General features: G+C 39.5%; 5 protein-coding genes and 1 long non-coding RNA gene across 13 annotated transcripts; 3 read left to right on the forward strand and 3 right to left on the reverse strand.

The window, feature by feature from the left end:
• The first annotated feature begins 1,036 nt into the window (after positions 1-1,036).
• LOC101157004 (protein tyrosine phosphatase type IVA 3) lies at positions 1,037-9,071 on the forward strand. Of its 6 annotated transcripts, none has more exons than XM_011484971.3 (7): positions 1,037-1,185; positions 3,165-3,614; positions 5,570-5,700; positions 6,522-6,614; positions 6,694-6,824; positions 7,005-7,079; positions 7,983-9,071. In XM_011484971.3, exons 3-7 carry the CDS (start codon positions 5,593-5,595, stop codon positions 8,098-8,100), a joined length of 525 nt encoding a protein of 174 aa, XP_011483273.1. In that variant the 5' UTR covers positions 1,037-1,185; positions 3,165-3,614; positions 5,570-5,592; the 3' UTR covers positions 8,101-9,071. The 6 variants fall into 6 exon arrangements, with proteins under 6 accessions (XP_011483273.1, XP_004077722.1, XP_011483271.1 ...); XM_004077674.4 differs by having other exon boundaries at positions 1,038-1,185; positions 5,564-5,700; XM_011484969.3 differs by lacking the exon at positions 1,037-1,185 and adding an exon at positions 1,268-1,359 and having other exon boundaries at positions 5,564-5,700.
• Positions 9,072-9,419: 348 nt separating this feature from the next.
• zfat (zinc finger and AT-hook domain containing) lies at positions 9,420-23,753 on the forward strand. Of its 2 annotated transcripts, none has more exons than XM_011484977.3 (23): positions 9,420-9,630; positions 13,420-13,557; positions 14,111-14,278; positions 14,680-14,808; positions 15,263-15,385; positions 15,453-15,526; positions 16,173-16,231; positions 17,595-17,666; positions 17,842-17,990; positions 18,098-18,189; positions 18,346-18,494; positions 19,135-19,924; positions 20,327-20,453; positions 20,531-20,763; positions 20,869-20,950; positions 21,119-21,232; positions 21,921-22,094; positions 22,189-22,277; positions 22,508-22,646; positions 22,776-22,882; positions 22,973-23,048; positions 23,178-23,275; positions 23,354-23,753. In XM_011484977.3, the coding sequence occupies exons 1-23, from the start codon at positions 9,612-9,614 to the stop codon at positions 23,546-23,548; spliced, it is 3,396 nt and encodes a 1,131-aa protein (XP_011483279.1). In that variant the 5' UTR covers positions 9,420-9,611; the 3' UTR covers positions 23,549-23,753. The 2 variants fall into 2 exon arrangements, with proteins under 2 accessions (XP_011483279.1, XP_011483278.1); XM_011484976.3 differs by having other exon boundaries at positions 9,421-9,630; positions 23,348-23,753.
• Positions 23,754-24,593: 840 nt separating this feature from the next.
• On the forward strand, positions 24,594-52,264 carry mtbp (MDM2 binding protein). Its single transcript, XM_004077750.4, has 23 exons — positions 24,594-24,771; positions 25,207-25,290; positions 25,394-25,467; positions 25,962-26,110; positions 26,356-26,414; positions 28,457-28,601; positions 28,946-29,060; positions 30,969-31,085; positions 34,916-35,010; positions 36,045-36,111; positions 36,259-36,376; positions 39,749-39,925; positions 41,252-41,365; positions 43,149-43,310; positions 45,942-46,035; positions 46,167-46,325; positions 46,617-46,712; positions 46,826-47,089; positions 47,177-47,337; positions 47,476-47,582; positions 50,649-50,762; positions 51,572-51,637; positions 51,722-52,264. The coding sequence occupies exons 1-23, from the start codon at positions 24,705-24,707 to the stop codon at positions 51,764-51,766; spliced, it is 2,649 nt and encodes an 882-aa protein (XP_004077798.1). The 5' UTR covers positions 24,594-24,704; the 3' UTR covers positions 51,767-52,264.
• A 9,024-nt stretch (positions 52,265-61,288) lies between these two features.
• On the reverse strand, positions 61,289-112,670 carry sntb1 (syntrophin beta 1). 2 transcript variants are annotated; one of them, XM_023964055.1, is made up of 8 exons: positions 111,273-112,670; positions 88,415-88,652; positions 81,357-81,474; positions 81,131-81,220; positions 79,084-79,220; positions 78,773-78,969; positions 68,193-68,422; positions 61,289-64,096 (listed from the first exon to the last, which is right to left on the reverse strand). In XM_023964055.1, exons 1-8 carry the CDS (start codon positions 111,802-111,804, stop codon positions 64,007-64,009), a joined length of 1,632 nt encoding a protein of 543 aa, XP_023819823.1. In that variant the 5' UTR covers positions 111,805-112,670; the 3' UTR covers positions 61,289-64,006. The 2 variants fall into 2 exon arrangements, with proteins under 2 accessions (XP_023819823.1, XP_023819822.1); XM_023964054.1 differs by having other exon boundaries at positions 61,289-64,099; positions 111,273-112,663.
• Positions 112,671-114,360: 1,690 nt separating this feature from the next.
• Positions 114,361-114,743, reverse strand: LOC105358562. Its single transcript, XR_912170.2, has 2 exons — positions 114,689-114,743; positions 114,361-114,598 (listed from the first exon to the last, which is right to left on the reverse strand). It is a non-coding gene; the product is annotated as an uncharacterized LOC105358562 (long non-coding RNA).
• An 18,367-nt stretch (positions 114,744-133,110) lies between these two features.
• Positions 133,111-137,413, reverse strand: nov (nephroblastoma overexpressed). Its single transcript, XM_004085621.3, has 5 exons — positions 136,835-137,413; positions 136,404-136,632; positions 136,055-136,309; positions 135,398-135,621; positions 133,111-135,287 (listed from the first exon to the last, which is right to left on the reverse strand). Exons 1-5 carry the CDS (start codon positions 136,922-136,924, stop codon positions 134,985-134,987), a joined length of 1,101 nt encoding a protein of 366 aa, XP_004085669.1. The 5' UTR covers positions 136,925-137,413; the 3' UTR covers positions 133,111-134,984.
• Between the last annotated feature and the right edge of the window lie 6,766 nt (positions 137,414-144,179).

Below are 144,179 nucleotides of genomic sequence, written 5' to 3' on the forward strand. Positions count from 1 at the left end.
GTAATATGACAAACTGGAAACACCTTCAGCACAGCTTCAGCTAATTTTAGCCAGTAAGAGATGGTTTTCAAGCCTTGAGAGTCATGTTAACCTCCACTCAAAGTGATTGATAGTGACCTGAGGCCCCAGCTAGATCTGCTTTTAAAATACCTGTGCTTGCAGTGAACACTGTGTGATTCTCTCCACATACCCAAGACTTCACTGAAAAACACGATGACTGAGGCACAGTCGTAACATTTCAGTAACTTTAGATGGTAAACAAACAAACAAGCTTTGGACTATTGTGTCTTGGAGAGAAGGTTAAGTCCATTAACCGAGGCTCAGTGATTTCACTCGTACAATCTGTCTGGTAACTCAAAGAAGCATCTATTTTTAGATTTAGGAAGGGGAAGGACCAAAGCAAGGTGAAACAAACAAGAGAAAGTGACAAGGCAGAACACAGGACTGGACTCAGATGCAGAGCTTAAGGATTTAATTTCTTGAATCAAGAGAAGAGCTAGCTTTGGCAGGTGAAAGCACATGACAAACAGGCACAGGACAAAGGGAAACACAGGCTATAAATACATGAGGAGGGGAGGCACAGGTGGGAATGATCAGGGATGATGAGGCAGACACAGGTGTGGGGAGCAGACACAGCAGGAAGGGGAAGGTCTGGAACGAGAGGTAGGTTAGACTTTCAAAACAAAACAGGAAACCCCACACGAGACAACAGGAAACTTGACGAGACATGACAGAAAGTCCAGTCAAAGTAACAATTTTTTGAGTGATGTTTGACACCTGTGGGATACAAAAGCATCGTTCTTTGTTAGATTTTTGTTTTATGCGGCGGATGTGCTGCATGTAGGCTTATAATGTGGTATCATTAGTTTATTTGGGAGTGAGAAGTAATTAAAAAAAGGGGGAAGTGTAAGACTTCTTTCTTTAAGGCAGAAAAGAAAAGCATTACTGGAAAAGATATGAGAAGGGAGGGAGCGTCGCGGCTACCCGCCTCTCTTTCTAAGAGCATTAACTCTGGGGTGTTCTGATGGTGACGGGGCTTGTCAGGGTCAGATGGCTGCTCAGCCTGATTAAACCAGCTCAGTCAATCCTCAGCTCGCCACTCGGCTCTGCTGCAGCAGAGAGGACCTGGATACAGGCACATGCCACATTAGTGACCACCAAACTGGACTGAAGTGACTGGGAAAGGTGAATAGTTTAATATTCTAATGGAGAAAGCTGCCTCCAAAAGGCTCCACATTCTGTTTTTTAGACTGCTATTTTCGCTGCTTTACAGAGGAGAACTCTAAAATTAGATTTAGTTTTAATGTGGCAGAGCTGAACTTAATTTTGAGTTTGGAGAGGACACCAAAGAGCTAAGTGGTAAGGAGAAGCACTTTTGTTTGTTTAGTAACTGGTTCCCGTTCCCCCATATTAGTATGCCTATCAGATTCTGCAATTTAAAAAAAATAATTTGATGGATAAATACCTGCGGTAAACATTTAAAGAACTGCAAGAGATTGCTGTTACTCTAATCACTGGACTTGTCTGGAGCAGGCAGACGACAGGAAGATAGGAGTGTGCTTGCACTGGAGACAGTTGTTCCCTCAAAAAAACAAACAAAAAAAAAAAAAACTGATGTGTCACAGAATCAGCTGCTAGTATGGATGGAGCTATAAATACCGGTAGGGATTTAGTGTCTATGGCGGTTTACTATAACAGGCAGTCAGCTGGTTGCATATCAGCACTTACACTGTTGTGGGGCTGCTGCTTCTGCAGGACTTTGGTGTAACTGCTTGTCGGTGTTTTTGATTTCCCTTTTCAACAGCCGAGGGGTAAGAGAGAAACTTGATTTAATTAGATTTTTAATATTAAACATCTTCTTTGAGCTTGATGTCAGTATAGGTTTTGGCTGGTGTGCAATTTATCCAATCAGAACTTTTGATCGGTAGAGTTTGTTGTCATTCACCCTTTAGTTTGAAAATATTATAGATTTCGTAAGACCATTTGAAAACATGCACTTAGATCAATGCTTTTATGTCATTGTGTGCTGACCAGGCCTGGATGTGGCCAACTTATTTTACTCAGATTCAAAGTTTGGAAGGACATCTGAACATCTTTTCTTTCTATGCAGACTTTGTCTGATTCAAGTGTCTTCCATAAACATAATTTGACAGAAAAACAGAATTATTTGTTCTTTTGATTTTCACAGATCGGTGAAATTTGTTGCTTCAAAGTTACTTGCTCAGTTTTTTTTTTAAAAGAAGTAGGAAATGACCAAACTTGTTACTTCTGTCTTGATTACTGGCAGCACATTTAGCTAATTATAGATTGTCAACAAGCCGGTTCAGACCACAGTCCTCTTGAAAGGAGAAGGAGTGAGTCTGTGTGTCAGGGGTGACCACAGATTATCTCCTGGCTTTTTACTGCTTGATTTTCTGAGGATTTGAACACATTAGTGAGTAGAGGGTGAAATCTTTGACTGAGATCATAAATCCTTGGTGTCCTAATCTCAAAGAGTCATAAATCTCAATCCTGTGTCCCTAAACTAGATAAATTTAGGGTTAAAAGCCCAATATTGATGTTTATGGGGATGAAATTCTTTCATCTTGATCATTTAAAAAGTTGCATGACAACATGTCCAAAACATCTACAAAAAATGTTTTAATAACATGCAAATACAATTCTGTGTTGTATTTTTTTGGGTTCTTCAATACATATTAAGTAAACACAAAAGGGTTTTTGAGATTAGATGTTTTACTTTGCCCTAGGATTAACCAAATGTGTTATTTGTATACCTATTCCTTTTTTACAGTTGATCACCTATTCGCTTGTTTTTATGTATTCAAGCATTAATTGGAAATATTGGATAAAATAAGTCATGGTCCTGGAACATACAGATTAATCATGTCAATAATGTCTGAACAGCTTCTTCATTTTGCAAGTCTTGTCATTTGAACATTTTATGTGCGAGTCACACATTTATTTACTTGTAAATATAGGCTGACAACATTCCTCTGAGGAAAACAATTGAAATATTTTTTAAATCAACATAACCTTGTTTAAAATGCTGGAGGTCACTATGTTTGTGTTTTTTCAGCTATTTCTGCCACTGAAGTAGAGGCCTTGTTTAAAATATCGCACTTCTAAATCACTATTAATTTGTTCATGTGTGTTTTGTGTTGCAGAACCGCTGGTTGATGGAGTTTGTGCGGCAGAGTGGTGACTATTGCCATGCTCAACACATTTAGACCCTGTCTGGAATGATGCAGCGCCATACAGTCCTGGGGTCATGAGCCCTGGAAGACCACTGAGCCTTACCATCTAAAACTGACTGCTCATGGGTTAACAAGTGGAGCCTTATCACAGACAACGTACTGGAAAGAAGAGGAAAGAGTGTGACTGGGAGAATTTAAGAAAGTAAATAAAAAACACTGACAATTGCAGAGCTTAAAATTCAGCTGATGCACAGTAGTGTTCTAGATCACAGGATACAGTCAACGGATGGGAGAACGAGCCGAATAAAAGGGCTACAACTCTGGGAAATTACATAATTTTATTATCAAAATCCTACGCCAGGCTCACCCGGAAGACAATTCTGAAGATACAGCAGTCAACTGCGACAGCTGGAACTAAAGGTGAGGAAAGACAGTCACAAGATCTGCTATTCCACTTGCTCGTGGTACTCTTGAAAGGTCAGAGCTTACTTTTAGAATGTACATTTGTAAGGCCCCAAACCAGAAAGAACAGTCTCTCTAAACTTCTTAATGGAAGAAAAATTTACAAAATAAAAGGCAATCTTGGAAAAAAAATCCCTGTCAGAATAGAATAAAAATATTAAAAAGATTTCAATCAAATAGAATTTATAAAGAAGGCGCAGCAGCAGTTAGTTAGTTCATTTAATTCTGTATGCAGCCCTGTGATCTGGCGATCTGCCCAGGATAAAATCAGCCAGTAGTCCAATTACTGTCCACCCCTCCAGCAACCCTCAACACGTCTGGATTTAAAAAGGTGGATGGCTGCAGATCAAGGAGTCTGTCCCTATGGACAGAAAAAAATACTCTGACATTTGTAAATACAAAACCTACAACTAAATAGATACAGTTCTGCTGCTACAAATTCAAATACAGTAAAACAAATAAGTCGTATTTCAAGCACCCACATTTAGACGTCTGCCTGCAGTTTACAAATAATCTTGCTTCTTTAATTGCTAAATTTAATCAACAAAGATTTGTATCTCGAGATTTACATCTTTATTTTAAATGTTGTATAAAGCAAAAGCAAACATCATTATGAGAGTTGTTGTTTAATAATTTCTCTCTTTTTTTTTTTTTTACTATATTTGGTCAGTTGTCACCTTCATATTAGCTTCAGGGCTAAAAGAAATTAAAAAAAATCCTTGATAACATCTTTGTGGTTTGGATAATATGTCTTTTTACAAACATGACAAACCCATAGACCAACAAAAGAATGACAAAGCAGAGCAGATGACCTGACAATGAGGGACTAAAAATCAGATATTTGAAAGCACTGAGGGTAATTAACTAAATGAAGAAAGCTGGGGTTGATTAACTTAAACCTGGAGTGACTGAATTGAGGATAACTCAAAACTTGACCAAAAACACAACTTAAAAAAACAAACTAAATCACAAAATCCCTACAATGTCTGCTTTTAATTTGAAAAGTTTGGAAAGAAATGGATTCACAAGCACAATTATATGAGTATCCTATGTTTCTTGAATAAAAGCGTAAGTTTTTCTTTCAAATTTGTCCTGTAACTACTACTTCTTTGGCTGACTGACTTTGCAAGTGGAATGTGGTAACTCCTGCATTGGTACTTTGTTATAATACGTTTATTCGTCTCTATCATTAACAAATGTAAAACTCAAAAACAGACTACATGTAGTTTTACATGCTGTGTCTATCGTTGGCATGTTCTCCAGTTTTCTCTGCAGTTTTGGCCTGAAGTTCCTCACTACCCATTACTCAGTGCACTAAATAGTCTATTTGCCAATTTGTAAGAGTGTTAGAAACTGCAATTCCTAAACCCAGTGCCCTAAAAATTTCCCAGAAGTCTTTGCAAAAACCTAGTGACCATGGATGGTCACTAAATTGGCAAATATAGACCACAATGCAATGTGTTATAATTATTTTTTTCTTTAGAAAAACAAACCATTGAAGCTTTCATTATCAGAACACAGTAGATTTCAAAAATAGTGTTTGTAAATAGGTCATAATTCATTTTGGGAAGTCGGTCATATCTGCCGTTTAAAAAAAAAAGTACTGAGCCAGGCGCCTGAATTGTTGTTAAAGTCCAGAGCAAGATAGTCCCGTACTACATAGTTTTTAAGTAGCTAGGAAAGGAATTGTGACATTGCCTTAATTTGCTAACCTTAACAAACTGCCTTGTTGATCAGTTGTATTGATTAAAACTTGCATATGCAATGAAGATTTGAAAAAGTTGGGAGGGCAACATCAGTCTATGTATTTGTTGCTGCTTATCATGGTGACATGGTGATGTATGGACAGCTCTCACAACCTATGTGACTTCATTTTGGTCTGACAACTTTATGTTGACTTGTAAAAGTCACAGGTCCTCCAGCAGTGTCAAAGGTTATGCAAGCCACCATGAACCGACCCGCTCCAGTTGAACTGTGCCACAAGAACATGAGATTCCTCATCACACACAACCCCACAGACAGCACACTGAGCTCCTTCGTGGAGGTAAGACATGGAGAGGGACCAGAGTGAGCAAATAACACACTTGGTAATGAATACTTCTATTTAAGAATGAGGAAGAATGATAACACAAAAATACAGCTCACAAATGTTGATTTTATGCATAAAATTCATTAAAATTACCAAATGTCATTTTATTGTTAAAATATATATTATTTTTAACAATAACATGACATTATTAGATGTATTTTAGTTATATTTTTAGATTTGTGGTTTGATGACGATGCATATTTGTTTTTAGAAATATGAAATACCAGCCCCTACTGATTGGAAAGTAAATCCTATAAAAGGTGTTTATGATCATCCAGACAGCACAAAATGTTTTTAAATAGGAAAGAGCCTTACCAGCAGTAAGCCAAAATTGGCGGTTCCTTTCAGAATTAAAGAAAAATTCACTAAAATTTGTATTTATGAATGACAATTTAAATAAGAATAAATCTAAAATTAAGAAACTCTACATTATGTAGATTATAAATTTCAGACTTTTTCTCAGAATTATGTTTTCTTGATAGAATATGGTAAAAGGGCTGATCACTTTTAATCCAGTTACATGTTACTATGTTTGAAAACAAACACACTATTTAGTCCTTCTGATGTAAAGAGGATTAATCACAAAGCTGTAATGTGGACTCTCTGCTCTAACTCTAAGTCCGTGTCCAGAAGGACAAAGCTAGGAATATCCTGTTGTTATAAAATGCAGAAGATTCTTGACTACTGATTTGAAAGCATTTACAGCTCATATAATGATAAAAAAAAGAAATAAAAGCATGTTCATTTGTTTCAAACTCCTAACTTCTCCTGTCCAGGACCTGAAGCGGTATGGCGTGACACTGTTAGTGCGAGTTTGTGACATCACATACGACAAAACCACCCTGGAGAAAGACGGAATAACTGTTTTTGTGAGGAAATAATCGCACAACACGCTTCAAAAATTCTGCAACCGTTCAAAAGACTGCAACAGTTTACTGTTTCCGATAGGACTGGCCCTTTGATGACGGTGCCGCTCCGCCTAATAAACTTGTTGATGACTGGTTGAGTCTCCTGAAGAAGAAGTTTCAGGAAGATCCAGGAAGCTGTGTGGCAGTTCATTGTGTGGCTGGACTAGGAAGGTGAGAGACATGAAGAAAAAACACACTGACACCGACAGGTTCATAGAATAAAACAGCAGAGTTCACACACACACACAACAGCTGATTGTAGAATGTTTGATTAGAGGGAAAAGAGACTAAAAGATAATGTTTCTAAACACATATAAAATGCATGAATGCATGCATTTTATATGCATGCAGGGCTCCTGTGCTGGTCGCTTTGGCTTTGATAGAAAGTGGGATGAAGTATGAAGATGCTATTCAACTCATCAGACAGTAAGTACATCTTAATGCAATAAAGCGGCTTACAAAGTATTTAGAATAAGCTATAGTATTTCATCCTTGAGTATAATCCATGTATGTATTTTAGAGGATTTGTTTTATTATTAAACACACCACAAAACGTTAATTCGAATCAGAACAGAAGGAATCTTACTTTTTTAGAAGGCTGGCTGCTAACCCGATCCCTATAACATCCTCTCTTGGTGCCTGAGTAGACTCTGGTAATAACTTTGGTTTATGTGACAAAATATTCTGTGAGGCAAACATCCTAAATGTGAGATTTTTCCCATATAAAATCACACATTACTTTATAAGGTGCATCATGATGACAAAGAGGTCAGAAAAGCTCATTTAAATGGCATAATCTCCCATTTATGTATCTGTAAACAAAAACCACGATTATGCATGACATCAATTTGAAGATAGAGCATAGAAATCATAAATAGCAAAGCATTAGACAAAATTTGACATCAGCAACACGATAAAAACGAGTAAGTAAATTGATTACTCAATGCAATGCAACTTTTTCTGTGACCGTGCCATAGATGGAGAAGCATGAAAGCATGAAACTGTTCTAAACTTTTGAGACCAAACCCAGCAAAGGCCTCCTGCAACAGGTTATTTACATCAACAAGCTGCAAAAGCCTTCCAGGGAATATGTGGGCTGAACTACAAACATCTAAAATATATATAGATATTTAAAAAAATTGTCACTGCACAATACTGGAAAAAAACACAACAAATGGGTGTTTTAATGTGACATTTAAAGAGAGTTGGTAAAGAGCATATCTGCCATTTACTCAAGATGTTACATTAAGACCATAATGCATTGAAAGAGTCACATTGCTTTCTTCCTAAATGTCTGTTTGCTTTTATTTCTTTCTTCTTTTGTTTCAGGAAACGGCGTGGGGCCATAAACAGTAAACAACTTACATACCTGGAGAAATATCGATCAAAACACAGACTCCGTTTCAAAGACTCTCACACTCCCAAGAACAAATGCTGCACAATGTGAAAACGCTTTCAGAGGTTCATCTGTACACCCCATGTAAACATTCAAAACATTTACACTCACAGTAAAAAAAAAAAAAGATTCACAAATGGCTTTTGTCTTTCTTTCAGTTTCATCAGTGTCCTGGATAAATTTGTTATTTAACTTTCTCAAATCTGTTTCAAAGAAGCATGGGTGGAAATCTTTGTCATGGTCTGTGGATTTTTTATAGATAATTCAAGAATGCATACATCTGGAGTTGAGAACTGCGTCAATGTGTAGGACAAGGTTTACAGCAGAACACCAGTTCGGATGTACAGATATCTTATATAGTTTAAATCTCATCTGCACATCATTTTTAAACTCCCCAGGCCTGATTAACTCAAATTTTAAACTGAAAAAAGTAGGGTTTATTTAAGGATTTAGGGATTAATATAGTAATAAAAGCACAAAATTTCTCAAATAAAAATTTTGGTTATTTTACTTGGAAGTGTTGTGTTAATTTATTTGCTTTTCTTTATTTTAACACACACTTCACGATGGAATTTACTTTATGCTTCATGAATGGCACATGTGCACAAGTAATGCCTCTGACCATATATATATATATATATATATATATATATATATATATATATATATATATATATATATATATATATATATATATATATATATATATATATATATATATATATATATATATATATATATATATATATATATATATATATATATATATACATACATATACATATACATATGGTACATCTATACTCAAGCAGTTTTACTGTCATGTCCTGAACAGTTTGAAATTATGCGATGAGAACAGAAGAACACAACGATTAGTATATGCATGGATTTGCTTGTGTGACTGCCAATTTTGGAGCAGCATTGGACAAAGAAATTCAACTGAGCTGTCACGTTTTTATGTAAGGACAACTGTAAATGTCTGCATATAATGTTTGCATTGTTCAATAAAGGTTTTATCAACATGCCTGAAACTATTCTCTTTTATGTTTTTAACTTATAATACATTTATTTATTTTTGAATGGTTGTTTCCCTGAAGTGTGGTCTATTTTAGAAGAAGAACAAGTGTATTTATGTAGCAAAGTACTTTACATGGTATAATAAAAGGGAAACACATGTTTAACAAAATAGTTAAAGAAAGAAATTACATTTAAAAATATCTTAATAGAGTAGACACCGTTATCATTAATTTTTTTTATTACACTGATTTCAATTGTGCGAGAACCCCACATATTTCTCGCACATTTTAACATGTAGCTGTAGTACTGACTTCCGCTCACTAGGAGGCAGTCTTTCGGGTTTTAACAGTTTTTTTCCAATCAACTTCCGGTATAATTATTGGTTGACTGGTTGACTTGTGTCGCAGATTCGACACGAAAGTATGCAATCATAAACCAAAATGTGTGCGTAAACTATTGAAGTTGTGACTTTATTTAGCTATACAGGGATGCATTTTTCTTTGGAATATCAAATATAATTTGCCTCTTCATATACGTGGACCAGTATGGATGGACAACAAAGTGGTAAGGTTTGAGCTAGTTTTACGCCTATCTCGCGCGAATATGTTGTTGGTGAGATCCTTTGGATTTCAGGGAAAATATGTCTAGAATGTAAACATTTGTACCGCGCGTCTGTGCTGTTTAGAGTTTAGGTATTTATTTGTATGATTTTGCTCTGGAATCTTACTTTACAGTTTTTCTCAGTTGCCTTGGTGCATTTCACACAACAGAATTAAACTGTACAACAATAGTGCAACCAGACTACACAACATTATTTAATTATTGGGCACAAACTAGTGGAAGTTATTTTATGTTTATTTAATCTATTACTAATTATTACCGTCTGCTTTTGGGCACAAATCAATTGTTTAAGTACAAATCTCTGCAGAATGATTGTATTTGACTTGTTTGTGACCATCATTAATTTGTTTTTATCATGTCTGTCATAATAATCTATACTTGTACAGGCTAAATAGTAAATGCTTACAACTAATACTTGCATCATCCCACCCAAAATTGAACACGTCAAACATTTTGTGCATCCACAAAAAAAAAAAAAAACATTTTTATGGTGTTTACATGAAAATGTCCCTAAATAATTTTTTAAAGGTGAATCTCATAGACTGAAATGTCGTGTGAGAACTATTACCGGTAGGTAGTTGCAACCAATGATCAGCTTCTCCTATGTAATCTATTATCATTCTACATGTCAAAGGTTACCAGGTCATGTCCTTAAGCAAACCTCTTGTATGACTTTGATAGTACAGAGCGAACTGCACTGACCAAAAATATAAACGCAACACTTTTGTTATTGCTCCCATTTTTTATGGTATGAACTCAAAGATGTGAAACATTTTCCACATACACAAAATAACTCTAATAATTCTTGGCTCACAGCAAGAAGGCCCCAACCGGCCTCACAATGGCAGACCACATGTAACCACACCAGCCCAAGACCTCCACTCCTTTCAGCATATCCACCTCCAAGATCGTCTGAGACCAGCCACTCGGACAGCTGCTGAAACAATCGGTTTGCATAACCACAGAATGTCTGCACAAACTGTCAGAAACCGTCTCAGGGAAGCTCATCTGCATGCTCGTCGTCCTCATCGAGGTCTCGACCTCACTCCAGTTTGTCGTCGTAACCGACTTGAGTGAGCAAATGCTCACATGCGATGGCGTCTGGCACGTTGGAGAGGTGTTCTCTTCACGGATGAATCACGGTTTACACTGTTCAGGGCAGATGGCAGACAGCGTGTGTGGCGTTGTGTGGGTGAGCGGTTTTCTGATGTCAATGTTGTGGATGGAGTAGCCCATGGTGGTGGTGGGGTTATGGTATGGACAGGCATATGTTATGGGCGAAGAACACAGGTGCATTTCATTGATGGCATTCTGAATGCACAGAGATACCGTGACGAGATCCTGGGGCCCATTGTTGTGCTGTACATCCAACAACATCACCTCATGTTGCAGCATGATAATGCACGGCCCCATGTTGCAAGGATCTGTACACAATTCTTGGAAGCTGAAAACATCCCAGTTCTTGCATGGCCAGCATTCTCACTGGACATGTCACCCATTGAGCATGTTTGGGATGCTCTGGATCGGCGTATACGACAACGTGTTCCAGTTCCTGCCAATATCCAGCAACTTCGCACAGCCATTGAAGAAGAGTGGACCAACATTCCACAGGCCACAATAGACAACCTGATCAACTCTATGCGAAGGAGATGTGTCGCACTTCATGAGGCAAATGGTGGTCACACCAGTCACTGACTGGTTGTCTGAGTCCCCTGACCCCCTCAATAAAACAAAACTGAAGATTTCAGAGTGGCCTTTTCTTGAGGCCAGTCTAAGGCACACCTGTGCAATAATCATGCTGTCTAATCAGCATCTTGATATGGCACACCTGCGAGGTGGGATGGATTGTCTTGGCAAAGGAGAGCTGCTCACTATCACAGACTTAGACAGATTTGTGAACAATATTTCAGAGAACTGGTTATTTTGTGTATGTGGAAAATGTTTCACATCTTTGAGTTCATACCATAAAAAATGGGAGCAATAACAAAAGTGTTGCGTTTATATTTTTGGTCAGTGTAGTTTGTACTGGATAACCTGCATAGATTACATAGGAAAAGATGATCTGGATCATGTGGGAAATGAAGGCTTCACAATGGCTGTGGTTGGTCATGGGGTGCTGCAAAATGTTGGGAGAACCTCTATCAATCAATTCAGTTATTCAGACATTTTGTCGAGAGAACAGGTGAGCAAACTGTAATGTAGGGTTATCCAGCACAAACTAGTTTGCTCTGTACTGTACCAGGCAACCTTTGGCATTTAGAATTACAATTGACTACAGCTATAGCTCACATATTAGTGGCATAGTATGCTGCAATGTAATAGTAAAGACAACACTAACACTTTCATTGACATAAATACTTGCTTTTGAAGATCAAATTATCTCATCAAATTATAGATCAAATTATCTTTTTCGATTAAAGGATTTGCTTCTGAAGCATAATCTATCAATTTGGAGCATCTGACTTGCTTTCGTGCAACTGAATTCATTTTGAGAAAGTGACTCGCCTTTGCGGCTCATCTAGCATACTTTGCAGTTTGCGCTTGGTGGTGGTGCAAACTTTAATACTGTTGTGGGAAATGCACCAAAGTGACTGAGAAAAACTGTAAACAGCTGTTGAAAACAAGAAGAGGCTCACAGGACACCTAAAAAGGCTTGTTGATAGTGTTAAGCTGAGTGGGATGATAGACACTAACACTTCTCTTTTTTTTTTTTGGACAGAACCCTATTAAAATAGAAAATCGACATAATGGTTTGGTAAAATATGTTTTTATATTAAAAATAAATCACTTTTACATAATGTCAGTGTACTAGTTGTGAAATACAGGATTTCCTCTCAAATAAAGGTTGTCTACCACTGGGAAGATCTTTTAAATTGAGGGAATAACTAAAGTATAAACAGCTCTTCAGTTTTAAAAAGGAACAAGTCGTTTTTTTTCTTTACATTTCTTAAACATTATTATAATTGTTGTTTATGATGTTGTTGAAATGTTTTTTTTTTTTTTACAATTACTATTGTTTTGATTTATTAAAAAAATGTAATTTACACTAAACGTTCTGATGAATAAATGTATTGAATGGATCTTTATTCCTTAAATCCATAATCCATTTACTGTCGAAGTAAATTCCTTTGAACTCTTCCAGAAAAAAGTTATTTCAGTTAGTTTAGAGTGAAAAAAAAATAAATATTGACATTTTTGATCTTTCCATTCTTGTTCAGTTTCTATCACTAGAAATGTAAAAAAAAATTTTTTTTTGACCGAATGAAATTTGTTTTGAGTGGAAACTATATACGTATTCAATATTGAATGGACATGAATCATGAGCTGAAACAAATCATTATGTGAGCTTTGGGATCAAAATTGATCTATTCCCACAGTTTGAAGCTTGTATATTGGATGAGATTGTACAGGGCTGTGGGCTTTTCTTCCACACTACAAAGACAGGCCTCTTAGGAATAAGTCAAAAACTTTCACCCCATTGAAAGATTTTTTTTAAATAAACAAAAAGAAAATCTGCCAGTGGAGTAAAAAAATGGTCCTACCTAGAATGTCGCCAAAGCCCTTTGTCTGTGTTACACACCTTGAATTGTCTCATAGGTTACAAACTTGTGCTGTTTAGGAAACACTTGGCTGAATATTCGACTCCACATGCGGAGGAGCATTTTTGAGAATTTTTGGGGTAACATACAAAGTGGTTGAATCATCATCTTTTGTTTCTCCTCGTCTTTACAGCTGGTTCTGTGTACATGTGTCGTCTGTGCAACCTCTTCTCTTCAAGTCGTTCTCAGCTGCTGGTCCATTGTTCCAAGCTTCACTCTCAGCAGGAGTCTCCAGATGACATTATCATTGCACTTCAACCTCTGGTAGCAGGTGAGAGTCCTAAAGCATCGAGCTAGTTCCCTAAAAATACCGGTAATCGCTCTACAAATGTTATTATGAAGAGTAAAAATTACACTACATTTTAGCTTGATCAAACCCATTAAAAGAAGTTGTTATCGAGACACTTTTGGGATGAAGATGTAAGAAGATAGAACTTTAATTGATCCCACGACAGGGAAATGGCTTAGAAAAACTAGAATGCAGCAGAAAAACTACAAAACTAGAACATGACAGTTTGAAAACTCGTTTTTTTGTGAGACATACTGTTTTCATGAAACTACTTGAAGCAATTTGATCGTATATGGTAAAGACATTTGTCTTTATAGTGTTAGGGTAGTTAACCCCCTATAAAATACCGGTAAATAATCCACAATCTTAGTGTCTATTTTCCTGCAGATGGGGAACTACACATACAGTATTGGCAAAAAAAATAATACTAATAGGATGGCATGTCTTATAATGTCACTCCATTCATCCACGAGACAGTTGTACACAACTGAGCACATTTCCGTAATTATTTTGTTTATTTCCCGGTGTACAAAAGGTCCGGTGAAGCGAAAGCGGGGACGACCAAAAGGCTCCACGAAAAAGAAGCACACTGATTTAACAAAAGGCACAACAGACTCCAAACATTGTGCTGAACATAATTTGAAAGAAAAAACTACCAATACTACAAATCAGGAGGAAGAACAGCCACACCACTTCAATAAAGGTAGTACTGCTGCCATCAACGAGCAAACCAACATTTTTTCCTTTGATGATTTTTTTTTTTCCAAACAGATTAACTTAGATGACGTACACAGGTTTACTGTTGGGTATACTTTATGTTTGTTTATCTGGTGAAAAATGCTTGAAGTTAAAAAGCTCATAAAGCTGATATTGGAATTTCTTGTTTGTCTTTTACTTAATTTACCTAAGCACTTAACCAAGTCACTTTAAAACCAGTGTATTGGCCAGTCTAGATGTTATGCTGGTACTTTTGCACCCGGTATGATTTAATCTTTCAAAAGATGATGTTTTTTTCTCTTTAGTAAACTTTTATCCATGTACAATTGTGTGTACATGTGAATTCTCATTACTGTGTTCTGACTGGGTTTGCTTTCATCTGTCGAGGTGAAAGTCAGGCTGGGATCCTGTCTCTGGAATGCCCAAACTGTCACCGCTCATTCAGCAACAAACGACAGATCTCGAAACATATCTGCATGAAAAATGAGGATGAAGAGGTGGAGAAACCAAGCAAGGGTGAGAAAATGGAAACATCTGAGTATCAGCAACACGAAAGACAATGGCTATGTCCATATTCACTCACTACACCCCAGTAAGCTCACTATAGCCTATAGGGTATTTGCCTTAAGCAGGGGTGTCTGAATCTTCCATTTCAAATCCAGTGTCCTTGAAACTTCTCAAAAGTCTCCGGATTTATGAATATAGAACATGATGCATTGCCTTTTAATGATTTCTCATTTAAAAAATGTATTTCAAATTATTTTTAAAAAATAAATCATGCACGTTTTTACATCAAAATGTAGCTTCTAGATTAACACATTAAACTGAGACATGGCAAAGCCTTGCAGTATGATTAGCTTGATCCAAAAATGTCAGGTTAAATAAACAGATTTTTTATGTCATAACCATTTATACTTGATGGGGTGTCTTTCAGTCTGTTCTAAATAATATTTCTTTGATGTCCATGCAGATACGAGCAGCATAAGAACCAAGAAAAACAACCAAAATTGTGTTTCTGCGGGTGAAAGCCTCAGAAATGGGCCAACAAATTCTGTCATCAGTGTTGTCCTGACTGAAGATGAGATGCTTCCAGGTCAGTTTAGGAGATTTCTAATTAATGCTCATGTTCAAAATAAGATCTATTTTTATTTGTACCACAGATGTTTCTAAAATGGTTCCATTAGAGCGTCCCTCAGCAGAAAAAGAGCCCACAACCGCCAAAACTCCTCACCAGGTGAGCAAAATCTTTAGTTATTTTTTCTTAATTTACAGGAAACACAAATGCACCAGAGATGGTTTTGTTTAGCAGCTGCTTAGCTATTAAAAGCCAAATAAATTGCCTAGATAGATAGATATAAACTTTATTAATCTCCCAAAGGAGAAATTCAGGTGTCCGGTAGCAAAACACACAACCACACACAACAAACAACATTAAAAAGACAGTTCACAAAATAATATCAGTTCATATCAGGCAGGTTCATTAAACAGCCTGATAGCTGTAGGGACAACTGAGTTCTTAAAGCGCTCTGTCCTATTTTAGATTTTAAAGAATCTTTTAAAAAATTAAGCAGACATTTTCAACCTTTTTGCTAAAATTATGTTATATTTAACAACTTTTTCCTTTCATAATTTGGGATTCACATAGAACACAGCACATATTTTCATAAAGAAAAAAATTTGGTCAACACTCCGTGTTTACAATCTAGAGATCCAAAAGCATTTTTAAGAATGCTGTTGGAGAAGTTTATTAAGTTAAACATTTTTAGCATATACAGTAAATAAAACATCTGCGATGAAATGTTGAAAGATTGCTATGATTTATGTCTATTAAACCTTATCATGATATTCTAAGTTTTTCTTTATTTGGTGTTTGGGTTTAGGACCACAACAGAGAGACTACTGTCTGTAAAACTGGAACAGACCAGGAGATACAGATAAGGTAGTATTATATGTTTACTGTAAATTAGGAGTGTAATGGTTCATTTTAAGGATGATTTGATTCGATGATCGTGGTTGCTGTTTTTATTTACTTTCGATTTTGGTTCATTTTGAATGATTACATTCTATCCGATTCACTGACCTAAAATCAATGCACTACATCTTTAGCCAAAACTCCAACCAGTGTGACTCAGATCTAAATACCTGGATACTGAACAGGGCAGGTGAAGTTTTTTCTATATTCCTTGTATTTCTTGCAAGATAATAAAGTGTAAATTAAATATGTGAACAACTAAATAGGTGAACAAGAATTATGTCAAATCCATTTAGTTTCATAAAGTTCAGCCAACTGTTTTTTTTCCCACATCAAAATAATACCAACAAAACATTATTAGAAAGTTTTACTGCTCTATATGGTTACGTCTTTAGAAATTTTTCATTAGACTGTAATGATGGTTTGATCATTTTGTTTGCTGGCCTCACATGTGTGTTGTCCGCTGTGATGCACTTCGTAGTTTTTATGTTATAGTAAAATAAATGTACCATGTCTCAATCCATATGGTATTTTCCAAGATCGATTTGATTATCAATTTATGTCATTTTCAAATGATTTTTAATGGTATACAGTGACCCAAAAATGTATTTAGTCAGCCACCAATTGTGCAAGTTCTCCCACTTAAAAAGATGACAGAGGCCTGTCATTTTCATCATAGGTAAACCTTAACTATGATAGACAAAATGAGACAAAGAATCCAAAAAATCACATGGTCTGATTTTTATAGAATTTATTTGCAATTTATGGTGAAAAATAAGAGATTTCTGTCTCTCACTGACCTGTAACTTCTTCTGTTATAAGATCTGGTTACCTGTATTAATGGCACCTGTTTGAACTGGTTATCTATATAAATGGCTCTCGAGGAGATCTACATGGAGGAATGGGCCAAAATACTAGCAACAGTTTGTATAAAGCTTTTAAAGACTTACGAAAAATGTTTCACAGCTGTCATTACCAACAAAGGGTATATAACAAAGTATTGAGTTAAAATTTTGTTATTGGCTAAATACTTATTTTCCACCATAAAATAAATTCTTTAAAAATCAGACAGTGTTTTTTTTCCTCATAGTTGATGAAAATGACAGGCCTCTCTCATCTTTGTAAGTGGGAGAACGTGCACATTTGATGGCTGACTAAATACTTTTTTGCCCCACCTTAGGTTGATTTAATTCTGCCTCAGAAAGATCATTCTAGTTGGATCATAGGAATAGAAATAGATTAATCATTACACCCCTACTGTAACTACAAAATAAAAGTGCAGTATATGAAACAAAAGAAAGTTAAACAACTTTTCTTTTTGTCGTTGTAGTGATCACCTGACTTCTACTTTGTCAACCAGCAAAGGCTTTCAGGAATATTCCTTAAAGCAAGAAGCTTCCAGGTACTTAATGAATATTTACACATTTATGTGGTATTTTAGCTCTTCTGTATTTTTGAAGGGTTAAAGCTAAGCGGAGTATTTATATGATTGGATAACTTTTCTTATCTCAAGAGTCATCAATCCTGATTTTTTGGTTTTAGTCAGAAGTTTTATTTTCTCCTATCCTGCCTCTCAGTTTACCTCAGAGCGTGTTAAAGATCTTTGCGTGTCAGTTCTGCAATAAGATCTTCAAGTTCCGACATTCGCTGGTCGCCCACCTGAGGACGCACACTCAGGAAAAACCCTTCAAGTGTCCACACTGTGACTATGCATCCGCCATCAAAGGTAAACTCTGGAGAAACATTGCACTTGTAAGCGCATATAAACCAAGGATGTTAGCTGGAAACATGTAAAGACAGCCTTTCATTTTCATCCTTTTGTTTTTTTCAAAGCGAACCTGAACGTTCACCTGAGGAAGCACACAGGAGAGAGGTTCACCTGCCCGCACTGCTCCTTCAGCTGCCTCAGCCCAGGACACCTTAAGGTTCATTCATCACCAAGATTAAGTTAAAATTCAGGAACTGAATTGATCCGTTTATGTAGTTTGGACCATCAAATGTCTCTCTAAAGTTTGATTTGATTTTATAGACTGAATGCACATTTCAAAGACCGCTAGAACTTTAAGTTTCCTTTAACACAGGTCCACATAGAGCGAGTCCACCTGAAAATGAAGCAGCATTGCAGCTTCTGTGACAAGAAATACTCCGACGTGAAGAACTTGCTGAAACACATGGAGAAGCATCACAACCTGAAAGACACAGCTGTGAATCAGAACTACCAACAGCTGAGGTTTGTTTCACAGCAGAGGCTTTTAAGCTGAAAGGGGAAGTGAAGGAAATGAATGTGGATTGGTTTAAGGAACTCGCTTGCCGGTTTTCTTAGATTGTGTCAAACCAGCACATCTGACCTCGACATTTATTATTAATATATTAATATTTTTTATTTATTTTTGTAAAAATTACATTCAAAAGACTTCGGAAATCATAAGTTAGACAACAATTCAAGCTATGAGGACATCAATAAATAAAAAAGTGAAATGATCAGAAAAAACTAAAAGCAGCAAAATATGTTTTAAACTTTTATCCCTTGTGTTATCCTATGGGGTCCAGATGACCCCACCCTTACATTGACGTGTTCTCCCTACCATGACAAAGGTGGATAAAGGTGAAGTGGATTTCATGTAATCCATGGATACCAGTGAAGTTCAGAAATCGTTGAAGAAAAAAGGTTCAGAGCACTGTCTTGTGGGTCTAGATGACCCAACTCCCAATGTTAAAGTGCCTAGGATAGCACAAGGGTTACAAGTTGTGATGTTTTTGGCTGTCCCGTCAAGCCACAGTCTCCAAATCTCACATGAGTAATAGAAAACTGTTTTCCCCCCCAATGAATCCATAAATCCTTGATATTCTCATTGGTTGTCTTCATCTAGGTCAAAAACTCGTCAGGGTCTCAGGCAGCTCCTGTACCGATGTCCCACCTGCAACCGACGCTTCAAAAACCAGCTGGAGCGAGAGCGCCACCTGCTGATCCATGGACCCCAGTGCCCCTTTGCCTGCTTACTCTGTAACCATACTCTAACCAAGTTTGCCGCTCTAGCAGCTCATGTCAGGAAGCACCTCTTCATCTATGTGTGCTGCGTGTGCAAGGAGAATCTGGTCAGCTCTCACAGACTGAAGGATCACCTGGAAAAGTCTCATTCTGAGCTGGACAAAGAGCAAGCTTTTATCAACTCCATCAACATGAGCTACTACCTGGTTCCACCTGACGGAGGTGAAGGGAGTGAGGAGGGCAAAGACTTGAGTGGGGAGACGGTAAAGGAGCACAGTGTGGTTCAACACGATGGAAAACATCCTGCAGAAGAGCAGGAGTGGGAAGCTGGGGAGAAAAATCAGCTCACTCACGAGACAAATGAGGAACAAACTAACACTTTAGAAAGAAACACAGAAGATGCACAGGTAAAGGAAAATGAGAAGAAAAAAGAAGAAGAGGGAAAAGAACTATGCGCTCAAGCATTAACAGCAGAGAAGATCCACAACTCAACACGTACCTCTGCAGCTGACAAACCTGAAGAAAACTGTCCACACGTGGAGGACAAAACTCATGAAAACAGTCATGAGTCTGCAGTGAACACGCGTGCACATGAAAACACGCACACATCTGCGTCACCTGGAGATTCAAACTCCTGCTTGAATCTGGACTCAAACCTTTCCGATCCACAGGTGACTAAAAGCCAAACCGATGGTCCTGTAGATTTGCTTAGTTAGTAATATTGTTTTTTTTAAGTAGGTGCCTTTGTAACAGAAATGTGTTCCTTTCTAATGAAACATTTCTAATGAAACATTTCTAACGATGTTTTACATACATCTGTAGTTTTACTATTGATTTATTTAGTTTATAAACAAAAATTCCTAATGTATGTGGGAATTTTTTTTCTGTTAGACTTATTTGTATTATTTCATTTATGTGGTTTTTCAGTAAATCTCCTATAATTTTACAATAATTTCAGTGCAGGGGCACTTTTATGTGTTCTTTTGTTTTATTTGATTCAATCTTTCTCTTCTCCTGTTGTATTCTTTGTCCATGTTTACTGTGTTGGTGATGCTTTCTTTTATTTTGAAAAGGTTTTGGAGGATTTCCCTCGGAGCGCATTCAAGGAGGTGTTTTCAACCCTTTCAAAGACAAAGCTCGATATGGAAACGTTCCAGAAGCTTCGAAAGGTTTACGGCAACTTGGAATGTCAATACTGCGGTGAGAGGATGTTGCTTTGTGCATCATATGCCCTTCTAAATATTACTATGAACTGTCCCACGTTGTTTGTTTCACAGGTAAACTCTTTTGGTACAAAGTTAACCTGAACGTCCATGTGCGCACACACACCAAGGAGCATCTGCATTACTGTTCAGAGTGCAGCTACTCCTCCATCACTAAAAGCTCTTTGAAGCGTCACCAGATCCAGAAGCACGGTGACCTGCAGCTGCCGTGCCCCAGTCCTGGCTGTAAATATACGACACTTGACAAATACAAACTTCAAGCTCATTTGAGGGCGCTTCACGAACAGGTAACCAAACGTTGCTTCTTATTACTGCTTTGACAGATGCGTATCTGCTTCTACTGCTGATATTAGTCTTAGTTTCGTATTTGTTGGACTTTCTTCTGTTTCCAGGTGAGCAGAGCAACATGTCCTGTCTGTAATCACAGTTATCCGGAGCACAGACTAAAACACCACATGAAATCCTCCCACCCTGGTAAATATAGCAGGAAGGCAGTTGTGCATCTAAAATTTTTGAATTTTTCTTTGAACACATCCTCTCCATGAACCAGTTCTTTTTCTTTCTATAGCTGTGTTATATTTTTGTATCATTTTAACCCTTTTTTTTTTTTTGTGTGTCTGTGTGCATCCATGTTTTTGACAGACAAAGTTCCTGTTCGCGGCTCAATGGTGCAGCGAGCCGTGAAGTGCCCTTACTGTGACTCCTACTTCTTAAGGAACAGCAGTGATTTTCAGCAGCACATCTGGGCCCACCAAGGTGCGACAACAGCCCCGCTCTCAATCCACATCCAAATATGTATGGTGGTGATAGAGTTTGAGTTTTCGCACCTCCTCAATATCGTCCACAAAACAAACAATTAAAATGTGTAACAAGCAACCTCCCAGTCACATTACAGAAAGCAGCGGCTTGTCTGTGAAGTTCTGTGCAGCAGTTTTTCAGAAAACTTTTAGTTTTTTTAACAGTTCTTCTGCATTTGCGTCCTTACCTTACCTCTGTTCATAATAAATATAATGAAGCTACTGCTTTCTATTAGTCCTGCTTCCTTTTTGCAGTATAGTTGCAAACATAAATGGCAAAATAATCCCAAAGGGGATTCACCTCTTCAACCAGAAGCTAATTATTGGAATGTGCCATGATTTAATGGATAGGTATCACATTGAAATGTGAAGTCATTTGAATTCCAGCTGCTTATAAACATTATTTTTCTTGCAGTCTAACACTCACTCATTTATCGTAAAAATATTTGTTCACAAATGTCTCTTAAAAATGACACTTTAATATTAGTAAACTGTTTCTTTTGAGTTTTCAAACACAATATGCCACAAGTAGCTTATTAAACACAGAGCATCCTTAAATGACATCATCTGGTTGGTTGGTTGACCTTTTCCTAAAACCTATTTCTTTAGTCAAAATTTTTTAATCTAAATTTTTGTTTGAGCAACAGGTTTGAAGCCGTACGCCTGCGGCATGTGTGACTACTCGAGCCGCAGCCGCAGCAACCTGAAGACCCACATGAACCGCCACAATGTGGAGAGGCATCACCTCTGCGATCTGTGTGGGAAGAAGTTCAAAACTAAAATCACTTTGAAAGGTCACAGACTGAGCCACACAGATGAAGGTATCCAGCATTGCTGTTGATGCTGTCCTACTCTTGATGAACATTTGACACATCCATCTATATTACACTGAAAGTAATGATTATGTGTTTCCAGGAAAGCAGTTTAAATGTTTGGAGTGCGACTTCACCTCCATCTTGAAAGCATCTTTACTGAGACACATGGAGCAGCATGCAAAATTTAAGGTCTGAAGTAACACTGATATGTATTCTTAATCAATAAACTTATGGGGTTATTCTAACATTTTGTATATAAATGACTAGAAAACCATCTTTCGTGTTAAAATATGTTTTTACTTCACTGACATTCTGTAAGTGCTTGGTAAGTGCTTGGTTAATGATACAGTTTCCAGTTAAAGATGGATATTTTCTTGCAGTTTTCTTGTCTGAAACTCTCTTTGTGGGTCTGTTTTCAGCCTTTTCGTTGTGCGCGTTGCCACTACTCCTGTAACAGCACCGGTGCCCTGAAGCGACACTACAACATGAAACACCCGCATCAGACTTATGAGAACGCTGGACCCGGACTGCCCAACAGTGACATCCTGAAAGAGCAAGGTCCCCACTCCTTCATTATTCCCAAAGTAACTTTTCATTACAAACATTAAAACATTAGTTAGACCAAAGAAGAAGAAAAAAAACTTTCAACACTTCATTGGTAATTCACTTTTGCGTCTCTGTCTTTAGGTGGTATGAAATGTCCTGAGTGTGAGTTTGTCTATGGGACAAAGTGGGAGCTGAACCGTCACCTGAAGAGCAAACACAATCTTAAAGTAGTTGAAGGCCCTTTGGAGGTGAAAGCATTGTGTGCTGCAGGGGGTTTAGCTTTGTTTGTCATGGACAATGTGTCTGATGAAGCTTTTATTGCATGTATGCAAATGCAGGTGGAGACTCAGTACGTATCAGTGGAAGGAGAAGAGCACCTGACAGAAGCACCTGTAGCAGTACTGGAACAAAATGGTAACATCTTTATAACTCAACAAACAGATCCTTGTTAAGCTGTCAGACATGTTACATGGGCCTTTAGTATAATGTATTTTATGGATGTTTTTACTCAGAACTACATTAATGTGTGTGTTTTTATTTCAGTTAACATCCATCAAGTTGCTGAATTCAGCTCAGAGACTCAGGACGCAGTCACATCCATGGTTGCCATGGGTCCAGGCACTGTCACTGTCGTACAACAGGTAAATAACGGGACATTACTTTGGTAAAAACAAATGCTGGGAGAAAGTGTTAATGTTGAGCTGGGTCGGAAGTTGCAGGTGGCTGGAGAGCAGGAGGTCACCGAATGCAGCGACCAGCTGATGGTGGTCAACGCAGACGGGGTTCCGGAGGGTAACCAGGTTATGGTGGTGGAGGACGCTCACGGCCTTGAGGCTCTGACGGTCTTAACTCAGGGAGAAAATACACATCACTATATTGTTTATGTCCAAGAGCAAACTGTAGAGATTAACTAGAAATTATGAAAATTTCAGCAACATGCAGAGATGAGTGTTAAGATCCTGACTGACAACAAAGGTTATCTTGTAAATGTACTTTTCTTTCTATTTGTTGCCATGAATATAAAACATGATTGTGTGTTTTTTTATTAAATTCTTTTTCAGTTTTTGAATATTTTTGTTGAAATATACTGAAATAAAGTATGTGGTTTTTCACTGCTTAGAGTTTTGTTTTTCATCAGACATCTATAACTTCCAGCTGTTTTCAGTGTTGAAAGTTTTTTTTGATTTATTTTAAAATATACTTTAGGTTGTGACACATCTGTAATGTAGAAGTAAATAGGAGAGGTTCAGGAAGACTTCAGTTGTGCTTTTGAGGTACAAAGAAGTTCAGTCAAACCTGACACCAATATACCTCTAAACCAAATCCTTTAGGGAAAAGAAAAACAACTACCAATGTTTGCATTCAGCATTGGATACAGAACAGAGGAAAGCTGTTGTGGTGGATGTGGCAGTGCCAAGCGATGGAAATATCAGGAAGAAGGAACATGAGAAACTGGAGAAATACCAGGGACACAGAGAAGAACTGGAGAAAACCTGGAAAGTGAAGGTGACAGCAGGGCCGAGCACTCGGGGCAGTAAATCCCAAATTGGAGGAGTGGCTACAACAGTCACCTGGAAAGACCTCAGACCTCTCAGTCCAGAAAAGCGCAGTGCTAGGAACAGCTAAGATACTGCACAGGACCCTCAAGCTCCCAGGACTCTGGTAGAGGACCTGAGCTTGGAGGAGAAACCACCCGCGGAGGGTGAGAGGGCCTTTTTTTTTTTACATATATGTTTTACACATATGTTTCCTATTTTTTAGTATTAAGTTATATTCAGTATACTTTTTATTAAAATAATTGTTAGTATAGGAAGCAAATTATGTGTTTCCCATTTAAAACTAGCTAAATTATATTTTAGGTTTCACCAGCGTCACTGTCATTGTGCTGCACTACCCTTTGTCCCCAGTAGATGGCAGTAACGAATATTGTGTTTTTACTCCAGTCAGTATTTTGTCAGAAGAAGAAGTGCGGTCACTGCGAGTGGGAAATTTGACGTTGCGGAAAGGTCGAAAAGTCTTCCTGACCACACAGACAGACAAATACAGGACTTTAGACGATGTTTTGAAACAATGGATCGTTACGTTCTTGTTGTTTCATTTTGCCAAAATGCTGACCACTCAGTAGACGAATGTAAATGTAAGTTTTCTTTGTTTTCTTTAACAAATGCGCAACAAAACAAAACACGATGCTAACTGCTCCAATAATTAGGTTAGCAAACGGTCTTTACACATACTTGGGTACCTTTTTCGATAACTAAGATATTTTCGTTGCTGATAGATGTATTATTCTATTTACCTTCGTTAAAGCTGAAGCTTTAGAACTTTTTCTGTTCTTGTCCCGTTCTTGGCTTGTTATTTTCTGATCTCGTATTGTCGTAAAAATAAGTAATAATTTTTTCTTACTGACAATAAGAACCAATAAGACTTAAAGATGTTTGGTTCACCCTAAAATCCACAAATTTTAACAATTACGTAAAAAAGAGAGTAGTTTGTGTTTTATGTAGCAACACGCCTAAGTTTAGTTAGGAGCAGCAGGTCTTGTGTTGAAGTTGAAGGTTTGTTTTTGTTTCAGGTGTGGAGTCTCTAAAAAGCATCTATGATAACCTTCTGGACATTTCAGCTCGAGATTCAGAGAGAAAGAGCTCTGTGTTTCCAGGTACATAAAAAAAGAAATTTGATCTTGCACCTTTGAAAAGTGTTGCTTTCTCCTGGTGTTATTATTTCCCAGCTCTCCTCACACCTGTCTTTTGCTCTCCCAGCTTGTTCTCTAAGTGGCTGTCCGTCCGCTCCACGATGGTTCTTTGCTGTACAGACTTGCCACTTAGCAACACAGGTGAGAAACAAAATGACAGTTTATACAAAATATCTTATTTTACATGTGTTATGTAATGTATGTTTCCCCAAATAATAAAAAGTCTTAATATTTTCAAAGTTCAAGAAAATGGGGGAGCAGGTATTGAAATTTTTGGATAAAAACTTTTTCTTTTCTTTTATTGTACATAAAATGAATAATAAATGACCGAGTTTTTGTGTAGGAAGCAAATGTTGCATCTGCCGCTTTAGAGAAGTTCAGAATTGGTTTTGTTTTTAATTTACATTGGAATTTTGTACAGAAGTGTCTGTGCTGCAAAAATAACAGAAATCACACATTGCTGTTTTTTACATGGACTCCTATTATTGAAAACGCTTAAATCTGAAAAAACTTTTCATTTTTTTAGCTTAGCTTGATGAAAGAGAACTTTTATACAAGGTTTTAGGATTCAAGCTATTTACACATATAGAAAAATCACTTCCTTTTGTATTAACATCTGTGTCACTTTTTTGTAGTTTTGCATGTCAGCCTGGGAAGAACTTAATTCAAGTCAACAGAAAACTGACAGTGAAGAGGACAAACCTTCCCCTGTGAAAGCATGCCTGAACTCACTGAGTATCCAGACGGCACCAGACCTAAAGGATGAGGAGCCATCACTTACAGAGTGAGTGCTGGAGGGTTTATGCTTTATTTTCCATGTTTGACATCAGTTACACTTTTTAAGATAATAATTATTAATTCATGATCATTTTAATACTCTACATGGATTTGTTAACCATGGTTAATCTTTATATTAAAACAAATTAGTGGACCTGTAGGTCCTTGCCCATTTTTGAGTACAAACTGGGTTGATAATAAAATATTCAATATATTCTCTTATGTGCTCTTTGTTTTTTGTTTTTTTAAAAGGCTCTTGGATGAGGCTGCAGAGGGGCTTCACTTGTTATCAGACAAGTTGCCACCTCCAGGTATGACTGATCAACTCCACAAAACCCCCAGTAACAGAGGTTTCATTTGTGAAAACAACTTTTTTGGTCTTTAAATTGTTTTGTTACAATTCAAGACAATTATTTATTTATATTTTAGTAAATGTAAAGTGTGCAAACAGCTTGAAAGCCTCAAAGCAAGAGAATGCATCAAATGCATCAAACATGGGATGTTTAAAGCAGTGTTTTTCAACCGGTGTGCCGTGGGAAATTACCCATTTTCACTTATCTAAACACATTCACCATCTCCAGTATATCAGCTCTTTGTTCATCCAAACAGGCCCTGATAAAAACACTGATTAGTTAGGAATATGAAAGACCATAAAATACTTTTTTCTTTGTGTTTATTTGATTCTATTAAAAACATTTTAATTAAAAATGACGGCACCGCGATTTAGCTACGGCTTCAGCTCTGTTTTAGGAAAAGTCCCGCCCCTTTAACTGTCTCCACCAATCATTCTTGGAGGCTTAATCATACGTCATCAGTCTGACCAATCAGAAGTGGTTTAAGTCTTTACTTCCTTGTTCCAATTTAGCTCATAAAGTCTCTCAGTTCCAACAAAAATACCAGCTAAAGCTCGTCTTTAGTGGTGTAGCTTCCCACAGAATCTGGTGTCAGACCGTGGAACAAGTGGACAAAATAATGAAACAAGAGAAGCGAGTCTGTCTGCCCTCTGCGGCAGTTTTCGCACTACATCTCCCATGATGCATTGTGTTAAAGTAACAGCATCTCTGCACTGCAATGAGTATTCCCTGTTAAATGTATTAAACCACAAAGAAGACGCATCAAACAGTTTTTAAATCTTCTTGATGAAATCAGAAGTCAACACTTTAGTTCTCCTTCAAGGTTTGTGTTTATTAACAGCCAAACATCCCAGAGTTTGGTCCAAGTCATCTTTCTAACTGAAACACTTTTCTAATACCGTCTGGATTATTTTATATGTTAAATTTAAGAAGAAGTAATAACAACATTTAAGAAACAGGATTAAGGTGAAGTGGCCAACAGACACAATTAAACTAATTAGAAACAATTTAATCATCTAAAAAGAAATAAAACACAGAAAAACTAATAAAACTTTATCATGTTCACTTTTTGTGTAGCTACAGAAAACATAAATAAAATGTTATAATGTTTTTTTTTGTAAAATGTATCAAACATATTGTGATCATTTAATTGTTCAAAACATTATAGTTGCCTTTGCACCTACATTTAAAAAATAAATCACTATTTAAAAACAATCTATTTTTTTTATGTGAGGTTACATAAAATTGTATGTTAATAAATTGAAGGATAAAACAACCACCAGGGTAAAATTTCCAATTACTTAGTTGAAAAATATTACGGAAAACTAACTTAAATTTTACTACATCTTTTAGAAAAAACAGCTGCAACTTCCAGCTTTTTCTGCCACAATTATCACAAAAATGCACGTGAGATTGTGGAGGGACTGTACATCAATACAGACTATAGAGCTTCTCCTTTTACAGTTTCTGGATGCTGGTGTGCCGCAGGATTTTTGTCGAGGATAAAGTGTGCCTTGGCTCAAAAAAGGTTGAAAAACACTGGTTTAAACCATCAAAAACAGTCACTCTGACCGTAAACCTGCTTGTAACAAAGAAGCTGCAGTGTTTTCACACAAGCAAAACTCTTTAATTATGGTGTAATAATCCATTTCAGTTCAATCAATTCGTCTCTGCTCTAACCATCTAGATATGAAGGCTTGTTGTGACAATATTCAAAATTTAGAAAGTAGGGATAATGTCCTTTGAAAAAGACAACGCTGAAAATCTTTAACTGCACGTTCTCCACGGGTTGTCCGTACTCAGAGATATTTACTTGAACAACGACAGCCCTGAGATACTGGAGACAGGGGTGCTTTTTTTCTTTTCTTTAGAAAATCCTGAAGGTTGTCATATGTTTACGTTATTAAAATAAGTAAAATACTTATAAAGGAATCTTATTCTGAAAATGCTGCATTGAGTAATTTGCAATATATTTAAAAAACTTATTTGCTTCTATTTAGGTAAAGCTTTAGTGGACGTTCTGTTTTTGGCCTTTGCTGAGCAGACCCCTCCCCTGAAAGAGCTGCTGCCTCTGCTCGGAGCCCTCAAACACATGTCCTGCTGGCATGCAGCAAAGATCAGTGTGATCACACAGCACACCTCCAGGTCATACATCAACTCCTTTATGATTTTTACAGATTTAGGTATTTTGTTAATGCCTAACTAGCTCTCCCAGCTACAGACTGTATTTTGTTCAACTGAGAGTTAAACCAACTTTTTGTATAATTTCAATACTCTACCACTAGGGGGAGTAAGAGATAAGCGAATGCTTGAAACAGTGGCTGAATCCTATTCACTATTTTTAACAGAATTCCTATGTAAGATATAACAAAAACACATGATCTGCTGAGTTTTCTCAAATGTTTTGGGATTTTTATGTTTACTATTCTTGCAAAACCTTGTAAAAGCCTCCTTTCCAGAACACTCATGAAGCAATTTGCCTCATCCAGGTGGCAGAAGGTGGCATCTTCTCTAGGCGCTGGTCTGCTGGGACCTGCTGACCTATTCACTTGTATTGACCACAGGGAAATGTGGAGAGGAGGCTTGCTTATCAGAGAGAAGAAGGTAAAGTCTGTCTCGTAATATGCTTAAACTCAAGCAAGGGTTTCATTTCACACTACTTGGATTTGATACATTTACATTATTGGAGGATCTTCCCTGCTAAATAATCCAAATAAATATCTTATTTCAAAAATTGAAAATGACTAAAGCTAAATGTAAAATGATCTTTTTTACTTTAAATTTTCAGTTCTTGCCACGGCACTTCATTTATAACGTTCAAATACTCCTTTTCTGCTCTTCCACTTTTCCCGAGCTTTACAGAGTTTGACCCAAACAAGTAAACTGTAGCTCCACAGTACCATCTCTTTTTCAGCCGTTTTAGACTTTTTTGAAAAAAATAAATATAAAAAAAAAGCTCCGTAATTGTTACAAACACAGTAGAGTGGGTTATCACACCACTGAATTCTGTAGGGGTCCAAAAGACCAGCCCATTAAAGAGAAAAAAGAGCCACTTTCAGGGGGTTTGTGTGTGTTTGTGTGTTTGTGTGCAGTGTTATTTAGTCATTTGTCTGCTTCTTGGAAATTAAGACAAAAAACTGCTTGGTTGTTGTGTCACCTTCCAAAGATAATGATAATAATGCAGTACATCCTCCAAGCCTCCATGTGTATAAATATATACATTTTAGCTAATGGTACAGATTTCTTTTGTTGATGTTGCTTTTTTCTCATTTGCTGTTTTTAATTCTGAGGTATGGAGTAGTTTTGCGACTTTTTATGGCTTACTGAACAGAATAATGTCTGTATGTGCCTAAACTCTTTTTGAATTTAGCTGAATCTTGTTAAAGACCTACTCCGATCATCTTCTGATCTATTTTAAAAGCCTTCCCGGGGGTCTTTTAATTATGATTAGTAAGCCAAAATCGAAAAACCTGTGCCGTTTTCTAGGGAACTTAGTTTCTGCAGAGCGACAGTAGTTCCTAAGAAATTCATCTCTGAGTTGTGGGTGTGACCATGGGCGTGGAGCAACCCCCCCTCCTTCCCCTCCCATTGGAGCAGGGAGCTTTTGGCCCGCCCAGTGTATTTTCTACGTCACAAGTAAGCTCTTTTTCAAAGTTCATTTTTTTGTCTGCTCCTAAATCACAACTATTAGAATAAATAAATACTCAGACATACAATTTTGAACCTAAATTTCTTCAAAAATGTCCCTCATCATCAGAAAAATGTTACAAAAACATGTTTAAAAACACCAAAAACACAATTTTCATCAGAGTAGGCCTTTAACTGAAAAGCAAAATAAAGTTCTGGATATGTAGCTGCATCATCTCCAATTGTTTTTGTCTTCAAATGATTTTTTGAAGATTTTTTAGGTTTAAACAAAATCCCTCTTTTTCTTTTAATAAACAACACAAGTGTTAGCACATTTTTTGAGAATGTGGGTATTAAGTGAGACTTTGTGTTCATTTTTGATGTTCACCCAAATTGTTAAACTGCTTCATTATTCCTTTCCGAAGCAGGAACATTAGCAGATGTTTATGTGATCTATTTTTGGCTCAAGTGGCATGTTTTTTTTCAGCAGAACGTTGCAGCATGAAAATATTCTGTCTCATATCAGCCAGACTGAAGTATGCTGCTCTAAGATGAGTTCAGTAGGTGTCACAGACTTATCATTCCTGTCTCCTTCTGCAGCGACATGACCTTTTCGGAGTTGTTGTTTTTGGAAGTGAAGCAGCTGCAGTTGCTAGGCTTTAAAAGATGCACACTTAGGGAGATGTGGAACAGGAAAATTAGCAAAGAAGCACAACTCATGTGTAATAGTATTGAAACGAAAGTGGGAGGCATTGGAACATCTGTAGTGATCTGTGTCTCACTTCATCTGTTTGTTTTGTACAGATGTTCATTTTAACCACAGCAACACGGACCATGAACGTTTGGAAATAATTTGTCATCTTCTCTGTGGTGTTCTCGTTCCAGTGTGGGTCTGAACTCCGCTTTGACGGCTTTTCGGTGCGGCTTCCTGAGCTTCAGAAGGCAGAGTGTAATCTCTTGCCAGCTCCCTGCGCCTCCACTGATCAGAGATTGCACTCGGAGGTAAGATTCTCATTCTCTTGACTTCTTCATCCTTGTTTTGTTTGTAGAAATTACCATTTCTTTCATCTCCTGAAGAGTTTGTTGTAACGCTGGGTTGATTGTGTGCTTCTCCTGCATCAGAGTTTCGCTTCACTTGGCTGTTTGTGAAGTTCTCGTGAGCCCCACAGCCACAGACAGCCTGCTGTCAGACGACTTTAAAGCCTGAAATTTGAACACTCTTATTGTGAAATGCCACATATTTGGGTGGGTTTCCATATCTGTTGCTCTAGAGAAAAAACTAGAAGAATGTGAGGACATTTTTTCTGATGGTTTGGAGAGAAAGCTTGAGTACATAATGACTGAATTATTATACAGCCTAGTACTTTTCCTTTAACCCCATGTGTCTGTCTTAAGCTGCAGTTGAAACAGCCGTTGCAGTCTTATGTGGAATCTAGTAGATCAGATGGATCACATGCTCCCTTTTCTTTTGCTGGTAATATCTAAAACTGGGGTGCTGATTAGATCGCAAAGGATGGGATGGTAGACCGCGGGCCATCAATAATATGTATTTTATAAAAATGCCATGAGCAAATCATCCTCCTCAACGTGAAGTATGTCACTTGATTGACATGCAGAGCAGCCAATTAAATCTCTTCTGAGACATACGTTACTGTACACGTGTGATTGACTACTCTGAGTGCACATTCTGCCTGCCATCCTTTATGTGCCTTTTTGTGTGCCGGGTCCCTAGCGGAGGGTTACTCTGGCCTAAAGGAGCGTTTATCGAAGCCCGGGCCAGGCCGCGTGCCTCTTCAACTGGAAGTTCGGAATCGGAGCCCACTGACTCAGGCAGCAGGGTTGTCCTGAAGCTCGTGCTCTTCAAGCCCTGCCCACGGACCGGGTGCCTGCGCCGCGTGCGTCGCCGCACGGCCCACCCAGGCCCGCCGCTATAGACCATATATAGAGTATTTACAAAGCCTGACTCCCGCACACTCTATCTCCAGAGGATACCTGGTTGATCCTGCCAATAGCGTATGCTTGCTTAGAAGATTAAGCCAAAAAAAGAAAAGGAATAAAAGGAGGCCAGATGTGGAGTTTTTCTTCCTCCTCATCTTCAGAAAGGCATGAGCGTTCAGTGTCAGACTCTTAACCGTGGATCTGCCTGCCTGCCTTATCAGTCAGTCAAACAGAACCTAGAACATAATGTACACGTAACGTCTTTGGTTGTGGGCACACCGTACATGACAACTAGGAACACACGGATATGATTCAACAAGTTGTCGAAAGCAAAATGACAGACATTTTTTATAATGCTGTAATCTTAAATAATAATCTGAATTTACCATTTAATTCAAAATAATTGTCTGATCCTCTTAAAAATCTGGCCTAGAAGTAGAACTGCAGAAGTGTGGCATTTCTCATTCCAACTTGTGGAAAGGATTTTACATGTCTGAACTTTGCATTGCCTACGCTCATCTTAACGTGAAAATACTGGAACGAGTTTAATACTGTAGCAGTTCAAGAGTAGCAAATCTTAGCTCTATATGCAGATCTCTGTAGGTAATTGCATGCTGCATTCACTCATGGGTGTAGGGGTACATTACCTACACTTTCAACCTGCCAGCTTGTATACTGCTCACTGTTGTTGGGTCTGAGTCATTCTGTCTGACAAGCTGATGCACTTTTGTAGCTAATGTCTGGAAAATGTCAATGCTCAGCTCAGACCAACTGCAACTGATGCTATGTGGGATATTTAACTTTAGTGTTCTTAAAGATTTTTTTGTCAATGTAAAGATCATGTTGTTCATATTTGAGACATTGATAACAATTTTATACTTTTTCTGCTATCAAGAAAGCAACAAAAAAAAACCTTGTCCACAGACAAACGGTGAGACGCAATGAAACCTATAAGAAGTCTTTCAACCCAAATCAAACTGCTCAACTACTTGGCTGCAGTGTGCAGACCAAGGTGTGGCTCAATGTGGGCGGGGTTAAACACGCTGTGCTCAGCCCACTCTATGTGATTCTTATTCATCACCCCAATTGCCTTTTAATGTGCAATATTGCCACCTACTGGATTCGGGAGTGTATCCTGAGATGAATAAGGGTCGCAACGTACATTTTTTAAAATTCAGGTAAAAAATAATTATTTTGAATTTAGGATATGAACACTCCTGCTTCAAGAGTTTTTTTTTTAAGAAAATAAAACACGGCCCCTTTTATTTATGGCTGCAGGAACAAGAAAGTCAGACTGAACTAGGCCTGCACAATATACCGCAAATTTATCGTTATCTCAATATCCAGATCTGCAATATGCATATCGCAAAAGACGGCGAGAATCGCAATAAATGGTAAACCTTAAATGTGTTAAAGCAATCTTATGGCAGCTGGAAGTATTTAATGAATCAAATAAATCCCTTTATGCATTTGACCAATCGGAAAGAGGCCTTTAATGTTAGATGTTTGTCACCTATGTCGACGAGGGTCATTTGGAGTATAATTTTTAAACTGTTGCATTGAAATTGGAATGGTAATTTTGGTTTTATTACAATTTGTTTATATACCGCAAATTATATCGTTATCGCAATATTAATCTCTAATATCGCGAGTTTTCCTCATATCGTGCAGCCCTAGACTGAACAAAGATGTGATGTATCGGTCGCAAACAAAACGGCTCCCATCTCATATAAATATATCTCATATTGTACTGGACTAGAGAACAGAATCCGCTTCTTTTTTTCACCTCTGTATTCCCTGCTTCTGCTCAGTGGACGAACACACCACCCTCCTCTTCCTCAGCGCGTTTGCTGATGCAGCAGGTGAATGATCAGGATGTCGTTCATGTAATAAATGAACCCTGGAGACAATCGTGTTGTTTGAAAAGTAGAAATGCCGCTCAGAGGTTCATCGCAGTTCTCATAGAAGGCAAATCCAAACAAAATTGCATTTTCTGCAATTTCTTTGCAAGCCAAGACCAACCTCACATTTCCCAACAATATGGCCTAATTGAAAACAGGCCGACAGCTCCACTGGGTTTCTTTGTGTGTGTGGTATGGTAAGGCTTCATAAAGGTTTAATATAATGGTACCTGCAATAAAAAGAATGTTTAAAACATATCAGAATGCTTAGATCAAAAATTAAGAGAAATGTAGGTGTCCCTTTGGTAAATGGTAAATGGCATATACTTGTATAGCACTGTTCTACCTTCTAAAAAGGCCCAAAGCGCTCTACAGTCACAGTCCCAATGACCCATTTACACACACTGATGGCGATATCGTTGCTGAACACTGGCGCCAACCTATAACCACCAGAGGCGAAGTAGAGTTCAATGTCTTGCTCAAGGACATTTCGACACATGGGTGGGCAAGGCTGGAACAGAAGTTGCAATCTCCTGATCAGAGGTCGACCGCTCTACCTCTGTGCCACGGCTGCACTTTTCACATGCCTGTGTACACCACCATTAATTCGAATTACTTTGAAAGGACAAGTGCATCCAACCTTTTGACTGATACTGCTGTAAAGTCGGTCTAAATAATATAAATAATAAAAATATATTTTCTGAAATTAATCTACATTAATTCATCAATCAAATGTGATTCTTAATTAGTCAGCATTTAGCCATGGATAAAGAATTTTTTTCTCAACTTTTGTTTCTGTTTGTATTGTCACTAATGCCACTATCACAAGGTTGAAATCATATAGCAAAAGGTTTCACACTGAGGTGCAGGATGGGAGTGAAATATCAGTGCCGTTATGAGTGACATTTCCCCCCTTATCCAAATTCTTCTTCTTGATGTTTCATTCTTTCCATCACTTCGTCTGCGCTCACACAACATTCCTTGTTTTTCCAGGTCTTCCATTACTACGCTTCCTCTTTGGACTTGATTCAGATAGTTCATCTGTCAGACCTGCCAAGCTTTCTGATGTCAAGCAAGCACTTGGAACTGTATCCTCATTTAAAGTGTGCCTATCCTTGTGTTGATGTATGCACCCACTCAGAAAGAGATCTTGATCAAAACTTCTTGTTTTTTAAAACAAAAAATGGATTGAAAATCGACTTAAAAATACAGCATTGATTCACCAAATCCAATAATCAGTTGTCTTTAAAGTTCTACCTTTAGTCATCTTAAGTCACTAGTCTGAACTAATCTGCTTTTAAAATCCATGAAAAATCCAACCAAAAATGGTTTTTAGTAGAATATAAAAGCATTTAATGGATATTAAATCAAGCTGTGCTGAATTGTTAATCAAAAAGATTTGGGAACTTGTAAATTCAATCAGTTTAGTATATTTGCAGTGCTACCTGGTCCTATTGATTCTTCAGTTTCTATTCAGTAGTACTACACATAAATACTTCTCTAATGAATTTGGGCCCTAAAATGTATTTAAAACTTTGTTTACCATAGCCTCTCCCTTCTACCATTACACTGCAGTGAAGTAAATAGGCTTGAATATTATGGACAAACTATCCGACTATAACAGCACAAAGATTTAAGGGCGCAATAATCTGAGAATAACTTTATCAATTATAGATTTTCATTTTCAGTTTTGCACATGAATAATAATGACTTTTTCTTATTCTGAATTTAAATCACCTAATTTGTGTGTAAACTAACTTTTGTTATTATCATATTCTTTTCTACCCTGTGGTCTTAAAGCTTTTTGCTGCAAATTTCCCCAATGAGCATAAAGTAAAGCTCTATTTTATGCTATTTAATCTAATCTAAATTAATTTACCGGTAACTACTGCAAATGGCAGGAATTCTTATCTCCAATGTGAAGTAGTTATCCTATTTGAAAACATATTGACAAAAGCAAACAGAAGTCTTGACGTAGGCTGTAGTGGATCTTGAAGGATTTATTTGCTCAGTGATATTCAAACTGCATTCTCTGGATTCAATCCCTTCTGTGCCCAATGACATTTTCTGTATCAAAGTGCCATTTCTGGATACTGTGTTGCTCCTCACAACCCCTAACCAGATGCTTGCTCGGGAGATCAATGAAAGCTAAACTTCTCATGGAGCAGCTGAGGTCACTGCATGGAAAGGTAAACGTCTGACCAATTTCTACACCGTTGAAACTCAATTCAAGCTCTTTTTTCTCTGAGTTTGTTTTGGGGGAAAAAAGACATTCCTGGTTTTTATTTTGCACATAATCTGAGGCACTAAGGCACGTAGGTCTGTTGTGTTTCCAGGTTGGAGCTTTGTTCAGTTTGTCCTGCAGAATCACTCCCATCGCTCAGCCTGCTGCCAGCCAACTCAGTTCTCAGCGCTGGAAAGAGTCTCTCGCTAAAGGACAAAAGTCTTTACTCGGTAAGACTGCACATTTTTAAGCTCCTCTGTGTCTGTTAGATATTTTGACAGGCGGAGGGGAGATGTGGCAGGTCTCATCATGTTGTGTCAGTGAGTCGAATCGGCTGCATCTAATCCACAGAAATAATGAGGTTTTGGCTGGGGATGCAAATCTGGGGGTGTTGTAGAACTGACGTGAAAACAGTGCGTTAAAAATCCAAACACACGATTGAACATGATAGAAACCCATCAGTGTTTTTCAACATTTTTGAGTCAATGTACACTTTTTCAAAAATCACAAGGCATACCAGGTACAAAAAAAGTGGAACTCTGTTGTCTGTATTGGTTTACAGTCCCTCTATGCGTGCATTTAATTTTAATAACTGAGGCACAAAAGGTTGTGATATTTTTCAATAATAATTATCAACTAAATGAATTGAAAATTTGCCTAGGTAGTTGTTTTTCACCTCTGGTTAAAATTGTATGTAACGTCAGAACTAAATAAATAAATTACAAAAAAAACAATAATTGATTTTTTTGTTTTGAACAGTGGTTTCTTTTTTAGTTATTTAAAAAAAAATTGTTCAAGAGCAACTGTAGTTTTTGAACGTATATAATCACAGCCTGCTTAATAAATTTGACACAAAAAAGAACAACATTATATTTATGTTTATAAGCTGTAACTAGACACAAAGTTGAAGTTAGTTATTAGTTTTTCTTTAGTCTAAATCCCAAATGTAACTTATACACCAACCCTTGTTTTTTTTTTTTTTACTTACAAATTGTTTATTCATTATTGGGTGAATTTTTTTTCATTTTAGTTGAGTGGGTCTGTTGTAGGGTTGTGCCAATCTCATCGTCACCATCGACACAATCGTGAGGCCACGCCCCCGCCACGCTGCGAGTCGACACCATAAGCCGCGGTTACATGTGCAAAATATCTTGATCGGCTCAATGATCGGATTAGAATTCAACCGTGTACATGGACCCAGAAAAACTTTTTCAGTTTATAACAAACGTTCACATGGGTCACACTTTGGGTAGGAATAAATCATTCACGCATGCGCAGTAGTGTTTGAAATACCCGAAGAGGAAATGAGTTCTGCTGTAAACAAGCCTAGCTGCAGCATACATAGATATCTGGCAGCTCAGTAATATACGAGATGATCTTCTTAACATGCTTTAATTAATGTTACGGTTATTATGAAGCCCCTTTTCCCCTTATCATTTTAATTTTAATCCGTGTGGTCAGTGCTTTTTTATGTGGAAGAATGGAGCCGGAAGAAGCCAAGGTTAGGAAAGGCTAACACGCTAACAACAACATTTAGCCTTTGATGAACATAAAATCCATGCAGGAAATACCGCAATCTGCATCTTGGCTGCAGGTAAATATGTGGGAATAACATCAGCCTTTATTTTGTCGGGACACGACTGGAAACACAAATCCACATGATTGTTTGAACGGTTTCTAAGGACTGAGCGACATTTCTGCTTTGAAAAGCTCACACACTGCCCCAAAGCCGGAGTGTGAGCTGACGGTCCGAGCTCTGCCTGGACACACACTTTTACCGTGAGACCCGGTTCTCCTGAGTTTGGTAGCTCCTTCACCTAGAGCTGCGGGACGGATCGCAGTCCGAAGTCTCCCACACAGCGCACATGTAACAAAGCATCCTCCCTTCCCCTCAAACACAAAGTCAGTCTGCTCTGCTCAGAGACACGGTCGCTCCGTCCACTTGACTAATCAAGTGGACGGAGCGGACTACTTCTTATCTATTTTTTTTTTTGTTAAAGTTACTTTCTTTAGTTTATACTGGACATTATTTTTGCATCGCGGATGAGTCATTAGTTGGGAAATAAAATAAATAAAGTAAAATAACGAACAATATTTATAAAATAAGGAAAAATTAAAAATGATGCCTGTTCTGCAGTTATGTCCGTTAGGAGTTCAAGATCCTCTGAATTTCCACTCACAGCCTCACAATCCAGAGCAAGGAGCCCAGCATTAACATCATTAAAAACTCACCCCATCACTATTATGTGAGCTTATTGTGTTTTAGCTTTGCTCATCCAACGTCACCTTAAAAAAAAAAAAAAACACCTTTCATTTTGGAGAACACCAACTACCGTTTCTGGTATGTTGTTGAATACCGCCCGCCATTTTGTCTGCACCTAGTTACTCTTGCATATTTGGAAAGTCCAAGGCAGAGTGAACTCCAGCCAATATGGCGGCGCCTGTGAGCTGACTTCAAGGCTTCAAGTAGGGGAGTGTAGAAGTCAATGGCTGACGTCAGAGATAATCTGTCCATTTATATATATGTCTATGAGACAGACTCATGTCTAAAAACTTTAATGTTTTATCCACTTTTTGCACGGCCTGACACTGGATCCCAGCTACTAGGTGTAAAGATGATCCGTACTGATCACTAACCACGGTTCGAGGCACACATGTGCCGACTGAGAGTCAGGCCTTCTTGACCAACATCAGAATGTGACCTCATCAATGCGCTTTTGGAGGAATAGTCAAACATTCCTTTAAACTCACTCCTCAAAATTGTGGAAAGCCTTCCCAGAAGAGTGGAAGCTGTAAAACTGCAAAAGGTGAACCAATATCATATCGATGTTGTTTAGGACTGGGATGGCCCTTCAGTTACTATGTGAGTCAAGGCAGGCGAGTGGATACTTTTGGTAATATAGTGTACCAGTACTTCAAAGCAAGTTTAACACATTTCATCAAAATAAGTTATAGTCCAGATAAAGAATAAAGTTTGTATTTCCCCTCCATCATCTCCAAATGGAAGCATCCAGGAAGTCCCCCCCCCCCCCCCTTCTTCTGTCACAGCGTCAGTCCTCAAAGAGGACTCAAAAGAATAGAGATATATATTAACTAAATGTGTGCACAAATCATTGGGTAATATGTAAAGTAAAATGAGCTTGTATAAAAGTATAAATTATTTATCCTGCAAGAAATGTAAAAAATATAACAAATGAACTTAAATCTGCCCTCACACTCCTTATGAAAGACACAGATGTTGAGAGATCCAGTGTCATTGTATTGAAGAGCTTCACAAACTACTCTGTGTCAAACCTGGACCTTTTTTTGATGAGCATTGACATGATATTCTGGTGATGGTAAATGTTTTTTTTAGGTGTGTGCCGCGACACACTGATTGAAAACACTGGAACTCATAACTGTTCTTGATTGGTGCAGCGCATACATGACACAAGTCAAGCAGATTTTATGCAGTTCTCAATTCAGTCAGAAAAAAAGCTTCTAAAAAAGTACAATTATAGTCAAATGAAAACCATTCTGAGGACAGAAGTAGCACCATTATAGAATTCTTTCAGAGTTTAGCCTTGACATTTATTTCTGTCCTTTTTTGCTTTATTCCCTAGTTCCTGACACAGAGACAAAAGGTGAAAGTGCTGCCTACTTCCTGCTGGTCCAGGGTCCCGATGATGACGAGTCTGGAGTCTGCAGGGTCAGGATGATGCACTCAACGAGTCAGATAAATGGAGCTGCTGTTATGACAACCATCTCTAGCCTTCTAAGGGAGAAACCTCCATCGGCAGGTAAATCATGCAGTAATTGTCGTGTTCTTCTTTTTTGTGTGTTGTTGTTTTTTTTTCATTGTGAGGAAAACATGCTGAAGAATTGTGTTGCAGAAATCATCATAGCCTGCACCAAACCTATGCATAACTTTTCAGATTAGCATTTACATAAGAGAGCGAGATGTTATTTAAGCTTTGTTGACTGTGGGACATGCAAAAATAATAGAGACTGTACGCCATTTCAAATAAAAAAACATTATTAATCAAGGATCTCACACTGAATACACTAAGCTCCATTAATCGTCGCCTGTTTCTATATGGAGGATTTGCTAAAGATTTATTTCCACTTTACTCCAAATTAGTGAGCATTTATCAGTGTTTTAAAATTTTGTAACCATTTAATGGTAATATATTGTCATTCCTAATTTTGTAAAAGGCCCTTAAGTGCCTGTCTGCTTTGTGTGATGGGTGCATAGCAGTTTTTGCTTAAGTGAAAGGTTGTATAAGAGCCTGTTGCCCCATGTTTTTAAACCTGGAAGTATTTAGGGCCACCCTAACCTTCTAAAAGTTCCGCAGTTAAATCCCTCCTTTCTCTTTTTCTTCTCTCTCATCTTTCTTGTTGGTCTCGCTCAGAACTGGAACTTTTTGGTTCTCTCTTAATATTTGTCCTCATCTGTTACACTATAAAATGAAAAATACAGGTATTTAAAGGAGAACTAAAGAAGAGGGGTTTTATAAATATGCAGTGGAACTGTGGGTTGGGAATGGTTTTTTGGGTTAGAATTGACTAGTTGGATGGACTTGAAAGAATTTTTCTACCCTTGACTGAAAGTATCTTTGCTGATAAAAGTCTTTCATTGTTCTTTGGCTTTTTTTTAGATTCAAGGGATTTAGTGATGTTTCCTCCTGAGAGTTTCTCTTTAACATGTCATACAACCTTCAGGAGACATTTTTCTTTGCCTGGAATATGTTTTAAAGTGCAGATTTAGACTATAAAAGGTGTCCTCAGTGCCTCAATGACACACCAGGGTGTTGGTCAAAATCATTTTCATAACACACACGCACACACACACAAACACACACACACACGAGCATTACCAATTCACATTTATTATTTATTTGTGGAGGTTTGAGAAAGCAAAGCTGCAATGACTTTTTTAGGAACATTTTTTCCTGTGTTTTCATAAACTTAACAGATTCTTTAAATATGTTTTTATTTATTTTTTTATACAAAAAGGAAAAAAAACTTCTAACCTTAATTGCTTTCTTTTTAAGGACAGGAGAAGACTCTTCCATTGACAAAGCACGACCCCACTATGTCATTCACTTTTGTCTCTCTTTGATTAGAAGTAAATGTTGGTGCCGTCCTTCATCGTCTGCCATGCCTTCAAGGGGACGGGCTCGTCCAGAGGGAAAGGAAGCTGGCCCAAGTTCAGATGCTGGCACTCAAAGAGTATTTTAGTAAGTGAAACATTCCAAAGATTGAAATTCTTAAATGCTGAGCATCCCCATAAAAGGGAGAACCAACGCAGAGATCAGACCAGTAAACTTTCAATCAGAAACTACTGCCTGCATTTATCTGGCAACCTCATGGGAAACGTTGGTTTTTCTTTTAAAATATGGCTTTTTGGAAATGAGAAGTTTCTGAAGAAACATTCAAAAATTAAATCAAGCTACATTGAAAGTTTTTCAGTTTCTACCCAGAAACACAACTGACTTGTTTTTTTAATCTTTAAAGGATGTTTATTGTACACAAACATAAGAAAAAACACTGTGGCAAAACACTAAAAACAGTATGGGGTCCTTAGGTAGTTTTTTTCTCTCCTTTTTTGTTAACCAAATATTTAGTTTCTTTTTCTTTTTCTTTTAAATAAAGTGCCAGTTTACAATGTCATACAAATACAACTGGGAATTATGTTCATGAATAACCATTACTGGATATTGAAATTTAGAATTGTGGTTGTAATAGATCATTTTTACATGATGTTAACACTACCTTAAACCGGAAGTATGTTAGTAGCACCAGCTCCTGCTTGCCTGCTTGCAAAAGACTCACTCTGATGAAATACGTGTTTTTAGTGTTTTCGACATGTTCTTGTGGTATTTTTCTGATTGAGGACATATATTAAGGAAATTAAGCTCAAAATTGCATGTGTGAGTATTTTCTTTATTCAAATTGTTGCCAATCAGGAGCATAGTGTTTGAAAAGAGCTTATTTGTAAGGTAGAAAATATACTGGGCTCAAGCTCTGAGCTTTTGCCAGTGGAGGGGGGGTGGGGGTGTTTGCTCAGTGCTCTGCAGAAACTATTTCTTAGATGATACAGGTTTATAGATTTTGGCTAAAATTGCATAATCAGAGTTAAAAGACCACAGGGAATGCTTTTAAAAGATGTTCAAATGGAGTCTTTAACATCAGTCACTAAAATGTTACTAAACTATTGTCCCATCATGCACTGCTGCACAGCAGTTACTTTGAATAAAGCGACTACCATGTGTAAGGAAGACACAGTGGTATCTTCCAGAGTCTGTAACTGTTGGCGGATCTCACGGCTCTCATTCTTCAGATAGAAAAACAAATATGGCACAATAAAGGAAGTGGAGATGATTTCTTCAGTGGAATCGCTCTTTGAAAGGTCAAAACAAGAGTCTCTTACTCTGACAGACAACAACCTTTAATGGGTTTCAACACAGTTTACTCAGACTTGGCCTTTTACTGTGGAGCTGACATGACTACACACGTAAAAGTTTCAGTGGAAGTTTGTGCAAAGATCATGAAGTGTGTGAGGTGTTGGTGTGAACGCACATAATCCCTGGTCTGTCTTTTCATCTCTTGCTCGGCCGTCGCTGCACGTGTGTGATAAGTGTGGCAGCAGAAGCACAAGCGTGTCTAGAACTTCATTTAACATTCTCTTTCTGTTTCAGTGGATCTGAAACCCCCTGCTATGAAACCTCAAAAGAGCTCAGTTATACTCTAATGCTGGAGTCTCTTATACCATGGATGTTTGATTTAGGAAAAATACAATTCCTGGCAGTGGATTTGTACCTAATTTTGCATCAAGCCACCAGATAAAAAAAAGACAAATTAAAGGGAATTTTTTGTTTTTTTGAGAAAAACCCAGATAAAAAATGTTCACGTCCTCCAACACAAACCTGACTGAAATCGTGACAATTTCAAGAGACGGGCTTTTAAGAAATAGTTGAACACTGCTAAAATAAAGATGATTCTGTCTGTGTTTGCATCTAGAAGGGAAGAAGGAATCTTTGGCCTCCAGTTCAGTGTCTGTCAGTGACTTGAAGACCTTTCTGAACCTGATCAGGGAGCAGTATCTGAACTCTGCTCCGCTGGACTCCGCTCCGTCTATGGCTGCCAGCTGTCTTACAAAGGAGCTTGCTGCAGAACAACCAGGTATGCAACAACATGTCTGACAAGCTTTTATTTTGTAGCAAATAGACAAGCATTTATTTATCCAAATAGATTGACAGTTTTGGAGAACAATAGCATCTTAATATTTGCAAATAAATCAACACTTAAACAAAAGACAGCCTGCAGCAACATGAGCACAGTGGGGACAGTCATGGTTCTAAAAATGAAAGATAAAAGACCCAAATAGTGAGGAAATTTCATAGCAGAACTGCTGAGACATTATTGGTGAGTTATGAGTTAGTGGCTGTACAACACTGTTCATTATTACGGCTATTTTCCAATTATCTGTTCTTGGAGACAGAGGCACTGACTCAGCATGAGCTGTAGCATTAGCATAAAGTGCAACAGACATAGCTTGAGCCACTGAAATACAGCCTGAAGCAAGCTGCTTTATGTTTGTGTATCTTTTCATTGTTGCATTAAAAAAATAATACATTGACTCAGCCCTCCAAAGCTTCAACAAAGAGCTGTGTTGCATAAGAAGCATGGGTGGTGAACACGTGTACAGACAAACGGGCTAATTAGGTAATCCCTCCTTGCTTTGCTGTAAAGATGTCTATCCATTAAATTATGAGTTTTTGCTGCCTGAAGGTGCGACCATTCCTGTCGCTAATTCAGAGGGTTAGTCTCCCCATCCGGATCAGCATGCAGAACCCTCCCCGCAAGTCTGCTTTATCCAGATGCATCACATTTCTGTCACCCTTCAGATAAAATATGATCATTCTGTCAGAGCACGAGAAAAGTCTCAAAATTCATGTCTGCAAAGGTCTGAATGAGACAAGCTACGCCAGGTGAGCGTTCACATCACTCCTGCAGTCTGTCACGCCGAGGCTTGTGCTAGCATTACACAGCAGAGTGATGAAGATGTGATGCCAAAGCCTCCACGGTTGAAAGGAGCTCATGATCCAAGGGGCTCCTCTCTGACTGTAATACGTTATGCCACCTGTGTAATGTTTTAGAAATTTCTCCCAGCAGCAGCAACTTTATTTCCTCTAAGGAGTTGTGATTCTTCATCTGTCAAAAAATCTGATGATGGATACACAATCTGCTGCCTCCTCTCCCGACTCATCAACTACAGTGTGCTTTAGCTCTTGGGCTGAAAGCAAACATTACAGAAGCAGTGCAGGTCAAACTATTTTTCTTTGAACCCTCTTTAGATTTAATCAAACTTTTTGTGTTTTTCAGTGATTTAGGTTGAAAATAAAGTCAATATTTTTTTCCTTCTTCTCAAGAATGACTCATAGTTAGTTTTTAACTACATACACATTGGGGTGAACAGTGTTAAGTGTTCTGGTTTGCCTCCCTTCATTTAAAATGAAAAAATAAAAATTGGACAGATATAACACAATATTCCCTTTTTTTAGGGCAGAAAAATGTCCAAACCTCTTATCCAAAGAAGTGAAATCTCCTAAACCAAATAATGGTTTGAGCCACTTTCATGAGCAACCACAGCAGTCAAGCATTTCCAATAGCTGATAATAGATCTATTACAGCTCAGTAGAAGAGCTTTGACCTCTTACCTTTGCAGAATCGTTGTTATCCAGACACATCTGAGGGTTTTTGAGCATGAGGTGTTTTTTTTGTTCTTTTTAAAGAATGTCACGCCACGTTGTCTCTGTAAGTATCAGGTAAGGACTTTGACTAGATGACTTCCTAATTTCTTCTTCTTTAATTATTTAGAGGTGGATTTTTTTCTGCAGAACTCAATTGCATTTTAGCTTCAGGTCACCAACAGATGGAGGACATTCTCATTTAAGGTTTTCCTGGTTAGACCACAGAACTTTTTGTTCCATTTACCACAAGTAGCTCCTGAAGTGCAACATAGGCCCAAACCATTACGCTACCCCCACAATACTGGGTTTGTTGTTGTTATATTATGTTTTTGGGAATGCAGTTACTTCTAGACTAGATGGAACGGCAAACTCACCTTCAAAAAACATTTTACTTTTGCCTCGCTGTTCCTCTATATTTTTTAAAAGGTCTCTGGGATTATTTTGAAGTTTCCTTTAAAGTTAAATCTATATGTCCATTTTGCTCAGGAGTTGATTTGGTCCGGGGTCATAAACTCTGACTTTAACCGAGGCAGGCTAGAACTTTAGTTCTTTAGGTGACGTTGTGAGGTTTTGTGTCCTCCTGATAGAGTTGTAGCTGTGCTTTTGTATGATTTTTGGTCAACTGAGCGCTTCTGGGAAGAATCAACACCAGTCCATATCTTTGCAATTTGTGGATAATGGCTTTTACTGAGGTACTTTGAAATCTCAAAGCTTTAGAAATGGCTTTGTAGCCTATTCCAGACTGATGGATACCAATTACATTACTTCTCATTGGTTCTTGAAGGCTTTAGAAGATCTTTTACTCAATATTGTTGGGCAGGTCCTGTCTAAGTGATTTCATGGGGTATTGTTTTTCACACAGTCTCATGGGTTTGAACGTTTGCTCACTAATAAACAAAAAAACGACATTTTTGTTTATATGTGTTCTCTTTGACTTGAAATTGTTTGATTTGAGACATAAAATGTGGAAAAACATTTTTACAAGTCCAAAATCAGAGAGGTAGGAAACACTTTTTCAGACCACTGTAACTGCAGAGGATGCTTCTATCTTTTTGTTTAGGTTGTCAGACTCTTACCCATCAGCTCACTGACTGGCCTGAGAGGAGCGTCCTGCAGAACATGGAAAACCTGCAGAAGAGAAGACAGAAGAGAAAGTAAACCAGATGGATTTGATATATTTTCCAACCTAAAAAAATGTCTATAATGTCTTAAACTATCATAGCTCAATAACTCAAACTAACTGTCATTTCCCTGTCTTTCTCTAATACGGGTTTGTCTGTCTTAGGTTGGGCATGCTTGGCTCTGGCTCTAGTGACAGCCTGCTGGGCCCTAAAGACAGTCAGAGAAGCTCTTCTGCTTTATTGGATGCTAAAGAACTTTTGAAATACTTCACAGTGGATGGCCTGCCCTGTGGAGATTTACAGCCTTTGACTATCAATAGAGGGTAAGTTCAGTCATCAATTTTCAGAAAGTCTCCCTCTGACTTGTTAGGATTTATTTTCTGGAATAAATGCCATCCAAAAAGTTTCCATCAACCTTTTTCTCAGACAGTCTGGTCCTTGATTTACAAAACAAATAAAGGGAACTTTGAGATATTTGATATATTTATACGATTTGTATATACTTTTTCTTTGTGAGACGTGTTTGAAAAATGCAATAAAAAGGTAAAATAAAATCATAATTTGATGCTCTTGCTCTTTTTTTCTGACCCCGCCCCTTTGCTCCTTTTTTTCAGTAATAACTTTTTTCAGCTCTCACCAGACCTCTCGCCTGGAAGAGTCAGCCAGATGCCCTTTAGCAAAGCCTCAGGCTCTCATTACCACGGCTTAGAGTATGTTTTCTGGAATTCGTCTTTTTGTTAATCTCTCTAAATCCGTCGGTATGGCCGACCTTTAAAAGTTATCTTACCTGAGATAATAAATTGTGCCATAACTGTTTGTGTAGGTTCTGCCTGGATAACCAGCGCTCTCTTGACCGGGATCAGGTGTTTGCCCGGCTGCAGTCCCGCCTGATACGCTATGAGACTCAGACAACCTGCTCCAAGGAGCCCTGCGCCCTCCCATTCGCCCTTAGCCCTGCCCCCTCACCTGCGTTGATCTCAGAACCGGGGAGTGTGCCTGATGGAGAAACCCTGCTGAACTCTGATGTATCCCGGCTCAAATGCAGATCCTGGGAAGCAGAGTTGGCGGGCGGCCCTACCCGAAGAAAGTACGACAACCTATTATCCTCCATCAGATATATAAGAAAATGAACTGCTAAACTTAAAATTGTTTTGTCTGAATATTTGTCTGAAAGATTACGGCTGGTAAAGTCTGGAAGCAGCGACTCCTTCTGCTCACCGAGTAGCAACAGCAGTGGCGTTCATTCCACCGTTAAGACTTTGCAACAACAGCCGAGCCGATCCCAGTCCACCTCATCCTCTGTCTGCACCCCTGCAGGCACAAGACACACCGCAGGTGGGACTAAATATCTAACTTTTTTTGTTCACCAACATTTAATCATGTCTGTTGGGTCTGAATAGGACTTGTGTGGACTAATTTTGCCCTACTGATCTGGTTGGTAGTTCATTAACATGACATCACTGGTACGTTTAGTGTCTGTCTCTGCTCCTGATGGACTGAAAGTGCAACAGCAGAGGACGAGTCAAAGAAACTTTGAGGACAAACGAGCCAAAGAGTCACGCTCCCAGAAACACAACAGGGTAAGTGATGCGCAGATTACAGGCTCAGTTATACATTTCCAACCTTATAACATGGTTATACATGATGCCCAATAATTCTCTGATTACCTTAAGTGTGACAGGAAGAGGAAGTGTCATTGGTTCTTTAGGAATAAAGTACTGAGAGTTACATGATATTAAGTTAAGAAACAGAAAAGTTAATCTTCTGTTTATTTCAGCAGATGCTCTAATCGTGTTACATCAGTTGGGATGCTGCATTTGTTCATCTCAAATTTAAATCAAAAAAGCTTAATGTGAAAAATACAGTTTGACATATTGCTTTTATGTTGAGATATTCTGCATGATTGTTGATCTGAGCTTACGAAATTGACTGGTAAATGTTTCAGTACATTTTGACAACAAATGTCTTTTCTGCTTTTTGTTGCACTTTTTAAAGTTCCCTAAGGACGATTATTTAAACAAAGGTGTTGAGAAAAAACAGAAATCCGGACTTTTTGTTGATGTAACATTGGATATTGATCTGTTGGATTTGTCTGTGAAGGTTCTGATTTATCCAGGTTCTTCCATTGTCTTGAAGTTGAGTCAGAGCAACCGGACCCAAAAATCGTATTCCTTAAAGCTTTTCACCAATCATCCAAGTGGCTTCATCAGTCTGACCATCGGATTGTTAATATATGAGACATTAAATACAATTAAATCAGAAACAAAGTCCTTATTTAGAGAAAATGAGATATTCTAAACACCCTATTTTCTTCTCATTTACAGTGGTGGACAAAATTGTTGGTACCCCTCAGTTACAGAAAGAAAGTCCACAATGCTCACTGAAATGACTTGAAATGTTCAAAAGTAACAATAAATTAAAATGTATTGAAAATTAAAAAATCAAAATCAGCGATTACTTTTGAGTTGTTGATTAACAGAATTATTTAAAAAAAAAACAACTAATGAAATAAGCCTGGACAACTAAATAGTCAGGTTGACTGATTATGGGTTTGAAAACAGCTGTGATGTCAATTAAAGGACATCCCTGAGTTCATCATGACCCCCTGGGCAAATAGTTCTGTCTTTAATGGAGGTACCATCATTTTTGTCCAGTCTTATTTCATTAGTTTTTTTTTTTATAATTCTGTTAATCAACAACTCAAAAGTAATGGCTGATTTTGATTTTTTAATTTTCAATAAATTTTTATTTCTTTTTACTTTTGAACGTTTCAAGTCATTTCAGTGAGCATTGTGGACTTTCTTTCTTTAACTGTGGGGTACCAACAGTTTTGTCCACCACTGTAAGCATATTTAAGCCGAAGGCCTTGCTTATCCATTACATATTTTTCTTTCTGCAGTGAGTGAGTGAATTTTTGGTTTTCTATCAGAATACTATCAACATGCCCGCATAAATACAATGGAAAAAGTTTTACAACCAATTCCATTTGTTTGCAGTAATCAGGACTATAACCTTAAATTCTCTGTTTCCTGACATAATAATACTCAGTCATTATCTTATATTTGTTATTTTTGTAACTTAGTCAGTTAATGCACATTATGAAAAAAATGGTCAATTGCACCTGAATATCTACTCTTGCACATCATTTAGCCTCTTCCTGCTTTATTATTTAATCAACATCCAGCTTTGTCTAATCAGCTGCAGATGTTCTGCACCATGACTGCAGAGATGGATTTTAACCAAAGCCACCATCTTCAGGCTGCCCCTGTCCAACTGTGTCTTTATGTCTAAATGCTGCCTGTAGCGTTTAGACCAGGTGAGGGCAAACTTTTTGACTCACGGGCCACATTGGGTTCTGAAATTTGATAGAAGGGCCGGACCAGGAGCAGATGCGTGGAGTGAGAAAGAAATGACGTGGAATCTGGATGAAAACATTTGGATTGAAAATTATATTTTAAAACGCAACATTTTGGAGTTTTTAGTTTAAAACTTTTGTTCTGAGTTTAGAGCCAACTGCACCAACGGCTTGCTGTACCTCGCGTAAAACTTGGAGAAATGCTGCGTTCGTGTGGAGTTTGAATGATCGGAAGAATGAAAAACAACAAATCTTCCAACACCACATGGCTGCTAGAGCAGAGTCCCCAAACTTTTTCTTGTGAGGGCTACAATAACTCTTTTCCTTTAAAACTTTAAACTTCTTTTGTCTTTTATTGTGAAGCCCTTAGGTACCCTTAGGGAGTTTTAAAGTGCGATATGAATAACGTTTCATTCATTCATTTCATGATCTTTTTAATAAAATAATATTCATGAAATAAAAAAGTAACTCTCTCAGTGATTTTCAATGACAAAAAGTCAGGGAAAAAAACACTGATACATTAAAAAAAAACAACCTACGGGCATAGTTTGTCCACCCTTGGTTTAGACATAAACGGCTTCCACCTCCTTCCTGCAGAAACTTTAGGAGCTGTTCTCAACACAACTGCATTCCTGGATTGGGATACGGTCATTTTTATGTACAGCACCATGAGCTCCATTCTTGCCTTAGCACATTTAAACCCTTTTTTCATTTGTAAGGTGAAATACACACACAAACACCCCTCTGCACGCCTCTCCTGTCTCTTCCACAGCCCACTCTTTGCCTCTTGACCTTGGTTTCTTCTGATTTACTGTGCCTTTTACAAACACTCATTTCATCCAAACTGAAGTGAAAGAATCGTTGTTACAATTCAGAAATAATGATAGCACTTTATTCAGGTTGGAGATTAAAAGCTCCTGTTTTCCTTCAGAGACTGAATGGTGCTGATGATTCCTCATGATAATTTATGGTGTTTTTCTTAGAACCGTTGCCTTGGCGAGATTAAAGGAGACTCTGTTTATTTCAGGAATGTGTTTCTCCCCGTTGATGCCACCAGTAAAATATTTGTATGTTTTTACCTGCAAGCTCCCGCTGTGAATATAAAGGCATGCATTTATGCTCCCACATCTCCTAAAGAAACGACTCTTTGACATTTGCTCCTTGACTAAAAAGTAGACTGTAAAGATGATTTGCATTAGCTGTTTAGGGAGTACACTGCACTGCAGTTCCTGTTTTCATACTTGTGGTAATGCAAACGTGTGTTTTTTTTTGCTTTGTTTTTTGTTCTCAGATGTTGGAGGAGGTTGTAGGTAAAACGCTCAAACACCATGGGATCAGTGTCGAGCATAAATGCTATGAGGCCTGCAGTAAAAGGTTGTTTGATATCTCCAAGTTCTATCTAAAGGTTGGTTACTTTGCTGCTACTTTCTCCGTGTTTCCTTTTCATGCACCCTTCACTATGTTTGGATGCCTTTCACTGTGTCATGGCCTTGATAGTCTGCATTCATACTGTAGTGAATCACTTCCAGGTTTACTTGCAAGCGAACTAAAGCAGAAATTCAAATGAAAGTTTTGAACACAAAACCAAGAAGACGTCTAAGAAGGAAATATTACTTTTTTTTGTTTGTTTTTTTACTAAAGCCAGGTATCCCTGCTAAAGTACTGAATCAGTTCAACACAATTAAATTTAATATCTTTGTTAAATTTATATTTTATTAAAAATAAATTTGGTTATAAAAAACTGTCTTGACACAATTCCAAAGTGGAGTTTTCATTATAAGAAAATATTCCTAAAACTAACTGTTAAAGTGTTATATTATTGTGTAAATTATTACTATTGTATTATTTTTATCATGATATTATTGAAATATTAAATTACATTAAAGTTTAAATTGATTTATGGATTTAAATCATTAATATTGCATACATGGTAATCCATGTTTTAAACAAAAAAGTTTTTTTGTGTTTTCTTTTTTTTTTTTTTTTGATTAAAACTTTTTAAAAAGCTGTTAAATGGACGTGGCAGCCCCTCAGCTCTGTGACTAAACAGAAAACACATACTTTTGCATGTGTCTTTAATTGGTAGTAGTTTTCATTATTCCTGTTCACAGAGTTGCTTTGTTCTTGTAATGTGAGTTTTCATGAAGACTGATGTTCCCTCAGAGGGCGGATCGGCTCTCAATAATTCAGCTTCTATTTTTCTCTGCGTCTAAGGATCTGAAGACGTCTCGGGGCCTTTACGATGAGATGAAGAAGGCCGCCAGCAGCAATGTCAAACAGGTAACGGCTGCAAAGCCTGGCTCAGTGGCTCAGCCTTAAGATTCCGTTTTAATAGCTTCCAGCTTATCTTTTGAATGGTTGCAGGTCATTGGCTGGGTGCTTGAGAAGACCTCAGAGAATGGGAGATGATCAGGAGTGAAGCATGAGCGGGATGCATTCGTGTTTTACCTCTTTTGATGTTTTTGTAGAGGTTCTGCCTCAAAGAGCATCTTCTATTACGTTTACTTTGATTAGCGTTTGATGTTTTAAGCCTCTCCGATTGGTTTTAAATTCACGATTAAGCCTATTTTAATTAACTTAATCCTTCATTTGATTTGTTTCTCTTAATTTTTGCAGAAGATTACATAGAAACAGATCTTTTTTAAGCTTGTGCGAGGTTGTGTGTTCACTCCTGCGGGTGTGAACACACACCAGCTTGGCTGTAGAGCCTTGAAACAAAGACTGCAGCACATCTCCACACAGAACTACAGGGTGACCACAGGGGATTCAATTTTATTTCGAAGTTTCCTTTATTTGCAGCAGTTTCCCACCAGGATTTTTTTATTTATTTATTCAAATAACATCTATTCTATGTCTGCACATATTATCTGTCTTCTCATTTTACCAGAATAAATACACTTGATTTCATTTGTTCAGTTTCTGCTGGTGCAAAGATTCCACATGCTCTGTGTGTGTTGTATAAAAATGTGTTACATCATTACTGCTGACAGACCAACCACCCAGTGCGGATGGAAGTTGTTATTCTGAGAATGAAAACAAGATCCTGGAGCTGAACAGTGAATCCCGAACCGCTGATCAGTCCTGACATTCACTTTTCTATTTTCTTCCTCTCTTGTCTTTTTTTGTTTTCCTCTGTGGGATGCGTTGACAAAATTCTTCTTTCCAATTTCTTGATTTGAATGATAAAATAGTATTGACAGACCCCTGACTGGGGGGGGGCTGGAAAGAAAACCACCTCTTCCCTGCAAAGTTAATAAAAGAGTCAATCTTTTCAAAGGCTGAACTACAGAATTCGTGAAGTAGAAAAGATCGTTGGGTTTCTGTTTCACAAGTTCTATACTCTGCCTTGTTAAGCAAATGTGAGGAAAGTTTTTGGATAGTTTAAAAAGTCACCTTTCAATTTGTATTTTTCTGGTTTTGATTGTTCAGGTTCTTTTTCCCTTTAAATGTCTGTTTTTGGAAGTTTTTAATGATGTCCCACAGCAGTCCTGGTCTGCAAGAACCGTAATGTTGTCACAATCTTCCAACTGCCCCTTTGAGCAAACATTTTGCCCCCGCCACATACTCAAAAACTCCCCGACATTTCCACAACCCTTGTAAACTTCACAAATGACTTTTGTGAGTAAATGACGTCTTCCTTTTCCTCATCTGAGCTGGCACCTGGCTCCAAACTGTACATTTCATCATTCGTCATTTTTGTTGCACTGGTAATGTTGGGTAGGGGGTGTGAGGGGCTGTAAACTAGCGGTAGAGAGTGTAAACAAAGGGATGATGGGAAATGACTTCCTCCACGCTAACTACCCTTCCCACAACTGAGGGGGGAATTTCTAATGAACACCTGCTGCTCTGCAGAAACTTTGAAAAAAAGTTTTTTGAGTTTGACTAAAAAATAATTATAATTAAAAATTGTGAAGACTTTGAAAAAAGATCAAAATGATGATCTGTGGGACTTGAGTGCTTGTAGAGGGCTCCATGGATGAGTGGATGTTTCACAGTGCTGTAGATTATGTTCTGTAAAGTTTGCATTGTTTGTGTGTCACCCTGTACAGACTGGGGGCCCGTCCACCCTGCCACTGCTCATGTATAAACAATACTAAGTATAGAATGTGGATAAAAGGCCGGACGTCAAACTTCTATAGATCCGTTGGTGATTCTGAACATCTTTAAGAGAAATTTAACAAGCGAGGAGCTGATGGGGACAAATCTCATGAGAGAAGCTGCTGGAAGAACGTTGCATTGGTTTGTGTTTTTATAAAACCGTAATTGGAGTGAAAGCTGAGAAGCCGCTCTCACAGCTGCTGTGTGCACTAAGTGTTGTGTGTGTGTGCTCCTCATTTGTGTAATTATGATTGGGAGGCTGATTTGGAGCCAGTTCATCAGCGCGTGACGATGGTTATTTTGGAAAGAAAAGACTGAAATTTTTATGAAATATATAAAAACGTGTGCTGGGGTATTTATGTAAGATTACAGACTTAATGGCTGCATCCAGCCTGCATGACAACAATCTGAGCCAAAGGCTTCAGACAAACAACACATAAGCATTTAGACAAGTCCCACATGAAATGACTTTAACTTTTATTTCTTTAAATATTTGTAAAGAATTTTTCTCATATTTTAATTCAATAGTACTACAATATAATCTTTTAACTACAAATGTGTTTCATTTATTTTGTTCTTTTAATGTCAACTAATCGTTTGTTAACCCTTGTTCTATCCTAGCCACTTTAACATTGGGAGTTGGGTCATCTAGACCCACTAGACAGTGCTCTGAACCTTTTTTCTTCAATGATTTGTGATCTTCACTGGTTTCCAGGGATTACATGAAATCTTTCCACCTTTATCCACCTTTGTCATGGTAGGGAGAACACGTCAATGCAAGGGTGGGGTCATCTAAGATGGCACAAGGGCTAAGATAGCACAAGGGTTACTTACACAAAAACAATGTGTTTGTTGTTTCAATTATACAAAGTAAACATTTTGTCACAAAGAGCTTAAAAAAATAGGCGTTTTGGGCTAAAATATTAGGACGCTCATGTAGAACACCTCTGTCTTTCACACATATTTTTTCCTTATGGAAAAAATGATGAAACAAAACATTTATTCTTACAATAAGAACAAAATTACAACACAGGTTATGAAACAATGTTCACTTTTTCAGCAGATCAGCATTTACTTATCTGAACAGGTGGTTTAGTCCTTCCTGACGCAACCCTACAGCACTGGATTATTATTTTTTGTATTTTTTCTTTTTCTTAGCTCACTGCACACCCTGGGAAGCAAACCCAGGTAACCTGTATGACAGTCCAACACTCAGCCACTCGCAAGTTATAATCAGAATCAGAATTACTTTATTGATCCCACATGTGGGAAATTTGAAATAAAACAAGAGTAGTAAAATATTGCATAGAACATGACCTAAATTAAAGTTATAAACTGTAGTCAGTTTCAATAGGAATAGTTTTATTTGTATTCAAATGCCTTACTACTTGCGTTTTATTTTTTTTAACTAACCACTGATAATGAAGAAGGTTTAAATTGGGATTTAAAAAACAGTATTACAGCCAGTCATGTCAAAATGTAGCAAAACTAGGATGGCAACATAAATGGATCTTTTGATCTAAAATTAAAATGTTAACTTTTCTTTGTGTCTTTTTTGTTTCAGAAGTGTTACTTCACAGATAAAAGAATAAACAAGAAAGTAAAAAAAAGAAAAAACTGACTTCTGAGCAAACGTGAAGCTCATGGTTTGTTTAAAAACAGTCCAACAGATTCCTGCTAAAAATCCTAAGTGGTATTATCGTCGTAACCCTTGTGCTATCCTAGGCACTTTAACTTTGGGAGTTGGGTCATCTAAACCCAGTGCTCTTCACTGGTGTCCAAAGATTACATGAAATCTTTCCATCTTTATCCTTTGTCATGGTAGGAATAACACGGCAATGCAAGGGTGGGGTCATCTGAGATAGCACAAGGGTTAACGGGATCCAGTAAAAAGGCTCACCTCTGTGGGTCAGCAGCACAGGAGCAAGTGTGTTTCTGTGTGGGAGGGGCTCTCAGAGGCCCTGTGGGGGACTGTGGCAGCAACATTTGAAATATTCTTTTGTTTTGCACGCATCAGTACTTCATCAGCCCACTTCTCCTTTATCACAACTTTCCCACAAACAGACTTTGTTTCTCATTTGCGGGGGCGGATGCAAGGTCTCTCTCCTTTTGCAGTCTGAGACAAGTGGAGCCGTGTACATTGACAGGGAGAACACGGTTGTAGAGGGAACGTATGGGAGATTGTGTTTGAGTGTAACAGAGCTTGAAGTAAAGTCTTGTTTGGAGAAGAACATGGCAATGACAACAGCATGCCTGAGTTTACACGGCTGAGATGCTGTATGTGTCTGTTGCAATAGCAATCCAAAAAAACAACAACCAATCAGCTGAGTCAAGCTGGATGTTTTTCTGAAACCTCGCTAAAAGTCATATTTGCAACATGGGGGGATAGGAGAAGTAGTAGTATATTTTGTACTCGTAGACCTTAAAAATTACATGTCTTGTTGGTTATATATTTTGGGTTTACTTGAACATGAATTTTGCACACAAAAACATCACGCACATGACTGCTGGTGCACATGCATGCAGATTGGGGAACTAAGAATCACGTTGCTCACTTTGCTGCAGGTTACTTGGTTACAGACGAGAGATCTTTTGCAAAAAGGACTGCAGAGTGCAACACACACAAACACGCAACTTTCAACAGTCCTATTGCAGGTTGGATCCAAGAAGTTAATCAAAATTTGAATAAAGAAAACTTCAGACTTTTGTCAGGGTTTTGACTATTTCTTACCACAGAGAAGAACCACACCGGAAAGGAGACTTTTTGTTAGACTTCTGCAGAAGGAGAAGCCTGTCTGTCACAGTGCAAGCTCCCACAGAGGAGCTCTGTTTTCCCAGTCCATTTTATTGTTGGCATGGGTTGATTACATGAAAGTGGGTTATTCAATCAGGCAGAACAGAAACATATTTTGTATAATCAGGACTTTGAGCGTCAATGTTTTCTCACTGAAAGACAGAACTTAGACACAATCATATTAGGGTGATAACTGCCTGTGTGAGCACTTGATAACAAAATACACTCCATCAATGCATTCCAAATTGTTATGCAAATTGTGTGTAACCCTAGTGCTATCCTAAGCAATTTAACGTTGGGAGTTGGGTCATCTAGACCCACTAGACAGTGCTCTGAACATTTTTCTTCAATGATTTGTGATCTTCACTGGTGTCCATGGATTACATGAAATCTTTCCACCTTTATCCACCTTTGTCATGGTAGGGAGAACACGTCAATGCAAGGGTGGGGTCATCTAAGATGGCACAAGGGCTAAGATAGCACAAGGGTTACTTACACAAAAACAATGTGTTTGTTGTTTCAATTATACAAAGTAAACATTTTGTCACAAAGAGCTTAAAAAAATAGGCGTTTTGGGCTAAAATATTAGGACGCTCATGTAGAACACCTCTGTTTTTCACACATATTTTTTCCTTATGGAAAAAATGATGAAACAAAACATTTATTCTTACAATAAGAACAAAATTACAACACAGGTTATGAAACAATGTTCACTTTTTCAGCAGATCAGCATTTACTTATCTGAACAGGTGGTTTAGTCCTTCCTGACGCAACCCTACAGCACTGGATTATTATTTTTTGTATTTTTTCTTTTTCTTAGCTCACTGCACACCCTGGGAAGCAAACCCAGGTAACCTGTATGACAGTCCAACACTCAGCCACTCGCAAGTTATAATCAGAATCAGAATTACTTTATTGATCCCACATGTGGGAAATTTGAAATAAAACAAGAGTAGTAAAATATTGCATAGAACATGACCTAAATTAAAGTTATAAACTGTAGTCAGTTTCAATAGGAATAGTTTTATTTGTATTCAAATGCCTTACTACTTGCGTTTTATTTTTTTTAACTAACCACTGATAATGAAAAAGGTTTAAATTGGGATTTAAGGGTGGTTATGTAAGGGTGGGGTCATCTAAGATAGCACAAGGGTTAAAGGGCTTATGTCATGCAAAATCAACTTTAGTACAACTTAAACTTTTAAGTGCATTATGATGTTCATTCCTCATATAAACAACCCCAAAGGGGTGTTTTGATCCATTCATGCACTCTGACCACCAGCCCCTCTCAATCCACAAACACGAGCGGGTTCTCATATTGTGACGTAGATATGTGAGAACAGGCCCTTCCAGGAAGAGTCTGCGCTGCCAGCCCCGCCCCCAGGCTAACACACACACATGCTGTATCCGTGGAGGTAGTGGTGATCGGAAAAACACTTTTATTTTCTATGCACAATATGCACATCCATAATTGCAAAAGTGTGGATGTTGTTTGTTTTTGCAGGAGAGCCAGACACTCTGCCGAGGCTGGCTCTAGGTTGATGTCATGAAATGGGCGGCACCCACACAGAGCGAAAGGCGGAGCCTCAGAGATTGAGTCGTCTTCCTTCAGGAAATGAGCTCGCGAAACTAACTAAAATTTAATTAAAAAAAAATGTTCTTCAGTGTGCTTAACCATTGTGCCATCTTAGATGACCCCACCCTTACATTGACGTGTTCTCCCTACCATGACAAAGGTGGATAAAGATGGAAAGATTTCATGTAATCCATGGACACCAGTGAAGATCACAAATCATTGAAGAAAAAAGGTTCAGCGCACTGTCTAGTGGGTCTAGATGACCCAACTCCCAATGTTAAAGTGCCTAGGATAGTACAAGGGTTATAGACTGTAGTTCCACAATATTGAGCAGATGAATATTTTCAAGCAATATGTGAAAGAAAAAGGATCTTACTGCTACTGAAAAGCATGAAATAGTTGAACGCATCTGACAAGGTTTGAAAACCTTGATCAATTTATGAAAAGTTAAGCGTGATCATCGAACAATAAAGAGATTTGTGGCTGATTCAGACCAAACACACATTCGTGCAGATAAAGGCAGAATGAGGAATGTTTCTGCCAAAGACACTGAATTAGGAGAGCAGCTGAATCTTTTGACACACTACATGTATATTTGAACAAACCCCTAATGTAATTTCGGCTAAACTTTATTCATCTTCATTATCTTTGCATCAGTTCTTTTGATGGACCGGACGGAAAAGAAAAAGGGGGGGGAGAAGAGAGAGGAATGCTGGGGGGGGGGTTTATTCCTGAAATATTATAAATATTTTGCACAGCTGGCTTTAACACATGCCATTTGACAGAACCCCCTCAATTATGACAACAGGTGACCTTTTAAATTCAGAAACGCTTCCAGGGAGCTTACTTAAGTCCAGCTCAGACTTTTTCCTTGGTCCTGTTCAATATATTAAGCCACATTCAGGCATGTTACACACAAAATACAGAATGGGAAATCACCATTAGGGCTGGGTATGAATGCCAATCTTCTGAAACAAATTGGTTTAGGATTTGATTCAGTAATAATTCCTATTCTAAAGTTAAAAACAAAAAAAATCATACAATTTCCTGTAACCCTTGTGCTACACTAGGCATTTTAACATTGGGAGTTGGGTCATCTAGACCCACTAGACAGTGCGCTGAACCTTTTTTCTTCAGTGATTTGTGATCTTCACTGGTGTCCAAGGATTACATGAAATCTTTCCACCTTTATCCACCTTTGTCATGGTAGGGAGAACACGTCAATGTAAGGGTGGGGTCATCTAAGATAGCACAAGGGTTAAGACATAATTCGAAATAACTATTAGATCTAATGATAACAAGACAAGCAACAGTTCTACACTGCAGACGTAGGAAAACCACATTCTGGATTTATAAATCAGTGTTGCAACTTGTACGACATATTGATTTGAATCAATAAAATCGATTTTTCTTTTAAACCCGGTATTAATTTGTAGTTTGCCTTCTCAGGGCAGATGCACTGGAACTCACAACGAGCAAGAAAATGGGTCAGTGGACACAGGAATGCAGAACAGAGTGCAGGGAGTTGATAATCATGGTTACTATTTGATTGTAGCTTCAGTTATTAGGTTACTAATCTTAAATGTGTGATGAAAAATGAAGGCAAGACAGAAACGTCTGTGTTTTGTTTAAACCTGTAAGAACAGCGTTTCTTTACCCCAGAATGCTGCATTAGACCTTTACTTGATCAGCCTGTGTTTCTGGATCTAGAGAAGAACAAAAGGCAAAGATGCATATTCTTCAATTTACTAAAAACTCCCCAGAATGCAATAAGCCATGATGCTGTAGTCCCTCCTGCGAAAACCTGCAGACATGACAGGAAAGTCCATCTAAGATGGTAAATGTTGGCAGTACCTGCAAACAGCAACAAAGTGTTGGAAAAAATGATGTGAGGCAAAGTTCCCAGTCAAAAAAGTTTCAGCTATTTCGGTCTGAAGGAGGTCTGGCATGTAAAACAAATAAAAAGGTTGAAAGTGTGAACGTTCTTCAAAAGCTTTCCTGCAGAGAGAAAAATGGAGCTGCAGACCAAAGTAAAATGCATTCAAGTGTTCCACTACCAGCATGTGTTGCATGTCCCAAAGGATGAGACAGCAGCATTTCAGCATTTTGTTAAATCAGCTTCTACTTCCTGTGTTTAAAAACAGTTTAAAATGAAATTTTAGTTTTAGTTTTTAGATGTTGTCAAACCAGCACACAGTCAAAGCATGTCCATCTAAACTACAAAAAGCGTTTTGGTTAAAGCGGATCTCCCATCATGAACAACTTACTCCTGTAAACGAACAGGTCAGTCAGACATGGCTTTGCTAAATGTTAAAAGGACTTTTAGATGCTGGAAAGGTTGAACTTCTTTACTTTCCTTTGTTTTTTTCTCTAACCTTTTTCCATAGCAGTTCTGTTGTAACTCAGTCCAGACGCACTTAAATGCAAACCCAATCAAGAACCTGTGAGGACCTGCTGCAGCAGGAACAGGACAAAGAGCCAAAAGAAAAACCTTTTCATTCTGAGCTCCTGCAAAATCCCTCCACACACACACACACACACACACACCCACACACACACACACACACACACACACACACACACACACACACCCACACACACACACCCACACACACACACACACACACACACACACACACACACACCCACACACACACACACACACACACACTTGTGCACGAACACACAACCACTCTGCTGGAATATAATTGCATGAGAGAGGTATTCCCTACTTGAAGAGCAGCACTGCAAAAACCAACACATGCTCTCTCACAATGACTGGCTGATGATACAGCTTTTTTTTGAAGTGCTCACATTCTTGCTCAACACTTCTCACTCAATAAGACAACTGACTGTTATTCTGTGTATGTCTGTGATTTCGCGATTGTTCAAAAAGTAAAGATCTGTTCGAGTGCGTCCTCAGGCCTTGTGATTTTGTATCTCGGTAGGAAAGCTGTCAGGGTGAGAATTCCTTGAGCTCCTTTTCCAAATGATGCAACTGTTGCTATCTGCAGGACGTTCAGTGTCCTGCTGGGTGTCTGGCTCGGCTCAATAGCACAAGAGAAACTGGAATAAACACGCGGAGGAGGGAAAATCTGCTGGGGGAGCAGTGTCGAGCGGTAAACAATGTCAAGAGTTACTTCAAGGTTTGAGCACCGGATTCCTCATTAACACAAAAGCAGGCATCCTTCTTGTTGTGCGAGTGTAGAGGAGAAAGGAAGGATACCAACTCATTACCTTGGAGCCGAGCAAACAATGTCAAAAGTTATGGTCGTCTCGGGCTGCTCCCAACTCAAATGCTCCACAAATCCTTTCTGATGAGCTGCTTGATGAATCGGGCAGAGCTGTGTCCAATGGCCAGTAAATTAAAATTCTGTTTTTTTCCCCCCAAGAGATTAAGAAAAAGACATCATTCTCTTGAAGAAGGAGCAACAAAAAGCAATAAAAAACCCAACTCATTGCGTTGCTGTTAAATATACGATTTATGTGCACGGTTTGAATTAAAAACTAGCTTTTATCATTCTGAGTTACAGTAAAGTAGCTGCCAAAGGCATCAGAGTATGTGACAAATCAAAGCAGCTGCGTCTTCAACAAGCTCCTCTTCCCATGACAGTATCAGTAAGTGATGGATTTGTGTTACAGTGTCTCCACTATCTGTAAGAATCAACAATCATACATCTCTACATCTGAATATGATCACATTGCAAACAATCATAAAGTGTGTGGAAAAAGGGAGAAAAAGAAACACATGTAACGTGAGATAATCCAGCATCACTCCTATCATCTCTGCATCCTCATTTGAAAAAAAAATAAAATTGTAGTATTATTGTCTTTATTTTAGTAATCGAAAGGCACGTAATCTGTTCAGTGGTCACATCAGTTAGAACTATTTTTACATTTCTTTTCTCCACGGAAAAAAATAATAATCACAAACTGAAACGTAACAAATTGTTAGATTGATTTGTAACACTAAAAATAGACTAAACGACTTAGAATTTTTTTGTTGATGGGGCAGATCATGACTGATGTTGATTCATCAACCCCCCCCCCAGATGAATATTTTAGCATTTTTGGGGAAAACGCTTCCAACTTTTTTCTGAGAGTTTGAAAAGGGAACGAGAAAGAACTAAACAGCCGCATTTGCGTCACGTATGTAAATTTACAAGCTTTGTGTCATTTTTTCTAAACCTTTTCATGGGTCACACCTCCAGAAGGTATTGTCTGTTCAAACCAGATTAAAAACTAGAAATAGTTAGAAATAGCATATCTTTACTTAATTTTTTATAATTTCTAATCGTTTCTTCTATTACTATTTACAATTGGGTAGACTTTTATAAATCATTATTTCTATATTTTATATTTAAATTTTATTGTTTTTTGTGCACAGCACTTTGAGTGACATATGTTGTTGAAAAAGTGCTATATAAATAAAGGTTGATTTGATTTGATATATAAAAGCAAATTCAGCTGTAATTGCTGAAGATGAATATTATCAATTACAATGACCTTAATGATGTTTGAAATGAAACTACAGTGGTTTTAAGACTTTATACTTGAAACTTAAATTGTTTGTTAAGACCTACTCTGATGAAATCGGTGTTTGTGGTGTTTTTAACATGTTCTTGTGGATGAAAGAAAATTAATCTTAAAATAATCTAAATCGTTGTGAATCAGAAGCAGGCGAAAAAAAATGCTGTTTGGAAAATATTATATTTCTGCGGTAAATATATGCTGGGTGGGCCACAATGCTTCCACTTCTAGACGTCAACATCTTTATTTTTCTCATCTGAGCTCAAAACTGTCCGGTTGGACAGCTCCGATATTGCTGCCATTTTTATTGAAGTGATAATGTTAGGTTGGAGGTGTAAGGGGCTGTAAACTAGCAGGAAAGAATGTAACCAGAGGGCTGCACTGAACAACTCGGAGGCAAATTTCTGATGAACTACTGCCGCTCTGCAGAAACTATGTCCTAGAAAACGTCACAGTTTTTTTTTTATTTTGGCTAAGAACTCTATAATCGTAATTAATATGCCACTGGGAACGCTTTTACAATAGATGGAAAGATGATCGGATGATCTTTTCAGTCTTTCATTTCATTTACAATAAAACAAAACATTTCAAATTTGATTGACATGTTGCTACCCTACTAGTCTGCATAGTTTGTTTAGTTTCTGGGTGAAGAAACACAGAGGGATTTACCATCCAGTCTTTAATCTTCTATTTTTAATTAACTGATGTACAAAAGGCATTCAGTTTAAGCTGCAAGTCCGGAGGAGTCATGTCATGACACTAAAGTAACAGCTCCTTCAGCAGAACAGTGTTCTGGAGAAGAAAGGTGCTCGCTAAACCTTTTACCTTTTTTGGTAGAACCACTTTTTATATGCATATTAGATTACTTTTGATTATTCTGAACACCTCGGGTATATTTCATTCAAGGACATGTGTCAAACCGCACAGCTGTCAAATCCTTCCTTGTCAACTCAAAGTTGAAAGACTTGAGTCATAATGTGCAACCTGTTAAAAGAGTTGCACACTGCTGGAAAATGCAGCTCTCCCCATGTTGGAATGATAAATGCTGACACTGTTCACAAGGCCTCTCAGAGCCTCTAATAAAGACAAACACACCATTTTTCCACAGTGTGTCAAGTGCTTGAAGAAAAGAAATGACAAGTGAAATTAACAACGTTCTCTCAGAGCTAATGGCAAATAAATTAGACAATTTGGTAAATGGTGGGCAGGCTGCAATTACATTTTGATTGAATTAAATGTGAATCCATCTGCAAACCTGCTACATGTGGCCAGTCCTGCCCACGCTGGGCGTGACAGCAATGCCCAATCTGCCCCGTCAATGATGTATGTGCTCAGCTAATACATCATTACTCTGGATCCAGACCAGTCCATGCATCCCACTGTGGTTCTTTGCTGGATGTATAAAATCCAGCAGCCTTTAAAGAAGTCATTTAGCTAGAAAACCCTCCTCAAAAGTCTGTCCAGTCCCAGTGTGAGAGCTCTTTCAGTTCTCCACCCAGCAAAGCTGAAATCCCAAAGAGAGGCTACATTCAATAATTTTGGGTTTCCAGCTGAGGGAGTCTGAAGTTGTGTACTACATGCAGGCTTCAGAAAGATGAAGAGGCAGCTTTCTGGAGGTGATGAATGGGGTGAAAAGTCTTTAGTGAGGCATTCAGGCCACTAAACCCAGACGGGAGATCTTGGCAGAGAGGAAGGAGTGAAGGATGAAGACGATCGGCTTTGGACACGAGTGCAGGTCCAGCTGCTGGAAGGAATGACAACATGGGTATTAGAACGTGGACTAAAATATGACACAGGCAGGCAGAGTAAAATTAAAATAAAAAACGTCCTCAATAGCAGAAGAAATGACAAACTTTAAAGACAGATGTTTATTGTGAAGAGACAGCTCAAGAAAAGATATAAAAGACACCCTAGAAAAAGGTTAAGTCCATAAAACACACGAAAAAACAGAACTCTTATTATTATTTCACATTAAAATATTTCAAATTTAGGAAAATGACAGGAAAAACTAAATTGTTAACCCCAATTGCTGGTAAAATCTTTAAAAAGTGAGGTGCCAAAGTTTGCAAATTAACCAGCAATAAAACCAACGTCGAAACATTTCTTGACGTAATCCAGATGTCACCTGGGGGAGCGGTGAGCTGCAGACACAGTGCGGCGTGGATTTAATGCCACAATCCAGACCCATAATGCTGAGTGCCAACAGGGAGACATTGGGTCTCATTTTCAGAGTCTTTGGTTTGATCCGGCCTGGATTTGAACTCAAAACCTTCCAGTCACAGGGTGGACACTGAATACTGGTATTTCTTACAATTTTTTTTTTTTTTACTCCAAGCCTATTGTTGTTTAAGTTAGGGATCATTTGGTCAAAAATAGTTCATGTTTTAAGAACATCCTGTTTTATTAATGTTCCCATTAATTTACTCCTGTTTAAACAAACCAGTTCTTTCCTGATGAACCAACCTTTCCATGTGTGTGTAAACAAAACATATGTGTAAATCCTTTTCTAAAAGGTTTACTGTGTTGTTCCCATCTTCACTGGACAACTTACTGACAATGGCTTTCATCAAGCTGAAAGTGGAACAAGTTAATTTTTAAATCAGGGGTAAAATGTCTAACTAGGAAAGTATAAAACACGCCTAAAGCTTAGTCAACAGTCAGCACTTAGGATTAGGTGGAGCTTTGAACAAACACTGCATCGCTGTGGAGTCAGCCCAGTTTAAAACCTGAGTAAACAGAGCTTAACAGGACCAGTATGACTCACATCCTGTTCCAAAAGCCAAGAGATGTTCAGCACGTGAATTCACAGGCAAACCAATGTTCAGCTGTTCAAAGTTGGTGGCCAGCAAATGTTTACAAGAGAGTCCGACTGCAGCAGACTCGATCACCAGCCCTGACAATTCAAATTGAATTGGTTAGTTCAAAAGGGGCCCAAGTCCACAATTTTTCAAAATGAAGATATTATATGTTCTATGGTCTTCAAGATAAAAGCTATCTGATTGTGTGCAAAAAAGTCCCAAGGCTGTTGTAATGTATTGACTATGCTTGACATTTAAAATGCATTAAGTGCTAAATTCATGGACTTGGGCCTCTCTTGCATGGGTTTAGCGTTATCCCATAGATGGCAGCACTAGTTATCCAATATGGCAGCACCCCTGTTTATTTCAAGAAGGGCCCAAGTCCAGAGACTTTAGTTTGCTAGTCCTCTGAAATGATAAAAGTGAAGTGCTTCATATTATAGCATTTTTAAGCTATGAACTGGTGCTAAATCTGGGTAAAGTATTAATCATTTGGTGTAGCCTCCCTTTAAGCTATCCAATTAAAATCATTTTCTGGAAAAACAAACCTCTTGGACTTGGGCCTCTTTTGAACTAACCGATTCAATTCCTCCTTGGTGGATTGGGCATGGACATCCCTGTAAGTAGACCTATCCTGCCAATATAACGTTACAGTCACATCAAAAGTGTGACGGGAAAAAAAGAGCCCAGCTGACTTAAGAGCTTTCATTAATGAGTCCCCAGCAGCATCCACACATGCCTGGGGACTGTTTGTGTAGCCTCGGCTCTAACTGTGCTGGAATGCAGAGATATGATAGACACTGTAACGTGTTCTGTTCGAGCAGCCAAGATAAGATTTTAAATCAAAGCTGCAAAACACTTCTGGTGTTTACCTTCAGGATCAGTGGAGCGTGCAAACAGGAGTGTTGCTGTCATAAAGTTGTAGATAAAGTGGGACAATGGGATGCCCTTACTGATACATTCTTATACAATCTAAATCTAATGTACAAATTTAGCTTCAGGGGTTTAAACCGGAGTCACACTGAATGGAACAACAGTAAAATGCTCTCGCGTGGAGCTAATCTTCAATTTTATGTCAGTCTCTTGGAAAAAAGAACAAAAAAAGAAAAACTGAGGTGCAGATTACTTTGAGATTGCTGCCTAAAACACGGACCAGCTGGACCTTTAGTCAGCGAGCTTAAATGCCCGAACTTTTTGAAAAATAGATGCTCCAGCCTTCATGAAATGTGGAAATCCTTCATGGTTACACTTACTAAAGTAGGTACATATTCAATTGTACTATGATAAGCAGCAATGTGTGCAAATTATTCATTGAAGCTTTAACTGCATTGATAATAATGCTGTAAAGGATCTAAGCAAGTCAGACAAGGTGTGACTACAGTGCAGGCCTGTTGTCTGTTCTGTCAGTTGATGAAAATCACTTCAGTCATAACAAACTGGAGAAATGTCAGTCTGCAGATCTGTGCTATGTCATTCACTTATTTTTGTAAATGGCGTTACTTAAATAGCGCTCTACTACCTTCATGGAAATCCCAATGTGCCTTACAGTCACAGACCCCATTCATCCAGGCACACACATTCACACACTGATGGCAGCTCCACTGCCGGGCACTGGCGCCAAGCTATGACCACCAGGAGCAACGTGGGGCTCAGTGTCTTGCCCCAAGGACACTTCAACACATAGGTGGGCAGAGTGGGAACTGAACCTGCGATCTTTTGAAAAATAAATACCTCTGAACCACGCCCACCCTATGCCAGAAATGTTTGTTCAAGGACTAAACATATAAATGAATAAAGCTTGTCGTAAATTGTTAACTGTCGCTTTTTTTTTATCTGGGAAGATAAATTGGACTTGTGCATGCTGCACAATGATTCATTAAATCACTTTCATTAATGGGCATCTATTTTTTGTGACGTCCTTAGGGCGACACAAATGATAAAACCTTTTATCATTCAATTAAAGTCTTTACTTCTTTACCTCTTTATCAACTGTACATTTATCACGTTAATTGATTATATATTTACATATTTTCATGCCAGCCTTTAATAAACTGCATTTAAGTTAAAAGATCATTTAACGAAGATTCTGAAGGATTTTGATTCCTCCCTCTTTTTTTGTCCTTCATAACTATTAATGTTTTGTTTCATTTAGAAACTCGAGAGGCTTTCAGTTAAATTTAAACGTCATGATGCAGTTTTGAATCTTTTGAATACTTATTGATAGTATTTTTATTAAACAGTTGACATTTTCATACGTACCTGTCTTTGTCTATTGGTTATGGCCCGTCACTGACGTAAATTGATTGACATTAATCATATAGGAAGGATGATCATAATAGTGGCATTCTTCTTTAAGAGCCACTCTGATGGAAATTGTGTTTTTGGTGTTTTTAACATGTTTTTGTGCCATTTTCTGATTATGGAATACATTTAAAATTAAATTATGATTAAATTGCTTTTTTTAAATGAAAATCTTTGGCAATCAGAAGCAGACAAATGATGCAGTTTGAAAAAGATCCTATTTATGACGTAGGAAATAAGCTGGACGGGCCATTGCTCTATTCTGATAGATCCACGTGTAGATGACTAGATTTGCCAACATCTCTATTGCTCGCCATTTTTGTTGCACTGGTTGGGGTGTGAGGGGCTGTAAGCTAGCTGGAGAGAATGTAAACAAAGAGCTCTCAATAACGGGTAGGGCGGCAGGGTTGCTCTATGCCAGCAGTTCCTGTCTCAACTCAGACGTGAATTTCTAATCAACTACTGTTGCTCTGCAGAAACTGTCCTAGAAAACAACAGTTTTATTTTTCAAATGTTGCATAAAAACAGCTAAATTATAATTAAAAGACAACTGGGTATTTATAATAGATCAGAAGATAATTGGAGTGGGACCAAAGAAACATTAAAACATCTGAAGTTCAGGAAGTTTGTGCGCTTGGATCTGATGTAAAATGGTATGCTAAATTGTTTCTTTAAGAAGGGATTTACCATATTTCTTTCATTGTTTTTGTGGATCAAGAGCAGCTAGTTCATACTTACAATCTCCCCCTCCTTTCCTCCAAAATCCAGAAAAAGTATCCGAATTCCATCGTCCGAGGACATCTTGAGTTTTTCAAAGGAATAAGAAAGAAGAACTTGAGGGTTGACAGAAGCGTTAAGGGCTTTCCTCGGACTGTCCTCCCCATCTACTGCTTTTGGGTCGGCAAGCACTGAGAAACCCTTCTCATAGTGAATCACAAGACGGCACTCTTGACCTTGATACAGGCAACCTGGAAAATAAACAAAAACAACTTTTAGCAACTTTTACAAAGAATAACTTTTCAAAAACTGTTTTGATCTTGCTCATAACAAAGGAAAAATACTTTTTAAAAGAAAAGTCTGACATGATAAAAAAAAAATACATAAAAAAGACAAACTTCTAATTCTGTTTTGGATAATTGAGTGTACACAGAAAAACTTGTGTCGCAAAAAGATCTGAGCTGTTGGCTGCTTCCAAACTAGAGCACCAGAAGCTTTAAGACAAGAAAGGCGCCCTATCATACATCATCATTGCTCCAAGTCATGCGTCCAGACTCCTTCTGCTAAAGCAACACATCACAGGTTGCAACACTTCAGTAAACACAACTTCTTGTGGCAAAGACAGTCAAAGCAAAATGCAATTTTTTTTAAATTCACAACATTTTGCGTCATTTCTTTCTTTCTCCTCTGTTCACAGCAGTTGTCAGGCAGCAAGCTGAGTGCGACCTAGTATCTTTATCAACACTGTCAGTTTAAGTATCACTTCTATCAGCTTAGTCTCATCCCCACACAGTGGGACTTCATGAGATTTACTCCTATTTATCATAGATTTCACAGCACGATATCCTCACCCGCCCTGACGGACACAAACTCCCCAAGCATAAGACTTTATTTACTACATCAGCTTCAATTTGATTTGTTTTGTTTTCTGCCTAAAGTTTCCTCGCATGTTGAGCAACCTTGATCTGCTTCATGACCCAGGTTCGGCTGAGTTGTTGAACAGATTGCTTTACATTTGACCCAACAAGTTCACAAAGATGATTTGTGTTAAACAGAACTGCTGCAAGTGGCAAAGTCCTGTTTCTGTAAACAAAAGAAATCAGAATTTGCGATTGAGCGGGAGTTTTTTTTTCGTTATAGGTTTGTAGTTGAGACCTATATCTACTGAAGATGGCATAGAAAATTGACTGATAGTGTCAAAAATCTCTTCTGTCAGCGATGTTCTTAGTTCTACAACCAATTTAAAATAAATTTTCTGACTTTACAGGGTCCTGATGTCTTGATGCGATATATTAATGCCTTAAGTATTTTTTGTATGGAAAAGCTAACTGTTCTGCTGAAAACTGAATCATTAAAGGCCTGCTCACTGGATGAATTTGAGTGTTGTTTGATCCTCAACATAACAAATATAGTAGTTAGATTTTTTTGGGGGGTAATTAATCAAAACTCATTAAAAACTGAGGTACAGCTATGGAAGCGATTCTGTAGCATAATTAAAAATAAAAGTCAAAACCAGAAATGTTTTTTCATTTTCATAATGAAGCTGCATTTTTTGACTTCCCGTTTTGACTTTCCCTTCTCAACACCGCTTATTCTGTCACTTAATTAAAATGAAATGAAAATGGAATGGAAATGACATTTCATTTTCAAAAAGTTCTCTGATAAATGTGTAGCAAAATTCATTTAAAAATGTCTAATTTGATCATTAAAATTAATTAAATGAATTTTGATACACATTTACCAGAGAACTTTTTGAAAATGATTAGATCTAAATTTGATTTGTTATTGTATGAATGTATGAACTGATGATTGTATTGTTTTTGTGTAATTCCTATTTGATTGCATTTCAAATCAAATCAAATCAAAAAGTCAAAAAAAATGTCAAATACCATTTTCATTTTCTTTTTAATTACGTGACAGAATAAGCTGTGTTGAAGTATAAAATGAAAAAGCATTTTTGAAGGAATGCTTTTTCATTTTAATATTGAGTCATTTGATGCAGGTTCATTTTGAAAATTAAAAAGCATTTCTGTTAATCCATTTTATTAGTCAAATTAGACATTTCTAAATGAATTTTGCTACACATTTATCAGAGAACTTTTTAAAAATTAAATGCCAAATACCATTTTCATTTTCATTTTAATTAAGTGACAGAATAAGCGATGTTGAGGAAGGAAATGAAAAAGCATTTTGGTGGATTGCTTTTTCATTTTAATTTTGAGTCAAAAAATGCAGCTTCATTTTGAAAATGAAAAAGCATTTCTGGTTTTGACTTTTATTTTTAATTATGCTACAGAATCGCTTCCATATACAGCACAGTAGTATCAGTCTTAACAGTATTTGTCCGAGAATAAGTTGCATTTTTTTTTGGGACAGTTTCAACACATCTAGTGATTTGAAGTGATACAAATCGGTTAGTTGACTTATTAGCATGTTCTTTATGGTATGGTTTATCTAAATAATTGTTCATATGTTGTGCTCATATACTAGGTTCCTCCAATGTGTCATGAGCTAAATAAGCATCCATGTGTTTCGGTAGTGAAGCCTGCAGATATTCAGTCTATTGTTGTTGTATATTCTGTTCTTACGATTTGCCTTACAAGTTGAAATGTCACTTCTTGTTCCTGTATTTTGCCAAATCAATTTCTCCCAAAGGTGCGACCTATAGATGACTTTTTTCCCCTTTATTGTGCATTTTTTGGCTGCTGCGTCAATTCTGGAGTTACTTATAGTCTGAAAAATACGGTTGAAAAAAGCCACCAGTTTTCCAAACAGTGAACCCCTCTGTCCTCTACCTGCAGATCCAAGATTGACTTTAAATACTATGTTTCAGCTTCAGTCAGCGCTTTGCGGGAGGGGCAAAGTCACATAATTGCTCCAACATCAGAAGAACGAAAACAACAAACATCAGTCTCAAAAATTCTCCAGTAACTCCAAAAGTTTTAGACCACCTCAACTGACAAAGCTACTTCCCACTTGTAGGACCAAGGATTGTTAAAATATAAGCTAATTGCATGCTTACCAGGAGTGGAAAAATAGGGCAGTTGTTAAACTAGCTTTACAGTGCTGTATTAAGAGTTCAGTTGTTTTCCCATTCTTCAGACAACTAAAAGTTTCCTTTTTTTTTTCACATTGCCCTTTATCTTTTGGCATGCTGTTGTTCCACTGTGCATCATTAGTGCTTCCCATGGGATACAGAACAACCACTGTTACTTCTGTGTTTCCTGACGGCCCAGTACTATTCATGCCAATCAGCAGTACAATTACCTGTGTCACTTAGTAAAACCGGGGACCCATTTTTCCTTAAGAAAACACTAGATTAATCAATCAAATAACATACTGTATTCTAAGAATCCAATGTTGAGCTTTCAAATGAAGCTCCATATAAACAATTTAAAGATAAACCTCAGCAACACATCCCCAAATATGGTCAGGTTTTGGAGCTGGTTCCATTTCACTATTGAGGCCTGTAAAGTTTCACTCTATTTTAGGGGATGGTTTTGAGATAAACTTGTAGCTATTTTAAGTCCTGGGATGTGACATTTATGGTAACAGGGTAACTACATCTTAGAGCAATGCAAGAAGGCTCTGATAATCTAGAATAAATCTTATAAAATTACTTTACCTTTGTCAAGCTAGACAAAGATATGGTGGTATTGGAGATAATTATCTGCACCAACACACGGGACATTGCTAAGCGAGTAAGATGAGATTCTTTTATTAAAAGACATTAACAACACAACCTAGATTTCTTTAAAAACGTTTCTGAAGTTGTTTTATTTATTGTGCTGTGGTCCCTTTCTAGTACTTTTGTTATTATTGTGAAGATATAACTTCGATCATCCACTCTGATCATCTTTTGATCTATTTTTAAAAGCATTCCCATGGTCTTTTAATTATGATTATGCTGTTTTTAGCCAAAGTAATAAAAATCAAAACTGTATCGTTTTCTGGGACAGAGTTCCAGTTCTGCGACAGTAGTTCATGAGAAATTGCCCTCTGAGTTGTGGGCGGGACTATTGGCATGGCGTAGGCCCATCCCCTCACTACCCATCATCCATTTGTTTACGTGGTCTCCCGCTAGCTTACAGCCCCTCATAAAACCCAACCTAATATCACCAGTGCGACAAAAATGGAGAGCAAACGAAGACGTACATGGATCTAATTTTCCACATCTGAATGCATCAGAATAGAGTAGGGGGCATGGAGCTTTGGGCTTGATGATTGTCGCTTCTACTTCAAGGCTACAAGATTTTTCAAAAGGCATTTTTTCGTCTGGTCCTAATTCAAGATTTTTATAAACAAATGTTTAGAAATGCTATTTTATTTAATTTTTTTTTTTTTTTTACTTGTTCTGTCCAACAGCTGAGCAAACAGATTAGAGCTGAAAGCCTTTTGTGTTGGGCAGGTTTTACTATCACAAAAAGAGGTTATAGAACGTTAGAAGCCAGAGTGTAGATTTGTACAAACCCCTTTTTGTTGAATTATTTTTATTTATTTATTTGTTACATTTAGTGTGTGTGGGGAGGGAGAAGGAAAGAATGTGAGGGGGGGGGTGGAAGAGAGTAAAAGGAAGAAAGGTGAAAAAGTGGGGGATACAAGCACTGATTTGAATAAGTTATTAATTTAAGCTGTAACAATTATACCAAATCTGCTGGTAAGACAAATATTACATCAAAGGTGAAAATCTGACACAAAGATGAGCGGAAAATATCTGTCCATCAATACACTGGGTTAGGAGGAGGGATGAAGCAGATAAGGAGCAGTGTAGCAGTGTGGCAGTGTGCACGTGCACGTGGGGGTGGAGATACATGCATGCTGCCGAAGTGAACCGTGTGCGCATAAGGGGAACCAGATCCTCCCCAGCCAGACCAGCCAGACCAGCCAGACCAGGAGAGGGGAGGAGAGACCCCCAGGCCAGGAGCACCCCCAGCATCGGGACCCAGGCAGCCCGGGAGGGGGGGGGGGGGGGGGGACCGCCCACCCAACCAGCCAGGCTAAGGGCCCCCCCAATGCCCAGAGGCATAAGCAAACCTGGTGTACGGCCCCCAGGCCACAGGACAGGAGCACTTAGCCGTACCAGGTGGCAGCCATGGGGGCCACCGGGCGCCGGACACCGAGACAAGGGCCAGGGACGAAGCCAGGGCCCCCAGAACCCATGAGCCGTCCACCATCCGACCGGCGCCCCGTCTCTGCAAGCCAGCCCCGGCACGCGACCTGAGCAACCCAGAGATCGCCACGCACCCACAGCCACCCCCCATTACCCTACACACTAAAGCCCCCCCCCCCCCCCCCCCCGCCGCGTTATCTGAGCCCCCCTCCCCAACCCTCTCAGTGCCCTCCCCTCTCTGTAATGGGGAGGGAAAGCCCCAGAGGGTCCCAGCGAGCCAGCCCCAGGTCCATCCCACCCATGCACTCACGCACACATACTCACAATCTTCTGCTTAGAAATGCTATTTTAAGCTTAATTTTCAATTTGTGTCCTCCTTCATTAGAAAAACGCCACAAAAACAAGTTAAAACACCAGAAAACAGTTTTCCTCAGAGTGGGTCTTGAATAAGATGAGTGGCACAACAATTGTTGCTCTGGACTGAACACTTGTTTTCCATGGCTGCCAGGCTCTGCGCTGTTCTCTTCTTTCCAGCACACTCTCAGCGCATATTAGGCCCTCTTAATTAGGAAAGAGCTTTGGAGGAATGATGTAATTTAACTTAGGAGGAAAAAAAATAAATTGAGGGAGCCAAGGGTAAGAGTTGTATTTAAGAGCCGTGGTTAAGGACTTGTATTAAACTCCAATTTGTCAGCATTAGCACACTCTTGAAAGTGGTGCTACACTGCCTGATCTTTGCTGCAGCAAGAAAAATATATACATGGACAATTTATTCAAGACTTGGAACTCTTCAAATTTTGGGTTATTGCTTCTTTATATTACTTTATTACTAAGCTGTGAGAAAATCACAACTTCAAAAATTATTTTCGAACTAAACCTTTTTTCCTTTCTTTAGTTGTACCAAAACTCCTCTATTTCCTCTGACTACATGTGCTTTAACTTGCATACTTTACAGAGTGGCATGAAAATATATCAGCAAAGTGTTGGAAACTACTGAATATCAGTACATCTCGATATTGAACATCTTATGTTCAAAATTATCGCTAAGATCGGCAACCGGGAATACGCCTGCCACGGTTGGCACCCAGAGGGAAAGACAGTGGCACGTGGGGGTATCATGTCTGTTTGTTTTTCTCAGATTTGAAAATAAAAAAGACGGGTTTGAGTGACAATCTCCTCTTACAATGAGCTTTTTACACTCAGTGATGTCATAAGGAAGAGGTCCATTCAAGCAGTGCTACTACTGTCACCCCACCCACCTGTATACATACTGCCACTTCTAAATAAAACTAGAGTTTCATACAATGTCCATTATTTTTCCACATCAGACTTCAAGAACGGGCAATTTGAATTAATGCACACCATAGGGAAAAAAACGTTTGCCACAGTGAAATTAAAACGTAATAATTATTGTGAAGCTGTTTGAAAAGTTCAAAGCTGATTCCCGAGCTGTTGCGCACGTTTTTGACTGCATGGCTGGTATTTTTTGGTCATGTTTTGAAGTGTCCTTGAGCAAGACACTGAACCCCACTTCGCCTCATTGGTTGGCGCCAGTGTTCGGCAGCAAAGCTGCCATCAGTGTGTGAACGTGTGTGTGTGTGAACAGGTAAAAGGAACTGTGACTGTAAAGCGCTTTGGCACCAACCTATAACCAGTAAAGGACAAATTGGGTTCAGTGTCTTACTCAAGGATTCTTCAAGACATGGGCTGGCAAGGCGGGAACCAAACCGGCAATTTTATGTTCAGAGGTCGACCGCCCTACCTCTGCGTCACGGCCGCCCCAATAGATGTTTAAGGCCCACAACACACCTTATTCACTTTCTGAAAATGTCCACAATTTCTTTTGCTTAAACTGTCAAAGTTCAAACCTTAAAAGAAAATTATAGAATAAAAATAAAGATCTGCTCACAATGGAATATTTTTGCCAAGTTTGGACAACTGAATGGATTCTGTACCAGACGCATGTTAAGGAGGAGATAAATTGATAATGATCTAAGGTCAGAAACCATAAAAAATTGCACTGAAAAAATGTGCACAATATAACGAGAAGATGCTATATACTAAAGAGTTTCATTTCAGTCTTATCTGACCACATGAAATTCTCCCAGTCCTCCTCTGGATCATCCAGATAGTCTCCGGATCACTTTTGGAGCATTACAGGATTTTAATCAATTTAGTGTACGGTAATCTTGGTTACTGTGGTCCAGCTCTCTTCAGGTCATTGATCAGTTCCACCGTGCAGTTCTTCACCGTTCTTAAGATCATTTGTTCCACCAAGTGAGCTTTTGAAAAGAGTCGCAGGTGGAGGGAGGTTGTCAGCGATCTTGTATTTCTTCCATTTTCTGATTCGTGTTCCAACAGTTTATCTCTTTATTGTAGATTGGTTCATCCAGTCTTGTTAAGGTCTACAATCTTGTCTCTGGTGTTCTTAGACAGCTCTTTCGTCTTGGGCATAGTGTTATGGTTGCAGTCTGGCTGTTTAACCTGTATCTTTTAGGTGAAGTGCCATTAGATGTCACACACCTATTTGGGGTTTACCGCTCCAATCCATTCCCTTTAGTGTTAAGCAGGGAGGCTGTGGGTTCCATTTTTAGAGTCATTGGTATGACTCAACTGGGGATTTTAACTCATTACCTTCCAGTCTAAGGGGAGTCACTTTAGCACAAAGCCAATGAGATGGTTTTATTCATACAATCAGTTTAAACAGGTATTAACACATATAAACAGTGGAAGATATTAGAATTGCTTAAAGATAATGTAACAGATCTGTGGGGGACTGAATTCTTGTTTATTTGTAGGAGCTAAATCCTTATTTTCTGCTCCATACGATGCCATTTCCTGGATTATTTTCTTACATCCCACAGTAGAAGTGTATCTTTGATGAACATTACAGACCAAACTAATCTTTTTTTTGTGGGGCAACTTAGAGAATTGGTGACTGACAATGACCTTTTTGCTCAACTGTATATGTGTTTACATAGGATTTCAAAGTGAATCTATTTATGTGGTGGGGTCTTATTGACTTGAATTTAATCAGTCTACTCTATTTTTCTTAATTGGGCAAGACCTCTAGACATAATGGCTGCTAAAAAAATTACATTTAAAAAAATGTGAGGTCTAAAAAAATAAAGCACTGGAAATGTTTTTGGAACCAGACAGTGAATTTTGATTGGTTGGGACAACCTGTTACCACTTTTACTATTTTTGCACATCACAGGAAGCTTCCTGTAGGGCCAACATTTGCTGAGTTCCTGGCAAACGGCTTGAAAAAAAAAATACCTCCCACATCAAGAGGCAGAGTAAACAGCGAAATCTGAGATTAGGAGTAATAGGGAGAGCTTCAGAGCCCACTGATAAAAAGAAATCCCACGAAGAACATTAATTTAACACTTCCTGAAAAAGAAAATATGTTTGCCCAAGAATACCTCCAGATGTCAACCTAACCACTTCCACTGTCGTGCTCCAGACATTCACAGCAGTCACCTAAAATCTTCAATGGATCTGACAATTCAATGGACTCAATCACTGAAAATTAAAAAACTAACAAATCTTTTTTGGTTGATAACCCTTTAAGGCTTTTTGATTATTTTTTTTTAATGACACTGTACAACTGCAGTGAACTTTAAGCCTTATATGTGATCAAATCTTGTTAATTTATAACTGGACTTTGTGCCTACTTTTATTAAACTAAGCTTTCCTCATTTCAGGTTATTTTTCTGCTAAAAGTGAGTTCCAATGAGAAAAAAATACAAGTAGAGTGCACACATACAATAAAAAGTACAAAATTGTATTCTTTAAACCTGAAAAAAAAATCAACATTATGATTGAATAAACTTGAATGCCTTCCATGTTTTATCATTTTTAACATAAACAATATATTGGGACCAGTGTCTTGATAATTGGGCTGTAATTGAATCAAATGGTCCGTGTTGTGTTGCCGTGTTCAGGACTGCAATAGAACTCTTTTAGAAAAAGTGTGTTTAGTGGGTAAAACAGGGTTCCCGTCAGAATGTGCGCTCACAGAGACGGGGCATTTCAGGCAGCAATAAAGACCCTTCTTTCAGTGCGGCAGCCAGTGGAGTGACACACGAAAAAAAGGGCAAAGTAATAATACAGTTAATAAATAAAACAGTGTAAGACGACACTGCAGTTACCATAGCAATTCGTCAACAAATTAAAAGGTTATTATGGGACAAAAGTTCTATCCCCACTGCCAATTCTATCAAATTTATAAGTCATTAAAAGTGAGAGAAATTTGGTATATTTTTCGGTGACAGTTGGCCACTGCGGGTAAATTAATTAATTTTTTACATCCACTGAAATAATTGGTTCAAGTCATTAAGCTGCTTTACCTTCCTACTGGGAAACACAAAAAACCCTCAAATGCAGTTAAGCAGCTGTCAATTCATCAATTATAATGAGACGTTTGAGTAACATGGATTCAAGCAAATACATCTAAAATAGATCTTAGACGTTAATGGTGAGAATTCACACTAATGCTTATTTTAAGATACAAAAAACAGCAATTTTGGTGTCTGTAATTTAGTTTTGTTTTCTAAAATGTAATGCAGTTTTTCATATATTTGTTTTACTTCTTTCATTGTGGTTGTGATATTTAAAATGCTTTTGTGTCGAGTGATTTGTTAATGTGATTTACACTATACAAAACAGAGATTTAGACTAGAACCAAAGAGGAGGGAAAATATAGACCTGTTAGTTCCTACTGAGTATAATTTAAAAAAAAATAAAATTTTAGGGGTGTGACGATTCATTTCAACAACGATTTGATTCAATCCATATTTGTGGTTGACAATCCGATACACTGACATAAGATAGATTCAGGATATCTTTAGCCAAAAATTCCACCATCGTGACTCAGAGATAAATAGCATGTTTCATAGAAGTAAGACAACTAGATCAGTTGATGGAGATGCATTTAAAGAGGCTACAATAATAATCAAGATTTCTACACAACACTTGCAACAAGGAAATAGTGCTGAAGATAAATTTAGCAATGAAGACCAGCTGTTTTATAAAGAACATGAGAAGAAGCTAAGGTGAAACTTAACTTGGCACAAAGAAAGAGGAGAGAGACCCTGAGGAGAGAAGTGGTTCCCTGGATACGGAAAAAAAAAAAGGGGGGAAGAAGGGGAGGTATTACGCTGGAATTCCCAAAACGACCAATTCTCAGTGCCAAACAGCACACACAAAAAGTTTTCCTCTAAGAATAGCAAGCCTTTGCGCCCACGTCTTCCATATGGCCCTCAGATTACATCACAAACCCTCTCCTGGATGCAGGGCCCCCCGCTTGCATGTGCACCACAGCTTTATGTTGTGGCTTCACCTGCATTCCTTATGACCGCAGAAAAGCAATCTAAAACAAATCTCTGCTACTTCCACATCAACGCGACAGATTTCGTATTTCAGTGTGCATGGTTAAATGGAGGTATTGCCAAACCTCAATGGGACTGTCTCAGATGATGCCACTCACTTGTTGTGACTTCTTTAATCATCTCGGCTGAAGCATGACATGCGTTGACTATCTGTCTGGTCCACATGGACAGATCCTTAGTGGTTTCAGCTCGGAAAATATGAGTTTCAATGCCGAGTCTGGTGCCAGTCCGAGTGGCGAAGCACAGCTCTGTACCAGAGCGAGGCGATCCCCGATCAGGACCCGACTGGACCAGCCTACACGACAATTTGCACAAAAGCAAGCAGAAGGAAGAATAATTGTTGTTCTGACATTTGAAGCAGTTAACACACTACACAGATCCATAACTTATTTGCACATGGATTACCTACCGTGTTGCTAAAAGTGGAAAAATGTGTGCAGGGTTCTGCCAGGCCTCTTTGCCTCGTGGCAAACAGTCGTACAGTAACAGGTCCTTCTCTGTCATCACCACAAAAACGGGCTTCCAGCACTGCTTCTCGCTCTCCGTCTGTGGCATAAACACACACAAAAAAACAATAAAACAGGAGCTACTGCAGCCATACAATTCAAGTTATAACAATAGGGTTTGCTTAAAAGGACACATTTACAGGGACTAATAACAAACAAAACAACCCCTGTGCCATGTCAGGGGTTAAATGTGTTAAATAAAGTTCCCCTTTGTTTGCCTTGCTTAAGACAAGAGTCAGAAAAATTATTTAAAAGAAAATTCCTTAAAAACCTGCAGAAAACCGCAAAACACAATGGATCAACTTAACTTTAAGCAGCTAGTTTACTCCATTCTTCCCAAATGTGAGGTAAAAACTTCCTTTCCAACAGTTAATCTGTCTCAGCACATTTTCTGTGTGGGTATTCAGCGAGTAAAAGCCTTTATTTTGAGTCCAAAACCAAAATGTCGAGATTCTCTTTTATGTATCCTGCAGGGACTGAGCTAAAATAAAATGTAATTGGTGTGCAAAAGCAGGTACATTCTTTATGTATTCAACCCCCCCCCCCCCCCCCCTTACCCACTCCTCTCTACAACCCTCTCACTAAAGGACACGCACACACCCGCACATCGACACGATTCATGTGAATTTTATGTGACTATGCTCCAGAACGGTTCTCATTATGGTAGATTATCTGCAGCCGAGCCATGGGATCCTAAGCTGCTCTTTGAAGTTCTGTCTCTACCAATCATACTGTGGGATTCGGAGGGTCAAAGGTTACCTTTTTAACATAACATAAGTTATAAGTTGCTAAGTAACACGACAGTATTGTATTTCATGTGGAGGATCAAATATTTGGCAAATTCACTGTGCTTAATTTAGAAAGACGTAGACATGTTTTTGCTCAGGTGGTTGAGTGTAAAAGAGGGGGAAGTTTACTTTTGGCTGTGTGTGTGTGTGTTTGTGCATGTGTGTGCACGCTTCTGTGAATTTTGCATACAAGCACAAAAGCAAGACCGTGTTCTTGACATGCAAAGATAAACATAGGGTTGAAAGGCAAAGGCAGTCTAACGGTAAAAAAAAATCAAAGGGTGTTAAAGCAAACATTTGATGAATTTCACTATAGAATTTTCTGTTTATTTGTTATAGTGGCTAAAACACCACTTTAACGTAGTGCCTGATGTGAATTGCTTGGACAACATTGTCCTGTCTAAACTGAGCAAGCCTGGTTTAATCATTATACTGTACCCTCAAGAGTTTCATCAATGTTGTCAAACCAATAAAGTAGGAAAAAAAGCTGCAGGATTCATAATCTCCATAAGTATGTAAAAAAGGAACAAAACCTATGACCGTTTGCTGGAAAAATAAGCTCATTATGCGACAGATATGCATCACCGCCAACACAATCCCCACAAAAAGGGGGGAAATGTGGCAGCTTCAGGCACACAGTTGTTTTATTTTGTTTCAGATGACTTTATTAAAAATATTGATTATAATTCTTGCACAATTATTCATCTTCCTCCGTTTGTCCCTTTCGGGGTCACGGGGTTGCCGGAGCCTATCCCGGACACTTATGGGCAAAGGCAGGGGACGCCTTAGACAGGGTCACACATATCACATGCACACTCACATTCACACCTATGGACAATTTAGAGTGACCAATTAACCTTTGAAGCATGTTTTTGGATGGAGGGAGGAAGCCGGAGTCCCCGGAGAGAACCCACGCATGCACAGGGAGAACATGCAAACTCCACACAGAAAGGCAGGACTTGAACCAGGGGCCTTCTTGCTGTGAGGCAAGAGCGCTAACCACTGTGCCATCGTGCAGCCTCTTGTGCAATTATAATCAATATTTTAAAAACTTCTGTGACCGCAATAAGTACTGTTATTGGGATTCAAATACAACCCCTTAAAGTATTGCTATGCACATTGGACAGATATCCTAGTTGACAACACAAAGACGCATTCCTACCTTCCCTGCCAGCCAGCCCAGGTGCCGTATCTCTTTGCTGCCAGCGATCCCGGTCCTGGATGTGTTTTGGATGACCTCTGCTAGAACCCTCTGAGTACGGTAACAGTCCACATTATCTTTTGTCAAGCAGAACAATGAAAACAGTTCCTAGAAGCTGAATAATGGCAGCCGACAAATTTAATTCATGCTGATGATGAGATTTTTCTTTACAAAATCGGTCTCAGACCTGCGTCAGCGTTGAGAGGACAGAGTGTATGGCAGCAAACCAGGACAGGGCAGATGGTTGGTCTGGGCACCGCAGCACCACGGTGTGCCTGGCATCAGGAGAATGCAGCTCCAGTTGTCTGGAGGAAAACAAAACAAAACAAGATATTTTACTTCTCAAAGATCAGTAACAAAGTTTCTACGGAAAAGATATTTCAAATGACCAAATATAATCAAATTATGTCATTTAACTCGTATTTTGTCTCAACTAATACTTTTTTCATAACAAATGTATCAATTGAGGCTTTAATTTTTACAGATGCACCAGTTCTTATCCAATATTTTTAGTGAGAAGGATGAACTAAGGTGTTCTAAAATCTGAGATGGTACAAGTAGAGAGTAGGAAGATTTGCTCACACATTCTGTGTGGGTCTATCATGACGTCTTCCAGCAAATTTCCATGACTAATCTGCCGATATCATTTACAGTAGGGACATTAGCAGCCTGAAAAGAAGGAGCCTATCCTTGTCGTCTCTCTGAATGCAGCTGCTGTTGTCTGCTCAGTGAAGATAAATGTTTACAAATTGTTGCTGCCAATGATGTACAAGGCAGTGAAAAATTGCTTTATTGTGCAGCATTAAGTGTTTTTATGTGTAAAACAGATGTATTAAAGAATAGAAAAACTGCTGCACTTAATGAGGAGAGATATTAAAAAGTAGCAAAAAAGACAGCAAAGAAGTAAGAAATTAACACAAATCAGAAGTGGGCTCAAAAATACGGTGACAATTGAGTGCCAAAAGTATTGAAAAGCGAAATACAACAAATGGAAACTGAAAGCTGAAAAACTGAAGTTGAAATTTAAAATTAATAAAACCAAAAACAGACTTTGAAAAAGTGACAGACCCATGATAGACCCACATAAAAGGGATTTGTGAAAATCGAAAATAACCTTGACTTCTTTCCGTTTCAAATATTCAGCTTTTAAGGCTGAAAACTCAAATTTTCAAATTGTAAAATCTTTTTTTCCAGTTTAAACTTTTTTTTCCAGTTTCAACTTTTGGCTTCTTTCTGGCACGTGGGGGCAGGGCTTAGATGAAGGACCAATCAGAATAATGAGGACAATGGAAACTTGGATAATTACTACCAGAAGATTAAAACACTAACTAGAAAAGTGGTCGTTGTGAACAAAGTGGCCATAATAAACACACATTCATCCTTAACAAGTAATTCTTACTATTTTGCAATAGCAGCTGCTCAAATCTTAATTAAATAATTCAGAGATTAATATTTTTATCATCGTTTTGTTAAAAACAAATTAAATGTACTGGTATATAGGCAAACATAAAAATAAAAAAAAGAATACATTTGACCAAAACTGCTTCAAAGGAAAATCTAGTTAGTCCTATGTTGTGTCTCTACAGTTTGCGGCTATATTAATAATGTAATCATCTTTATACTGCAGTGGGTTTGGACGCGTTTATTCTGAATCTTTATCCTATGAATCAACAGTTCCATTACACATATAAGCCTCATAATTTTTCACCACACATGTTTAGCGGATCTGCTCTGTACCTTTTTCTTACATTTGCTCTGTAGGCTGCTGATGAGATTTTGGCTAAGAATGTTTATTGCTTCAATATCCCATTGCCTGACATGTTGCCTGAATACAACACTTCTAAACACTTTGGTCATTAAAAAAATGTTCTTAAACAAAATTTGTGGGCATCATCAAAAAAAAGTATCAATTTTGACAAAAGACATTAATTTCTCCACATTTTCTCTGGCGTGGCTGAGGTAGTGATACTTTAGTAACTATTTTAACCATTGAACTTGTCCTCACAAACGACTGTTCTGCATCTGTTATCAGACTTTAAACAGGATTTAAACTGGATTTAAAAAACAGTTAATTGGATGCAAATCGGTCATAGTCTAGCAAAAAGAGTGAACAAGTTTCATTCAGGCAGAACGTCTCTTAAACCATGTCATCCTTTACATTGTAAAACAAATACTTTGTAGGCTCATGTTAAGAAATCTTTAACTATTGGTTATGACTAGGAAACAGGCAAAGTCTGACTATAATCATAGTTTTACGGTATAAATATGAGCATTTGACCTGCCATATTTTCTTGTGAGTATATACCTTCTTTTAAACATTTGCCAAGCATTTATGGGTGAGTCAAAGAGGGCTTTGTCTCACTGTCCGTGATTGGTCACGAAACTTTATCAATGTGCACACAAAAATGATGTGTCAACAGCAAAAACTCACGGTCACTGGATGATAGCCTGATTAAATCCTGGAATAAATGTCTCAGTAATAAAACAAACATTATGAGCAACACAGGGAACATTCAACTCTGGATTACCCTTAAGGGATCTACCACTTCTATGAAGATATCAGCAAAAGTTCCATAGCAGGATTTTTTCTATCAGCCACAAATGTAAACTACAAATTTTGACAACCAACAGCTTTCCCTTCGTTTTTACTTCATAAATCAGATATTTTTATTTATTTAGCAGTAAGGTAAGGGTTATTAGTAGTGAGTGAGGTAGTGTGTTTGGATGTTGGGGTTTCTTTATTTAATAAACCTCCTTACCTTTTTAACAAATAACCTTTTAGTTCATTTAGTGAAATGACTTCTAACAATTTTCAAGGATTTGAATGTGTAAAAATATTAGAATAAAAAACTTTCTCAACATGTGTATTTATATTTAAAATACATATTATAGACATTTACATACATTTTAACTATTATATACATATTATTAAAACAATATTATAGACGTGAATTATGGAGGATGAATCTTTGCAATCCTGAATCATTTACATGTGAATATCAAGGTTAGGCTCATTACTAATATTAAGGCTTTTAGCCTCAGTAAAATTAGCTAAAAACAAAAACCATCCTTGACTTATTTGCAGACTGTACACCAACAAGATAACCCTCAATCACAAAGTGATCACACACTAAAAAAAAGAAACACCTCCTAATAGTACAGGAATATCTTAACAAACCCTTAAGGTAATTTTATTACTCAGAGCTACAGACCCAGATTATATTCACTAATTTTTTTTATTGTGCAAATGATCTTTTAGCATAAAAAAATTGCAAACTAGAAACATATTTTTTCAAAGTTTTTCTAGATTGTTAAGACACTTTTCTTGAAAGCTGCTCTCCTTTTCTCTAAACTGTGAGCACAAAACCCAATTTTCAAGCTACAGTCACAAAACATCAGACTCTTCTTGCAAAACCAAACTTTCACCTCAAAACAGTTCAATCTGTGCTCAAAAGTGAACTTTGTTGTGAAATTGTGCGCCGAGTCAGTCAAATTAAAAGCAACATTGAACGGCAACGAAACACTACGTAGAAAAATAAAAATCACAATGCTCAGGACGGGAAGTCAGAGAAATAAAAGTTTATAGTTGTCTGCAGGCTAAATGCATGATGCAGAAAACCTCTGCATTTAGGACTTGTACAAAAAGAAAAAAACAGAAATCTTTTGAATTTACACGGAGCACTTGTAAAAACATACTGTACTATAATGTCAGTAAAATGTATTTACCTGTTCTCTTCTCTAAATCTTCGGATTATGGTGGACAGAGTGAATTTACTGATGTTTGGTTGTACTCTTTGCTTTGTCCAGCCTCCCTCATGCTCATACCATGGACTAGGACATCAATAATCAATCAGCTTTATTTAAAGTTTTAATTTGATTCATAAAGATTGTTTTGATTTTAAATGAAATTATTGATCTATAGATGACAAATGGTTCTTTAGAAAATCTCAGTGTAAAAAAAAGATAACAGTTTGAGTAAATGCAGGTTAAAAAAACATGACAAGTTCTGCATTAATAATTTCAGGATGCTGTAAGTCAGTGGGAGATGGATGTGCTAGAATAAGATCTTTAAAAAGACACCACAATAATAAATGGAATAATGGAGTAGGACTTAAAACATCATCATTTGGATTTTATAACTACACACTAACACACCAGAGAAGAGTGAGCACTGAAAGCAGAATTATTAAAGACAAGGTTTCTCTGAAGATTAAGCTTCAAGAGAGCCTCACTCAAAGCAGGTCACAACAGATTTGTGTAAAGAACAAGATATGATGACATTTTCTAATGAAATAGTAAAATATTGCACTCTGTAAGAAGCTGAAGAGGAAACGGATCGCTTTGCAAGGTACAAACAGCCAACGCACAAAGAAACTGAAATTCAATGATTAATGGAGCTGAAGCAAAACTGCTGGATCCCAAGAAATGAAGCCATTGATTAAAATATGCAATTTAAAAGGCCTTCAAAATGTCTAATAAGGAATTAACTTCAGAATCTGTGTCAAAAATAAATAGTACCATTTCTGGTAAAATTTAATCAACATTAGTTTAAATACTTAAAAGTTGTTCTATCAAAGGTTAATAAATCCAGAATCAAACTCTTTTATCTAGTATGTTCATATTATGCTACATCCCATGTATCGTCATCATTCAGGCAGGGACATTTTTTTTAATGGGAACAGCAATGCTCATGGTCATTTCTTAATAGATTTGTTTATTGATGTTTTCCATCTGCAGTTACGTTCTGCTGTCCTGTAGGCTCTTCAGCAGAAACTTGGTAGATTCTTTAATTTTTTTTTTATAAAAAAATTAAAGGCACTCTAAGTGAAAAAAAATTAAGAAAATAAATAGCACCAATTATCCTGAAATGTACACAAAATGTGCCCTCTTTTTTTTATCTAAACAAAAATTAAAACACTAGTTTCTAACACAAAGTGCAAAAAGAAATCTCTAACAATAAAAATTTCCCAGATTTTCTTACCCCTTAGCTGTTTAACAATGACAATGCACAGACATCAAAACAATGCAACACTAAATCTTAAACATTAAACTTTGTTTTTGCTGTCCAGATTTCTATAGTTGAAGTCGGACAATATTGATCCAGAGGATATATGCCCACGGTTTTTGCTTTAGATTTCTAGACTATTTATTTTTCTCTGGTTCAAATATTCTAGATTTAAGAAAAATTAGGTTTAAGAACAATTATGCATGTTATATATTTTAAAATGAATTTTGTTAAAAGAGGAAAATTATTCTAAAGGGAAAGAAGCTACACCCAAAATAATGGAAACTGCTCAAAGGGGCTTCCACCTACCTGGAGGGGGGGGGGGGGGGGGGGTTTTGATAAAAAGCATAGAAGGAAAGAAGAATTGCGAAGGATTGCAGCTCAGGACTGTTGCAAGCCATAGTAATAGATAGTAATTCCGATTACAATATAGAAGATTCTGCAGCAATATTGAATGGCTGAAAATTGTTATGCAGCCATTCGCACTGCGCACTGTTCATGTCTGTTGGGGCTTATTCCTCATCTTTAAGGATTTTTTGGACCTCCTGCATTTTTTTTTTCTTAATTGCGAAAACAATCTGGTCCTTGCAATCCATGACTGCTGCAGGACTTAATTAAATGTGCCTAGTTAAAACTGATCATCTAACCCTTTGTTTCAGATTTGAGAAAAGAGGCAGATTTGCAGCTGGTCTCTCACATCTTAGTTTTCAGGTTTAAAAGCAACAGCTCTTATGTAAATTTGCATATTCGTGTCCGCTTTACACCTTTGTTCGTTTTCTATAAGCCTTTTTATCCTCTACATGGTCACAGGATTTGCTGGCACAATCGGTGCAGAGTATTGGCTATATGGGCTGCCAATTAATTACAAGGCCACACACAGATAAACATTAAAAAAACACAACAAGAACAACAGCACTCAAACCTTTATTCAGTTTTAAATAATAAACTAATTATATCCTTTTTACGCTGTGCGGGTGAAATCAAATTCTTCAACCAAATACCTGCAGAGATTTCAACGAGAAGCTTTCTGGCTGTGAGTTGACCAACAAATCACCCTGCCGCCTGCTTCCAATTAAGAACAAGCTTCATTAATTAGACATACAATCATATTCAACAAAAGAAACATTTATTTTTGGGTATCACGGTAACCTTTTGCCCTCTTGTTTTTGTCAGGTTAATCACAACTGATCTGCAAATATACACTTTAGACCTACAGGGTCACATTTTACTACTGTGGCTTGTCGTTGATGTTTCTTTCCTTCTCTTCACGAGGTTTAGTTCTGCACAAAATGACATGCCGATGAAGGGATTGATTAACAGGGAAACTCTCAGAACTGTGAAGAGTGAAAAACGAAATCATGAAGAGAGATTCAGAGCCTGATGGAAAAAGAAACTCATCTTTCTTTTGGGAACACGGATGATGAAAGAGAAGACGGGGATAGGACAATCACAAGCTGCAGGAAAGCACAAACAAGAAGGAAAGATGGTAAAAACAGGCAGCAGGGAGGATGGATGATAAAGTATTGCTCACAGGGAGAGAAAACACTGTGGTGGAAGGGACACTAAAGTGGAGGCTGATGCCGGAAACAGACTGCTTTAAATCTAAGAAAAAAATCCTTCCTGTGTCTCCATTCACCTGAATATTACTGTCAATCAGAACCATCCAAAATGGCTGGAATAAAATCAAATGTGCTTGAGTAAAGCCTGACAAAATGAATCATTTTTAAACTTTCATGATAATAAAACACTTCCATTTTGACCAAGAAAATCCGGTACGCAAAGTCACAGTTCCTGAAATGACCACTGGGGGCGGGTTTCAGAAGAGAATAGTTTTCTATTAATGTCTATGCTAAGATTGATACCAAAAATAGAAATATATATATATATACAGTCTGGTTAGAAAAAAAAGGTTTGATTTTGCCTTATTTCCTATTATTGATAACTTTTTCTTGTTCAGTCCCCCTTTTTTTGAACATTGTTAATCATAGCAAAGTATTTCCATTCAACTAAAGTATTGCTATTCAGAGAATATAGATCTAGAGGATATATGTCCACGATTTTAACTAGAGGAGGTTTTTAGACTTTTTATTTTCTCTGATACCATAATGCTAGAAAAGGTTTAAGAACAATAATGCATGTTATATATTTTAAAATATATTTTGTTAAAAGAGGAACATTATTTTAATGGGAAGAAGCTATACACAAAATGATGGAAACTGCTCAAAGGAGCTTCCACCTACCTGTTCTCAGGATCTGGTGTGGTCATTCCTCGTGTTACATAACACATCTTCAGGGGTATGCACCTCCTGTCACCATTCAGGGGTGGTGCAGGCGGGGTAGAAGGACTGGGAAGGTCAGGGGAGGGGCTGATGTGAGGGCTGCTAGGACGGGGGGATTCAGGGGGCGGAGTTTCCCAGTTGATCTCTGACACAGGAGAACCCCTTTTGACATACGGTGTGGCCTCACGCATATATTTGACTGGAAAGGAAAAAAGCATTGCTTAGTCAATACAAAGACAGTAAAAACCAGTCTTTTTACATTTACTTGACCTTGTAACTCCTTATATAGTCAATATTTAAAGCTATATAGATCCCTAATTTTATCCTGCTTTTAGTTCTAATATGTACATTTACTAAAAGAAAAGACTCATTAAGTCTATCTTTATTCATGATTAGATCCAAAGTGATCTAATCAGAATGCTGGGTTATGAAATGCAAAAACAAATTTACCCAAAAAAATCTGAATTCAGTTTGAATGTGTTGCCTTTGAAACTTTATTTGATTTAATTTTTTGGTATACTCTGGAGAAAGCAGTATCCAGTCAACACTGACACAGTTTATTCACTGCGCAGTGGAGGGTCCTGTTTTTCAGACAGTCGTGGAAGGGAGACTAATGATTCTTCAAGAGTCGTGCAAGGGTACACAGCAGGGTGTGCAATTGCAAAAACATGTCAGTACATGAAATTCTGCTGGAAATGCACGTGTTATGACCAGATCTAGACATTTTTACCATTTGATGGCATTTATAGGGTCACTTCAAACTGCAACACGCTGCACTGCATGCCATAACTCCCCATTTCTACAATCTGCCTCCTCCTTTCCAAAGACCTAATTAGGAGAACTAAAGCAATGTGGAAACACTTTATTTTATTATTAAAAGGCATGCAAATGCTGGAGTTCATGTTTGCTGCAGACAGCAGGAGGCTCAGTCATAGATTATTGTTATACAATGAGCTGGCACAGAGGACCCTCTTCACAGCCAGTTTGAATTTAAAGCAACACACATGCCAAAAGCCCAAACCCACTTCAGTGTCTTTTCATCTTCTGCTTCATTAGTTTATCTTTTTATAATTTCTTTAGCCCGAAAAGAAAATCCCACCGAGATCAACGTCTTTGAAAAGGAAGATCTGACTGAGGTATCACTTAACAGGAACGTTAGGATGCTGCATACACAACAAATGTTCGATATGATGAGATCCTGCAGATATCATCGGGATCGTCACATCTCATGAATTGTGAGTGGGCGCTCCTTTTCAATGCAGCAACAGGCAGACAGATTGAGGACGAACTTCCTAAACATGGAGGCTTCCCTCTGCACCCCCACTGAACCCACATAAGCAGCTAACGCTTAAAACCCAGGAAACCGTCCAATCAGTCAAGCAACATAGAGTGGAGTGTACAATTTAGACTGTGAATCGCTGGAGGCTTGATTACCACCGTTTCATGTCTATCTTTTGAAGGAAGTCAGAAGAAAGGAGACCAGGCATAGATACAGACAAGGCAAAGACAAAGCTGGTATTTGGCATGCTCTTTGTGTCCCAAATGTTCAAGATGGTTGGTACAATCCAATGTTTAATTGGCGTATCCTTAGCCTTGGTAATTGGCGTATGGGGGTTTGAAAACCACCAATGTGAATTATTCTTGGTATAATCAAGAGCTCTGTGGGATGTAACAAGCTTCCCTGACCCCAGTAAAAGTATAAAGTAGATGAGGACTTGGGATTTACGAGACAGAACCATCTATGGACCAACAGAAGAGTAAGAGCAGAAGGAAGGGGAACATAAGCGTGAGTTGCTGCAACACTTTTGTTGCAACCATGATGGAGCAACAGAGGAGCCTGAGCACAAGCAGATGAAATCCCTGTGATGACTGAAGTTAGTATTTATTAATAATGATGTAAATATTACCTTTTCTGAATTTACAGCTCTGATAAGGTCAGGTCAGGAGATTCAGCTACTTTAAAGACCTCTGGTCCATCTTGCCCACAACCGTACAGCTTGATAGCTCTAACATTGCTCGCCATTTTTGCTGAACTGCTAATGTTAGCTTGGGGTTGTGAGGGGCTGTAAGCTAGAGGGAGAGAGTGTAAACAAAGGGAGGATGGGAAATGAGGGAAGGCTTACTGTGCAGCAACAGTCTCGCCCACAACTCAGAGGTGAATTTCTGATGAACTGCTGCTGCTCTGCAGAAACTATGTCCTAAAAAACAGCACAGGTTTTTTTTGTATTTAAGCTAAAAACAAAAAATATATAATAGAAAAGAACACTGGGAACACATTTACAACAGATCCAAAGATAATTGAAGTGGGAATATTAATTTAGAAAACAATTATTAAACTCCAGAAAACATCATTTCCATCACTGTCAAAGAGAGGATAGATGTAGCTTTGTACAAGCTTTCAAAAAGACAGAATACGTCAGCTAAAGCCCGAGGCATGCCTGTAATGACAAAACACTTCCTCCACAATGAAAGCATAGCTGAGATACAGCACGCAGAAATGTACGTCATGAAAACCACAGGTCTGTGGTTTCCTACCTCTGGCAGTGTCTGTTTTCTCTTTGTGATGCATAGGAAGTTAAACTAAAAAGTGATTTCTGCTTTAAATTATGCTTTCTTTGAGTATCCTTGAAGCAAATTATATAGAAAAATGGCCTGAGTTTGAGAAGCCAAATCATAGAATGTGCTATGAACTATCAACAACATAAATTGAATGATTGTAATATGGTGCATAGACGTTGTTATAGGTGAACAAATGGATGAAATGACAATCTGCACTTGCAATCATTGCTGTTGGCAAAAGAGGGGAAAAAGAGAATTTTGAGAGAATACAAAGTTCATGCTGCTTCAGTTTGAATTAAGACTGTTTTGTTGTTGCATATGACAAATATGTTAAATACCTTTTTGTTTCTCATTTTCTGTTCTACTGCTATTCTTTTTTTTGTGTAGATAGTAGAAAGTGGTCCTTGTGTTGATACCTGAATGTACCACTGCACTTCTTCACCTCTGCTGACTGCTGCTCACTTCTCTTGTGCAAACCATGCTTCACAAATGCTGTGAAAATCCTTTAGATGACTGATTTAAGATGTGCCACATAAAACCACAATTGTTTATTTTCAATTTCTGTGTTTGCTCTCTAAACACACTCATCTTCCACTTAAAAAAACAGCTGTAACTGTGGAATAGTCTTTGCAGCTTGTCTTTATTGGCCTTTGCCAGTACTTGATGAGGTCTAAGCCTATATTTCTTCAGACAACATGTGCTAAAAAGAGATTTTTCCTTGTAAAATCTTCAAGATTTTACAATCCTGTGACACAAATATAAAGCAAAGATAAAGATCATTTTAATGATATAAAGGTGGCATTGAACTTTAAGTAAATTCTTTAACAGCAAAAAACACAAATGTCAAATTTCTCATTTCCAATAAAACTTTTAAAAAGTGGCAAAGCACTTAGTTACTCTTTATAAACCCCATTATAATCGGTGTACCTTCTATTAATCTAATATGTAATATTGATATCATCTATGATATTTCTAGAGAATAACTGTTTCATTTAAGTATGTTTACTAGTAGGTTTTATGAAGTTAAATTGAAATAATTTGAACTCCTGCTAAAAACATTGTTGTCAGAAGCACCAGTAATATTCTGGGTGAGAATTCTGGTTTATATAAAACATTTTTTTCTTTTGGTATTTAAAAAAAAATCCGGTAACACTTTATATTAAGATTCCTTAACAAGCTTTGTTAACACATTAACAAGCATTATAAATGAATTTATAGGGTGTTAGTAAGACATTTTTTAGTACAATAATTCTAATAAGGTTTATTAAATTACTTAGTTAACACATTTACAAGCATTATTATTAGGATGTTTTCAACATGCTAATGATGCATTTATTGATATTATAGGTGCTTAACAAATGTGTCAGTGTTAATAAGCTTAATAAGATTTATTAACAACCTTTGTTAACAAATTAAGAAGTATTATTATTGTTTGGGGTTCTAGTAAGATATTTATTAGCATTATAGATGTCTCACACAAGCCTAAGTGTTCATAGGCTTAATAAGTTTTATTAACTAACTCAACAAATTAATAGGCTTTATTAATGTGTCAGATGCTAGTACGATATTTATTAGCATTATAGATGTCTTGCAAATACCTGAAAGTGTTAATAAGATTTATTAACATCTAAAATCAGACCATTGTCTTCTGAATCCATATTACTAAACTGCTTATAAGCTTTACAAATGTATTAATTAACTTTGTTAATAGTTTATTAATTGTTTTGCAGCACCCCATCTAAAGTGTGGACGTTTTTTAGCACAAACAACCACAAAGCATAAAGATTTTAAAAAGAAATTTATGACATTAAGTCAGACTAAACATATACAAATCGTTCTGTAAAAGATATATAATAATTTAATTCAGAAAAATAATTTGTTTTTAAAAACATATATACTGGTGTTGGATGACTCTAGCATCATAGCTAATAAGGATAAAGTATTAGCATCTATCCTGAGTGAAACATTCATTGCAAATCCCATCACCAGCAGACAGTTCTCTGCATTCAATGCCAACTGCCTTCAACCACTGTTGCCTTGCTTCAAAGTCCACAAGAAAGTTGCACAAGCCAGTTATTTTTGAAGAACGAAAACAATAAACCTACAGGAGCCATGCTAAAGCTAACACGCTAACCTGCCCATCGATTCATAAAAAAAAATAAAATAAAAAAAAGATTCATAATCAAAGATGGGCAGGTTAACTAATGTCACCATTGGCTAATGAATCTGTCAATCAAACTCATCAGCAAAACAGGCGTGCTCACTTTTAGCCAATTGAATGGCCTCTTAGACTTTGCTTTCACACAGGTGACGAAAAAAGCCCCGCCCGTCTTTGATTCTGTACCAGTCGGTCGTTAGCGTGTTAGCTTTAGCATGGCTCCTGTAGGTTTATTGTCTTCGTTCTTCAAAAATGACTGGCTTGTGCAACTTTCTTGTGGACTTTGAAGCAAGGCAACAGTGGTTGAATGCAGTTGGCATTGAATGCAGAGGATTGTCTCCTGGTGATGGGATTTGCAATGAATGTTTCACTCAGGATAGATGCTAATACTTTATCCTTATCAGCTATGATCATCATAGCGTCATCCAACACCAGTATATATGTTTTTAAAATTCTTTTATTTGTCTGAATTAAATTATTATATATCTTTTACAGAACGATTTGTGTATGTTTAGTCTGTTTTAATGTCATAAAGTTCTTTATGCTTTGTGGTTGTTTGTGCTAAAAAACGTCCACACTTTAGATGAGGTGCTGCAAAACAATTAATAAACTATTAACAAAGTTAATTAATACATTTGTAAAGCTTATAAGCAGTTTAGTAATATGGATTCAGAAGACAATGGTCTGACTTTAGATGTTAATAAATCTTATTAACACTTTCAGGTATTTGCAAGACATCTATAATGCTAATAAATATCTTACTAGCATCTGACACATTAATAAAGCCTATAAATTTGTTAAGTTAGTTAATAAAACTTATTAAGCCTATGAACACTTAGGCTTGTGTGAGACATCTATAATGCTAATAAATATCTTACTAGAACCCCAAACAATAATAATACTTCTTAATTTGTTAACAAAGGTTGTTAATAAATCTTATTAAGCTTATTAACACTGACACATTTGTTAGGCACCACTAATATCAGTAAATGCATCATTAGCATCTTGAAAACATCCTAATAATAATGCTTGTAAATGTGTTAACTAAGTAATTTAGTAAACCTTATTAGACTTATTGTACTAATAAATGTCTTACTAACACCCTATAAATTCATTTATAATGCTTGTTAATGTGTTAACAAAGCTTGTTAAGGAATCTTAATATAAAGTGTTACCAAATATCCCAATTATGCATGGACTGATTATCAATCTGTTAGGATCCTGGTCTTCCCCCACACCTGCCACCAATCTTCTCATCAGCCTTCAGCCTTCATATGGACTCCTCACCCGTCAGCCGACGTCACTCGGTCTGCTTCATGCGGTAGAGTTCAGACCCATGTCACGCTCTAAGTCTACGTTAAGTTCTATGCCAAGTGCCTCATGCTGCAAGCTTATCCACTCTATGTCTGCCTCTCCAGGAATCACCACCAGCTACGCCTCCACCTTTGATCACCGTGTGTCACTCTCCAGGACTCCAAGCAAGGTTCCATTCCGTCACCTGTCAAAGCCACAAATCTTCCAAGCCTGAACCCTCCACCACCACTGGGACTCAATAAAGACCACTTATTCAGACACGTTCTGTTTCTGTCCTCCTTCTGACTTAGTAGTTACTACACTGAAAAACAAACCTCATTCCATGTTTTATGATCTCATGGTCTTCCCTCTAGTTTTTCAAGGTTTCCACTAATAATGGACTTCCTTATTAGAATGTACTGCCTTCAATCTCATCAGCTAATTTTTATTTCTATAAGTGAAAATATTAACCACCCTTCTTCCTCATAACCACAGAGTGAACAAACGGAAATTATGCTTTTGCATGACTTACATGAATTCAAGTACATCAGACATGATTTTATAACCAAACTTTCTTATTTTCAGACACTACATTAACAAACTTTTCATTTTTTAATCAGGAAACCAGATTAAATTTCTGTTCACTATGCTATGACAAAAAAAACAAAAAAAAACACAACGGTTGAGAAAAAAATAATTCTAGCCGGAGGGATGGAAATTACCTATATCAAACAAAGTCAACAGAATAAACAGGCGAGCCATGTCCTGGCTTTTGTTTCGTCTGTATAAACATTCACAGAGGGGAAACATGACTGACTCCATCTATTATCATTGCAACAATAATCACCAACACAGCACCGTACGCGCTGCTTTCTTTACCGTCATCCGCTCTGAGTCAGACTCTATGAGGTGGAAGCAGGAAGGAGATGATAGTTCTTCTAATGACACAACCAGCTGTGTTAACAGACACACAGCCTCCTCCTACACACAGTCACCTGAACTTTAAAGTACACAAACCGTGGGGGCAGGCTGAACTGCTGAAGCCTCAACTCCCTATAACACACCAAAATACACACTTACACGATGAGGCAAATGCTCCCAGATACACACATCTGCACTCACACTGCAATTACAAAGACTCTTGCAGATGTCAGGTGATAACTAGTTCTGCTTGATGCAAACTCAGCGGGAGATCTTACTCATGGCATTTTCTAATTTCCTGCCAACTGGAGAATTACAGGTATTCTTTAAACTATTCTGTCTCCATCTCGTCATCACTTTTATCTATAAGTACGTGGCAGAAACTTAAAAATAACTCACACATTGAGCTACATTTTGGTTGCTACATTTAATTGCCACAACAATGGTTGGTTTATTATTTTTTTTAGAGTTAACAGGGAACTCTCTAAAAATCTGAGTTTATAGTTGACTGTTTGGTGCGTAAATAGTTGGTGAAGATAAAATGAGCCAAACAAATTGATAGAGAAAAACAAACACTTCAATAATTTGAAATCTAGAAACTTTTACCTTTCATCTATCAATAACTCAATCAAGAACTTCTCCAAATGCTTCTGCAGTTTGTTTTTAATGATTTGTGAAATTTTCATCACCTATTCTTTGTCATCTGAAAGGAAAAAAATGGAAATGGCTGTAGCCTTGATTATGCAGTGCGACTTTGGGGTCTCACATGCCTTCTGTCTCTTGCATTTTGTTTACACATAGACAGATGCAAAGCAAGGAACTATAGAAGTTGAATACATGCTGCAACATATTGGCATATTGGCAAATATTCATATTTCAAACAAATTGGATATTGGATAACTCCCGTTATTGGATGAAAGACATTGGTTTATCTTGTCCACATGTAGCTTTAAAAATTCAATAGCTTAAAAAAACAGATAACGATCAGATGTTTGGTGATATAAATGGTTTTAGAAAGTCAGTTATCCCCAACACTGTGAAACACTTCTTTTTAACCCTTGTGCTATCTTAGATGACCCCCCCCCCCCTTACATTGACGTGTTCTCCCTACCATGACAAAGGTGGATAAAGGTGGAGAGGATTTCATGTAATCCATGGAAACCAGTGAAGATCACAAATCATTGAAGAAAAAAGGTTCAGTGCACTGTCTAGTGCAGGGGTCGGCAACCCATGGCTCCGGAGCCACATGTGGCTCTTTCATCCATCTGATGTGGCTCCCTGTGACTTTAGAAAATAATGAGTATTTTGTAATAATTAAATTTTATTTTAGTTTTTTCATTTTTCATGGCATTTCAAAGTCACTGCTGGCGCCGCACAAAGCGCGTGCCACGTAAAAAACAGCTTCGTAATGAGCTTGTATTTATCGGGCGAGAACTGCAGAGCTGATAGCAGGAGGAGACACGCGGGGCGGAGTGATCTTCTGCCGGGAACTTGACTTGCTGCGGGGCAGAGAGCAACTTTCTGATGACAGACAGAGTTCGCGCCAGCGTTGCCAGATAGAGTCACAGTTTTCCAGCCCAAAAGTCATCTGAAAACCGCCAGACCCGGCCAAAAAACGCCCAACACAGCTTTAGCTTTTGTTGATGTTTTTTTTCGCACTGGACTGATTTAACAAAATAAAAAAAATTCTAAATAAAAGATAGTTCAGACTAATAATAAAATGTGTACACTATTGAATATTTCTTCAGCGGAGCGCCTTCTTCCATTCATTTTCTTAACCCGCTCTATCCCCGCTATAACCTGCGTCCTCCTCTTTCATCTTTGTGCTTCGCTGGAGGCCCCGACTATCGTATTTTGCGCTCTCTGTGTAGAATACACTGAGGAGCGCGCGAGAAACCAAGTTTCAGCTGCAGAGGATGTGAACAGGTGAACAGGTAGAGAGGAAAAGCAGGTAAAGAGGCGGAGGAGGGGCTTTGGCTTCACACTCTGTCAGAGAGATTGAAACACGGGCGTCAGATTGAGATGCAGCTTTCCCTGCCGGGGCTGAAGCAGAGACTTTCTCTGGGATGATTTTATGAACTCAAACATGGAAACATGGTTACCAAGTAGAACTCTTCAAAATAATAAACCTGATCTCTCCACATTCTCAGTGTCTACCATGCATTGACAAAAACATCGCTCCATGCAGCGATCAGGCCAGAACCAGTAGCTCCTCCCACACGCGGCCGTGGTATCATCCTTTAAAGAACACAATGTGCATTTGTGCATCAGACGATGTCCGATTGGCCAATCTACATGTCAATCAAGTCCCGTACTTCTCAGTGAGGATTTTGATTGGCTGGTGGATTTTAAAGAAGTACTTTTTTTTTTTTTTCTGGCCCGCAATCTACACTCATGTCATTGAAGATCGACCGGTCGATCGCGATCGACGTAATGAGCACCTTTGATATAATATATACATGCATAATATATATACTGATGTCAAAACGGGTTGTGGCTCCGGGTGCTTTCTTTTTTATTAGGGGCGGTCCCAAATGGCTCTTTGAGTAAAAAAGGTTGCTGACCCCTGGTCTAGTGGGTCTAGATGACCCGACTCCCAATGTTAAAGTGCCTAGGATAGCACAAGGGTTAAATAAATGTGGTTGCTTGGTGCTACTTGAAATGTTTTTGAAACACACATTCACTTGTTACAATAAAAGGACACTCTGAAACATTTGGTTTTACTGGGGGGGTCTTGGAACTCAGAAAACTCAGAAAACTCAAAGATTTTAGACTCTCTCGAAGACAATTGATCTTGTTGTCGTGTGGCCCCTACAAGTGGCAGTGGGGTTATTGTACGGGTAGGCGTATATTATAGACGAAGAACACTGGTGCATTTCATTGATGGCATTTTGAATGCACAGAGATACAGTGATGAGATCCTGAGGCCCATTGTTGTGCCGTACATCCAAGAACATCACCTCATGTTGCAGCATGACAATGGTGGTCCCTATGTTGCAAGGATCTGTACACAATTCTTGGAAGCTGGAAACATCCCAGTTCTTGCATGGCCAGCATATTCACCAGACATGTTACGCATTGAGCTTTAGATGCTCTGGACCGGCAAATATGACGGCGTGTTTTAGCTCCTGTCCATAACCAGCAACTTTTCACAACCATTGAGGAGGAGCAGACCAACATTTCACCGGCCACAATCAACAACCTAAACAACTCTTTTCGAAGGAGATGTTGCACTGCATGAGGGTAATGGTGGTCACACCAGATAGTGACCGGTTTTCTGAGTCCACAGACCCCACAATAAAACAAAACTGAACATTTCGGAATGGCCTTTTTTGTGGCCAGTCTAAGGCCCACCTGTGCAATAATCATGTTGACTAATCAGCATCTTGAGATTGCACACCTGGAGGCAATTTATCTCAGCAAAGGAGAAGTGCTCAGTATCACAGATTTTGGCAGATTTGTGAACAATATTTGAGAAAAATGGTTATTTTATGAATGTAGAAAAAGGTTTTAGATGTTTGATTTCATCTCATTATTAATGGAAGCAGAAACAAACGTATTGCATTTATATTTTCGTTCATTTTTACCTGTGTGGGGTTAAGTTTGGCTCTCCAAATTTGGACTATGTGTAGCTCAACCTCATGATGGAGGACATAAAGAAAATGAACCTCAAAATTGTATTTCTGAGTATTTCTTTATTCAAATCATTGTGAATCAGCAGCAGTTGAAAAAAACTGTATTTTGGAAAGGAGCTTATTTGTTATACAGTATACAAAAATATCCTGGGCAGGCCACAAACTCCCTGCTCTGCTCCATTCTGATGCATCCACTTGTAGACAACTAGATCCATGTACATCTTCATTTTCCTCATCCGAGCTGGTATCTGGCTCAAAACTGTAATGCTAGATAGCTCTAATATTGCTCGCTTTTAGGTTGAGGGTGTGAAAAGCTGCAACCTAGCAGGAGTGTGTGTAAAAAGATGGATGATGGGAAGTGGGAGTGGTGTGGAGTACAAAACTGTGTAGAATCCAACTCAGAGGTAAATTTCTAATCAAGTACTGCCACTCTACAGAAACTATGTCCTACAGTTTCTTTTATTTTTGGTTAAAAACGGCATAAAAGACCACTGGCAACACTTTGAAAAAAGATGATTAGAGAGCAACTTCAAAGGTATAATACATCAAAAGAACTTTCAAAACTAGACTAGACTATAACAGCTTGTTTGCAAAGAAAGAAGTTTGCTGAGTAAACTTTTCTTTAGTACCATTTTTTTTAAAACTCAACTTTTTATATGTATTTTATGTAGGCCTGCACAATAAATCGCAAATTTATCATTATCGCAATATCAAGCTGTGCAATACGCATATCACAAAAGACGACGAAAATTGCAATGAATGGTTACCTTAAATGTGCTAAAACAAAATTATTGCAGCTTGAATATTTAACCAACCAAATAAATCCATTTATGCTTTTGACCAGTTGGATGGACCCTTTCACGTTAGATGTTGGTGTCCTATGTAGACGAGGGTCATTTAGAGTAGAACTTAAGTTATGTTGACTCTTATTTAAATTAAACTGTTAAAGTGAAATAGAAATAAGGTTTTTTTTTTTGCTGTTTGTTCATGTATTGCAAGTTATATTGTCATTGCAATATGGATCACTAATATCACGAATCGCAAGTTTTCCTCATTTCGTGCAGCCAGATTTCTATGTATTTATTTTGATCTTTACAAATCAAGCTACAACAGAGGTATCTTAGGGCACACAAGTTTGTGTGAAACTTCCTTTGAGAACTCTGTGACAGTTCTTTGGCATTTTAAGTATAAAATAAATAAATAAAAAAGAATAAGCCTTTAAACTGTGGGGGTTCTGAGCAATGAAAAATTAAATATCGAATGAAAATCATTTACCCTCTCAGATCTTTATCAGTGATAGGTTGTCTCTTTTCTGCTTAAGCTTAGCTTCATAATTGATGAAAGACAAAGTCAGTGTAACACGTTTATTTCTTAAATCAACAATGCCTCAATGAGCTAAGAAGATATTACATTTAAATCGCTTTAAATACATTGTTTGAATATAAAGACATTTAGACTACTATTTGCGTGTAACATCAGTTCTTCTTTGCAAATCAAATGAAACTCAAAGAAGTATTAAAAGAAACTGTGACGAATGTGGCAAAATGTATTCAATACTGCCAAAAAATATAACATGAGACAACATAAACAGAAGATTTAAGCTATTTGTGTTGACACCAGGCAATTGTGGGAAAAAAAACACAGTTTATTATCAGAATGGTAGTTATTGTCACATGAAAATAAACCAGTTTGAAGAGAAAAAATTGGGACAAACTACATTCTTGGTGGCATCCAAGGTGCTGATCTACAAGCCTTTAGAAAAAAAACTCCAACCGTCCTCTTGCCTCGCCTCTTCACAGCTGCCTGTAGAGTCTTTGTGACAGAAAACACTGTGTCACGTCACACTGAGAAGAGAGCAGGGGTAAATGATGGATAAAGTCCACATGGTGCCTTCAGTTTCAGGCTCTCATGCTCCGTGTGATACGTCAACAGATAAAGGATGATTGAGTCAGACTTTCTATAACAAGCAGTTTGAGAGAACTTGATGATGCTGCCAAAAAAAGCTGGCCTAATTAGCAAACCTGTTTCATGATACAATATAGGACAAAGTATGTCAAACCCAAAGCTAACTGAGTCTCTATCATTCCCATTGATTGCACGTGAGAACTAGATCAAGTGAGTGTGTCCTCATCCATTGACAGCTTAGTTGTGGCTCTAACAAAAAAATGTCAATTCAGTCGCCTTTTTTTGCAATACTAATGCCACTGTTGGAGCCAGAGAAACTCAATAGCGATTGGTCAAAATTGATCTGAGCTTTCGCCTCTATGGCAGCCACTTTTGCCAATCAGGGGTGAGCTTGTTGGAAGTCCACACTCTAAACACTTGAAAGCGAGCATGGGAGAATCTGTCAAATATTTTGAGCGTCTTATGTGTGGGCCAGCAGGCACCACATACTTTTATTGAGGCCTCTTATTTGTCAGATTATAACTGAAAAATGGAAAAAAGGATTAGCAAAAACATGCTAAAAGAAGGTAGGCACTACATATTTGGAGCGCCTACATCTTTTTTCTCCTTTCACTCTAGCAACTATAGAAAACTGGTGTATAATCATTTTTTTTAAATCTACATGTGAAGGGAATTATATATTTTACAAACTTTGCCTCAGAACTAGACAGCAAAATATAATAATATGAGCTTTAGGGGCCTATATCATGCAAAATCAACTTTTTAAACTTTTAAGTAAAATGTTCATTCCTAACAAAAAACAACCTCAAAGTGGTATTTTGACCAACCTGCGCTCTGAGAACAAGCCCCTTCCAATACACAAAAATGAGTGGGTTCTCACGTTCATATTAATGAGAGTTAGGAACAGCCCCTTCCAGGAAGAGTCTGCGCTGCCAGCACCGCCCCCAGGCAAACATAAACACCCACTTTCTCCACAGAGCTAGCGGTAATCAGCAAAAATACATTTTTGTAAGGCTCCACAATATGCTTGTTGATATTTCCAAAAGTTCGGATGTTGTTTGTTTTTCTGGGCGAAAGACAGACACGCTGCTGAGGTCGGCTCTAGGTTGAATTCAGAGTCGAGTAGCCTTACTTCAGGGTAGGAGAATTAACTGCAAAAATGACAAAATATTTCATTTTTAAAAATTGTTCTTTAGTGTGCCAAAGGTAAGATATTATCATATTTATGCAGAGTTTACTTTAATAGGCTTAAGAAAAGCATGATATAGCTCATTTACGCCTATTTTAATAACAAACTGCTATTACAGTAAATTAAGCCTTTTATCATAATTTTGTTATCTGACATGTTAAAATCTTAACATAAACAACAAAACTTCAACAACACAAACTACAATCTTATTCATTCATTTAAATTGTTTGTATTTTTTAACATAGCCAGAGAGCCACAATGGAAACCTGGTTGCGGACCCCAGTCTTCAGAGTTGGGGGTAATGGATTTCAAAGTAACAAATTACTGTAATTGAATTACTTTTGTCAGTAACAGAGGAACATAAGAACTTACAGTTCAAATTTCGTTAATTAATTACAATTACTGGCCTATAGAAACCCTTGTTACTTAGGTTTGAAATTTTCTCTCGGTTAAATGAATTTAACCCTTGTGCTATCTTAGATGACCCCACCCTTGCATTGACGTGTTCTCCCTACCATGACAAAGGTGGAAAGATTTCATGTAATCCGTGGACACCAGTGAAGATCACAAATCATTGAAGAAAATAAGTTCAGCGCACTGTCTGGTGGGTCTAGATGACCCAACTCCCAATGTTAAAGTGCCTAGGATAGCACAAGGGTTACACAAAAACAGAGTTACTGGCACACACGCACGAGCGCACAGATTTGGAAAAAAAAGAGATGCTGCAAGAAGTCTTCTCATCCCAGAGGAGCAGCAGGGGAGGAGCAGAGCAGAGACCCGCCCCATGGACTGATGTGTCGGCGGCGAATAAAACGACTCAAAGTCAGCTCTTTGGTGCCATTAACACAAACTGATTCCTTCCTGGGAGGCGTGTTTTCTATAATATTTTACCCTTACTTACTTTATTTTTCTTTCTAAGTTGCACGTGACTCTGGTCAACATGCGTTAGCGCTCAATGAACTCCGTGGAGGGGGGGGGGGGGGGGGGTAAACTCTTAGCAGTGCTGAACTGTACAAATGACAAACGCAGGTGAAACAACTCATTGTAATGGAAAACCCAAAGTCAGCGGAAATGAACATGGAGGCATTTTATAGTTTTCAAAAGACTGATTTATTTTCAAATTTGATAGATAAAAATATAAGCGCAACAGTATTTTTTACATCTCACTTTGAGCAGTGGCATAGACCACATGTGTTGTAACTTATTTTGTATCATTTTTCACACTATAGTCTGAATTCTAATGAAGCGAATGAATGCCTTGAACCTTGTTCACACTTTGCAGGTCATTGCTTTAAAAATAAAGTTTGTGTTTGTGCAAACTGCTTTTCCTTTAGAATTTGTATAAAAGAGGAAAAAAAGTAAAGCAAAGCAACGAGTAGTGAATTTTTTCAAATAGTTATTAAGTAAAGTAATTGAATTACAGTTCTGATCCAGCAACTAAGTAATCAATTACTTTTAAGAAGTAATTCACCCAACACTGTGGGTGTCATACATTCAATGATCAATTCACATACTATTCAGTAAAATTTCATTGAAAGCGACACAGTCATTTGTTGAAGGGACCACTACAAAGCTGCTGGGAGTGCAGAAGCACAGCAGCAGAACACTGAGGGCTCCCCAGACGGCTCCCCCTTTACTTGTCTGACCACATGCTGAGATCAGAGCACAGCCAACCAAGACTAAATAAAAGGAACATTTGAGTTGAAGCTCAAATCGACTGCTTGAGATGGATTTAAACTAAAGGGTCAACTTGTTGCCCCTCTTTTACCCCTAACTGAACGTCTGCTTCCAGCATTTTAACTTAAATGAAATGCCCTCTAGGAGAATAGAGTGGAAACATGCAAACAACAGCACAACGCTCCCTTGAGACCGCTGTCTATAAGAGGCGTTTCAGATGTTTCCTCTTGTTTTCTCACATTTAACAAGGTTGCTCATGCAACAGAGGAGATATTACACACTATAGGGTTTTACTTTGCTCAACACTTTCACGTCAAATAAATGACTATATGTTTTTCTTTATGCTCAGTGCCTATGACACGCATACTGAAAAGGTACTTTTCCTGTTTTACTTAAAGGACCTATATCATCCTTTTCTTAGGCCTTTCAGAGTAAACTATATCTATATATATGATATCATTTTATATTATATATATTTCACCTTTGGTACACTAAAGAACAATTTTTTATGAAATATTGAGTTACTGTATTTTCACAGCTCCTTTTCCTACCTAGAAGTAAGACGACTCAATCTCTGAGGCTCCGCCTTTCGCTCCTTGTGGGTGCCGCCCATTTCATGATGTCAACCTAGGGCTGGCCGTGGCAAGGTGTCTGTGTTTCACCCACGAAAACAAACCACATCACAAACTTTTGCAAAGATGGATGTGAATATTGTGCCTAGAAAATGAAAGCGTTTTGGCGATCACCGCTGGCTCCACAGAGAATGTTGGTGTGTTTGTTAGCCTGGGGGCGGGGCTGGCAGCGCAGACTCTTCCTTGAAGGGGCTGTTCCTCACTTTGTGACATCACAATTTGAGAACCTGCTTGTTTGGGATTGGGAGGGGCTGGTGCTCAGAGAACAGCGATTTAAAGGAATGCTTTGGGGTTGTTGTCCATGAGGAATTAACATTATAATACACTTAAAAGCTCAAATAAGTTGATTTTGCATGATATAGGTCCTTTAACTTAGTCCCCGTGTTATAGCATCCATCTCTCCCTCTGAAAACTTCCTATTAAATTCACTTTTCAGCTCCAAACCCAGCCATTTCTGCTTCTCCTCCTTTCCCAAACCTCCATAAGCTCTCAACGGGAATCTTCACTGCAGTCACTGTGTTCCCATAGGAGGAATCATCAGTGTATTTTCATGAGTATCATAAAAGGCGGTGTGCGTGCATAACAGAACTTTGGTATTCCTGTGGTGGTTCCATGTTAAAATAAAAATGAAAAGCTCAGGGTAGGCGATGAAGCACAGTGCCTTTCATGTTGTGCAGGTGGGTAAATGATATTCATCCATCACAGGTGAGATTGTCTGTCATAAGGCGGTTTTAAGGCCACAAAAGAGTTATAAAGGTTTCCAACGGGCACAAACTGAAGACAATGTTCTCATCCATGACTCTCTAATCGAATAACATATCTCAACTGCAACCAATTGTCTATATGATCTGTTTCTAATCTGCAAAAATAAAAAAGTCAATTCTTTTTGAAGTCTTTTAACATAAAAGTGGTCACAATTATAAGAAACATCTAGAAAATGTGGATATAAATATTGTTCTGTATAGTAAAAAAAAAGAGAACAAATACCTTAGTCTGTTCAGAAGAAGTGCTAAATTGCTAAGAGTGGTAAACCAGCATATTGCTCTGGATGACATTCTTTTCTTTTTTGATAAATCTCCTCTTGCATAATGGATGAATACTTCAGAAGTTGTAAAATGCTATCACCTCAACTAAAGCAGTAGATTTAAACTTCTTTGTGTCCTGACAGCCACAGACAAAAATTCAGAAAATAATGTTTGTGTTTGTGAAATAGAAAGGTTATGGCAGAATTTTGGGTTTGGGGGAATCAAACCTGCAATCTAGAATTTACAACTTTTCCATCTTCACTTAGAAAATGCAATATCATTTCATCATTTTTTAAAATTGATTCCGATATGTGTTCAGTTAATTTGAAAACTTTTTTTCATAATAGCTTTTAATGGAATATTGACTAATAAATAAATAAATGTTTGAATTGCAAATCCAAAAGAATTTTCAGCCTAAATAGAAATCTAAAACAACTGATTTATTTCCCAGACACACAGTCTTTGACAATTTTAAGCTTTCGACCAGGCCTAGATTTAGCCAGCCCCACTATGAGGTGCAGGCATACACATGGATCATCTCTGGCGTCACCCATTGACTTCTACACTCCGCTACTAGAAGCCTAAATTGTCAGCTAACGGGCGCCGCCATATTGGCTACAGTTAAGTCTGCCTAACTAGGAGGTTTCATATATGGGGAAAAGGGCCAGATCAAGTCATTTTTCCCCCACTTGGGGAATATTAGTCAGGTGGACTAATATTTACATCGTGAAACTTTATTGGCAAGTACTTGGTGTCTTACACATAAAATGCAAAACTATTACAGTACAGCAAGGCAAGTGACATTTAGACAACCATACAGACATGTTTTCCCGTATTACGTGTTTAGTAAAAAAAAACCTCTACAGATTCATAACTATGAAGTAGTTTAGTGCCATTTTTCCAAGCGCAACACTCACGGTTTTAAGCGTAAAACGTTAAAAATTTGTGTGCTCAAAAAAATGTTTTGCACTTGAAACAGAAAAAAATGCACTTGAAACTCACAAATACGTGAAACAAAACAATTTTACTCTTTTCCGCTTCAAGTGCCAAACAAGTTTTCAAGTACACAAGATACGCTAAAAACATTGAGTGTTGGAATATTGGCACAAAAAGCGCTTCATACATAACACGTTTGAGTGTTGTTGTTAACAACTTTTCATCTGTTGCCGCTCCTTTGACACAGTTACTTAGTCCCATGATTCCTTTTGTGTGGTCAAGCACTTGTCAACATGCTTTTGACTCCATCAAGGCATTGTTGGCAAATGCTCCTGTTTTGGCAGCACCAGTGTTCAGTCGACCCTTTAAAATCGCAGTGGATGCCTGTGACACTGGAGCTGGGGCTCGTCCTTCTCCAGAGTGGAGAAGATGGGATTGAACACCCTGTGTCCTATTTTTCCCGGAAGTTCAACAGACATCAGCGAATCTATTCTACGATTGAAAAAGAGGCCTTGGCTCTAATTCTTGCTCTTCAGCATTTTGAGGTCTATGTGGGATCTGCCTCCCACCCAACCATTGTTTACACCGACCATAACCCTTTAGTTTTTCTTGGACGTATGAAAAATGCTAACCAGAGGTTGATGCGTTGGGCACTTATCCTGCAGGGTTTCAATCTGGATGTCCGTCACATCAAGGGCCCTGAAAACATAATGGCTGACGCATTGTCTCGTTGCTTGTGAACATGTGTTGTTTTGTTTTTTATTTCTTTTTTTTCCCTGCAGAGACCCCCATGTTCACAAGCTAAGGATGGAGGTGTTATGTGCTGCTGCTGCTGCTGCTGCTGCTGCTGCTTTCCAACACTCTGCTCACCTGGCAGGTGAAGCCAATAGTCTTGATCAGCACCTGCCAGTTATTTAAGTCAGGGAAGACATGCAGAGAGGGCAGGCAGGAGGCTGAGGAGCAGTTGTTTTGTGTTGGAGCTGTGCTGGTTGGTTGTTTCTCTTCTGATTCCCTCTTGGTCCTCAGCAGTCTTATACTGCTGGGTTTTGTTATTTTAGTTTGGGGGTTGGACCTTGGTAGTCCTCATTTACGGGCTTTGTTTATTTCTTTTCGATAGATAGATTCTGTTAGGCAGCCTTAGCAGGGAGCTGCTGACTCCGACGGTCAACGTGGCTGGGTCAGTAGTCTTCCTGACTTATTTTATGTTTGGCCAAGGTTCCAATCCCTCTGTTTTGTCTTTTGTTGGGACCAGCACAGTAATTATCTATTTTCTTTTGTTTCACAGGATACTTCTTCCTCATAATAAACTGTTCCTTAACTTATTTGGTCCATTGTCCATATGTTTGGCCCCTTTTTGATTTACCCCTAGACTGGGATAGGTCTGCCTGTCGGGGGCTGTAACATATTTGGGGGCTCGTCCTAAAAGTTTAACCTTCTTGGCCAGTGGCGTTCTTGTTTTGGCGGTGCTTGTTTTGAGGTCTGTCTTTGTACGACCTGTGCTGTCTTTTGCCCTGGGCTTTGGGCGCTGGGAAGCGCATTTGTGCTTTGTGTCGGCACTCTGTTTTGGGGTGCTTTTGCTTTATGCCTCGTGCTGGCACTTTGTTTGGGCCTTTTGGTTCGTTTGAGTGAGGGCGTTTGCACTTCTTTGAACGCCAGGTTGGCCTTTTGTTCTTTGCTGCCCCTGCCTCTTTTTCTTTTGGTTGTTGTTGCAGGTTTTCTTTTCCTTCTCTTGTTAAATGGAATTTAGCTTGAAGGGTGCCTTGCAGCAAAAGCCGCCACTGCTGCTTGGCCCTCTTCTCCATTTTGTTTTGTTCTCCATTTTGTTTTGTTCTCCATTTTGTTTATGTCTTCTCCACTTGTTTTAGTTTGTGTTGCACTTTGTAGTTCTTTGTAGTTTGTAGTTTTGTCTGTGCCCACTCTGTTTAGTCCTTTGGTTTATGATTTTGTTTAAGTGAAGCTGTAGGGGTGAACCGCCATTTTGTTTAGTACATGTTTTCTCCTGGTTTTGTTAGGTTAGGGAGGTTAGCGTTCTGTCTTTGATTTCCCTTTTTCTTTTGTTGCAGGTAAGATTACATGTTGCAGTTAGTTGGGGTTTTGTTTGTTGTTTTGGCCTGGGTTCACCCTGAAGCCTTTTAGCTTCACTTTTAGTTATTGTTGGATTGTTTATTTGTAAATAAATTGGGTTATTTTATGGAGACATTCGTTTGGTGTTTTTGTTACAGTTAATTTATTAGTCAAACCTTTACTTTTTTATGTTATGCCGCCTCGGTGCCCCTAGACACAATGGGGGCGTAACATAATTGGCTTCATACATAACACGTTTGAGTATGTTTTTTCTGTGGTTCTAATATGTGATACCAAAATATAATATCGTAGTGTGGCCTTTGTATACAACATTTTTTTAAACAATACATCACACATGAATGTGTTAAATCTCTTTTGTCTCTCTCATGTTACCAAACATGCTGGCATATGATCAGATATGTTTTAAGGAGTTTTTCTTTTTACCTCTTAGTTTTTTGGAACATACTGTCATTAAGCTCTTAAGGCTCAAGTTAATATTTGAGCTAATCCTCTACAAACACAGTCACAGGCCCCCAGTTAAGCAGATTTAAATACTGTGGCAATATAACCCCAAATGTGATGTCCACACATGTGAGCGTAGGTCTGAAGAGGTTAAACATGGCTGATGCTGCCTCTTCTTCTAATGACGATCCAAAAGTAATTACTATAATGTTCTTTCAAAGACAAACTCATTTTCTTAAAAGATTTTGTCATAAGATATTTACATATGTATTCTGAGCATAAACAAGATTTAGTATTTTCCATCATGTATTTTTAACATCTGTGCAAAAACAGCACGTGTACAATTTTGTTTTTAAGAAAAATCTATTTTTGCCTTATAGTTACAGTTAGGATTACCTGTAACATTCATGTCTGTCAGGCATCAGAAAGGGCAGCTCAACAGAACATTACAGCACTTGGGCATGACAGGCATCAACGTCTCCTGGTTCGGCTTAGGCAGACGGCGGTGGAGCTGCCCATAACTATTTTACAGTATTTTCAATTCTACAAGGAAAAGTAGCTTTGGATTTTCTCATCAATTACGAGACATGGGCTATGTACAGACCTGGCTTTGACCCATATTTCCTTTTGTTTTACTTGGATATAAAAACATCCATGTGAATGAAACAGAAGAGACTGGTCTATTAAAAATGTTAAACTTTTTTCTTTATTGAATCACAAACCTCAGCAGGAGTCATCTACAGATTTCACGTTTAAACATTTTTCTGCCTTAAAATTTTAAAATTTTGGTTTTGTCTTGGTTAGTGAGCCCTCTCACCATGACAAGATGCAGGCTAGAGAGGAACATACGAGCCAAACATAAAACTAAAACCCTAAAAAATTAAACATGTACAACTTTCCAGTAGTTTTTTGTATGTCAACATGATTTCCCTTAAAAAATCTGGTTTCTCTGTGTGATTTCTGTCACTTTACATCAATAGATTTTAAAATTTACTGTAGAATTTCTGAATCCTGTCGTTATGTATTATAACCTTTATACAAGAAAACAACATAAATTATAATACGAGGGAAATGTAAAACTTTTTAACATTACAAATCAAAATAACTAATGAAAGATATTAATGGAAGGACATTTAAAAAAAAAAGTTCAATCATATTATTGAAACAAACAGAAATGATCATAATATTTTTTACGAGTATTTACATGAAATATAAAGTAGTTTATTTAGTACTTACTGGAAAAAAGATAACAGAGGACTCCCAGAGAGCGTGTTAAAACAGTTTACCTCTCAACATAAACCCAAATATATAGTAGATGCTAAAGCTAAAATGGAGGAAACGAGCTAAACATCCAAGCTCTGTATCCAGAATCCACCACAACCATCATCTGAAAATACCATTTATGTATTAAATATGAAACCATTGATGTCACCAGGCATTAAAGGGGTTCATTTTAAGGGGTGGCATTAATGGGAAATTGCTCCCTCTAAGCACAAGCCTCTCTGGTCATTTGAGGTACTGCAACATTTTGTTGCTTCCTCGTTAGCTTTGAAAACTATGCTGTCATCATATCAGTTCATCTATCCATGTATCTATCTTCTCCTTTTATATGTTTCCTGAGATTTATGTTGAATGTTCTTCCTGACACTACGTACTCCATTTACCGGGCTTGGGACAGGCACAAGCAGAACACTGGTTGAGGAAGCATTTATCTTTTTTTTTATGTCTATTTGTCTGTCTGTCCATCTGCCCATCCTTACATGTTTTTTTTGTCTTTTATTTTTGGAAGTGACTATACACACGTAATTTCTAAACCATGTGAGGGCCGTGCTGAACTGTTTTCTTGCTCGCATTTATTTTGAATGCTGAGCCTATGTGGCTTAATGTACACAAACTTTAAATATTCTATGTGCCAGTTGGTGATCATTCCTGTTTTACAATTACCCCTTAAAAAAATGTGCGACCAACATCAAAATGTAGCACTGATCGTACTTAAAACACGTGCGGGCCGGGCAATGTAGCAATATGCATCTTGTGCGACATGAATCTTTTTTTCTTCTTCTTACATTTGTAATTATTTATTTTGTGTGTGTGGGGAGGGGGGTTGTTTATTTGTATTTTGTCTTTTTTTCCATCTTCTTTGTAGTTGATTTTGAATTTTGGGGGGACAGTCACCTCATTTGTGGGGCACTTCCCCCCCGCCCCCCGCCCATGCTTATGTCCGTCCCTGCTTTCAACAAGTGGTCATTTAAACAGGATTAAGGCACTTTTGGAACCGCATAGCCATTAATTTAGGAATGTGCATGCAGGTAAAGGAAATCTAAAAAAAAGCCTGGGACTCCCTGTCCTCCTTTCTGACCTACCTTCCAGAGTCACCTCCTTCCCCGCTCGTTTTAGCGCCTGCACAGCCTCGTCGTGGGTCGCGTCCCGCAGGTTCATGCCGTTCACGGTGAGGATGGCGTCCCCGACATACAGAGACTGAGTCTGGTCTGCTGCAAGCCCCTTGAAGATCTTACTAATGAGAATAGGCATTTTGTTCTCTTTCCCTCCTTTAATGCTGATCCCGAGTCCCCCGACTTCCTGCTTGGTCACCTTGACGCACCGCTTCTTGTTGGCGATCGCTTCTGGCACTCGCTCCGGGAGGTCCGTGAACGCGGTGCGCACCGCCTGGGGGCCATTATTTGAGTTGGCGTTCCTGTTATCAAGGTAAGATCCATTTGTGACGCCGTTGAAGTTGTCCTGTGCGCCGTCGTCCTCGCAGCTCAGCGTGAGCGCGTCCACGCTCAAGTTGACCAAAACTTTGTGCCAGCTCTCCCGCACCAGAACCTCCGCGAATCCACTTTTCTGCGCCCCAGAGCCGGCGCTCGCAACTCCGGCCGTTGCTACCACCGCCATCTTTGCAGCATTTCTGTAAAATCACATGTGATTAAGTTCCCAGCGCGCTCTCACCCAATCACCGACACCCCGACTTCCTCCAGATCAGGCTGGACTTCGTCCTCCGTGAAGTTTTCCGTGGGATTTGTCAGCGCAGCCTCACAGATCCCTCTCTGAGTCCGCCAGCCCGGAGATCCTCTTTGCGGGGAGGAGTTTTCCCATGTTCAGCTCCCGCAAACATTGTTCATCATCTCTCAAGTGCGCGCGACTGGCTCTGAGCCTGAAGCTGTGAGTGCAAAAGCATTACGTTCATGTCCTTCACTCGACTTTCAGGGAGAACAACAAGTCAAAGTATTCCTTTAAAGATGTATGACATTCTTATTTTACGTCAGACTTCTGTTTCATTTGAACTCAGGAACTTCACAGGACCAAAAAAAAAAAAACCCACACATTTTTACTTTGTCAGATCTTTAAATTTCTTTAACTATAATTGATTTTGAGCCCTCATGGTCATAAATGGTTTACATCAAACATGTGGAAACAAGAATGAATCTAACCCCCTAGTTTAGATGTTTCCAAGAATGAGTGCACTGACTTTTGTTGAAGCATCTAAAAAAAAAGGAATTTCCCATGTTATGGGGAAATATGGTTCTCTAAACATAAACTACAGTATTTATTAGTTACCAGAAAAACTTTGAAATTAAAGGGCATTTCTGTGGGTTTTTAAAGCCAAAAATAGTCAAGTTGTCAGCCCAAAACTGAAGTTTCATCTAAGAAACTCCTGAAAACTTTTTTTTTACATCAAGGTTTCAATGACACCTGCTGGTCACTTCACAAAAATGGCTTTCATTCAAAGATTATCAGAATCAGAATCAGAAATACTTCATTGATCCCACACGTGGGAAATTTGTTTGTCACCATAGCAACTGACAGCAGAGGGGAAAAAAGACTAAGAATAATTTAAAAAAACAAGAACAAAGAAAATGTAGCATAAATGCAAACAAGGTGGTATAATTTAAAAAGCTATTTACAGAACAGTGCAGGTAAAAAGATGTGCAAAAGAAATGTGCAAAATAGAAAAAATAAATAAATAAATAGCTAATAAAAACTGTGCAAAGGTTATCTTTTGCATTGTGACTTGTTGTACAGGGTTATTGCATTGGGTATGAACGATTTCTGGTACCGGGCAGTTTTGGAGCGGAGCTGTCTGAGCCTCCTAGAGAAGGAGCTCCGCTGTTTGTCCAGAACAGGGTGGAGAGGATGCTCTGGGTTGTCCATGATTGAAAGGAGTCTTCCTTTTAATATTTATTTGCAAATGTCAATCTCTTGTCTTGCAGGATTAAATAACACAGTATTTTACACATAAACATTTTATTTTGAAAAATAAAGTGTTTCCTTCCATCTAAAAGTAGCAATTAAGTCAAAGAGACGGACCCAACAATGCTTATAATGGAGTCAGTGAACAACAGTTCTCTTACGTTTCTCTTTCTCCTGTTGGAGTCATAGCAGTCACGCTAACTGTGTTGTTAGTCTGCAGGATCCAGCCTCTCTTTTTTTAAACTTTATTTGACATGTTTTATGCTTGCTTAGATTTAGAAAGTATCCCATTAAAAAACACATTTCTGTATTTTGTAGACTAGAGTACATAAGGCAAATATTCAAAGCAAAGGAACATTTTCATGTTCGAGTGAGTCGGTGGTTCTGGTCAGGAATGTAGGGCCAACATCACCTGCACATTTCCCTTAAAATGAAACTTTTTTCTGCATTATGTTTAAGGACCTGCTATAAAGATAAGGACTGTTTTTCATACTGTTTATATAGTGTGCATTGAATCAGGATGGGAGTCTTTGTGACATGAAATAATTCCTGCTGAACTGCACAGAGTGCATTGAACAACTTTTTTTAGAAACAAAAATATTTGGTTTAATGAGGTGTTAGACTTTAATTGATCTATACTTTTATGTGGAAATTAGCCAGTGGATGAAATGCACATTCTTCTCTAATGACTCTCAAAACAAAGAAATTTCAGCATTATGAAATATGATATTAATTAAAAGTTGTTTATGCATCCTGCTATAATCATCAAGTTAGCTATTGGTTTTAATATGACATACTTTTATTCCATACATCTTTAAGTTTGCTGTCAAATTTTCAATTCAATATTTCATAACCCAAAGTGTTCTTGCTTTTTGTTTTTGTAAAACAAAAGCCCAAAAAAAAATTCGGTGTTTTCTTTTCAAATATTTATGTACAATTTAAAAGCAGCATTTGTTAGAGGGTTCTAAAATATTATAAAGAAACAAATACATTTGCACCTTAGGAGGAGCAAACAAACCAGTTTGCTTAGGGATTTCATTTTAGCGTTAGATAATTTCAAACAAAAAAACAACATTTTTTTCATTTTAAAATTTTATTATTAAAGGATTTTGAACTAGGACAAAAATCTGCAGGTACAGTTTAGCAAGCAGAGAGTATTTTATTGTGTAAGCTGGAGGTTGAAGCTTGTCTGTCATGGCTACAGAACACTTTTCGAACCCAGATGCTGGAACCCAGAAGAAACACAGCGGGAGGCGAACGTTGGCGGGTAAGAGTTTTAATACGAGGAGCAGAGAGCAGAACGTGAGCAGGTCCAGATGTCGGTTCCGAACTGAAAGACAGAAGTTAGTGGCGTCACTGGTGGATTTCTCCGTAGGCCGATGTTGACGAAGGTGGAGACACTTGATGAGGCAGAGGCTCGTGGTGGGACCGCAGGAGAGGACAGACTGATGAGAACGGCTGGGAACTGATTCGAGCGACCACTCGTGGTACTGGATTCCTGAGGGTGAGTAGAGAGAGAGACAGGTTTAGTCATAGGCTTGACGTAGCGAAAACGAACAGTAGCTTGACTTGAGGACCAACTATGCACCATCAGGGGCAACGGACTGGCGAAGACTGATGATCCTGTGGCTCCTTATGAAGGCGGATGAGGTGATGAGGTAAGTGGTCGCAGGTGTAGAGAATCAGCAGCCAAGCGGAGAGGAGAGGGGGAGGAGGCCGACAGAGGCACCATGTCAGTACCCCCCCCTCAACAACCGCCTCCAGGCGGTCAAGGGCGGCGATCAGGGTGGGCACGGTAGAAATCCTCAATGAGAGAGGGGTCCAAAATAAACGAGCGGGGAATCCATGAGCGCTCCTCCGGACCGTAGCCCACCCAGTCGACCAGGAACTGGAATCCACGACCCCTCCGACGGACGTCCAAAATCCGGCTGACGTCATAGGCCGGAGCGCCGTCGACGACCCGGGCGGGCGGTGGGGAAGTGGACGGCGGGCACAGAGGACTGTCCTGGACTGGCTTGATCTGGGAGATGTGAAACGACGGGTGGACCTTCAGGGCTTTGGGCAAACGAAGACGGACACAGGTAGGGTTGATGAGCTTGTCTATGACGTAAGGACCGATGAATCGGGGAGCCAGTTTCTTGGAAGATGCCTGAATGGGGATATTGCGAGTAGAGAGCCAAACCCTCTGACCTGGTTGATAGTCGGGTCCCACCACCCTGCGACGGTTGGCGATCCGGCAGTTGCTCTCCTTGGTGCGGAGGAGAGCGGCCTTCGTCTGAGTCCAGACGCGTTGACAACGCTGGAGGTGATGTTGGACGGAAGGCACTGCCAGATCCAACTCCTGGGATGGAAACAGAGGTGGTGAGTACCCTAGGGCGGCCTCAAAAGGAGAGATCCCGGTGGCAGATGAAGGATGAGTGTTATGGGCGTACTCTATCCATACCAGGAAGGTGGACCAGTCCTTTTCATTCTGTGCCGCCAGACAGCGGAGAGCTGCCTCCAGCTCCTGGTTCGCTCTCTCCGCTTGGCCATTTGACTGGGGATGATAACCAGACGAGAGACTGACCGTGGCCCCCAAGGCCGAGCAGAAAGCCTTCCACACTTGTGACGTGAATTGAGGGCCACGGTCGGAGACAATGTCCATAGGGATGCCATGGTGGCGAAAAACGTGTTTGACCATCAGGTCAGCAGTTTCAGTGGCCGTGGGGAGTTGAGGAAGGGGAATGAAGTGAGCCATTTTCGAAAAACGATCAATAACAGTGAGGACAGTAGTGTTACCGTGTGACGGGGGGAGACCGGTGACGAAATCAATGGCAAGATGGGACCAGGGTCGATTGGGAGTGGGGAGAGGATGAAGCAGACCTGCCGGAGCTGAGGATGAGGATTTTGAGCGGGCGCACGTGGAGCAGGCAGCGACATACTCCCGCACGTCCTTTTCCATGGCAGGCCAATGGAACCTTTTGCGGATGAGGTTCAGAGTCCGGTGAACCCCCCCATGGCAAGCCAAGCGGGAAGTATGCCCCCAGGTGATGACCTCGGACCGGAGATCAGCAGGGACGAACAAGGTACCCCTGGGGACAGGAGGGAGGTCATCATTGTCTCTCAGGGCTTGGAGTACCTTGTTCTCGATGTCCCACGTGAGGGTTCCGATGACGCAGGTGGAAGGAAGGATGGTGGCCGGGGCGCGTTCTGATGGACTGTATTTTCGGGACAGGGCGTCAGGCTTGATATTTCGGGATCCGGGTCTGTAGGTGATCACAAAATTGAAGCGGTCAAAAAAAAGACACCAACGAGCTTGCCTGGAGTTGAGTCGTTTGGCTGAGCGGAGATAGGCCAGGTTCTTGTGGTCTGTCCACACGATGAATGGCTGTTCTGCTCCCTCCAACCAGTGACGCCATTCCTCCAATGCCAGCTTGATGGCAAGTAGTTCCCGGTTGCCGACATCATAGTTTCTTTCTGCTGGTGATAGTTTTCGTGAAAAATAAGCACAAGGTTTTAATTTGTCAGTTGAGGCCTCTTTTTGGGAGAGGACGGCACCCACACCGGTATCAGAAGCGTCCACCTCGACAATGAATTGACGAGATGGGTCAGGTTGGATGAGGATGGGTGCGGATACGAAAAGGTCCTTCAGTTTGTCGAAGGCTTGTTGGGCTTCAGAAGACCAGGCAAAGGGATGAGTAGTGGAAGTAAGGCGTGTGAGAGGAGAAGCGATGCTGCTGTAATTCCTGATAAATCGCCTATAAAAGTTGGCGAAGCCTAAGAACTGCTGAAGTTTTTTCCGTGTGTCTGGAGGTGCCCAGTTGGCGACGGCCTCTATCTTAGAGGGGTCAGGTCGGATGCAACCTGCCTCGATGACGTAGCCGAGAAACTGAACGGTTGGAACATGAAATTCGCATTTCTCGAATTGTACATAGAGTTGATTTTCCAAAAGCCTCTCAAGCACGAGACGTACGTGATGTTCATGCTGGGCCTGATCATGGGAATAGATGAGAATGTCATCAAGGTAGACGAAAATGAAGCGATTAAGGAAGTCACGGAGAACGTCGTTGACCAACCGCTGGAAGACTGCAGGGGCGTTGGTGAGGCCAAAGGGCATGACCAAATATTCATAGTGCCCTAAGGGGGTTTTAAATGCAGTCTTCCATTCGTCGCCTTCCTTGATACGAACCAGATGGTACGCATTGCGGAGGTCTAATTTCGTGAAGATACGGGCTTGTTGAAGAGAGTCAAAAACAGACGTGATTAAAGGCAAGGAATATTTATCTTTGACGGTGATCTGATTTAGTTCGCGGTAGTCGATGCAGGGCCTGAGTGTCTTATCTTTCTTAGCCACGAAGAAAAAACCAGCCCCCACAGGGGAGGAAGAGGGTCGTATGTGACCTAACGAGAGCGCTTCCTGGATGTACTGTTCCATGGCGCTTCTTTCGGGACCGGACAGGTTGAACAGCCGCCCCTTAGGTAAAGGAGCGCCAGGAAGGAGAGTAATGGCGCAATCGTAAGGTCTATGCGGGGGAAGAGCGCTAGCCTTAGATTTGCTGAAAACTGCTTTTAAGTCGTGATAACAAGATGGAATGGAAACCAGATCTACTGAGGCGGGACTCTCGGTATCTGTGGGGGGAACACGGGGAACAGCGGACAGTAAACAGTTTGCAAGGCAATAAGGACTCCACTGAGTGACAGATCCCTGAGCCCAGTTAAATTGGGGATTATGTAATCTGAGCCAGGTGAACCCTAACACTATGGGGGTATGGGCGGACTGGGTGATGTAAAACTGAACTGATTCCCTATGGTTACCTGACGTGACGAGGAGAATGGGCTTGGTGCGATGGGTAATACGGGACAGGTGTTGTCCCCCAAGGCCCGAGGCTTCAATGGGGTTTTCTAGGGGCTCTGTGGGGATAGACAAGTGGTTAACTACACGAAAGTCAATTAAGCTCTGTTCCGCCCCAGAATCTACGAGGGCCCTGAGTTCATGAACTTGGCGATCGAGGCATAACTTGACAGGTAAATACATGAATTCTTTACCAGAATCTGTGGCAGATAACTCCCCTCGCGGCCTGTCGTCTAGCGAGGGGCTGGGAAGTTTAAACGAACTGGACATCCTGAGACTAGATGGCCTTTAGCCCCGCAGTAAAAACAGGCTCCAGCTTCGCGTCTTTTGCGCCGTTCCTCTTCTGACAGCCTTGAGTGGCCGATCTGCATGGGTTCCTCCATAGTCTTGGAGGGGACAGGACGCTCAGCAGCATACAGGCCTGGATCGATCGGTGGAGCGTGGATGGACTTAGTCGGGGGACGTGGAGCCGGATGACCTCGTTCTTTTTGGCGCTCACGTATCCTAACGTCCGACCGGAGAGCGGCGGACACTAACTCCTCAAAGGATCGTGCTTCCGGTTGAGAACAAAGGTGGTCTTTAATTTGTTCATTCAAGGACTGGTAAAAAACGCCTTTGAGGGCCAGATCGGGCCAGCCAGCTTCAACCGCTAGAATGCGGAAATCGATGACGTGATCGCTAACAGCACGGTTCCGCTGTTTGAGTGCGAGCAGCCGCCGGGTAGCCTCTTCCTGTTTACGAGGTTGGTCGAATATCAGGCGGAATTCGCCGAGGAATCGCTCGTAAGACAGGTGAGAGATGGGATTGGCAGAGAGAAAAGCTTGGGCCCACTGGAGAGCTTTACTTCGTAGAGAATTAATGACAAGGGTGATCTTACTGTGGTCGGACTGGTAGAATCGGGGAGCTTGTTGACATATTAACTGGCACTGCAGCAAAAATCCTCCGCAGGCTTCCACCTCCCCGAAGAAAGGTTCCGGTTGGAGTCGGATGTTTTCGGTTGCGGCCGGCACTCCGGAAGCGGAAGGAGCTGGGACGACAGGAGTATGGACTGTGGCAGGCGAAACCTGGGAAAACTGGCTGGTTAGTTCATGTAAGGTCTGGGTCATACCATCTAGGCGATGAAAGAGATCCTGCTGGGCAGCCGCCATTTGCGACAGAGCGTCCGCTTGACGTCCCAGCATAATGCCTTGTTGGGAAACGGCTAATCTGAGTCCTTCTGGGTCAGCTGGGTTGGGATTATGGCCAGTCCGTTCTGTCATGGCTACAGAACACTTTTCGAACCCAGATGCTGGAACCCAGAAGAAACACAGCGGGAGGCGAACGTTGGCGGGTAAGAGTTTTAATACGAGGAGCAGAGAGCAGAACGTGAGCAGGTCCAGATGTCGGTTCCGAACTGAAAGACAGAAGTTAGTGGCGTCACTGGTGGATTTCTCCGTAGGCCGATGTTGACGAAGGTGGAGACACTTGATGAGGCAGAGGCTCGTGGTGGGACCGCAGGAGAGGACAGACTGATGAGAACGGCTGGGAACTGATTCGAGCGACCACTCGTGGTACTGGATTCCTGAGGGTGAGTAGAGAGAGAGACAGGTTTAGTCATAGGCTTGACGTAGCGAAAACGAACAGTAGCTTGACTTGAGGACCAACTATGCACCATCAGGGGCAACGGACTGGCGAAGACTGATGATCCTGTGGCTCCTTATGAAGGCGGATGAGGTGATGAGGTAAGTGGTCGCAGGTGTAGAGAATCAGCAGCCAAGCGGAGAGGAGAGGGGGAGGAGGCCGACAGAGGCACCATGTCATTGTCAATTAAAGTATCGTCTATGATGCTCTGGAATATTTATCATTAATATATTGCTTCCTCTGCTTTCCTACCATCTTCCATCTCTTCCACCCCACTCATGTCCTCATATAGATATTTCAGCCTGTTTTTTACTTCTCCTCCAGGCAAGTGTTTAAACATTTATTTTTCAAATACACTGAGTTTTCAGAGTTGAAACTGGGAGTCATGATCAAACAGAGAACTGCAGATTTCACTGAAGAGATATTCGTCCAAGTTGGGACTGAGTACAATGATCTTTCCTTGAGATGAAGTCTTGGTGCCTGTTAGCAAATTGAAAAATTGAGGTAATCGGGTGGCACAGATGAAAAAGGAAAAAAAAAAAAAAAAGTTCTGGACCTGAAAGAGAATCGCCGACTAGGGACCTTTCAGTGTGGCGTTTGCATGTTCTCCCTGTGCTTCCATCCAAAAACGTGCTTCATAGGTTAATTGGTTACTCTAAACTGTCCGAAGGTATGAATGTGAGTGTGTATGTGTGGGTGTGTGTGATTGTGGCCCTGCGACAGACTAATGACCTGTCCAGGGTCACCAGTCTAGGGTCACTAGACGGCCCTGCCCTCACCCACGACTGGCCGGGTGTGACGGGGTTCTTTTTGCGGTGAATGAATCAGTCCGAAATAAGATGACCAAGCCGGTGGACTACAAAAAATTGGGTTTTATTGTTCCTAAAACCAAAGAATACAACCTATTTGGGGGAGGCCGTTACCTTCACTGCAGCTCAGACTGCTTGCTTGCTCGCTCTCTCTCTCGCTCTCTCTCTCTCTCTCTCTCTCGAACCAACATACATATGCTCTTATATAATGGTTCCATTTCTGCTTAATTTGTCTGAATTTTTTTCTGAGTGCATAGAAAGTGGTAGAGCTTCAGGGTTTTTGACAGGTTAGTGGTTGTAAACAACAGAGAAGAGCTCTCAACAGAGGACACAAGAGACAAGATAGCATCTTGGAATACAACCCAGAAGTATCACTGATGTCTAATGCTGGTGTGAAAAAAAGAGCAAAGCATTTGTTGAAGTAGCCTAAAAAAATAAATAAGAAAAACTATATTTGCGCCAATTCTACTGAAATCATAAACCCGTCAATAAAAACTGTGAAATGTTGATGTTATGACTGACCTCAGTGAATGAAATGCTGGAGAATATTTTGAGATAACAAAAAAGATATCGCAGGAAATTTTATTCTTTTTTTCTTTAAAGCCCCACTCTTTTGGAAAGTGTTCCCATTGTACTTTTATGTATGCAATTTTTAGCCAAAAAAAACTGTTTTTCATTCTAGGACATAGTTTCTGCAGAGGGAGGAGTTCCCTAGAAATTCGTCTTTTACTTTTGGGCGGGACTGTTGGCGCAGAGCAACTCCGCCCCCTCCTCCCTTCACCTGTTTGTTAACACACTCTCCCACAAGATTACCGGCTTTCTCCGCACGGTGCTCTCTCCGCACGGTGGGGGGGTTCATATTACACCTGAGCCAGGGGTGTTCGTGTCCCGGGGGGGTGGGTCCTGGTCCTTGCCCCTGAGCGCTGGGCCCCGCCAAACTTCCAACATGGCCGAGCCTGGTCGGGCCATATTTATAACACCCCTTGTGGGCCACCCTTGTGGGCCACCCTTTTTTCCCCCCTCCTGGGCGGGGGCGGCGGGCCCCTGCCTTGCTCCTCCCTGGACCAACCGTGGGCCGGGTGGGTGGCTGCCTGGAGTGCGGAGCGGGTCTCCCTTGGGGGGTCCTGGCTCGTACCTGGGGTTAGGGCGGGGGGATGCCCGGAACTCCTGGGTGGTGGTGGGGTGCTCGTCTGGGGCTGTGGGCGTCCTTCTCCGGTGGGGCCCTGCGTTGGGCTCTTCCGGCGCGGCGGGGGGGCTGCTTTCCTGGCTGGGCTGGGGCGGCGCTCTCTTTCCCTCCGCGCCTCCCTGCTCTCTGGCTCTGGGGGCCTCGCGGCGGTCCTGCTGGCCCTGGCCTAGGTGGCGGTCTTGGTCGCCCGGGGGGCGGTTGTTCCCTGCCTGTTCCCGTGTGGCGTTGGGGGAATTCCGGCTGCCGCTGCTGCTGCGGCGGGGGTCTGGGTGTGGGGGTGGCTGGGCGCTCCTCCTCCTTCTTTTCACATTCCACCATCCATTTTAGAAGAACATAAACACTCACCTGAGCACAGGTGTTAGCTCACCTATGCACTTATAGTTTGCATGATTGAATGAATGAAAGATTTCACACAAGTTGGTTTAAAGGCATTAGTATGCGTGTGTGAACACTATCTGTTTTGCGACATGTTGACATGTGAACATTTCTTGCAGCTAGCAGGTGTGTTGATAATATTTGAGTGTGTGTGAACAGGCCCCGCCCTTTTTGTACTACATTTGAACTGTACCGTAACGATAAACAACCAGTAAACCTGTCTGCTCTATGCTGCTTCATGGTCTTACCCCCCCTCTCACTATCACCCCCCCCCCCCCCCCTCCTGACATCCCTCCCTCTTCTTCCCTTCTTTCCTTTTCCGTCCGGTCCAACACCAAAGATTTTCAATCATGGTTGAAATTAATAAAGTTTGGCCTCAATTACAAAAGGGGTTTGTTCAGTCACACCTTTGGTTTGTCTGAAGATTAATAACCCCTCTTGTTAAAGTAAAATATGTCCAACACAAGAGGCCCTCAGCTCTCATCTGCCTGCCTAGCTGTTGGACAGGACAAGTAAAAAAAAAAAAAAAAAAGATTACCGGCTTTCACAACCACTTTTTAACATTACAGGTGCGACTACAATGGGGAACAATATCAGAGCTATCCAGCCGTACAGTTTTGAGCCAGACGCCAGATCAGAGGAGGCAAACAAAGACGCACATGAATGTAGTCATCTTTAAGAGGATGCATCAGAATGGATCAGAGATGGGAGCTTGTTGCTTGCCGACTAGCTTCTATGTCGCAACTACAAACATGAAAATCCACAAACAGCTTTTTTACCTGCTGCTCCTGATTCACAACGATTTGAATAAAGAAATAATCTGAAATTAAATTTAGAGCTTAATATTGTTCTACATATATATATATATATATATATATATATATATATATATATATATATATATATATATATATATATATATATATATATATATATATATATATATATATATATATATATATATATATGTGCCCCCCATTGTGAGAAAAATGACACAAGAAAATGTTAAAAACACCAGAAACACAATTTTTATCGGAGAGGGTCTTCTTTAAGCTAATTACCATAAATTCGTAATGTTTTTTATTTTGACCCTTAAAGTTCTTCTCTTCTTTCTCTTTCGGCTTTTCCCATCAGGGGTCGCCACAGCGAATCATCCTTTTCCACCTCACTCTATCATAAACATCTTCTACCCTAACGTTAGCCAACTTCATGTCCTCTGTTAAGACATCCATATACCTCCTCTTTGGCCGTCCTCTTGCCCTCCGGCCAGGCAGCTCCATCTCCAACATCCTTCTACCAATATATCCACTATCCCTCCTCTGAACATGTCCAAACCATCTCAGTCTGGCTTCTCTGACTTTGTCGCTAACACAGGCAACATGAGCCGTCCCTCTGATGTACTCGTTCCTTATCCTGTCTAACCTGGTCACTCCTAAGGAGAACCTCAACATCTTCATCTCTGCTACCTCCATCTCAGCCTCTTGTCTCTGTCTCACTGCTACCGTCTCTAACCCATAGAGCAGAGCTGGTCTCACCACTGTCTTGTACACCTTTCCTTTGAGTCTTGCTGACACTCTTCTGTCACACAACACTCCTGACACTTTCCTCCAACCGCTCCAACCTGCCTGCACTCGCCTCTTCACCTCTTTTCCACACTCCCCATCACACTGAACTGTTGACCCCAAGTACTTAAACTCCTGCACCTTCTCCACCTCAGTCCCCTGTAACCTAACGCTTCTACCTTGATCCCTCTCGTTCAGACACATGTATTCTGTCTTACTACGACTGACCTTCATACCTCTTCTTTCCAGGGCAAACCTCCACCTCTCTAGCTGTTCCTCCACCTGCTCTCTACTCTCACTGCAAATTACAATGTCATCCGCAAACATCATTGTCCAGGGAGATTCCTGTCTTACCTCGTCTGTCAGCCTGTCCATCAGCATAGCAAACAAAAAAGGACTCAAAGCTGATCCTTGGTGTGGTCCCACCTCCACCTTGAACTCCTCTGTCTGACCTACAGCACATCTCACCACCGTCATACTTCTCTCATACATGTCCTGAACTACTCTGACATACTTCTCTGCCACTCCAGACGACCTCATACAGTACCACAGCTCCTCCCTCGGCACCCTGTCATAAGCCTTCTCTAAATCTACGAACACACAATGCAGCTCCTTCTGACCTTCTCTGTACTTTTCCATCAACATTCTCAAAGCAAAAATGGCATCAGTGGTGCTCTTACGGGGCATGAAACCATACTGCTGCTCACAGATCTCCACCTTCTTCCTAAGCCTGGCTTCCACTACTCTTTCCCACAGCTTCATTGTGTGGCTCATCAACTTTATTCCTCTATAGTTGCTGCAGTTCTGCGTGTCACCCTTGTTCTTAAAGATCGGAACCAGAACGCTTCTCCTCCATTCCTCAGGCATCTTCTCACTCTCTAAAATCCTATTGAACAACCTCGTTAGAAATTCCACTGCTGTCTCTCCTAGGCACTTCCATACCTCCACAGGTAGGTCATCAGGACCAACGGCCTTTCCGCTCTTCATCCTTTTCAGAGCCTTCCTAACCTCATCCTTTCCAATCTCTGCTACTTCCTGCTCCACAACAACCACATCTTCCTCCCTTCTTTCCATGTCATTTTCCTCGTTCATCAGCTCCTCAAAATACTCCTTCCATCTTTTCTGTACACTCTCTTGGGTTGTTAGCACCTTTCCATCTCTGTCCTTAATCACCCTTATCTGTTGCACGTCCTTCCCATCTCTGTCTCTCTGTCTGGCTAGCCTGTACAAGTCCTTCTCTCCTTCCTTTGTGTCTAACCTGTCATATAGCTCATTGTAAGCTTTCTGTTTGGCCTTTGCCACCTCTCTCTTCACTCTACGCTGCGCTTCCTTGTACTCCTGTCTACCTTCCTCAGTCCTTTCTACATCCCACTTCCTTTTAGCCAACCTCTTCCTCTGGACGCATTCCTGTACTTCCTCATTCCACCACCAAGTCTCTTTACCGTCTTTCCTCTTTCCAGATGACACACCTAGCACCTTCCTATCTGTTTCCCTGATAATCTCTGCTGTAGTTTCCCAGTCATCTGGAAGCTCATCCTGACCACCCAGGACCTGTCTCAACTTCTGCCTAAATTCCTCACAAGTTTCTTCATTCTGTAGCTTCCACCACTTGGTCTTCTTTTCTGTTTTCCCTCTCTTCTTCTTCCTGACCTCCAGAGTCATCTTACACACCACCATGCAGTGCTGTCTGGCTACACTCTCTCCTACCACCACTTTGCAGTCATTAACCTCTCTCAAATGACCTCGTCTACATAGGATGTAGTCCACCTGAGTACTCCTACCTCCACTTCTGTATGTCACTCTATGTTCCTCTTTCTTCTGGAAGTAAGTGTTGACTACAGCCATTTCCATCCTCTTCGCAAAGTCCACCACCATCTGTCCCTCCAGATTCCTTTCCTTCACACCAAACCTGCCCATCACCTCCTCATCACCTCTGTTGCCCTCACCAACATGCCCATTAAAGTCTGCTCCAATAACAACTCTCTCTCCTCTGGGAAAACTCTCTATGACAGGGGTCGGGAACCTATGGCTCGCGAGCCATATATGGCTCTTTTGATGGTCACATGTGGCTCGCAGACAAATCTTTAATTATAGTTTTTTTTTTTCATTAGACCAGTCCTTCTCGGGCGCGATGCGATGTCAGAGGCGCGCAGTAGTAGCAGTGCTTAGAGAGAGAAATCTGCGCCAGCACTATCAGTTACTATTATCTATTATTTCACAGAGTTTGTACCAGCTGGAAACCTGTGAATTGACGTGGCTAAAACTGCGCGCTCCCGTCTCTGAGAAAGAGCGCGCAGATGCGGGGACGGGATGTGTGAGGGAGAAAGCAGAGGGTGGGGCTGAGGTGTTGTGGGGACAGGCAGCAGGTGAATCGCGCAGGGATTGTAAAAACGTAAAACCCGCTGCCCGTCACTCACTGCAGTGTGTGAGTGTGTGTTTGGCTCCCCGTCTGCATGTGATCAGTCTTTGTCACATCTACAGAACATTCAGACCTACGATGACGTTTAAAGTCTCAACGCCTGAACGAAGCAGAAACTCACCACGTATCAACCAGACTAGACCATCAGCAAAACTACCACGAGAAATACTCATCATTTATTAGCAACAGAATAACAATGTTATTAAAAAGAATCCACAGACTTATTGTACTTTAAAAATGTTGAAATTAAATCAAATGCACACATTCATTTGTATATTTAGTTTTAAACAAATTGTCGCGGACTGAGTTGGATGGCTGTTGGGCCGCGTTAAAAGTTCTGGAGTTCATTGAACGCGTCAAGCAGAGATCTGATTGGCCCTCAGTTCTGTCGCTCAGCCTGTTGTTAGGTAGTTTGGACCAATGGGGTTCAGCTATGGGCCGAATAAGGGAAATGGGAGGGCTGCAGCGGGAGCAGGGGAATATAAAGTTGGGAGAAGCGCTCTCGTGTCGGCGGGAGAGATTCAGGAGTTGCTGAATTAATTGAACGGCGTTTGTTGCGGTCTGCAGTAATCGGAATAAAGAACTTTAAAAGAGGTTAAGTCTCCGTGCCTCAGTGTGGGGAAGGGACACTACATTATTGTATGGCTCTTTCGAAATTACATTTCAAAATATGTGGCATTTATGGCTCTCTTGGCCAAAAAGGTTCCCGACCCCTGCTCTATGACCTCATCCAACTCACTCCAGAATCTCTCCTTCACTTCTAACTCACAGCCAACCTGTGGCGCATACCCACTGACTACATTCACCATCACCCCTTCAATTTCTAACTTTAGGCTCATCATCCTGTCTGAGACTCTTTTCACCTCTAGAACACTGTTTACAAACTCCCCCTTCAGAATCACTCCTACCCCGTTTCTCTTCCTATCAACACCATGATAGAACAGTTTGTATCCTCCTCCAATACTACGTGCCTTGCTGCCCTTCCACCTTGTCTCCTGCACTCACAGTACATCTACCTTCCTTCTCTCCATCATGTCAGCCAGCTCTCTGCCTTTCCCTGTCATTGTGCCAACGTTAAGAGTCCCTATTCTCAAACCTATGTTCCTGCCTTTTCCCTTCTCTCTCTGGCCACGGACCCTTCTGCCTCCCCTCTTTCTTCCACCAACAGTAGTCAAATTTCCACCGACACCCTGTAGGTTAACAGCATCGGTGGCGGTCGTTGTTAACCCGGGCCTCGACCGATCCGGTATGTCTAAAGTGTTGTGGATGATTCGCATGGTTATTTTGGCAATTTTTACGCCGGATGCCCTTCCTGACGCAACCCTCTCTATTTATCCGGGCTTGGGACCGGCACAGAAGTTACTGGCTTGCAACCCCTGTGGCTAGATTATTTTGACCCTTAAAGTTAGTATACATAAATTAATGTACATTAACATGGGTGGTGAGCATAGCTGGGCAATAAAGGAGCACATTTGAGCAAGTCAAAAGAAACATAATAACACACAATTTGCATCTTTGCACCCAATTAAGACAATTTATTTAAAAATAAAATAGAGAGAAGAATAAAGCCTTCACACCCAACAACACAAGCTTTTCTAGCAAAATTTAAAAATTTGTTTAATCCTTGAAAATACTTTTATTTATTTTACAGTTAAATACTGTTTTATTGAGTCAAACCAAATGATTATGATTTTATTTTAAACTAGACTATTAATGTTTTTATTTAAATGTTAGTGTTTTCTTGTCTTTAAACCAGCATGGCACATGTCACCTGGTACTCAGAATTGCTGATCATAAACTTTAGAATCTGGGGAGTAACGAATAATCAATTAATTGATGAAACGATTTGTATTCCTAAAATCTGTATGAGGCAAAATTGAATTGACCTAAACCCATAAAAAACTGTTTCAAAATAAGACAAATCGACAATCAAGTCAAATTTGGAAAATACCATTTGGATTGGGACATGGTAGGTTTATTTTACTATATTGTTCCTTTTGTGTTTTGTTGATGTTGAAAACAAAATTGGGATGAACTTTATGAAATGAAAATCTGATTGGATTTGCCATTGTTTCTTGTTCACTTGTTTCTTTGTACACAACTTTAATTTATACCTGACTATCTTGCAAGAAATTCAAGTAATCTGGAAAACTTTACCTGTACCAGGTATTTATCTCTGAGTAAGGGTTGATGGCTGACAAAGTGTGTATTATCAGAAATTAATGCACACCGTGGAAGCCTTCCGCAAAGTGCGTTCATTTCTGATAATGCACACTTCGTCAGCAATTATCTCGCTTATACCATACCACTTACAAAAGAAAATAATATTCAATGAGTTTTTAGTACTTTGGTGTGCAGCACGTTGTCTCGGTAACATAACAGCACGCTGCTTAGCCTTAGCTGGCACCGACCTCAACTGCAGCGGCAAAGGAAAGTGATATCTATGCTGGTCATCACAATAGGTTAAATAAAGCATCAGTTCAGAGAGGAAGTTCACCTCTTACCGCTTGTTTTTGTCCAGATGATAAAGCTAAAGCCGGCGCAGTGATATAGAACAATTAAGCTATGTGACCGGAACTTCTTTTTTAGGTGTACTTTATCACTGTGAACTATCACTTTTTAATCCACACCCAAGAATTCACCCAGACCATGTTATAATCAAAGTCAAAGACGAAAAGATTGTTTGACAACCCCTTTAAGACAAGGGGATGTTTAGGGGGCCTAAATGCTCCTGGATTGTTTTTTCTCATAAAAATAATTATAATTTTATTTACTGGTAATTGGTTCCCTTCATTCTGTTTTCTTTAGAGCAGCATACACAGCTAAGCTTTCTTTCAGGATAATAAAAGTTTTATTTAGATTCTGAACAGCTTATGTGTAACTCTGCCTTTGTTGCTGTTGACAGAGCCTCGAAATAAAACCTGTTCATTTGCTTTGAATTGACACTAACTAACTAGTTTTGCATCCTTGGAGGCAAAACATGCAGGAAAAACAACCAGACACTGGAGATTTCCCAAAGGAATGCCACTCCCTTTCACAAAACAGGCTATTATAGCAGCCACTGAGAGGAAAAGGCTGTCAGGAGAACTGAAACTGGGTAAAAAAGCAGGCTGCTGAGTGAAAAGGGGATTAGAGTTTAAGGAAAACATGTTCTTTATTCAGGTGCTTTGAATAAAGATCAGGCGATCTTAAAAGGGCTTTTGAAAGTGGGCTTTTTAAGAAGGGAGATTTATCAAATGGTTTTTCTACAGCATTTGACTTAATATCAACATCTGCTGAGCAGAATTTTACTAAACAAAAAGAGAAAATATTTTTCTGCAGAAGTGACAAGAATTTTAGAAGAGACACAAACATTTACTCACCAAAGAGGAGAAAGTGCTTGCAACTGGCGAGTATTAATTTTGTATATTTTGTATATTTTCATATATTTCTAAACTCTAACTATGCAGTTTTTGAATTATCAGTACATACAAATTTGATGTACTAATAATTCATAATTCTATGTTTATTTAGTCTCAAAATACTTTTCTGGACTGAGAGGTCTGAGGTCTTTCCAGGTATCTGTTGTAGCCACTCCTCCAGCTTGGGGGTTACTGCCCCGAGTGCTCCAATTACCACAGGCACCACTGCCACCTTCACTTTCCAGGCTTTCTCCAGTTCTTCTCTGAGTCCCTGGTATTTCTCCAGTTTCTCATGTTCCTTCTTCTTGATGTTCCCATCGCTTGGCACTGCCACATCCACCACAACGGCTTTCCTCTGTTCTTTATCCACCACTACAATGTCTGGTTGGTTTGCCATTACCATCCTATCAGTCTGGATCTGGAAGTCCCACAGGATCTTTTGCCTCTCATTCTCTACCACCTTTGGAGGCGTTTCCTATTTTGACCTTGGGGTTTCCAGTCCATATTCTGCACACATGTTCCTGTATATTATTCCAGCCATATATATATATATATATATATAGAGATATATAGATAGATAGATAGATAGATAGATAGATAGATAGATAGATAGATAGATAGATAGATAGATAGATAGATAGATAGATAGATAGATAGATAGATAGATAGATAGATAGATAGATAGATAGATAGATAGATAGATAGATAGATAGATAGATAGATAGATAGATTTTCATCTCAAAAGTAGCTCACATGCCAAAAAAGTGTGGGCACCCCTGGTTTAGCCCTTCCAGAAGAGTTTAAAAATAAACCATTTCTAGGAAAACTCCAGCAGACTCTGCCTTAAAACTATCTGAACGACGCAGCAACTTGTTTTCTATTTAAAAAAAAATAGAAAACATTGAACCAAATTAGATAAGAAGATTTTTTTCTCAGATGTTTAAACACTGATATCAAGGACTTTCAAACTAATGCAATTTCTTTTACTTCCAATGTCACTCAGTGTGGGGATAATGAACCACTAGAGGGAGCACTGTATTCATCCATGAAGCCTTCATGTTTAAACTCATTGTACATCTTCTTTGAGATGGGCTGTTCACTTATGAACTTAAAAATATAAAAAAATAAATTCAAAAGGAAACTAAGCTTTTATTTGCAGATTCAGTAGTGAATGCACAATGTATTAAATCTTACTTAAAGTAAAAAAAATAAGATCTATGATCATTATTATTAAGATAAAATCTTTTTTCATTTTAGTTTAACAAATAAAGATGCACAGGGATTTCCTATTAAAATTATATCATTCATTCATTCATTCATTCATCTTTTTCTCTTTGAAGAGAACGCGTGGGCACGGGGCTGCTGGAGCCTGTCCCGGCCACTTATGGGCGAAGGCAGGGGACACCCTGGACAGGTCGCCAGTCTGTCACATATCACACACCCATGCACACTCACATTCACACCTATGGACAATTTAGAGTGACCAATTAACCTATGAAGCATGATGTAAAATTATATCATTTTTTGTAAATAGTAAAAAGTTCATTGTAGCTGAAAGAATTCTGACCATTATGGGATTTCCATACGATCTTTATGGAAATCTCGAAAATCTAGAACAGTGTTTTTCAACCTTTTCTGAGCCACGGCACACTTTAACCTTAAAAAAAATCCCGCGGCACACCAGGATCCAAAAATTTAAAAAAAAAAAAAAAAAGGAGAAACTCATAGTCTGTATTGATCTACAGTCCCTCCACAATCTCACATGCATTTTTTAGAAAATTGTTGCAGAAAAAGCTTGAAACTGCAGCTGTTTTTTTCTAAAAGATGCAATAAAAGTTAAGTTAGAAGATGTAAAAACAGTTCGATGTGTGTTCGTTGATTTCAAGACGTTTAACAACAGATCTCCTTGAGCGCTGTCACTCTCACAACCCAATGCATCATGGGAGATGTAGTGCATTAAACGGCCGGCGGAGATCGCGTCTCTGAGCTTCCTTGTTTTGTTCACTTGTTCCACGGTCTGATACCGGATTCTGTGGAAAGCTGCACCGATAAAGACGAGCTTTAGCTGGTATTTATGTTAGAACTGAGCGACTTTACGAGCTAAATCAGGACAAGGAAGTGAAGACTTTAACCACTTCTGATTGGTCAGACTGATGACATGTGATTAAGCTCCCCAAGAATGATTGGTGGAGACAGTTAAAGGGGCGGGACTTTTCCAAAATACAGCCGGAGTTGCAGCTGAATCGCGGTAGCGTCATTCTTATCAAAATGTCTTTAATAAAATAAAATAAACGCAAAGAAAAAGTATTTTTCGATCTTTTATATTCCTAACTCCTCAGTGTTTTATCAGGGCCTGTTTGGATGAACAGAGAGCTGAAATCCTGGAGATGGGAAATGTTTAATTTTTCAGTTAATGAGGGCAATTCCCCACGGCACACTTGACCATCTCCCACGGCACACTAGTGTGCCGCGGCACACTGGTTGAAAAACACTGATCTAGAAGACCCTTCAGTCTACTTATTATAGAGTTTGAACCTTCATTGTAGCTCAGTACTGAATTAAATCATGACATGTTTTAGTCTCAAAAAGATCTACTTCCTGACAGACAGACCACAGTCGCAACGTCTCCTCCTCCCCGATCACCCTCAGCACGGGCTCCCCCAGGGCTGTGTGCAAAGCCCCCTCCTGTTCACCCTGCTCACGCATGACTGCACAGCGAGTCACCCAGGCTGTCTGATCGTGAAGTTTGCGGATGACACAGCTGTGGTTGGACACATCTCCAACAACGATGAGTTCGACTACAGGCAGGAGGTGGAACATCTGGACATCTGGAGAGCTGGTGCAGAGACAACAACCTCTGCATCAACGGGAAGAAGACCAAGGAGATGATCGTGGATTTCAGGAAGGACAGATGCCCCCCTCCCCCCCATTCACATCGGAGGGGACGTGGTGGAAGTGGTTTCCAGCTTCAGGTATCTGGGCGTGCACATCTCCAGCGACATTACCTGGAGCACCAACACCTCCTGCCTGGTCAAAAAGGCACACCAGCGCCTCTATTTCCTGAGGAGGCTCAGGCGTGCTGGGATTGGGATCTCAGTCCTGACCTCCTTCTACAGGTGTGTGGTGGAGAGCGTCCTGGCCTCCTGCATCACGGTGTGGCACGGCAGCTGCTCTGCGGCAGAGAGGAAAGCTCTGCAACGAGTGACCAAAGCTGCATAGAGGACTGTGGGCTGCAGGCTGCCGACCACCACTGACATCTGTACGACCAGATGCAGGAAACGGGTCTCCCACATCCTGAAAGACCCCACTCACCCCTCACACCCACTGTTCTCCCTGCTCCCCTCAGGCAGGAGACTGGAAGCCTAAAGAGCAGGACCACCAGACTGAGGAACAGTTTCTTCCCTGAAGCAGTCAGACTGCTGAACTCCGGTTGATCACTGCCCCCCCCCCCCCCCCCCCTCTCCATGGACAACAAGCTAATTCTCAAGTGCAATATCACAGGGCTGTGCAACACTCAATATAATATACTGTGCAATTTGAAACATACTTTCTGTGCAATACTCACCAGGAACCACACCGTAACATATTGATATCACATTGATATTATATTATTTATTTATGTCTGAATGTAAATGGCTGGCCCGGGACCAGAGAGCTTAATTTCGTTTTATCATGTGATAAAATGACAATAAAGGTTTCCTGATTCCTTATTTTTTGATCTATAAATATATATAAATCATAAATTAATAAATTATACAAAAAAATCTGAAGGTGTGCAAAGTGTGTCAGAATACATCTTAAAATAATGTAATCAAAATCTTTTTTTTATTAGAAAACTGAGCTTCTCAAGTTTGTCAAAGAAACACATTTGGAAAAAACTGCCATCCCCCTGATAATGAGAGGATTTTCCACTGTGACCTTCCACATAAGGATTCTTGTAAAGGGGTCAGCTCATTCTGTCAGCAGGATTTACAGCGACTGTTAACTTTTGTGATGGAAATTAGGAAAAACTGCTTGAAAGGTAATTCCCATGAAGAGGCACATCTCCAAAGCAGATGTTTGAAAGAGCATATTAGGTAAATAGTTATAACCCATAAACTCTCTCAGTAAAAAGGATGCAGTGACCCACAACTCAGTTGAAACCTAAATTTTTGGGTGACAGTTTTGTTTTAGTTCGATATACAATTTGTGTTTTACAAAACAAATGTCTAAAAATTCAGAAAAATAATTTCTTACAATTTCTAAAAAGCGAATGATATTTTATAAAAATGAGAAGCACTTCAGCAATCAGCCATCAACACATCATTCAGGTTATTTCATGCAAACTGCTGAAACTTTTCTGCAGATTAAAAAGTGTCAAAGATGTTCTTTTCGTGCATTACTTAAAAGAGCCTGTTTCATTAAAAAATGCAACTTTATTGCAAACTCTCATGTTATGAATTACAGAAATACACACACTATGAAATAACAGCGAACTCAAGTATGATGAGACTAGACAACATTTACACAATCACGCAACATGCAATTTCCACAAAGAACACAGTGTATTTCCTACACGATTTAGTCAGAGAAGCTATTATTGCAAAAAAAAGTTAACAAATCTACAACTTTGAACATCAAACAAGAAGTGATGTCCCTTTAAATAAAATTTAAAGATTTAAAGGACCTATACTGTGCTATTCTTAAGCCTTTTCTAATAAACCATATCCATTGATATGATAAAATACTACCTTTGGCACAGAAAGGTTTTCAAAATAATAAATGTTAGTTATTTTCCTGAACTCTTTTCCAACCTGGAAGTAAAACAACTCGATCTCTGAGGCTCCGCCTTTCGTTGTGTGTGGGTACCGCCCATTTCATGACGTTTTTGCGTCTCGCCCACAAAACAAACAACATCCAAACTTTTGCAAATATGGATGTGAATAATGTGCTTATAAAAGGAAAGCATTTTAGCCAAACACCACTAGCTCCGCTGAAAAAGTGGGTGTGTGCGTTAGCCTGGGGGCGGGGCTGGCAGCACTGACTCTTGCTGGAAGGGGCTATTCCTCGCTTTGTGATGTCACAATGTGAAAACCCACTCGTTTTCGAGGGTTGGGAGGGGCTGGTGCTCAGAGCTGGGGGTTTTAGAGGAATACTCAGAAATGCGTGAATAGATCAAAATACCGCTTTGGGGTTTCTTTTTGTGAGGAATGAACATTATAAGTCACTTAAAAAAATTGATTTTGCATGAGATCGGCCCTTTATAGGTGCTGGTTGAATTGCCACCATTTTGAATTAGTCATAACTTCTTTCTATACCAACCTGTTTGGTTATTTGTTTTAGTTATTAATAAATTACACTTTTATCTAACTTGAATCTGTTGATTTTCTGGTTTTTTTTTTTTTTTAATTTTAACTTCTTAAACAGAAGTTGTCTTAAAATATTGTAAAGAACTTGCAGACCAGTTGCAGCTGCATACGGAACCACGTTTAAGTGCTTGCATTGGACTCAACACTAGTAAAATAAGAAAATAACTTGATCACATGATCTAACCATTGAATCTCTCTCCAGGAGAGATCAAGTCGTTCAAGTTCCAATAAAGATACAGATTTTATAAAATCAAATATTTTTATGAGCACAAATAGTCTTGAATCAGTTTTGATTGTGTCATCGTTTGCTGTTTTTGTCATATATATAATACACTATGCCCACAGTTTGACTCCAGTGTGACCAGTCTCTGATGACTGCCATGCAGCGTTGTCTCTGGGACAGTGGCTGTGGCAGACACATGTCAGGATCACCATGACTGGTCTCCTGGTGGTCTTTCCCTCAGCACACTGGAACTCCACCAGTGCGGTTTTGGTTCTGTGGGGGGTACAGCAGCGGCTGTCTGTGCAGAAACCACAGAAGCGAGGCTTGTAGGCCTGCACGCTGGTGCAGTTCTTATAAGTCAGATGAATGGCTTTGTCCCTCCTCACCGTCCTCTGGCACCTCGCACCCCTTTGCTGGTTAAAAAGACACAGTTGTGTAATTATTATGCAGTATAATGGGCAATGTAGTCATAAAATATTAAAAAATCACAAAAGGTAAGAGATTTCTCCTCTGAGAAGAGTACCGATGGTGGAAGTTGTGTCAGCTGTTCCTGCAGGCCCTCACATGGTCTGATCATACAAAGCCGGCTCTGCTTCACCATCTCACAGTTATCGTTCTTGTTCGTAACCCTGGTGGACACCCCCATGCCACACGTCTCAGAGCATGCCCCCCACTCTGTGGTCTGCACAATGCAGTTCAGGCTGGGGTCCCAACTGTTTAAGCTCACGGTTTCTTCTTGACGAAACGCTGAATATACACAAACACAAACGTACTGATGGAAAAAGAAGCTCTTAAAACTTTCATACTACTTTAGGCAGTTATGCAGCTCCTATGCACACTGAAACAAAAGGCCTCCTAGAAATGAATAAAAAATTTGCACTCTTTAAAAAAGAAAATAAATAAATAAATCTGGCAATGAAGTGGGAAAAATGGTCCAATCAAGAATTCTTATTTTAAGAAAAAAATCTAGTTACTAAGACATGTTTTCTTAAACTAAGGTTACTTTGCTATTTAAAAACTTTTTCTTGATGAGATTATTTTTCTTGCAAGACAAAATCTAAGGAAATTCTTCTCGAAACAAGTCTCTAATTTCTTAAGATTCAGATTTTACAGTGCAGATTGTTAAAGTCCTCCATGTTTGTGAATAATGAAGGACAACATGGACAATCTGGTCACTCACCTGCCATGGCCAGGCTGCCCAGTGCACTGGCCTCTGCCCGCAAGCCACACACCCACTTCTCACAACACTCTCCAGGAACATGGACCCTGCGTGGCATGGGGCAGTCTGGACCAGGCAGCATGATGTCCAGGTTGCATCGTGGCACACAAGCAATCTGCCCGTCATGGCACATGCACTGGTATTTACAGCTGGGGAAGAAGGTCTGTCCGTTTTGATACACAGAACCATCCAACACACAGGCATTACCCGCGTTAACTGTAGGGAAGAAACCCAGCACACGAAAAGGTGTTACCAGGAGAAAGGAGTTACAAATGTTAAGAAGATGAGGCTCCAGGTGCTGAAAACTCACCAGCACAGACACCAGTCCTTTTGTGGGTGTTAACAGAGTAGTCACATTGTAACCCTTTCCGCGTGTCGCAGGGTTTCATCTCAGAGCAGACCTGTCCTTTTTGAGCGGCGCACACCAGGCAGCAGGCACAGTCGTCCAAGATCAAAGGCACGCCTGGAGGGCACATGGGGGGTTCTTCAGGACACTGGCATCTCCGTGGACACACCTGGGAGCAGGCCAGAGTGAAAACCTGGAAGAAAAAACAAGAGGCTTCTTTGATATATCTGTAAATCTTACATTGACTTCAAGTCTAAGTGGGATTATGTGCTACAATAATAAGTAAAAAAAAACATAACATTAAAAAAAAGGGATTTGTGAAATTATAGAACAGAAAACAGGTAATAGCAGTAAATAAATGTGTAAAACAGTTTTACAAGAACACTAAGGCTTACCTGTGCTATCACAAAGTTGAAAAGGACATTTCTGTGCAACCAATGGTGCATCTTCTTCCTGTGCAACACACAATCAAAAATCTGCAGCATCAGAAAAATGTTATGCTGTCTGCAGTTTACTAAACTGAAGCTCGTGGGTCTAGGCTTCTCTCAGCAGAAGGATGTTCTCTCTTTGTCATTCTAAGGCTCAGCCTGTGAGGTGGAGACCTTATATATGGGCGAGCTTTACCCCTGGCACCTTGACAACCAAACAGAAGGAATTTTGGAAAAGATTGATGATGGACAGAGTCACATTTCATTGCAAAATCTTTTCAAAGAGCCTACCATGACCATGACAAGCATCCGCCGCGTTGAGCAGAATCTCTGTACTATTTCATATTTTTTTCCCCTCAAACATCACTATGTTCCTCTCAAGCCTGGACTCTCTGTTTGAAGATTCCTTCTGCTGCTGTTTTCATTACATGCATCCTGCTGAATTCCCTCATTTACCCTCTTTGACCTGCCTTTCCAAATTCTACCTGGGAGGTCACAATGGAAAACCCATTTTATTCCCTGCAGACTTGTTTAGTTTTCTTGAAATAGCTGCACAGTGGAAACTTTGGGCCATATGTGATCCAAAACACTGTGAGTGTTGCGTTGGTGGCACACTGCTGTGGACACATCTGGTAAAAGCTCATCTGAGCAAAAGTGTTTGGTCACATTGTAAGGGAAACTAAAGCGATGTAAAAGGTTCAAAGTTCAATTTCAGTCTGGGATTAGGCTAAAGAGACTTATGGTTAAACTGACAGCGACAACATAACCGAAACTATAAATACAGATGTAAAGTTTTTATGCACATTAATGTCTTTAATGGGTGCTTTTATGTTGATCATAACTTATGTTTATTGTTTAAAAAGGGCTAATGAGTTAATGAAGTGTTGTTCGCCTTTCAGCAAATCCCTTTAGGGGTAGCCACAGCAAATCAGCTTTCACTGATTTACACAGGTGATGTAAAAGAGATTTTTTACGCCAGAAGCCCTTCCTGACACAACCCTGTATTTTATCCTGGTTGGGGACAGGCACAGGGTGACCCAGACTTAGGCCCCCCTGTGGCTACATAGTTAGACAGTAGGGTGAAGGGTTTTCCCCAAGGACCTATTCAATCATTTATTTAGAAAAAAATATCCAATTACAGCCCTTATTAACTAGTTAACTAGTTTAACACATATTACAGGATTGTGCATGCACAGACATAAAAGAGACATTATACTTTTTTACAAATACAGAACACAACTAGGAAAACAAACCAGGCTGGTTAAGATAATGACATTGTCAACATTAAACGTAGATAAGTGTCTCTGCAGACATTTTTTTTTTTTAAACTTGTCCTGTCCAGCAGCTAGGCAGGCAGATGAGAGCTGAGGGCCTCTTGTGTTGGACATATTTTACTTTAACAAGAGGGGTTATTAATCTTCAGACAAACCAAAGGTATGTCTGAATAAACCCCTTTTGTAATTGAGGCCAAACTTTATTAATTTCAACCATGTTTGAAAATCTTTTGTGTTGGACCGGACGAAAAGGAAAGAAGGGAAGAAGAGAGAGGGATGTTAGAGAGGGGGGGGGGTGATAGTGAGAGGGGGGGGTAAGACCATGAAGCAGCATAGAGCAGACAGGTTTACTGGTTGTTTATCATTACGGTACGGTTCAAATGTAGTACAAAAAGGGCGGGGCCTGTCCACACACACTGAAATGTTATCAACACACCTGCTAGCTGCAAAAATGTCCACATGTCAACATGCACACAAAACAGATAGTGTTCACAAACACATACCTATGCCTTTAAACCAACTAGTGTAAAATCTTTCATTCATTCAATCATACAAACTATTAGTGCAAAGGTGAGCTAACACCTGTGTTCAGGTGAGTGTTTATGTTCTTCTAAAATGGATGGTGGAATGAGAAAAGAAAGAGGAGGAGCGCCCAGCCACCCCCACACCCAGACCCCCGCCGCAGCAGCAGCGGCAGCCGGAATCCCCCCAACGCCACACGGGAACAGGTAGGGAACAACCGCCCCCCGGGCGACCAAGACCGCCACCCAGGCCAGGGCCAGCAGGACCGCCGCGAGGCCCCCAGAGCCAGAGAGCAGGGAGGCACGGAGGGAAAGAGAGAGCTGCCCCAGCCCAACCAGGAAAGCAGCCCCCCCGCCGCGCCGGGAGAGCCCAACGCAGGGCCCCACCGGAGAAGGACGCCCACAGCCCCCGACGAGCACCCCACCACCACCCAGGAGTTCCGGGCATCCCCCCGCCCCAACCCCAGGTACGAGCCAGGACCCCCCAAGGGAGACCCGCTCCGCACTCCAGGCAGCCACCCACCCGGCCCACGGTTGGTCCAGGGAGGACCAAGGCAGGGGCCCGCCGCCCCCACCCAGGAGGGGGGAACCCCGGGGAAAAAAGGGGGCCCACAAGGGGTGTTGTAAATATGGCCCGACCAGGCTCGGCCACTGTTGGAAGTTTGGCGGGGCCCAAAGGGCACTAAGGGGACATCTCCTGATTACTCACAGTGATGTCCCCTCACCCTCCCCACCAAGGGGCCCTAAATGTCTAAGGTGCGGTTAAAATTGGCGGGTAGGGTGCTAGGAGGACATCTGCTGCTTGCTGGCAGTGATGTCCAAGCATCCCCCCCTACCAAGGACCCTACATGTCTAAGGTGCAAATAAAACCGAAAGAGGGGGGGCCCACTCCATACGGCAACCATAGGAGGGGGGCCACTGCCAAGTAGCCCCCCCCCCCAAGGTGCATCGCAGGCTAGACCCCCCACCCCCTCACCCTAATATGAGGTTATATGAGGAAGGGGGTAAGTTGGGGACAGCTGGTAGACTGTCCCCAAGTGGTCAAACAGCTGTCCCCCAGCCCCCCCCCCCCCCAGCAAACGGGCCAGGCCCACCCAGCCCAGGGGCCCCACCCCCGGAGGCGCCGACACCCCAGGCCCGGCACCACCCACCCCACACAGAGAGAGAGGAGCCAGAAAGCGTCGCCCCCCCCCCCCCCCCCCCCCCCCCCCCCCCCCGGAGCAAGCCCAGGCCCCCACCCCCAAACGCCGGCCCTAGAAGAGCTCTGGTCAGGCCTTGACGGGACCGAGGCAGCCAACCGGCCGAGGCAACCACCGATTGCCTCAGCGGAGACCCCGACCCGTCAGCCCCCCCGACCCGTACCCATATTGGGCCCCCCCCCTCCCCCCCAGAGCGCCCCCCCACAGGACAGGGCCGACAAGCCCCCCACCCCAGACCCCGCAGCCGAAGCGGATGACACCCAGAGCGACCGGGGGCCCCGAGAGGGTCTCTGCAGAAAATTAACGTCTATGCACAAATGTTTTTGTTCACCACGGTGCATTGAAACATTAATGTCCAAAGCAATTTTAAAATGTACTAATTTAGTATATATATAATATACTTTAGTATATATATAATATACTAAATTAATACAGCCTAATAATAACACTATAATAAGTCTCTGATGTCATCTCCAGCCATTTTACTCAGCAGACAGGCAATTGATGGTTACATTAGCTGGTGAAGCAGGTGTTTACAGGTCTGTAAACACTTTTGTTCTAATTTAGATGAATAAGAACAACAAAAACAATGTGAAACATATGATTTCTACAGTTCTTGGTCCTCCTCGGGTCCCTGAGCACCCACTTAAATGTTTCAAGTCTTTTTATGTTCAGCTGAGAAAATGTGTTTGAAGTTGGGTTTAATAGACCTCAAACAGACTGGCTTAATAGATCCAATTAACCATGTAAAGAAAAATGTGTGGAATATTGCAGGATGTATCCGACTTTGTTTTACCTCTTCTGACTGAAGTCAGCTATAGGCTCAGGAAAAATATACTTCTTTTATAAAATATATCAATCTTAAGAGTACAAGTAATTGACCACAAAAAAAGTGTTCTTTGGTCTGATTCTTCTTAAATATCATTTTCCTTTGTTACCTGTATTGAAATATAATCTAACTGTTTTGCCCATAGTTTGTCCACAGTTCTGCTGTCAGGCATCTATCTGAATCTTCATTGTTCTCCAAAATTACTTTTAAGTGTGGCACAGACATCACTACCGGCCACTGAGCCGCACTGAGCTGACCCAGGATACAGCACCTCCTCTGTCATTTGTAAGTTGCTGGTCACGCTTCCAAAAAAAGCTCTTTTTGTAAGAAAAAACAAACAACAGTTTTGTTATCGTCATAGAATAGTTACTTAAGTCATGTTTTGATCAAATGTTGAAATATGCCACAAAATGCTATTGTGCTTGCTGAAAAGTATTTCCACTGCTTTCTAAAAACATTTAAGGCAAGGCAAGGCAAGGCAAGGCAAGTTTATTTGTATAGCACAATTCGTACACAAAGTAATTCAAGGTGCTTCACAAAACAGAAAAATGCATTAAAATCACAATACATCATAGAAATAATCAACATAAAATTTACTTTAAAAGAAAAGGAGAAAAAAAAAAAAAAAAGAAAGGAAGGAAAGAAAGGTGCAGATAGGACCTTTCAGTCATATACACGGCTAAACAGAAATGTTTTAAGTCTAGATTTGAACATGAACACAGAAGAGGCCTGTCTTACGCCTTCAGGGAGGCTGTTCCAGATTTTAGCTGCAGAATATTGAAACGCTGATTCCCCTTGTTTAGTTCTGACTCTGGGAATCAACAGGAGGCCGGTCCCTGAGGTCCTCAGAGTACGAGATGGTTCATATGGCACTAACATGTAAGAGATGTACTTTGGTGCGTGGCCATGGAGAGACTTGTACACAAGCAGAGCTGCTTTGAAGTCTATTCTTTGAGGTACAGGGAGCCAGTGCAAAGACCTGAGCACAGGACTAATGTGATCATACTTCCTGGTTCTGGTCAGGACTCGAGCAGCAGCATTCTGGATGTACTGAAGCTGTTTTACAGCTCGTTTGGACAGGCCGGTGAGCAGGCCATTACAGTAGTCTAACCTACTGGAGACAAATGCATGGATAAGTATCTCCAGGTCTCGCTTTGAGATTATGTTTTTGATTTTGGCAATGTTTTTCAGGTGGTAAAATGCCGCTGATGTTACTGACTTGATATGGCTGTTAAAGTTCAGGTCAGAGTCCATGATTACCCCTAGATTTCTGACTTGATTTGAGGGTTTAAGAGACAGAGAATGAAGGTAGCTGCTGACAATTTCTCTTTGTTTCTGTGGGCCAAAAACAATAACTTCGGTCTTGTCTGAGTTTAGCTGGAGAAAGTTGTTCTGCATCCACGCGCTGATCTGTTGGAGGCAGTGGTTGAGAGAATCCACCGGCCCATATTCACCTGTTGTCAGTGACACATAGATCTGAGTATCATCTGCATAGTTGTGATAAGATATGTTATTACTGCGTATTAACTGCCCTAGTGGCAGCATGTAGAGGTTGAACAGAAGGGGTCCCAGGATCGATCCCTGGGGCACACCACAATTCAAGCCCATGTAGTCTGAGACACAACTCCCAATTTCAACAAAATATTTCCTGTCTTCTAGATAAGACTTGAGCCAACTTAGGGCAGATCCAGAGATGCCAACCCAGTCTTGGAGTCTGTGCAAAAGGATCCCATGATCAACAGTATCAAAGGCAGCGCTCAGGTCTAGCAGGATTAAGACAGAGACTTTTCCATCATCAGTGTTCAGGCGGATGTCATTGGTTACCTTGATAAGAGCAGTTTCTGTGCTATGATGGGGTCTAAAACCTGACTGGAAAACATCAAACGAATTGTTTAATAAGAGAAAGTCAGTGAGCTGTTGGTAGACAACTTTTTCAAGGACTTTTCCTTAAAATGGCAGATTAGAGATAGGTCTGTAATTATTCAGTACAGTGGGATCAAGACCGCTCTTTTTCAGGAGGGGTTTAATGACTGCAGTTTTTAAGGCCTCTGGAAATATTCCAGATTGAAGAGACATGTTAACTATTTGAGTAATTGATGGCAACACACTGTTCAAGACAGACTTTAGAAATCTAGTGGGTAACACATCAAGGCAGCATGTAGACGAGCTCAGACGGGTGATGGTCTCTTGGACAGTTTGGTCAGTGACAGGTATAAAGTGAGTCAGCTTAGAGTGAGTAGGTGGCCGTTCGATAGTTATATGTGTTGTGGAGTTGATGGCTTTTTTAATGCCCTGAACCTTGTCATTGAAAAATACAGCAAACTCATTACATTTAGGTGTACAAACCAATTCTATTGGTAGCTGGGTTGGAGGGTTAGTTAATCTGTTAACTGTTGTGAACAGGATACGAGAGTTGCTGCTGCAACTTCCAATTATTTCAGAGAAGTACCTTTCCCTTGTTCTGCATAAGATCTGGTTATAAGCGTACAACTCCGCCTTATATATTCCATAATGAACCTGGAGTTTTGACTTGCGCCACTTTCGCTCGGCTCTGCGGCACTGTTGTTTCTGTGCCCTGACTAGATCATCATTCCTCCAGGGAGCTTTCTGTCTATGTTTTCTCAATTGAACTTTCATAGGGGCAATGGCATCCAGAACATTCAAGATGCTAGAAGTAACAGAATTCAGCATTTCATCAACATTGGCACCAGAGACGTTTTCAGGGTTTATCATTTCTACAAACTGTGCCCTAGTGCTCTCATTTATTTGTCTCCTTTGGACAACTGCAGGGCCAGGCGGTGGTTTGGGAGCAACAGACAGGTCAAAGAATACACAGAAATGATCAGAGAGGGCGACATCAACCACACTGACATTGTAAATAGTAACCCCCCTTGTGATGAGCAGGTCCAGAGTGTGCCCTCTGCTGTGGGTGGGGCAACTCACATGCTGAATTAGACTAAAGGTTTCAAGGACAGCATTTAGCTCTTTTGCATTTCTGTCATTGACATTATCAACATGAACATTAAAATCACCTGTAATGACTAGACCATCAAAGTCTGTGCACACAACTGAGAGCATTTCAGTGAAATCATCAATAAAACTTTGGCTGTGCTGAGGAGGTTTGTACATAACTATGCAGAGTAAGGGAGGAGTTTGTTTTAACTCAATCTTAAAGGACACATACTCAAATGATGAAAACACACCAAATGATAGTCTGCGGGTTGCAATATTATCTCTAAACAGTGCAGAAACGCCTCCACCCTTTTTATTTTCTCGTATTTCCGATTCATGTTTGTAGTTGGGGGGAGTTGATTCGACTAGAACTATGTTTCCTGTGTTTTTGTCAAGCCATGTTTCAGTTAATAACATAAAATCAAGATTAAAAGAAGAGATAAGATTATTGATTAAAAATGATTTGTTGCATAAAGATCTGACATTGAGTGCAGCAAAACCTTCTTGCAAGGGATGTGAACTAGATTTCTTTGATTG

Source organism: Oryzias latipes, chromosome 16, assembly GCF_002234675.1.
Source record: "Oryzias latipes chromosome 16, ASM223467v1".
In the NCBI taxonomy this organism is placed as follows: domain Eukaryota; kingdom Metazoa; phylum Chordata; class Actinopteri; order Beloniformes; family Adrianichthyidae; genus Oryzias; species Oryzias latipes.

Coding starts and splice junctions, on each gene's coding strand:
- nov (XM_004085621.3), bottom strand. CDS start 136,924: ATGCTGCAGATTTTTGATTGTGTGTTGCACAGGAAGAAGATGCACCAT. Junction 136,310..136,403: donor AAGGACTGGTGTCTGTGCTG/GTGAGTTTTCAG, acceptor TCTTCCCTACAG/TTAACGCGGGTAATGCCTGT. Junction 135,288..135,397: donor TGACACAACTTCCACCATCG/GTACTCTTCTCA, acceptor CTTTTTAACCAG/CAAAGGGGTGCGAGGTGCCA.
- zfat (XM_011484976.3), top strand. Junction 22,278..22,507: donor AGCAGCATGCAAAATTTAAG/GTCTGAAGTAAC, acceptor GTCTGTTTTCAG/CCTTTTCGTTGTGCGCGTTG. Junction 23,276..23,347: donor CTGTCACTGTCGTACAACAG/GTAAATAACGGG, acceptor CTGGGTCGGAAG/TTGCAGGTGGCTGGAGAGCA.
- mtbp (XM_004077750.4), top strand. CDS start 24,705: ATGGATCGTTACGTTCTTGTTGTTTCATTTTGCCAAAATGCTGACCAC. Junction 25,468..25,961: donor CTTGCCACTTAGCAACACAG/GTGAGAAACAAA, acceptor ACTTTTTTGTAG/TTTTGCATGTCAGCCTGGGA. Junction 41,366..43,148: donor GGCACTCAAAGAGTATTTTA/GTAAGTGAAACA, acceptor GTTTGCATCTAG/AAGGGAAGAAGGAATCTTTG.
- sntb1 (XM_023964054.1), bottom strand. CDS start 111,804: ATGGCGGTGGTAGCAACGGCCGGAGTTGCGAGCGCCGGCTCTGGGGCG. Junction 88,653..111,272: donor GAAGGAGGTGACTCTGGAAG/GTAGGTCAGAAA, acceptor TTTCCTTTCCAG/TCAAATATATGCGTGAGGCC. Junction 81,475..88,414: donor ACACCAGATCCTGAGAACAG/GTAGGTGGAAGC, acceptor GTTTTCCTCCAG/ACAACTGGAGCTGCATTCTC.
- LOC101157004 (XM_011484971.3), top strand. CDS start 5,593: ATGCAAGCCACCATGAACCGACCCGCTCCAGTTGAACTGTGCCACAAG. Junction 5,701..6,521: donor CACTGAGCTCCTTCGTGGAG/GTAAGACATGGA, acceptor TCTCCTGTCCAG/GACCTGAAGCGGTATGGCGT. Junction 6,825..7,004: donor TGTGTGGCTGGACTAGGAAG/GTGAGAGACATG, acceptor ATATGCATGCAG/GGCTCCTGTGCTGGTCGCTT.